Below are 144,179 nucleotides of genomic sequence, written 5' to 3'. Positions count from 1 at the left end.
AACTTGGATGCCTTTTATTTCGTTCTCTTGTCTGATTCCTGTGGCTACAACTTACAGTACAACATTGACTAAAAGGCAACAGTGGACATTCCTTGTCTTGTTCCTGATCTTAGAGGAGATTTCAGCCGTTCACAGTCAGTGTGATGTTAGCTGTGGGCTTGTTATAAACGGCCCTCACTACGCGGAGATACGGTCCCTCGGAAACCAGCTGGTTGAGAGTTCTTATCATAGATGGGCGCCAAATTTGGTCAGCTTGTTTTCTGCACCTATTGAGATGATCGCAGCATTTTTATCTTTTATTTTGTTAATGTGGCGTCTCACATTGATTGATCTGCAGGTGTTGAAACATCCTTGCATCCCAGAAATAAATCCCACTTGATCATGGTGTGTGATCCTCTTAATGTATTGTTGAATTTGATTTGTTAATATTTTGTTGAGAATTTCTGCATCTATGTCCAGCAGAGATATTGGCCTGTATCTTCTTTCCTCGTGGCATGCTTGTCTGGTTTTGGTATCAGGGTAATGTTGGTCTCATAAAAATCAGTGTGGAAGTGTTTCTACCTCTTCTATTTTTTTTGTAAGGATTTGAGAAGGATCAGGATTAATTTTTGGACACGAGCAGAATTCTCAATCAGTATTAAACAGATGGACGGAAGAAGCAACCTTGCCATGCACGTCCCTGCCCCTTCCTGAGGTGCAGCTGCGTTTTGGGGGTGCAAATGCAGCAACAGCACCCCAGACCAAGAAATACCTTTCTTGACTCATTTAACAAATGACATCCATCGTTCACTAAGCCCTCAGGAAACAGCAGCGGAAAACCAGATGTGTGTCTTTTGTGATGGAGCTTACATTCCAGCAGGAAGTAAATAAATACTTAACACGCCAGGTGGTGTCAGAGCCAGTCAGGAAATCAGCATGGTAGAGGAGACACAGGGGGGGCGGGGGTGGGGGGGATTGGGCAGGATTATCAAGGAAGGTGGCGTTCCAGCCGGGACTTGCAGGAGGTGAGAGAGCAACCTGGGTTGTTTACGGAAAATCAGCCAAGCTGACGTCCCCAGAGTGGGGTGCGTAAGGAGCCGGCGGGAGACGGGGCAGCACGGTGCTGGGCCCTGCTGGCCAAGGCAAGAACTCACCTTTAACCTGGAGTGAGACAGGGGGTCCCCAGGAGCCACATCTTGAGCAGAGAAGTGACAGGGTTGGGTCTAAGTTTTAAAAGAATCTTTCCGGCTGTCATGAGAAGGGTAGTTGCCGGGGTCCAGGGCAGAAGCAAAGACGCCTGGGTCGTTACGTCAACGCCCCACGGCCCCCGACGTCAGGGGTCTGCAGACACGCCGGTCTCCTTCCATGTACCTCTTCACCGCACTGAGTGCTCGTGTGCCAGGCGTCCTGCCTCACACTGGGGCCGAACGGTGGCTCGGCACAGGTCCTGCCATCTGGGACCTACCATTTAATGGGCGATGCCACTGCAAAAACCCCAAAATACACAGAACACAGGTGCTAAGACAGAGACTTGTGCCGGGCACTCTCAGAGGAATAGTGACGGATTCTGTTATTACTTGATTCCAATAACTTCTATCACTACTCCTTCGAGGTCAAGAAGAAGAAAACCAGGGCTGTGCGCCATGATCTGTCGACAAGGAACAGAAGGAAGAAAAGGTTCCAGCAAGTCCCCCCGTGCACGTGGCGCGCAGCCACGCAGACTCGGCCTGAATACATCTGTCCACGTCTGAAAGTGGATAGCTAGGAAAACAACGTGGAAACTATGGAAAAACACAGAGAACTGAGGGAAGAAGACACAACTCCACAGCCTCGCGCTGCAGCAGAGCGACGGCCCTGCTCTCCTCCAGGAGCCAGGGGAGGCTCTTAGAAAATGGCTGATGTTTTAAAAGACCTTGGAAGACCTCGGAAATAAGAGCAAGTCCCACAGAAGGTACAGGCTGGCATGAACAGACGACAGACAGGTTTTCCTAAATTATAACCCACCATCTTAAAGGGGGAGATACATCTTTGCAAGATGTCACTGATCTCAGGTCACCGTTACCAGAGAGGGCAAGGCCCAGGTGGGGTGGCGTGCTCAGCAGGGCTAACACGGATGTGCCCTCGGCACGGGGATTTTTACATAAAGAGTTGGACAGGGACGTGCCACGTTAACTACTGTGAAATGCAAAACTGGCTTGGAGAAACGCCTGTTTGACAAAACTGAAGGCAGGGTCACAGTACTGAGTGTCATGAGGACCAGTGCTTTCCATCAGTCAAAGGCACCTTCGTCACGAAGTCGAAACACTTACGGACTGGAAAACATTGCACTGAAATCTATAAAGGAAATGTTTTCCAAAAATACAAAGAGAAACTGGCAAAACCAGAACTGAGGAGAAAGGGAAAAAAATCTGTCAGAAAATGGCAAGTCACGCTGAAAAATATAACAATATAAAGAATCTGAACGTCGCAAATACCCAGCTTGATACGAGAGATATAAATAGAACTGTGGACCAAACAGATTGAAAATACCCGTTCTTTTCAAACACCATGGAACATTTACAATAATTAGCCAGATGTTAGGTTACCAAAGAATTCTTTAGGATGTTAGTCCCAAAGCAGGAATTACACAGCCCAAGTTCTGATAACAATGTCACGAAACCAGAGAGTAAACAACCGAAGGCTAGCCCCGAAGACACTTTCCACTCAGAAGTGTTCAATCACTCTCTAAATAACTCAAGATAAAGAAAGACTCAAAATTAAAATTAGAGACCATTGAGAAATGGGTGAGAATAAAACACCATACATCAAAACACAAAATTTGGACAAAGCATTAATCAAAGAAAGTTTGACTGTGAAAGCATTTATTAGAAACAGAGAAAAACGAGAAGTCTATGAACAAAAGAGTCAATTCAATAGTGTGGGAAGAGCAGCCGTCCAAACGCACAGCAGGGCACCAGCCAGGGGAGGGGAGTGAGGCCGCAGCCAGACCCGGGACGGAGTCCTGCCTCCTCCGCTCTCCACGTGGTCCCCCCGGAGTTCTTTCAGCCCTCAGGGCCTCTGGCTTCTCAGCAGCAAACCAGGGCTCTCACAGGTTTGCTAAAGGATTAACTGCAGATGGCTCTTAGAAGAGCACCTGACACACGGGAAGCACCAAATGAGTATGAGCTGACTGTAACAGGAAGGCAACATGGAAGTTCATGAATCAGCCAAGGACTCATTGTCTAGAGGCAGCTGTGGAGACGAGAACAGGTTGTCTTTTTGTAGTAAGTGCACTTTGCTGCCATCTTGGATCCTCCCCGGATGCTGGGGTAGGGCGCACGCCGACGCGGGAGCGGTCCACGCGGACCAGCCATGAGATTCCCCAAACACCTAGGGAGACGTTGGTGCTCGCTCTGCACAAGCTCCTCCAAGAACAGGCGATGAACACACAGCTTCCAGCTCATTTCATGAGAGCTGCATAGCCTTGATTACAATACTTGAATAGGACATCCTGAGAAAAAATTTAGACTCTCTCTTATATGAACATACATGCAAAATTCTTAAATGAAATATTTGCAAACCAAATCCATTATAAAGGAATAATAGGAGTGACCTAGTTGAAATTATTCTCAAAACACAAAGTTGGCTTGCCATTAGAAAAAAATCAACCAATGGAACTCATAAAGGAGAAAATTAAATAGAATGGAATAAAATAAAGGACAAAATTCATAGGATTATCTCAACCTATGCAGAAAAATATTTGAAAAAAGTTCAACTTGATCATTTAAAAACTTGGCAACTAGAAATAGAAGGAAGTTTCTTTACTCTAAAAGACATAACTATAAAAACATTGTGCTCAACGGAGAACTGCTGAGCACTTTGCTCTGAGGCTGGGGAGGAGCCCAGGACACTCCTGCCTTCCCTCGCGTTCACCGTAACACGAGAGATCCTGGGGCAGTAAAATAAGGAGGAGAAATCGGGAGCCCCGGCTGGAAATGCAGGAACGTGACCGTCGGCTTGTGCAGGTAATACGACTATGTACACAAACATTATTTTAATCTACAAATAAATATTAAAATTAATATTTGAGTTTAGTAACATTATTTTACACAAGGCTAACAAATAAAACTAAATTTCTTTCTATATACCCCAAACAGGGAATTTTTTTTGTTAAAAAATAATAATTTTAAATAAACCTAATGAAGCGTGCAAAATTTCTACACAGAAGATTATAAAGCACTGAAAGAAATTAAAAATGATGCAGAAGAACAGAAGACACACCTCGTTCACAGACTGGGAGAAACAACGTGGTAGAGACGTCCCTTCTCCCCAAGTTGACTTATAGATTCAGTGAACTATCAGTCAAAATCCAGTAGATTCCTTTGGGAAGGTTCTAAAATTTCCACGAGAATGTGAAGAGCCACCTTGCCCCCGGATTACGAGTTACTCCAGCCGATCTCACCACCCTCTGTAAATCCATCCCACACTAAAGACAGGCTGATTCTAAACGGAGCGATTTTAAAAACCCAATTGTGTCCTTCTCTGCTTAAAATCCTTCCATTTCTTCTCATCGGAGCTACTCTTCAGTGAAAACTCACGTGCAAGGCACTGTGATGAAACCTTCACGTGCGGTATTCTAGCTCACCCTGACCATTCCAGGCCATGGGTACCATTATCACCTTAACTGTTTAAAGGAAGGATCCGACACTTACAGAAACTGAGTGGCTTGACCCACGGTTACACAGCTATCGAGGGTAACCAGCCCTGACATCTTTCAGCTTCTTGAACATACACATCTTCTCGAACCAGCCAGAATGTTTGCTTTGCCCTCAGTCGTCTGTTCCCAGTCCCCCCTCCTTTTTTGTCCTATAGAACTCAGATTAAAGCTTCTTTCTTCAAAACGTCCCCCCAACCTCCTGGGACGCACTACGTCCCCCTGCTGTGCACTAGTCATTTCCTTTCTAAATTATCTCCATGTTGTCTTGTGATCAAGTGATCTCGACGTCCCCGCGAGCTCTACAAACGACCATGATTTCACCACGTTGACAGCGGTTTCTCATTATAAGAAGCTGGAAATAGATTGCTCTGTATTTTTAAAAATTTCCATTAACTTTCTGGTAACTCAGTGAAGCTTCTAATTTGATTTCTTCTTGAGGTCGCTGCCCACGTAACTGTGTTCTAAAGAAGTTACCATTACGCTGATGTGATTAAACCTCAGGAAATACAAGTAAAAGCATCTTCCGGGAATTCTGCCCGGAAGAGAACAACAAACGGCCTGGCTCACAGCAGCACGTCCCTTCCTTAAGCCGAAACCCGGAGCCTCCTTTTCCTGACCCGAGCAGACCCGACTCACGCTCCTGGGAGAGCGCTGCACGGCCAGGGCCCTCGCCTCGGTACCAGGGGCAGCGGCATCCTAACAGCGTCCGACGTGAGAAGCGAACTCAGTGGAGCCGCAGAATTCAAAACCAGCACGCGGATACCAGCTGTGCCCCCAGGCACTGACAACAAGCAATCTGACAAGAAAACTTAAAAATCAATCCCCTTTACAACAACACGAAAAAGAATAAAATACTTGGGAATAAACTTAACCAGGGAGGTAAATGGCTTATACACTAAAAACTGTAAAACATCACTGAAGGAAATTAAAGATACAAACAGATGAGAGACATCCTGTGATCGCGGGTTGGAGCATTTCATTCGGTTAGCACGTCCACGCCACCTCAGGAGATCCTGCAGATCAAGCGCAACCCCTGTCACAATCACAACAGAATTCTTCACAGAAATAGAAAAAAAATCTGTAATTTGCATAGAACCACATAAGCAGACATAACGTTTAGAAGGAAGAACACACCTGGAGGCCTCACACTTTCTGTTTTCAAAATACATTGCAAAGCTACAGTATTCCAAACAGCACAGCTCCGGCTTAAAAGCAGACGCATGGAGCAACGGAACAGAGCGGGGGGCACGGAAGGGACTCAGGAGCGCGGCGAGGTGATCTCTGGCAAGGATGTCAAGACCACACAGTGGGGAGGGGACGGCTTCTTCAACAAACGGCGCTGGGAAAACGGGACAGCCATGTGCAAAGAACAAAGTAAAATCGGACCCTCCTCTTACATCACACACAAAAATGAACTCGAAATGGGTTAACGACTGGGAAGCCTAAACCTCGCAGAAGACGACACGGGTGCGAGCTTCGCAGCATCGCTCTGGCAGTGGCTTCCTGGCTGTGACACCGAAAGCACAGGCAGCAAAAGCAAACCCAGAGGAGAGGGACACGTCAAACTGAAAAGCTTCCGCAGCAAAAGTAAATCAGTAAAGAAATAAACAAAACTGAAAAATTCACAGTCAAATCAACAGAGTGAAAAGGCAGCCAATGAAACGGGGGAACATATTTGCAAACCATATATCTGATTAAGGGATTAATCTCCAAAATACATTTTTAAACTCCGACAATTTAATCCCAAAACAAAACCAAAAAAAACCCCTAATTTTAAAATAGTCCAAAGAAGACAAAACAAATGACCAAAAAGTATGTAAAAAGATGCAAATCAAAGCAACAAGACAGCACCTCACACCTTTCAGACGGTTATTATCAAACAGACGAGAGTGAAGCGCTGGCGAGGACGTGAGAGACGGGAGCCCTCCCCACTGCGCTGGGTTAACAAGCCCACTGCACACCTAAAAGTCTGTGAAGAGGGTCGATCTCATGCTATGTGTTTCTTTAACACAATTTTTAAAAACTTTAAAATATTTGCTAAACTGTACTACTAAAAACTAAAATAATTGAACTATGTATATCAAAGTGCCCTGTGTGCGCTGGGAAAGGTAGCAATAGTTACTGCAATGCCTGCATTTTTATATATTAGTCTTTTATCTTTTATGGAAGAATTTTTCATCTTGATAAATACAACAGAGTTTATTAAAAATCTGGAAAATGTTTAACTACGTTATATTTTATAGGTAAGGGAACTGAGGCTCAGACGAGGGACATAAATTTCCCAAGAACATGCAGCCCGTGACAGGCTCGAAACACAAGTCTTCTGGGTCCAAAATTCTGAAAATTGATAAAGTAAGAGTCCAGATCTTTAGAGAAACAGCCTTCTGACAGAAGTTTTGTTTTCTGACCTCTGCACATGACTGATTCTTTACTACCACGAGAGCTGGGACCAACCCTCCCTTCATCACTAGCAAGAGGGTACCTCCCCTGTTGGTCTGACTGACAGTTTCTCAGCACAGATCCCTCCTCTTCCTCCCCCTCTCCATCGCGTGGTGGATGCACCCCCCACCCCCACCCCAACAAGCCATCTTGCATAAACGCAACCAGGGCCAGTCTGGCCGGGGCGGGAAGTTGTTGGCTGATCAGAGCAGGAGCACCTGCTGCCGTCCTGGCTCATGGGCCCTAAATTAGGGCGGTCGGAACCTCGTTCAGGGGACGTCAGGAGGATGTTCCAACTGGATGCACCCGGGAAAAGCATCCGCTGGTAACAGGTGAGCATCGCACCTCCCAACTGGAGGTGACATCTCACTGAGAGACCACGGCTCTCTCACAACGGGCTGTGACGGCATCGCTAACAACACGGCTGAGATCCTGCTGCTTCACGGACCTCTGCAGCTAGTGAGCAACATACACATTTCCGTCTAGAAAGAATTCAGTTTTATTCCAGATTTGGAGCATTCAAAAATCTCCAGCAGAAAAAAAAAAAAAAAACAATCAGTACTCCACATAAGCACATTTAGTCTATTCTCATGATTTTTAAAAGAATATCAAAATTGCCAATTTGGTACAGGGGACAACCAGATAGATGGCAATTTTATTTCAAGAATTTTACTTCAAGAGGGTCAACACGTCCATGTGACTCTTCAGTTTGTTCTATCGATCTGAATCCAGGAAACACTGAAAAATATTTTTAAATGTATCATCTAAATAACTGCCCAGTGATTTGATATTCAAGTGATTTGACTCTAAGAATGCACAGGAGTGTCTCGGGGCAAGAACTGCCAATGCCAGGGCATCAGAGGGGCTTCCCCTCCTTCCTCTTTAAGGACTGATGTCAGGGAACTAATGCTCAAGAAATACGACTCTACAGTTGCTTACGGGGCACAATCCTAGAGCTTCCATGAAAAGGCACCTCGTACCTCGGCACTGCGACGGGCCAGGTCTCACGGGGCTCAGGTCACGTCGAGAGGGGCAAGCATGTTATGAGAAATCCAAACACAGAACGTGAAGCCGAAATATAAATTCAGGCAATGTCTTCTTGCCTTGGCACAGTGACCCTGCATGGTGATTTCACTCTTGTTTCCAGTGCACACCGCCGAATCCACGCACGATGCCTGATGTTTCTAAAAATGCAATGAAATCAAATTATTGCTAAGTATTAGAGACCGTGAACCGAAACCCATCATTCTCTGCTGGAAAGGAAAACGTTCACCTTCGGCGGAGTCACACGGGCAAACGGGAAACAGGATTCATGTGTCTCACTCTCCTTCGTGAACAAACCCCCAGCTGCACAAAGAGGTGTCGGAAATCTTAACAAAAACATTATCCACAGCGAAATGAGGGTGTGGTCGTACTCCACAGCACAAGTCAGGAGAGCACTGGCCGGCTTCGCACTCTTCAGATGAGACAGACAGACAAAAGTCCTATGGTCAACGTCCAAGGCCTCTCCTGTGAGCTGCTTCTGCAGAACCAGGCAGAAGGGAAGGCCTAGGGCTCTCTGGGCAGAACTAATTGCAGAGAGAAAAGAAAGACAGGGACTTTTTTTTGGGGGGGGAGGTCTTGTCACATTTCCTTTGTTTTGTTTCATAAACCTTCCGAGCTAGGACTTCCATACTGCAGACTGGCCCAGTCTAAGTAAGAGTTACAAGAACGCCACGATCACAGCATCGCGAGGCTGCCGGCTCACAGCAGACCCAAGGGAGGCGAGGACGGCACAGAGCAGCTAGGAAGGGGCTTTAGTAATCCCAGCGAGGCCAACAGGAACTCTGCGGTAGCAGGAGAGACGGAGAGGGGGCTGGCGGTGGAACCAGTTAGATCTGCTGACAGATGGGATGTGGGAGAGAGAAACAGTGAGGTTCAAGGACGACGCCAGGGTTTTGCTGATGGCATGGTCCTGGTTTCTGTGTGTGTGTCTGCTTGTTTGTTTGTCTGAGTGGCTACAATGATGGAGTTACCACCAACTGAAAGGAGGAAGGATTCAGAGGGAACAACAGACGGCCCAATGCGTGGGTGCCATCTCACTCCATCTCACCAATTCAATCAACACAATGTATCGAGTGTCAGTTTCAAATGTGTGGCGTGTCAGTTTCATGGGACGCTCAGTGCGAGATGTCAGAGGTGGGGAAAGAAACACATGCTGCCCTTACACTCGAGGAGCTCACAGTCTAGGGGAGACAGACGTGTAAAACCATGTTTCAAGAAATGAGAGGTGAATCTGCCACCCCACAGAACATGACCGAACAGAACCACTCCCCGGCCCTGTTCTATAACGTTAAGGGAAAAGTTAAAGTGCCCTCCTCCTGAGCAAGGTCCAGACAGCTGAGCCCTGAGGAGGGGCAGCGTTAACATCACTCCCCACCCCAAGCAGGGGCACGACTGACTTTATATGAAGAGGGCTGAGTTGACAGAGTAGCTCTACTTTTCTATTTTCAAATTTTTCCTTTATCTTGAGGCACCAACTGTGAGAACCCAGGAGGAAAGAAAAAGATCTAGGGGGAAACCAATTTAGAATAAATTGGAGTCCTTCTGAACACATCAATTTGACCAATTGGAGGAAAAGGGTAGAGCATAAAACTCAAACAGCGTGTTATCACTCTGAATGCCTTGTCGGTTCCGGAATCCTTTCTTGAGGTGCTAAGAATTTAGACTCCAGGAGCGCATGAGAAACAGGATCACATGTCTTGTTCTGAATCACCTAATTACAGTATAAACACGTGGGGCAACGGCTGAGGGATGATTAGGAGGACGGGTGACCTCAAGCCGGGAAGGGTCCTGTGGTTTAGTGTGTTCTTCCCGGCAGTGCAGAGCCACCAGCATTTTGAACAGCCCATAGCCTCAAATCCAAGCTATTTTAAAACAGCATTTTCTCAAATACTGTAGAAACCTTTAGAGAGCTGAGCCATTGGAAAAACTACAGAACAACGCAGTTCTGAAACATCTCGGAGGACAGACTCTAGCCCCGGGAGGCGCTTGGAGAAGCCGCACTGTTACCAGCTGCAGCCCCACGAATCCAAGGAGAACTGAATCCAGTACCAGGCGTTAATGAAGGCACGGGAAGGAGCCTGGCTCGCTGTCCCTGACCATTCCTGTACAAAGAGTGTTCTATTTTCCTTTGTTTTAGCGAATTTGATTTTTGCTTTGTCTCCGACCAGATGAAAGCTTTCAGGGAGCGGGGGCTCTGGACTGCTTAACACATAACGTGTAAGCATTCACAACTCACAAGACCTCTCCGGGATGGGCCTGCTGCTGCAGGAACGGGAAGTGAACACAGGAGAGCGGGCAGAGCTCTCCCTGCACTTCCAGCCTCGCTCAGTCACGTGAGGAGCCCTCGGCCCCCAGGACGGCCTTTGCGGGCGGCGGTGGCGCGGGCGGAACATCCGGTGAGGCCGTGAGTTTCACGCTGAGTTTCACCGGAACCGCAAAGTGGACGCCCAAGGTCCAAGCACGCTGCCTTACCTCCCAGCCTTCTGCAAGCAGGCTGCTTACAAAAACGGGAGAAAATGAAAGTAAAGAAAAGCAGGTTTCCAAACAAATTCCACGGCTCTATTAGATTTCGGAGCACATAAAAGTCATTTTTAAAGGGAGAAAATCTAATTGTGATATCTGGGCTTATTTTATTTACTCTAAAAATCTCATTTCAGAAAAGCTTGTAAAGAGCAAAGAATAAAAGGCTTAATAAAATACCACAAAATGACATGAGCTAAAGAAAAATAAGAGTGGGCTGTGAAATGACACAGAGAAGGAGGCCGAAGGCGAGGTCTGCCCTGCGTCTCTGCTAGCGCACAAGCAGCTCTTAGCAGAAAACGGACCGATTCACGTCCAGCGTGTAGGACGGCCTAGGTCACTCTGCAACCAAGGTTTGATGGCTGTCAGAGACAGAGACAGAGCTAGACCCCGAAGAACGTGGCACCTGCCCTTGAGAGCCACACGTTTCACTCCCCAAAGCTAACATCATCCCACACCAGCCAAGGAGGCAGCGGACGCGGCCTCTCCCACGGCAGGGTAGTCTGAGCCCACAGTCTGGGTGGGGCTCCCTCCGAGTTTGTTGTTGTCACGAGGCTCGTTGTGTCACCAGCCTCTCAGCCTCACTCACCACGAGCCACACCCCCTCACCCGCGAGAAGCCACGTCGCGTGGCTCTCAATGCCCGTCGCCCTGGGGCTCTCCTCAACTTCCTCCCACGCCCTGGTTACTCACGGCACGTGTCCTCTTCCTTCTCATCTCCCCAAACCCCAAATGTCGCAGGGACCGAGGCCCACCTCTCTGCAACCACACCCCATCATTTATGCACCTCATCCAGCGTCACAGCTTCAATCCGAGCTTCTGTTTCTGTCTCCAGCCTGGAGCCTCTCTCCTCCGCTCCTGGTGTATCTATCTGCTCATGAGACACCAGCTTTGATGTCTTAAAGGGACTCAAATTTAGCAAGTCCACAGCCAGACTCCTCATCTTCCCCCTTAAACCTGCTTTTCCAGCCATCTCCTCCACATCAGTCCACACGAACATCACTTACCCTTTGTCTGGGGCAAAAGGTGAAGTTCTCTCAAACGTGGCGCGTTTTCTCTCACTTCACATCCAACCCATCACCAGGCACGTGGCCTCTGGCCCTGTGTCCTCCCACCTGCACTATCGCTGTCCGCCTCCTCCCTGCCACTGCGATCCACCCAGGGAGGGGCATGCCCGCAGACGTCTGTGTCTCAGGGCTCGGAGGCCGGACGTCCGAGGTCCAGGTGCCCGCAGGTCTGGTTCATCCTGCCGCCTCGCTCCTGCCTTGCAGATGGACTGCCTCCTCTCGGTGCCCTCCCATGGCCCTTCCCCCTTTCCTCGCACCCCTACTATCCGGTCTCTTCTTCTGACAGGGACACCAGCGAGATGGATGAGGGCTCCACCCTCGTGATCTCACAGAACTCTGATGACCTTCTTAATGGCCAGGTCCTTCAGAACAGTCCCACTGAGCGTGAGAGCTTCAATACACGAATGTGGGGAGGTCCTGAGCCAGGCTGTAAGGGCATCAGGGCCATGGTTTTCCCCCTCACTCAGCAGACAAGCCAGCATCTTTCCAGCAGCAGGTGCAACCGGACCTGGTGTGACCACCCCGTGCCCACGTCAAGCACACTGACCTCTGTGCCCCTCCGGGAACTAACAGGCCCTCTCCTGTACCTGCTGCTCTCCCTGCCTGTCATACGGGTCCCAGGTCTCCGCTGAAACGCCAGCTCTCCATCAGACCTGCCTGATGCACAGCCCCCACCGCTGGTGCCCCCTGCACAGAACCACCCTCTGCCGCTTCACTTTCCATCAAGCACCTGTCACCATCTCCCCCAATGCTGACATGACACATGCCTGACATATTTACGGGGATCTGTCTGGCACTGAGCTTCATGGCAGCCGAAGTCTTTGTTTTATTCATCGCTGTTCTCCCTCGCCTTGAACAGGGGCACACACTGTCCTGTCAAGGTGGCAGGAATTCAAGACTGTTTCCAAGGGCGTGCTGCGGGCAGCAATTACGAACTATTTCTAGAACTTACTTGGTCTTGGCCAGTAAGTGACTTCCACCTTCCCCTACTCAGCAATGAACTTGTGCTGGTCTGGGGGTCTCACTCCGCACGGCCGGTCTGGGGGTCTCACACCGCACGGCCGGTCTGGGGGGTCTCACTCCAGATCACTAGCACGTCTTGTGTCCGTGCTTGGATACTGAGAGCATGCTGAAATCAGCACGTGCAGAGCCATAAACTCAGCCTTCAGGGCTCCTCTAGGAAAGCCCTCGGTTTATTGAGGTGTTAACATAAACAACAATACGGCAAAGACTCAGAGGTTTAGATTAAAGAAGAGAACATTTACTGAGCACCAGGCACTTCACAAGCAATGTCGTCGTGGGCTCCTTACAACAACCTGTGTCACCACTGTCGTCAGTGTCAAGTCCATCAATCTGTCTCCTCCCCCACGAGAGCCTCTACTTTTCGTTTAATACAACAAAATCTGTGGGGGTTTTTCCCTCCGGAGTGTCCAGAGTTAATTTAGAGCTCTTAAAATTTTTATATGTTGTATTTTTTATTTACTAACCAAAAATAGACTCACGGACATAGAAAATAAACTATGGTTACGAAAGGGGAAGGAGCATGGGATAAATTAGGGGCGTAGAATAAATTAGGAGCTTGAGATTAAAGGAGACATATTATTATATACAAAATGGATAAACAACAGGACCTACCATGGAGCACAGGGAACTATACTCAATTTCCTGTAATACCAGACGATGGAAAAGAATCTGAATAAATATATGTGTGTATATATGTGTACCAGAATCACTTTGCTGTACACCTGAAACTAACATTATAAGTCAACTACACTTAAATATAAAAAAATGTTTAAAGAATTTTATTTAACAAGAAGCTTATCTGGTCCAGTGAGCTAGCAGGGCTGTCTGCTGCCTGGACACCTGTGTCTGTTCCCACGTGTGTACCTTGGACACAGCCGATCTCAGAAGCTCGGTACCAACAGGATCCTGGAGGGAAGGGCAGGCACGTCCTCAACAATCCTCCAAACACAGCAGGACGCGGTCAGTAAGAGGGCGGCCCCTGGGTGATCGCGGCAGGACGCGGTCAGTAAGAGGGCGGCCCCGAGTGCAAAGCCCAGCCTCCTGCTCACTAGCTGTACGTCTCGGGAAAGGCGCTTCGTCTCTCTGTAAAATGGGAAGGATGCTGGTGCTGACAATGCCCGCACTCACAGGTGTCACGAGGATTAAGATGAAACAACGGAGCTGACTTAGAACTGCGCCCACAGCCCATCAGAGCGTCCGTAGATGGACCTGACTGATCTGCAACTTGCTTTTCTCACTTGTACACACACATCACAGATTTTTTTCTCCTGACGATGAACATTTCGTTGATTTCCAATCTTTTACTTTGATAAACAATGCCAAGCCAAACATCCACGGACATGTTTGCCCAGGCTGAGGTGAAAATTAGCCTGGACTGCACACGCAGGCCAGGACTTGGGAAGTGCTCAGCTGCCGCCTGTCCGGACGCTGCAGAACTGCCGTCTAGCGTGCCTGCCAGCTCCTGTCGGGCCCGCAGCGGGGACACTCTCCCCAGCGTCTGCAGCGCCAGGCTTGGCTGGTGTGACCGCCTGACGTGGGCGACACCCCACCAGCAGATACTCCAGTCTCACCTCCCTGACTGCGAGGGTGGAATCTCCTCATTTTGCTGGCCTTTCGGATTTCTCTTCCTGCCAGTTGCTTATTCTCCATCGTTTCTGCTGCATTTTATTGCTCAAGGAACTCACAAAGCCAACTTTGATTTGAGGGGAGGAAAAACAGCCCAGCTCTAAGCAGACAGAACATCCCAACCACGGAGAGAGGAGGGCGGGCCCGACGCAGGCGTCTCCCGCCCTCCACCACCTGCCGGGCCCGTCCACGGCTGAGCTGTGCCTCTTTGCAAGGGCTTCAGTTAATTTTACAGGAGTTATCTATGGCTCCCACATAATAATTTTGGGAGATTTCTGCACCACAAACGTCACGTCCCAGTGTGCGGCTGGTCCCTTCGCACTTAGTGTCTTCCCCTCGCAGATTTCCGTGTTAACGTAGTCAAGTGTATCGCCGCGGCCTCATGAGCTGTGATTTTCGTGTCTCTTTTAAGAAAATCTGCACACTCCAAACGCCATTCCTTCAAACGCTTTCAATTTTAGTATCTGCATCTGGGTCACAAACCATTTGGTACTTATTTTAGTACATAGTTTGAGGTGAGAATAGAATCTATTTTAACCAGTTTTCATGTAACAAGCCAATTGCTCCAGCTCTGCTGAAGAGTCTAAATTTCTTTCTCTATTTGTGATGTCCTCCTGCCATACAGTAAGTTTCCTTGTATTTCTGGGCCTATGTATGGCCTTTCCAACTATAACACAACACTATTTTAACAACTGTGGCTTTTGAATAAGCCGAAATACTTGGTTTGATCCACCTTCATTTTTTTCCTCTTCAACTTTTCTTGACTATTAATGGATCTTTGTTTTATCATTCAAATTATTATGTTTGTCATGTTCCTCCGTTTAGTATCTTGATCATTATTGCATCAAATTTTAAAACTCAATTACATTGTATGCAACACCAACAAAAATCTCAGCAGGTATTTTTCATTTTTTTCTTAGAAATTGACAAGCTGGTTCTAAAATTAATATGAAACCGTCGAGTGTGTAGAAATCTGGTGTATCCGAAGCAGTCTTTGAAAAGAATTTAGTTGAAGGATTTACACTGTTTGATTTCAAGACTTACTATAAAGCTGCAGGAATCAGATTCTGTGATATGGGCGTAAAGACTGAACAACTGACCACTGGAACAGGAAGGAGCCAGAAGTAAGCCCACACCTGCACTGACGTCTGATCACCACAGTCAGAAAGCGACGCGACAGCGGGGAGAGCCTTCCCCATGGGAACCGCCGGGACCACTGGACACGCACGTGGGGCACGGGCCACGGCCCCCACCTCGGGCCTGACACAAGCATGGCTCGGCGTGGACTGTACGCCTGCATCCAAATGCTAAAACCACGAGGCTTCCAGAAGAAAACGTAACAGAGGATCTTCATGACTTACAGGCAAGGAGAGGGCTATTTAACAGGACACAGAAGTTTACAGCTGTAAAAGAAAAACATTAATAACACTATCAAAATGAAAACGCTACTCACAAACTCATAAAGAGATACCATTAAAAACAAGTAAGCAAACTGCCTGCTGAAAGGGACTAGCTGTTCACCTGACGAAGACTGGGCACAGGGGACTCCTCCGCCTCGATGACAGAGGCGGTCTAACAAAATACGTGCATAAGATCTGAAGAGACATTTCACAAAGCACCATATGTGAGTGGCAAATAAGCACATTAAAAATTGCCAAGTATGATTAGTCATCAGAGAAATGCACATTAGACTATAACAAAATACAGCTACACACGCATTAGGATTAGAAAGACTGGCACCGCTAAGCGCTGGTGAGGGTCGGGGGCTCAGAGCCCTGGGCGTCACGGGCAGGAGGGTAAAACGGTGAGCCTCTCTGCAGAAGTGAAAGGGGGTGTCTTACAAAACGAAGCACACACCCACCCTCTGACTATCAAGTCTACTTCCAGGTATGCGCCCAAGAGAAAGGAGAGTATGTGTCCCCAGAGGGAAACATTCATAACTGCTTTATGCATAAGAGCCAAAAACTGGGAACAGGCCAGTGTCCCTCAACAGAATGGAAAACCAAGCTGTGTCGCAGTGAAAAATGCCATTCAGTGATAAAAAAAGAACAAACTGCTGAGACACGTCACGCCACGAAGGAATCGCGAGCACCCTGTGCTGAGTGAAAGGAGCCTTCTGCAGGCAGCGGACGCTGGGCGAGTCCATTTCCGTGAAGCTCCAAACAGGCAAATCTAATCTGCAACAGAGAAACTCTGAGCTGCGGCTGCCCGTGAGGGGTAAGGCCAGAGGGCACTTCCTGAGGTGGGGGTCGTGGTCCCCGTCTGAGCAGAGCTCTGAGTTCCCCAGGTGTGCGCGCTGCCAAAGCTCACAGAATGACAGTCCGCGGAAGGCCCGACCCGGAGGCCTCCCGCGACCCAAAGCAGCCGACGTGCATGGTGAGTACCAGCCTCTGCCTTCCCGGGAAAAGTCATCCTCCTGAGACAGGAGTTTCACTTGTTGGGGAAACTTCCCCTAAAGGTAACAGGGGGCCCGGGGATCTACGTAACACTACCAGGGGTCAACACAGGGCAGGTGGGACGCAGCTCTGAAATGGAACAAATCTGGACCCGGCCATGCCCCAGGTGGGTGATGTGAACAGAAGTCACTCATCTTGCTGAAACTTCCTCGTTCACAGCTTGGGATAATAATGCCCAGTCTGAGCACTTCCTGTGAGAATCAGAACAAACCGATGCTGTGTGTTTCAGTCCTGTGTTCGTAACTGGAGTCTGGTTTTATGCAGGGGCTCAAGTCCAGCTCAAACTTCAGTGTAGGACCAACACAACAACTTAATTTTATGTAGGAAGTGAAACCCCCGCCCCAGCCCCAGGGTCCAGTCTCACAGCGATAACCCAGGGACCACCCAACACCAAGCTTTGGGTCCCTCTCTCTGTCTGGCAGTTGAAGATTTCCTATTTTTTCATTCAGAACTTTTTGGGCTCTTTTTTTCCCTCTTGGCTGTGTGTTTTGAAAATGTTTATACCTCCTGCAGCATCTCTGTGTATTGGCAGGGGGACAACACTAGGGAAGGCCATTCCTCATTACGGTTGCACTTGAACGTTCCTAAGTCTGGTTTCCTCTCCACAGACGGTCCTGGTGACGCTAATAATACTTAGCATCTCCCACGAAGGTTGATGAGAAGATTAAGTGAACCAAGCATGCGAAGCACGGGTGTGTACAGCCTCCATTCTGGCGCCCAGCCTAGTGCCCAGTCAGCCTCCAAGGAAAAGAACATAGTCAGAGGACTTACGTGGGTCCCCACCAAGGCAACGGGCAAGAAAAAGAAACAAGAGCTCATAAACTCTGGAAAGAAAGAAGTACAGCCATCCTTATCTTCAGACCGTAAGATTGTACATAGAGATAATCCAGGAACTGAAGACAACGTATTAGACGCAACAAGCGAGGTGAGCGAGGTGGCTGGATGTAAGATTAGTGTGAGAACAGCTGCACACCCACACGCCAGCAACAACTAGGTAAGCGTCTGGTTTTCTAAAACACTGTAATTTATAACAAATACCTAGGAATAAATCTAACAAGAATCAAGCAAGACCTACACAGAGAAGCATATGAAACACCTTGGGAGAAAGAAAAGACTTAAGTAACAGACAGAGCCCGTGTTCCTGAGTTGGAGAACCTCGTACTTATGAAGTCAGCTTTTCCCAAAATGAACTATAAATGTAATTCAATCCCAACCAAAATCTCATCAGGTGGGTGTGTGCAGGTGCCTGTGTAGAAACAGAAATGTAGAAGTCAATTCTGAAAATGAGCGAAGTTGGAGGACTTAAAGTTCCAGCCTTAAAGACCTATGGGCAAGCGATGGTCATTGAGACAGACCAGCGCGATCAAACAGGAAGCCGGGAACAGACGCGACCTTCGCAGCCTCCTGGTCACCACAGCGGTGCCGGGCGCCCTGCAGGGGGAAAGGCTGCTCTTGGCAACGGCGCGATGGGTTAACTAGGTATCTATACAGAAAAAAGTGCCCCGTATGTACTTCACACCATACGTAAAAATCGCAGATGGAACGCAGATTTAAAGACGTTAAAAAAATACAGCTCTGGGAGATGTTGCAGGGGAGCGCTGCCTGGTGCTGGCCAGGCAAAGATTGCTTCAACAGGACACAAATGCGTAACTGTAAAGAAAAGTTAGTTCCCCAAAATTAAGAACTTTTATTCACCAAAATTCACCACCAAGAGAGTAAAAAGACAAAAAAAAAAAAAAAAAAAAAAAAACCCAGAGACTATTTGCAAAACATATATCCGTTCAAGGGGATCTTACTCAGAGTAGGGTGTAGATGTAATTCCTAAAATTCAAAGGCAAAAAGATGTAATCTAATTTACCAACAGGGGAAAGCCTCCAACAATCACTCCACAAGGAATAGTTCACAAAACCTTTAGTGATTAAGCAAAAACAAATTAAAACCAAAATGAGATTCTATTATATGCCCACCAGAGTGGCTAAATAAATACAATATAACCAAAACTAAGTGCTGGTAAGGATGTGGACTAATTCAGACCTCTCATATGCTCCTGGTGAGGCTGTAAGTTGGCAAAACTGTTTTGGAAAACACGCAATGCCCCCGTGACCCAGCAAAGCCACCTGCCTAACTGAGGCGCAGGTGCACGTGCGCCCAGAGACACGGCGGAGCGTTCACGGCACCAGTGACAAAGGCAAATGAACCGACGGGACCGCTGCAACTCTGCGCAGCAAAGGAAACAACAAAACACAGTGAAAAGCTGCCCGTGGAAAGGGAGAAAGCACTGGCAGCTTATTTACCTGATAAAGGGCCAATGTCTAGAAAATACAAGGAACTCAACCAAAGACACACGCAACCTGACGTAAACATGGGCTGAGGGCTTTAGGAGACATTTCCCCACAGACGGTACGTAAATGGAGGGAGGGCAGAGCTCAGGGGTGGAGCGCATGCCTGGCCTGCACAGGGTCCTGGGTTCAACCCCCAGCCCTCCATTAAAATAAATAAACAAGTCTAATTACCATTCCTCTCAAAAAATCAAACAAAAAAAGTAATCAAGTGAACAAAGAACACCCCCCAAAAAAATATATAAATGGCCAACAAGCATATGAAAAGATAGTTAGCATCACTCATCCCTGGAGAAACGCAAGTCAAAATCACAGTGAGCCATCGACTCTTACCCATTAAAACAGCCACTGTCAAAAACAAAACAAAACAAAACAGCAACCGTGTTGGCGAGGATGTGGAGGAACTGGAACAGTTATGCACTGTTGGCAGGAATGTAAAATGGAGCAACCACTAGGGAGGTTCCTCAAAAAATGAAACTAGACTTACCATACGACCCAACATTTGGGAATGTACGCAAAAGAACTGACAGCAGGATGTCCAAGGGATATTTGCACTCCTCTGTCTGTGGCAGCATCATTTACAGCAGGCAAGAGGTGGGAGCCACCCAAATGTCCATCAGTCGATGAGTGGATAAAGAAAATGTGGTCTATGCACACAATGGGATATTACCCAGCCTTAAAAGCAGAAGGAAATTTGGACACGATACGACGTGCGTGAACCTGGAGGACATTGTGCTAAATGAAATAGACCAGTCTCAAAAAAAAAAGACAAATAATATGTGATTCCACTTATACAAGGGACCTCAAGCAGTCAACTCACAGAAACAGGAAACACAGCTGCGGTCCCCAGGCGCCGGGGGAGGAGCACTGTTGCTCGATCATGTTCCGTCTTGGAAGGTGAAACATTCTGCAGCTCCTTTGCACAATATTCACGTGAGGGTAGTTAACACGCCTGAACTGGACGCTTAAAAATGGTGAGGATGGCAAATTCTATCATGTGCTTTCTGTCATAAGTTTTAAAAAATAACAAATTTTAAAAAGGAATAAGAGAAAACACAGGCTACGTATAAAGAAATTACAGTCTGAAGTCACATTCATCATCAGCAGTACAGGGCGGCAGAAAAGAGAACAGATTCATAATTCCCAGGGGAGACGGCACCTAACTTAGCGTCGTCAGCCTCAGGTAAGTTATTCTTCGAGAGTGAAGGCCACGAAGAGACATTTTCAGACACATCACATACAGAGAGAATTTACCATTCACAGAGCTTTCTGCCAAGAACAGAAGAAGGAGGTTCTGCAGCAAGAAGTGAATGGAACCAAAACTTACCAGTATAGGTAAGGGGGAAAAAGAGAAGCAATGCAATTGCATACAGCTTTCTTTGAAATGGATTTAACAAACAGAAAAGGCTACTGGCAAGGATACAGGATGGAATAACAGAACTGTAACTTTATACAACAGCCACTGCATTAACCACGTCTTTTGTGTTCTGCTTTGACACCCTGACACCCGGGGCCTTGCTGGCCCTGCGGGGACTGCACCGTCCAGGGTCACCAATTTCTAGAGAGAGTAAATGACTCCCCGGGAACCCGGCTTCCAAGCGCAAGCCAACCAAGCAGAGCCACGTCCGCGCTGGACGTCAGTGGGGACTGGACAGCTAACAGCAGCACTCAATGAAGAGCATCAGAACCACAGTGAGGCGTCATCTCACGTCCACGAGGACGGCCACCATCCAAACAGAAATAGAAAACGACGGGTGTTGGCGAGGACGTGGAGAAACTGGAGCCCATGTGCGCCCACCCCAACCTCGTGATCCCACTAAACTGAAGTTCCCACACTAGACTCTCTGAAATGTAAAGCAGACCCAGTGGGGAAAGTGTGAGGGTGAAACTGGAAAAGAAGGGCCTGGACCCCTTAAGCCCCCTAAGTAGGCTGGTCGGAGCAGGGTGACCTGCATCAGGACGGGATGCCAGCACCGAATGTGACACTGACCGCTCCCCCTAAGATGCTGTGTTTGTCGCTGTTGGCGCCCCGTCCTTCATCACTCTGACTAAGGAGAAAGTTATAGGGTCCAAGTTAGGTGTCGGAACATCCGTACTGTTCCTTCAGCTTAGCTAACAAGACCAAGCTGAGTGACAGCAGCCTGCTTCACAGCCGAGTTCCCATGAACAGCACAAAATTATCTCTGCAACACCCAGCACTTCAAATCTAGCAGACTCAGCCGGAAAATCCGAGTCTACTCAATATGCTTCTCACTTTACTTTTTCTCAGTGCATGAAATCCTAACAATATTCTTCTAAAAACTCCTCATGGGAAATCTGACACCTCAAGTCCTTAAGCTCCAAAGTGACCATTTAACTCCGTGTTAAGAACTTTCCTGGGTCTTTCTCTTTGTTTTTCCCCTCCAGGCTGGCACAATTTTTGATATGTAGTAAGTGCTACTTAACCATGTGTTTCACTGTATTTAATTGAAGATATAACAGTCAAGACTTAAAAGTTGATAAAAGTTGATGAAGGAATTTTTGTGAACCACTCAAGCTGAAGCCAATGGAGTCACAGGAACACTATAAAGCACCGGCTTTCTTCCGTCTAAAAACGCCTTATGATTCTGTCACTGATTATTCCAAAGCACTTGAAATGATTTTTTTTCCCCAAACCAACAAACAAAACAAGGGTAAAATTTTAAAAGACAAATCAGGAATTTGAGGAAATTCAGAATTTTCTCATCATTAAAGTTAATGAACCCGTGTGACCGCCATTTTAATATGAAATTATGATGTTATTCTTGAGATCTGCTCATGACTATTCATATGCAGGCAGTTTCAGGCTCACTGGATTTGCACGGCGCATACTGCACAAAGTGACAGTTTGAAACCCCAGAGCCAAGAAACCTTGTGACTTGTAACTGAAGTTAATTTACATCAGAAATTCACAGATACATAAACCTGTAATAGACGTTTTTATCTACAAAGGCTGCAGTTGCAATAAGGAGGGCAGCTACCTCTTTGCTACCATGTCGAGTTCTAGTTTCTGAGAGAGCTCACTCCCTAATGCTTTTACACATCCCTGCAGGGTCTGGGGCCTCACGTCCATCCCAGTGCCATAAGCTATTTGACTTCCTAAATTTCTTGCACAGTCCAGGTGCTGCAAGGCCTTTAATACATTTTTTAAAACATTACTAGGACACAAGGTGTCTGAAAGAGAGCCTGACACAGTGACTGTGCGGTTATTTTATTCCTGGAAGCTTCTGAGAATCTTACAACGGTTACAGGCACTGCCAAGACAAGTGCACGCTGACACAAAATCCCGCTTACAGTTTCAGGGCCTTCAAAGAATATGGAAGCCCAATTCTCAGACCCCAGATTAAGAATCCCCAGGGAGTCAGTCCCCTTACTGGGAACCGAAGCCCTTTGCTGTCTGAGCTGAATGCTTCTTTCCTACGCTCCACTCCAACTCAAAAGAGGTGGAAACGAAACCCAGGATTACAATTCAGTTACAGTTCCTATTAGATACGGAATAAAGCCTAAACAAGACAGGAATTAGAAGCGTAACAACTCTAGCAGGACATATTCAGTGATAGGAAATAACCAAAACAAATGATCAAAAGTCCCACCCTAAGCATGAGCGGCCAAAGTAAGGCCTACAAAGTGGGCACAGATCAGCAGTATAAGGTGATGGGAGACGGAGGGGAAGAAGGCAGATGAAGGGTTAACACTGCTTAATCTATTCAATTAAGTGAAAATGTGAAGATGACGTAAGAGTCCGTCCTGAAGTAATTATCAGCCTACAATGAAAAAGAACATGAAAAGGAATATATGTACGTGTATGACTGAGTTACCGTGCTGTCCACCAGAAATCAACACAACATTGTAAACCAACTATTCTGCAAAAAAATTAATATAAAAATAAAGTAATTATAAAAGGAACACATTTAGCTCAACATTTTTTTAAAAAACCTGTAGGAGATGGATCATGCCAGGACAGACGCCTCTGTTCAGAGAAGGAGGGGTACGTGCTGGGTGGACGCTGTGTGCCCTCCGCTCTCCCAGCCTGGGATCTGGCTGGAAGCAAGATGTCTGGAGACAGAAGCCATTCTGCACAAGAAAGGGAAGTATTTGGAATCCTGAACAGAGGGAAATCCGGGCGAGGGAAGGACAGAGGTGGGAAAAGAGGCGGTGTGCGGGGTGCCAGGAAGTGGCAGGACTGAGCTCTGGAGGGTTTCTCTCCTCCAGAGCCCCCCAGTGCTGAGACTGTCCTAAAACTCAGAACGTTTAGTGTGAGTGAACACTGAATGAACGCGACACTTCCTCCAGGGTGATGGAGGGGCCAAATCAAAGCTTTAATTCTAAGAAAACTCTTTCTGACAATAGAATATATTTCCAAAGAAGATTATAGAATCTTCTCTGGAAATGTTAAGGCTAAATTAGTTATCTAAAAGATTGGAATAATGTGGTGTATAAAACCAACTGAAGTTGTCAAAATCTGCTAAATACCTCCTTTAGTATCTTTGAAACTGTTTCTTAAGATTCTATGATTTGCGTTCTTCAATAGCCTTCATGTTTTAAAATATCAGACGCCATTAGAAAACAAGGATTTTAGGTACTGAATGTAAATGTATCTGTAAAATTCACTCATGCACATGGATTTCATCAAGTTCAGTGAAGCAAATAAAATCTGTTGTTATGAAAAGGACCTTTGACAGCTCATAATTATACAAAAATAAATGCATCAGTTGAAGAGAGGAACAAAATTAAGATGTCAGCCACTGATGGATCTCGTAACTAAAATTTTTAAGCCCTTTAGGACTCAGTAACTTTGCCCCATTTTGTGTGGTTATATGAAAATGGTAACAATTAATTTTGCAGCAACTTGACAGTAATTATTTAAGTCTTAATACATCATGAAAGTTAATTTTTAGAAATGATAGACTAAAATATATTATATTAAGAGCTACTTAATTAAACCATGAAAGACTAAGACGGCCACTGCTGCGAGAATTCAATTTAATTCAAGACCCGGACTGAATTTATGGACTAGAAGTAAGCGGCTGGCTCTGACACTTATTGGTAAGGATGACAATACGAAAACCAGAACCAGCTCCCAGTGAAGGAGCTGGTCAAGGGCATCCCTGCGGCGGCTCAGCCAGGTTCTTTTTGGTAAATGCTGGTAGCTGACAGGAGCCAGGGTACGAGCGCTGCAGGCGTCACTCAAAAGCTAGTCTCAGATCAAAATCCGTCACATGAAGACATTCACCACAAAACAGGCAAAAAATAGTTCTTTAGCCAGTTCCGTAAGTTACGTGACATCCACAGCATCCTTCACAAACGGTTCACTCAAGGGAACAATGTTCTCCTGACAAACATACCTCAATGACCAAATTCTCGCTTCAGAACTACGTTAACCGTGCTTTCACCGACAGGCACCAAATCCCTTCCAAATCGGTGTCTGAACATGGGACCACTCAGAAATCCAATTCAAAGCTCCACTCCGAGGCTACGTGGCTCCCCCACGCTTAGGTGCATTCATACAGTGACATATTTATCTTGAAAATTTTTATAGCCAGTCCGTATATCTTAGACACAAAAAATTTCACCAGTAAACACCAGCTCTAAAACCCATTTTGCTTATTAATAAGCCACAATTTTCCCCAATAGAAACCCATTTCTAACAACCATTCTGCTAATGTACGGACTGAATATAGACATAGTTGAAACACCCCGTTGTAGCTGCTTCCTGAAGGAAGGCAGACAGTGAACGGGACAGGCGAGACCTCTCTAAACAAACGTCGTTTTACATGTGACGTTGGAATCGTGAAACTGATTGATCTGTTTAGTTAAATTAGAAAGAAAAACAGAATAACCTGCCAAGCCGGCCACACCTGGGGTAGAGCTTCCACCTTCTAGTGGTAGCTGGGTGTATGCAGAGTTCCAGATCTATTGGCCACACTTATCTGGAATAAAGCTTGTGTGTGCAGCTCGGGGGGGTCGGGTTGAGAATGCTGGGGGCCAGCCTCTCCCAGGGAGAAATGGATGCCGTGGCCTGGGAACTGGAGGAGAGGCAGGCCGTCTTCCTGGCCATGCCCACACTGAGCTGGGACGGCAGAGAATTTATGTCGTGGCCCAAATATCCAGATTGTCGCTTACCAAGATTCTTACTAAGATTTGGTAGATTTTCATGAATTAATGTTTCTCCATTTGCTGTATGTCCTTAGGACAATTTCCAGAGACTTTAAATGGCAGTTTTTAAAATAATTTTCACCACTTTTGATTGTTTCATTGGGGAGAGGGCCTGCAAAGGTCCTCACATCACCATGCCAACACTTTTCCTCCTTATATGTACTTTTATCTTTCATTTTAAGATTTCTATTTGTGTTTTACAATGTAAGTAATACATTAAATTTCTGCATATAAGATACTCATAAATACATATAAGGTGCAGATAAAAATACATGTACTGTGTTGCTCAAAATATTCCTTGCTGATAAGGCGCTCAACCAAAACCATTTGCAGAGTTCAGAACTTCACACAGCCCTGGTTTTTGCCATATTTCACTTTGGATACATTTAGCTTTTCTATCAAGGAAATCATGGCAAGTGCTCTGGGTCCTTGACGCTTCCACCATCCCTGCAGGAAACTACCGTCAGTTCTTTCCTTCTAAGCCAGCGAAAGAGGAGTGCTGGCTCTGGGATCATGTTAGTTTTGGCAAATAGAATACATTAATGACGTTAAAATTAGTAGACACAAACATAAAAACAGCCACCTTTACTGGCTAGCACGGACATTTTTAGAGCAACAATTCACAATTCTTTTCACTATGCTGCCTATGAAATATGTAAAAAATGAATACATCCTTAATATGTCCCAACCTACATCTTATTTATCCTTGTGAGACTAAATTTTTTTTAAATAGTAGTCACAATCACCTATGAGGCAGAGAACAATTAATGAACATTTTCATCGGACTTTTCTGGGAAATTGGCTTTTGATTTCCACCTTTGAAAAATTCTGCTTTCAAAAAATGTAATCTAAGAGTTGGAAACATACCTGCTTGGCAACTACCCACTTTGTTACCTGAAAAAACATTTTTAAATACCCCAGCATCCTTGTTTCCATTTAGTTCCAAATATTTAGCATCTCTTCATTTAAAAATGCGCACAACACACCAGAATCAGCCTTTCAGGAACGTGGCACTTTACCTCCTCAGGGCGTTCATCCGACATCCCTGGAGACACACGGCTCCCCGGACCCAGAATTGCGGAAACCGGCGCGGCTGACGGGGCGCGAGCGCGGGTGGCGAGCAGACCCAGCGCTGACACACGGAAGCGCCGACGGGAAGGCTGGACGCTCTGCGGCCGAGATGAGCGAGCCTCCCAGGCTGCGAAAGAGCAACGAAGTCAGAGCGCAGCGGCCTCCTGAAAGCCGCGGACGGCGCTGCCGGGGGCCCCGCCGCGCGGCGTCCGAGCGCAGCCGCAGAGGCTGGGGGCCCGGCCAGGGGACAGCGCGGGGCCCGCGGAGGGCCGGGTCCCCAGCGGGGACGGCCGGCGGCGCGCGGAGGGGCGGGCAGGCGCTCCTACCTTGCCGGACGGGTGCCGCGGCGGGAACTCCGGGAACGCCCCACCGGAGCGCCGGGCAGACGCGCGGGACCGGGGCCGGATGGAAGGCACCCCCGCGGGCGGCAGGGGAGCCGGGCGGGAGCCGGGGCCCGCCCGACGTGCCCGGCACGGCGACGCGCAGGGGCGCCGGGGTCTGCAGGGCGCGCGGGCGGGGCGGGCGCGCGGACGCGCGCGTCGGGCGGTGGGGGCGGGACCCGGCGGCGGCCCTGGGCGCTCGGCCGAGGTCAGCGACCCCCGTCTGCGCCGGCGCCGCGTCCCGGGCGCCCCGAGCCCGCGCGAGGATGTGGGTGCCCGCGGCCGGGGGTGCCGTGCCCCCGCCCGGGAGCAGAGGAGCCGCCGCGGTCGCCGAGAAGGGAGGGCGGAGCCGCACCCCGCGCGGTCCGGGGAGAAGCCGGAGGTCGCCTTCCGCCCGGGATGGAGGGAGACGCGGGGCCTGGCGGCGCCCCCTGACCCCAGCAGGCCGGGCAGGTAAGGTGGCTGCGCCCTCGGCTTCGCAGACAGCCGGGCCCTCCTGCTCTCCCCGCCCCTGCACCGGGCCCCCGGCCCCTCGACCCCGCCAGGGCCCCCGGCCCCGCGCGCCCCGCTCCCGCTCCTCCCGCGTGTGCGTCCAAGGCGCTCAGGGAAGCCGCGGAGGGCGGTGTAGACGGTCTGCCTGTCTGTGCCCGGACTTAACTTTAGGGGAGTGAGTTGTGTCCTTGAATTGGTGTTGCGGTCCTGGTCCGTCCTCTGTGGTTGGGCGAGAGCGCCGTCGCGGGCTAACCTGGGCCTCCTCGAGGGGAGCAGAGCCCCGAGGTCACAGGGTCTCACACCCTCTTCACCCGGGCCGCGACCCCTTCCTCGCCGGTCACACCCACACTCCCCGAAGCACCCATGGTTGGTGTGTACAGATCTGCAAGTTGTCGCTTGGTTAAATCGGGATTAATTAGGAAGTTGATAATAGCCATTCCTGGAAGGTTGATGTTCATGAGTGTGGGGACAGCCACTCACAGTTTTCCTGTGAAACAGCTGCTCCGCAGGTGAGACCTGCTGTGTCCGAGTAGACGGTCCAGCGATCGCACTCTGTGCACACCCGGTCCTTTGTGTTCATGATGTGGGGTGTCCCTTAAAGCAGGTAAATGTGTACAAAACAATGGAATCGTAGTTTTTTTTAAAAGCAAGCTTTAATAATTTTAATATAACATGTTAATCTATAAATAATATATATTAAAATAACAATATAATAAACTTTTCTTGTACTTTTCCTTTTTTAATAAGCAGACTATTTTAAAACTATGAAAAATAAATTTTACAATAGTATTCAAAAATATGCTTATGTTGATCTCTTAGTTTTTGGTGATGGAATATTTTAATGGAAGGTTCAGTGTGTCTGGTACTAAAACTTCGTGGTGAAAATGTGTTTCCAGATCAAGGGATTGTGAAGTGGCATCCCCTCCACGTGTATAAAACGTCCTGCAGGGAACTTTGAAGGCTGTGGAATAGTCGTGTTTTCAAGTATGTTACTTTCTCTGAATCCTGTGTTTTCATTTTCAATGTTTGCTATGTTTGCTAGTGCTGAATCAGACATTAAACACAAGATGCAGAAGGTACTACACATAGATCGTTAACACAGGTAATACACTTACACTCGCAGGATTACAAGTGTGAGAAGGTGTTCGTACGACACTTGCAATCGAGGAGGTGGTGTTTCTTTAATCTCAGGAAAAACGTAGTGTTGAACATATATATATACATATGTATGTATCACTGAATGACCATGCTGTACATCAGAAATTAACACAACATTGTAAACCGATTATACTACAATTTAAAAAAATGAAAAAAATCCATTCAATGAATTAAATTCATTAGAACTACATAGCAGGCTATAAAAGAAATAAGCGAACTTTCACATTTAGCCAATAATTTGTTTGCTTTTTCTAAACTATGAAGACGCCTCTCCCAGAGAGAATGGGGATAATAAAACTCATTTCATTTTTAAAGAGGCATTTCTTTTCCGTGGCTAGATCATATTTAAAATATAACTATATATATATATATGTACTATTAGGTTTTAGTCAGCATCATTTCATTATCTTGGTTATGACTGTTTTACTGTGTCAGCCCCTTGTGTAGTGGTTAGTTGCTAAGACTGCGCCCTGGAAGAGCTCTCGTACTGTGGGTGACACACGCAGCTATCCACGGATATAGTTATAGTTAAGCAAAAAAAGGTATTTTTCTTTCTTTCTCTAGAATTGTATTCTTAGAAAGGGACTTATGTGGAAATGCTCATTGTAGCATAACAACCCAGACATTTACCTTCCTAGGCTTACGAGATGGTGCTCTGTGATTTTTAAATCAACGCCAATTTCACCGTCTTCTTAGTTAAGTCCGTGTGAAGCAAACTCAGCTGGTTGTGTGCCATCGGTGGTACTAGCACACTGTCACCTGTATAGACAGCCGTCGGGTGAAGTATATTTGCATATAAATTTCTGAACAAGACATCTCCTAAACCAGGAAACTAACTGCATGTAACAGCTTGTGTTTTTAGCATGTCATCCTGTTGCACGTGAGGGAGGGATCTGTACTGGAATTAGGAGGCAGCCAGCGGGAGAAGGAGGGATTTTGTAAATAGATGCTTCCTAACTATGTTAAGCTCATGGACCCTCTGAAAGTCCGAGGATGTTACAGGTGTGCCGTCCAGAGAAACGGCCTGTACCTGCTTTGGACTCAATTTCAAGAGATGAGGGCCCTCTCAGCCCAGTCTTGGACCCCGACCAAGACCACCGGTGTTAGACCCTCAGCATGTCCGTGGGCTTGGGTGCTTCATATACAAAACCTTGGCTCATTCCATTATAGCAAAATTTAATGAGATTAATAATGACATTAGGAATAAAACAATGAAGACTTAATAGGAAAAGTAACACGAGCCAGGTACTAATTTATAAAAATGTGCTTATTATTTTTGTCTGGTAGACGTTAATATTTGTTGCTAAACTCTGTTTTCAGAAAAAGATACCTGAATGAGAAAAGGAAGAATTTTTAAAGCTGAAAAAGTTCATTAAGATCCTATTGCATTGAGACAAAGGCTGAGGGAACAAACAGACGTGAGAGAGCAGGGCTGTGTGCAAGTCAGGTTCTCAGGAGGAGCGTCGATCTGAACGCTTTCTGTGGGTTGTGCCATGACTGAGGTGATCTTCGCTCCGAAGGCGAGCGAGGCGCAGACAGATGTTTGAGTTGCAGGCGCCCCTGCGGGTGAAGGACTGGCTGCGTTTCTGTCCCACCCTCTCCTGCCAGGCCAGGCTCTCCTGACCAGTGGCCCCTCTTGGTGGCCGCGGTTTCCTCCTCTGCATCCTTCTCCTGCAAGATTCTTGACCCAGTCTGTGTGTTTATAATCCCCCTTAATCCACACCGACTTTGGGTAAATATCCAGTCAGTTATTCTCCTTCTCGGACGTGCACCTAAACCCTCCCTCTGTCTTCCAGCACTTGCCCTGAACAGCGCTGTGCTCATCGCATTGACTGAGCATCCCTCTGTAAGCCGGGCCCTGCAGGGACTCCATCCCACCCCACTTCACAGGCGCCCTGTGACTGGGGCCCCGCTTTACACAGGAGGAGCCTGGCCCAGAGAGGCTGTCGTTGGCCAGGGTGGCTGCCGGGCAGAGCTGAGTGGTAACCCTGGCCTGACGCCAAGCCACGCCTCCCGCCACAGCCCAGAGCCCGGAAGCTTCCCCAGTGAGCCCGCATCTCACGCTGCTTGTGGACCCCAAACAGCTCAAAGGACCAGTCTGTAGACTAGGGCCAGCAGGTCCTTGAATCGAGGGAAAGGAGGCCAGCACTGAAGGTTGAAGTTAAGTCAGTATGAAAAATAAGCACCGCTAACCTTTCTGCCCTGAAAACCGCAGTGAATCTATCTTTGGAAACCCGTAGACTCCTCCTTCTGTGTCTTCCTCCTCGAATTAGATATTTTTCTTTGACCTTTTAGTAAATCAGGTAAATACAGGAGACTGCTGAAATCATACCTCATTAACACTGTGTTCTGTTAGCAAGTCTCGAGACGGGTTAAGCATAGAGGTGATTTAGCCCACGGTGCTGCCTTTCATGAAAGATTTCAGTTGGATTAACTCGTGTCCTAACCAAAGGACAAATCTCTCACCTCCCACAGCATCATGTTTTACTCCCCATTTTTGCCTTTCTTCCTTTTTTCCTTTCCCGTCCTTTCTGAATGGGTCTGAGACCAGTTTTTCTGTGAATTTCGTAGGGGTGAGGGGTGTGGTTACAGAGCACATGTTTGTTGTAAATTTGGGCAAACTCACATCCACCCTGGTGCAGGCTCGCAGTGGGCGCAGGCTCTGACCTGGCTGTCCTTCCGTCCACAGCCTGGGGAGGCGGGGGCCTCCGTATTTCCTTCCACGGTGGACGCTTTGGCTGTGCTCTGGCCAGAGGCCAGCTGTCCTGGTTGGGCCCCGAGATTCAGGCTGGGCCTCTGGGCCCGTGAGTGGGTCCCTGTGAAACTTCTCTGGCTCTGACTTCCATCCTTGTTTCTCGCCCTTGAGAGTTTTCCACTCTTCCCTACAAGTTTGACTACATATTTGTAGAGTATTCCGTCTTATGCAGCATTTCAGTGCTTTTGCGGTGGAAATGGTGCTCTCATGTCTTCTCAGCCCGTTACACTGGAAGTCCTCTCTCCGTGTGATGTAGTTCATTGTTTGTGGAGAACAGTTTCCATGTAACTATTCTAAAGACAATAGACAATTTTCTTTATTGTGAAATAAAGAAAAAAATTAAGTCACACTTTATATTCTGGCAAGATTTACAAAGGAATTTCATGACATTCATTATCTAAATTTAAATAAACTAAATTTTAACCATACTTCTGGAATTTTACAACGAGCAATACTGTTAAGTAATGTGTTAAGTAGCATTAAACAGCTGTATAATAAAGATCATTCCTGTCTGTTTATGCTGACTGTGTAATCTGTGGATCGTTTAGGCTTCATTTGCCCTGAGAGCCGGCCTCTCACTGCTGTGACACTGACCTCTTCTGGGTGATTCTCGCAATGCCATCCTGCTTGTGTGTATGAGCTCTGGTTTTTTTTAATGTCACTGTACACTGTGGAATTGTGTCACATAAAGCAGAGTGCGGCATCACTGTTCAGAGTCTAATTAGCTGAGGGCTCGCTGTTCGCAGGTGCTGAGCAGGAAAGTCGTGGTCCAGTAGAGAGAAGAGGTGCATAAACCGATGGAGGCGACGTAAACACAAGTCACTAGAATAAGCTTAAAAATGCACATAGAGTCGGAAAATACATGTGTACATGGCTGTGTATTTATAACTGAGCCACTTCGCTATACACCTGACTAACGTTGTAAATCAACCACACTTCAATAAAAAATAAAATTGCAAAAAAATTCATATGGAAAGCGGATGGGGACATGTGCACAGGCTTTTAGAAGTTAAGTGGTAGTTCTCCAGCAGAAGATGGGAAGGGGCTCTAGTCAGAGGTGCAGCCGGGCACCCAGCAGCGCTGTGACCCCTGCGGCTTTTCATGGAACCCACAGGAAAGGGACAGGCGGGACGGGCAGGGCCAGGCCGTACAGCTGTGCGCGTGTCCAGACCCGGGGACCGCGTCCTGACGGCCCGCCGAAGGGCTTGAGGCAGGGCACTGGGAGGGACAGAAGCCCCTGTTCTGGGCATTTCTCTGGCCCTCTGGGAGTGGAAGGTAGGGCACAGCTGGACCTGGAAGCTGGGAGTGGGGGTGGTACCACTGGCTGCAGCGACAAGCCAGGCCCGATGGAGGGGAGGGAGAGGGAGACAGTGCCGGGGGCACTGGGGGCTGAGGGACCGGCGGGCAGGGGTCTGTTCCCACATCTGTCTTCCCTGACTTTGTGGAGGATGGAGTCACATTCCAAGGAAGGAAGGCCGGACGAAAGAGCAGGTCCGGGGAGGCGGGGGAGTGCCCGCTGGTTTGGGCAGATGCTGTCCCGGGCGCTCACGGCTGCAGGTGGCGTGTGGAGCCCCAGGAGCTGCTGAAAGCGGGACTGCAGTTTATCCACCAACTCCAGCTGGGCCCTGGGTGCGGCCTTATTCATTTCACTGGGACATTTACCCCCTCGCTCTTCAAGGCAGCTCCTTCAGACTTCCCTGTTCTTTCCAAACCTTGAATGATCCCGTCTCAGAGTCTCTTCCGTCCTTGCCCTCAGCAGCTCCAGCCTTGAGCGGACTGCTTTACATCTCATGGAGGGTTACACTAGCTTTTCCTAAGGCTCCTACAGCTTTAAAATGTTATGATTCTGCTGAAAACAGATGAGATGTGTGCATGAGTTACTGAATTAGAGCCACATTGGGAACTTTGAGGATCTTGTTCCGATAATCTCAACCATCCTATAAAATCGGAAGACTTTTTTTCTCGAAGTCATCCTCCAGCAGGACTAAAAGCAGAGGTTAAATCATCGGTGAATGTGGCTGGAACTCAACAGCCCCCAACACTGGAAAGTTCATCGCTATAAAGCCAGTTTACGGGTTGATGAAAGGTCCCTCAGTAAGTGACCTTTAAGTGTGACAGTTCAAAGACTATTGAGTTAGAAGTTCCAAATTTTGACTTTCCAGACACACAACGATACAAAAATACATCTCATATCATCACTGTTAAACATAGTAGATACTTTTGTTGAGAACTGGAATTTTACGTGTAACTGAATTGCCAAGAGAGGAACGATAGTAACGTGTGGAGAATTCGTGAAAGATTTTTAAATGTCTTATAAATAAAATGTACGAGCAGTTGAAGCCGTGTCAGCTTTTCCTTTAAGGCCTGCAGCTGTTGGTGTAAGAAGCATCAAATTTCAAAAGAAGTTAGAGCATGAATAAATAGAATAAGAGAGAAAGTCTCTCAAGAAGAAAATAAAGTCAAAATTAAGCGTATGGATGAGTATTACACTGCTTCCGGCCATCAAGGCTTAGGGCCAAAATATGAATTTCAAGTATATAATTTAGTCGGTTTTAATTCATGCTGCAAACCAGGTTCTGTAAAAATTATGCAAAATAAAAATTTAAGATTGTTCAAAAGTTTAACATGTATTCTGTTTCCTTCACACCTTATAAAAACTGAATGATCTAATGGCTCTTCTTCAGGAGAGATGAGACAACATAAGATCACCTTGTTACATTCACACAGTTTGTTAAACAAAATAAAAATTTAGTTCACTTGGAAAATAACTCAGCAATTTTAACGTGGAGAGCTTACGTTCTTTTTATGATGGTTGTTATTTAAGATTTTCTCAAATGTTAAAGTTTTTTTTACTTAAAAAGAGACCTAAGGAAAGTGATTTTTTTAATTTGATTTTTTATTGAAGTGTCGCTGATTAGGAAAATGCTTTTTGAAGAGTGACTTACATGAGAATTTGCAGCTTACTTGGATGAGATCAGCATACATTTAATGCTAGTAAAGACGCAAGTTCTGGATGTGGTGTGTTAATCTGCGGTGGATTTTTTTTTGAGATCTTGTCAACATTGGGTTCTGCTGGGAACTCATCTTAGAAGTTTCTGCTGTTCATATAAGGCAAAGTTCACGATAGAAAGTTGCAATTACATAAGATTATCATGAGTCAGGGTTTAACTGCTGGTTTTATAAGAATTTTTTCTTCTTGGCACACTTGAGCTTCGTCCTGGAATTGGTGCCCAAACAATTTTAAGTGTGGTATGAGCTGTTTGTGTCACCGAGTAAAATTAGCCGCGCCTGTTGCTAATAGGAGGGGGTGAAATTGGAGCCCAGGCCCGACCAGGGCTCCTTCCTCCCAGGCCGGCTGGGGATCTGAGCCCAGACCCTCCGCTCTCCCCCTCGGCAAGTCATGGGACAGCTTGAAACACTGTCCCCGGAGCCCGAGCGGGGGTAGCTGATTCACGGCACACTTTTTCCAACATCCAAGGTGAGTAATTGGTTTTCACTTGGATTTTACATGATTACAATGTTCAATTTAAAAACCAAAGAGGTATAAAGCTTCTTGTCTTTTTTTCCCTTCATAGGTGACATAATAGAAAATAAATTATGTTTAAAATGTTGAATAAATTGACCTCAGAATGATTATAACTGTCTCAGCGAAATTGAGTTAGATTCTCATTTCAGCCGTCTTTCAAGTTACTCCGACCTGCTAACATGCTACATAGTTTTAGCATAATCACATCCTTCTGGTGGTTTTAGTTTGTAGACTACTGTGAGAGCATTTCTGGATTATCAGGCATTCATTTGTTACTCTGTAGTTAATCTAGACAAAATGTAATCTTTATAATCATCTACTTCTAATTCTACTCTGAAGCTTTTGTGGTAGAATTACATTTGCTTTAGTTTGTCCAAAGCTTTGTTACAGTTTAAAACCACAGTAAAATTCATGAGAACGGAATTCCAGGTAATCTGAGAAATCGAGAGTGAGCAAAATAAGAGGGAAGTGCCAGCTTCAGCTCCCCACTCTCCTTGGATAAGGAAGGGAAGGATGTTTCTCCTCCAAAGTCTGGGGAAAGTAAGGTGTTGTTCAAAATATGTATCAAAAAGTGAAGGGAATGGGGTACAAGGTAAACATGCTGTGCTCCGTCCTGTTACAATGTCTGTTCCCTCTGGTGGATCTCAAGTCAACGCCGGGCATTTGGAAGACAAGTTCACGAGCAAAGGCGTCAAGGCAGATAATGGGGAAAATATAGCTCAGCTGGCAGAAGACTGGCCAGCAGGATGGAATAACTCACCAGTACGATGTTTATTTTTGCTTATTTTCTTGGAAACATTTTGTAGAGGCGGATACAAAAAGACACACAAGTTTCAAAACCGGTGGTTCAAGTTGGTGTTAGTCTTAGAGGTTCGGAATCTATCTCAGGTTTCTTCCAAAGCCAAATGAAAAGCAGTATTTCAAGATATTTAAATATCAAATTCCAAAGACTAACAAATCTGTTTCCCCAAAATGCTGGCTAAGCTTGCAGTTAAAATGCTGAAAATAAAATTGTTCCACATTGTCCTTTAAAAATATATACTCTCTAGTCATTAAACTAGATTGCTGTTATATTGAATATGAAAATCAAATGTCAGTGGTAAATTTGGAATGGGTGCCCATTTTGTTTAATTTTGCACATTTTGCAGGACCTCAGGTCCCCCCAGCTCCCTGTTCTACTTGATTCATCACAGCCTCCGGCTGCTTCTCAGCCACGCCCAGCCCTGGGCTGTGGTTTCCTGCGAGGGGTGTGGGGACCTGCAGGACTTGCCTTCTGCTTCTTTCCCTCCCACCTCCGTTTCCTCTCAGCCTCAGCAGCGTCCAGCTTTGTTCTTCTCAGGCCCTACCTCAGGGCCAGATCTCTCTCTGGTGTTCTCATGAGCTTTGCAGAATTCCTCCCCGACTCTACTCACCATTGCAGACTCCAGCCTCATTTTTTATCTTATGTTATTATGTCTTAGGAAATTTTATGGGACAGTAGATGCAGGAGAGAACAGTGATCCGTGGGTTTTTGCCCGAGTCTCAGGACTTCTCTCAGAGTCCCCGGCAGCATCCCAGTCCCTTGACTTGGGTTCTGCTGGTGTGCCCTGCTGTGCACGCTGGTGAAGCAGGAGGTGGGGTTCCCAAGGGTCGCGTGTGCCCAGGGACCTGTGTTTCCTCCTAAGGCCGTAGGACAGATTTCGTCTTCGGGAAGGTCACTGGTTGCCATGGAGACAGGATAAGGGGGCGTGGTGGGAGTGGGTAGAGAAGCTGTGAAAAGTTGAAAGATGTGCTCAGCTGAGGTCTGGAAATCGGACCTCAAGGGAGAACCAGCAGGAAGAAGCTGTTGCCGTGGAGACAGCACCTAAAACCTCTGTGACTGTGTTAAGCCTGTTCTAAGCATTCTTGGTGGGTTTTACACGTGAAACTTCTCTGAGGAAGCGCACTGTCTGGGACCCATGCTCGTCAGGAGGTCCCTTTGCTTTTGGTGTTCTCCCGACTCAGTGTGATTTCATTTAATACCTTGAATTAATCTGTCCTGCTCAGGAGTCGTTATCTGTTTCCAATCCAGCACATCTTCAGTGATAGAAAACTCTTGCCATTCACCTCCTGGATCGTTGTCTTCCCTGTGTCTTCTCCAGTCAGTCCCACTGGTGCCTCAGTGAGCTGTACCCAGACGGCGCCCTCCCCAGCCACGGCCTTTCGCCCACCCCTCCTCCCCGTGGCTTCTCAGTCCATGTGGCTTCTAAGATCTGTCCTCCTGTTCACGTCGATCCTCTTTTCAGCTCTAATGGCCTGTTAAATACAGGGAAACTGTCTTTATATGTCATAACTTTAAGCTATACAACTCCTGCTCTGGAATTTAAAATATCACTGAACTTCTCATTTCTAAGGGCTCTGTTCAGTTCTTTGTCAAACTCGCCCTTTCAAAATCATTTTATGTTTGTTCCTTTTGAACATCATCCATGTATTTATCATCTCTGTGTCTCAAACTCCTGGCAACAGCCTCTCCAGACGAGGCATGTCGGGAAATGGTAGTTGAAATTAACAGTGTCACCTCACAACATATCTTTAGTAGACTGAACTGTGTTCAGATGCTGTATTATGTACTAGGACAAGAACTGAAGAATCTAGAAGGCAGAATTTCTATCCTTGAGATGGTTTCATTTTAAATAATAAATAGAGAACCGTGAATTCAAAAGCATATAAAAACTGATATTTTTGCAAGACAAAATTTTATGCCTGGAGCCTTATCCATGAAAATGTTAATAACTATATTTGAGAGAAGCATTTAAAGCCGACCAAAATTAAGTATACCGTCAGCATCCTTTAAAGATGGTAACAGGGAAAGGGCTGTGATTTTTTTGTTATGATAACAAACTGTTTTCTAAAGGAAAAAGAGGAGCCTATGAAAATAATTTTTGCTCAAGATGAAGTTAAACTCATGATTATTCATCTTGGAATATATTTTTAAGTTTTAATATAAAGTATTTTTTGTAAAGCTTTTAGTAAGTAGATTGCAAGGTGCTGTGCATCGTTTCAGTTCAGTTTCTCACCAGCATGAACACTGCTTTACAGCTGTCTGACCTCAAAGTGACAAAGAACTGGCATCCTTCCCAGAGCTGATTACAGCAAATACCTGAAAGGAGCCAGCTGAACCAGAGAGCCTCTGAAAGTCTCTTCTGGCGAAAATTGAAGACATAGTGTCAGATAAAAATGAAAGCCACCATGAGCTGTGAACAACATAAGCTCATAATTTATTAAATAAGTTGAGTGTTTGGCCTCATCATTTTCTTTTTCTTTTTAAAATGTTTTTAATTGAGGTATAGTTACATTACAATGCTGTGTTAATTTCGGGTGTACAGCATAGTGTTTCAGTTATACATATATGTGTGTGTATATATATATATATTCCTTTTTCATGTTCTTTTTCATTATAGGTTTTTACAAGCTATTGGATGTAATTCCCTGTGCTAGCTGCCTAGCCATTTTAAACCATGCCTATCTACAACTATATTCCAAATCTTGTAGTAGCCTGTAATGAAAAAGAATTTAAAAATTAATATGTATAAGATTGAAGCATTATTGCTGTACACCAGAAATGGACACAGCATTGTAAACTGGGTCGATGTCAATTTAATAAATAAATAAAAAATTAAAAAACAAACCATGCATATCTGGAGTAAAATCCTTGTTTAATGCAACACATTTAACACTGAAAACAATGAGTGAAACCAGGAGAGTTGAAGTGGGTCATCATAGAATGTGACATAATAAGAAATACAACTGGAAAAAAAAAACCAGATTTGGGAACAGATAGAAATGGTTTGGGTAAATACAGCTCAGCCATGGAAGGGCCAGAAAGCAGGTCCCAGGCTCCAGGAGCCAGCCTGCGGCCAGTGTTCCGCTCAGGAGGCGGGTCCCACTCTTACTCAGGCTGGACGGGTTGGGGGTGACTCAGAGCAAACCGTGCTTGCCCCTGGCTCGCTTCCCGGGCCCTCAGAGGGCTGTGGTGGCGCCTGCCTGCCGCCGCCTGCTCAGAAGCCGCTCCTGGTCCCCGAGCCGAGCCCCCCTGTGCACGGGTCTCCACGTCCTGCTTAGACTGTTGGGGAAACTGAAGTAACTCTCAGCTCGTTTTAGTGCCTGTTGTACGTTTAAATGTAAATAAAAGCACCCCGGTATTTGCCCTCTCAGCGTTCGCATTTCATTTATTCAGCAAGGTTTTAAACAATTAATACCTAAAGAACGCACTGAAATGTACAGGCTCGCCACCGAGGCAAACGAGGGCGGGGGAAATGAAGGCAGAGCTCACGCTCAGGTCCCCACGGGCGTCCGCTCAGCGGGAGTCTCCTGAGCACATGTCACGTGCCAGGCGGGTAGTCTGCTGGGTGCCGGGGGTGCAGCAAAGTAACGGAACTGTTGCAAATTCTGCCCTCTTGGGACTTGTATGTGGAAGCGGTAAAATGCATCATACGTCACGTAGTGTTAAGCACTGTTTTGAAAGGTGAAGCGGAGACGGTGCAGAGAGACACACAGCTAGGCGGGGTCACGGCTGCAGGGCCCTGGGGTGGGACGGGGCTTGGCGTGGACGTGGATGAGCAGGGCCAGTGAGGCCAGAGCTGCAGTGAGGGGCAGGGTGACGGGATGGAGACAGGGTGGGCGGCACCTGTCAGGGTAAGGAGTTTGGTTTTCACTCTGGAGGAAATAGTCATCAGAGGATTTTATGGAGGGGGGACACGATCCGATTGGTGTTTTAAAAGGAGGCCTCCCCCCACCCCCGTGTTGGAAACTGGCCCTGGGAGATCGCGGGCTGTGGGAGGGAACAGTGGGTGGCTGTGCAGTCACCCTGGTGCAGGACGGTGGAGAGGAACACGGTCCTGGACTAAAGGTGGCGTTCTGATTTGCTGACTTGGCGTCAGATCAGATCAGGTGTGGCGGAGGAAAGGGATCAAGAAAGACTCCAGGTTTTGGACTTGAGCACCTTGAAGGATAAAAGTTGCCTTTTATTGAGGTGGGGAGAGTTTTTTGAGGAGCAGGCTGGGGAGATGAGGTTTTGAGTTTTGTTTGGACCATGAGTGAAGTTTGAGATTCCCATTTGGGTGAAGGAGTCTTGGGTGAACAGACACTGGGGAGGCCTCTGCTTAAAGATAATGCATATGAAGAAGAGAAGTGAGGGGAGGGCGGAGGGCAGAGGAGGCCAAGCAAAGGAGAACGAGGAGTCGCAGCCCTGGCAGTGAGAAGAGGCTGGGGGGAGTTCTGGAAACCAAATGGGCAGAGGTTTCAGGGAGGAGGCAGCAACTGGCTCTTGGGCACGTGCCGACTCGAGGTCGGTCGTGTGCGCGCACGGCTGTGTAGCAGCGAGGTGACCGGTGAGTGGGCACGGGCGGGTTCAGCAGGGTGCTGGCTGTGAAGCCTGTTTGGGATTGAGTTCGGAAGAGAATGGAAGACCTGAAATTATGGCCCGTAGGTGTCAACTCCCTCAGGAGTTTTGCTCCAGAGAGGATGGAGAGCTGACGCCAGGCTACAGGTGTCCAGGCCTGTTGTTCACCAGGGCAGACGGTGACAGAAGCCCTGCCACTGTCCTCTGGGGCCTCAGGCTGTGGTTCGCCCCCTTTTAAAAAAGGCTGTTTTTTTGTCTTCTGCTTTATCCTCATTAGTTTTCTTTCAGAACTTAAAATCCTGAAGACTTCATATTTATATATGACAACCCTCTTCCCAACGTGCTGTTTGTGAAAATGCTTTAGCATAGAAAGCATGTTCTGTTTTTCTCCTCTTGGCCGTTTGGGATGAGCTCATGGTCTACAGTCGTTTAAGAGTGTTGGACCTGCACCAGGAGTACTGAATCTTCTCTTAGTGGATTGAGTGTGTTCGTAAACCACAGAACATTTCATGTGCTGTGTCCCCAGGGACCTGCCCCATTCACCCAGCCCCATTCTCTGGTGTCATTCCCAGCAGGCAGCTCAGGTCAGCCCTGTCGGGTCCACCAGGGCTTCCGTCTGTTGGTTCCTTCCCTCCTCCGTGCACCCCCTGCAGGCTTGTCTCCTGTACCTGCTATCTGCCGGTGGCACTATTTTGGGGACACAGCAATGAACAAGAGTCCTGTGGGGTTTACGTGCTAAAGAGAGGCCGCCAGCAGGCAGGGGATCGCTCAGACACACAGAACGGGGGCCAGGGCTGCACGGGGGTTTGAGGGCCACGCTCGTAACGGAACGGCCACCAGCCCTCCTGGAAACCACGGCAAACCTGGCATCAGTGGTGCTGAAGCTTTCTCGATTTTACGTGGGAACAAGAGCTCCCCATGGTGGGGAGATGCCCCTGGAGACGTCCACGCCCTGCGCCCCGGAGCCTCTCGGGGCGAGTGGGGCTGCGACTGCGAGGGCACGACTGTCAGGCCCTGAGGTGCGGAGAGGGTCCCGGGTTACCCAGGTGGGCCCCACGCCATCACGGGCGTCCTCATGTGTCACAGTCCGAGCGGAGACTGAGAGCAGGAGGAGGGGCTGGAGCCAGGGAGGGCGGGCGGCCTCGAGAAGCTGGAAAGCGGAAGGAGCGGAGCCCCCGGGGCCCCGGGAGGAGCGCAGCCCTGCCCACACGCTCGTCTGCCGCTGCAGAAGACTCATAATCGACTGGTGACCCCACACCTGGACGTGAACAAGACTGTGTTGGGTCGAGCCACTGAGGGTGTGGACACTCGTTCCACCAGCAGCAGGAAACTGGTAAATGCAGGGAGAGAACTACGCAGCAGCTGGAAACCGTGGGGAGGGGGGGAACCAGACGTTCTGGGAAAACTGCTCTTTTTATTGATCTGCAGAAATACGGTAAAATGAAGTGCTTGCTCTCAGTGCAGTTTTCTGGCCACCCTTCCCAATCCAGTTGCGGACTCTTAGCCCATCTTTCACAGAAAGTCTGGATTTGCCACCGTTGTTTAGATGCCAGGTGCTTGGAAATAGACACAAGAGAGTGAAGCGATGGGACCGGTGTGTGTCCAGGGAAGGCCTCTCTGAGGAGGGGACAGGTGGGCGGGTACTGACAGAGAGGTAGGAGCCCGCAGAGGGTGGCAGGTGGGGGGGGGGGGGGAGTACCGGAGTGGTCCTGACCTGAGGGCGAGCCTGGCTGTTCAGCAGGCGATGGGGCGCTGTGAGCCCAAGCCCAGCGGCAGCAGGCGAAGTCAGAGGTGAGCAGAGTCCTTCCCGCAGGGTCCAGGAGCCTGGGTGTTCTCACCGGGGAGAAGCCATGGGGGGGGGGGGGGGGTTGAAACAGCAGAGGGACAGGAGCTGACTTACATCTTCTACGTTTGCTGCTGGGTAGAGAGGGGTTTCCGAGGGGGAAACGGGGGAACGCAGGCTTTGCAGGGCTGCAGACGAGAGTTGGTGGCGACTGGTGCTAGAGCGGTAGCAGTGGAAATGGAGACAGATTTGGGACGTAGGATGAAGACAGAGGAGGTCAGACCTGCTGGTGGGGGGCTTGAAGGGAAGCAGGAGAAGCAAGAGTGACTTCTGAGACTTGGGAGCGTCTGCGTGAGTGGCAGTGGACTTTCTAACATAAAAGACTGGAGGTCCTCAAAGCCGCATAAATAAAGGGTGCCCCTCTGAAATCCTTAACCACCGAGGTTTTGAATAATGCGGATCAGTGCTGAGCATTTGAAAAACACTGAGTGATGAACAGCACAATTGGAGACAGTCAGTCAGAACACGGGAGAATGCCTACTGGTAAGTTGGAAAGAAACTTAAAGAACTCTTTCAGACCATGAGCTTTTAAATAAGGACACCTCCAGACCATTCCTAAAAATAAACGCATTAAAAAATCTCAGGGGAGAAGATTTTCTGTTCTGAGTCATCATTGTGCAACATTTACAAACAGAAAAGTCATCATAATTTCTAATCTTAATTTAAAAAATTAAAACCATGTCCTTTTTTCTCTTGTGTAAAGGGGAAAATCAACAATTTTTAAAAATCTCTTCATGGAGTTGAAACTGTTCTTAAAGATCTTACTCTAATTCACATAAAACAGTGAGTGTTTGTAGACATCTGTACGCGCACACACTTTGGTCTTGAAGCAGGTCAAGACGCAGGCCTTCATTACAGGCGAGAGCTGATGTGGGAGGCGTCTTGTCAAGAGCCTTTTTAATTCTGAGTAATTTAGTAGCTGAAGGAAGATGGAATTTAATCAACGGCAGAAAATTGAGTGATCGGGCCTTTTTAAGAGGACTTACAGGTACCAGCTTAATTACTCCTCCCACTGGATCTTTTAAGGACTTAACGGCTTGACTGTTGTTAGTTGATGCTTCAATTCCAAGTTAAACCCTGCAGAATTGTGACAGCTGTATGTATGTTGAATTGATTGATTAAAATCTGAAGATACGGTTACTGGGTTTCACATGGATTTGGCACATCTAAGTACTTCCCACGACAGGTTGTCACTGTGGCTGAAATACAGTGACATGTTTCAAAGTAATCGTTACTGCTCTTTTGAAAAATCACTAATTTTGGAGATTCATTATTGGGGTAAAAATATTTTGTTGGACTAATGGCCAATCAATACTGACAAACAGATGCTCTCTCTTTCTGCCCGCGTCCCCGCCCTCCCTCCCCGCTCCCGGGGCAGATGGTGCGGGAACAGTACACCACCGCCACCGGCGGCGCCCCCGTGGAGAGGCCAGAGAACCAGAGTGTCTACAAGATCGGCATTTACGGCTGGAGGAAGCGCTGCCTCTACTTGCTCGTCCTCCTCTTGCTCGTCCTCCTCCTCGTGAACTTGGCTCTGGCGGTGTGGATTCTCCGAGTGATGTGGTTCTCCCCCGTAAGCATTTCTTCCCCCTGCCCAGCCTGCCCTCGTCTTGACTGTGCTGTCACTCCGTCCACCTGATGTCGTGGAAGCTTCCTTTCACGTAGTTAACATCTGTTTCCTGTCTGGGTCAGAGTTTTCAGTGGCAAAAAAAAATACGTGTAACATTTAATTTCCTTTTTAACCTTTTTTTATAATTTCACTGTGAACTAGAGCGCGTTGCTTTTTTGGCTTGTTTTCCTTGCAGTTTTCCATTAGTCATCATCTTTACACGAGGCAAAAATGTCATGATCTTGAGTTTGGGTTGATTGCATCATGATTGCTTAAGATTATTTAACTCATTAATTGGTAACATTTTATGAATCATATTTTCCTAATCTCATTAATTATAAATATTTAACATTCAGACAGTTTTCTCATTTTTTAAAAAGCTCCATCCTGATATCCAATCGATTCACGTCCACACTTCAACGGTTGACAACAAACTTAGTGAATAAAAGATCCACAGTCCTAAGGAATTCAGATTCTTTTCTCAAGACAGCTGAGTGATTGTAGATGCTCTTGTAATACTTAGTGTACTTCCTGAACAACCTTTACTTAACGTAGAACGTCTTAGTCTTGGAAGATAGTCACAGAGAGAAAAGATGCTGCAGTGGACATTTTTTGGAGATTGAATCAAGGTTGAACTCCTCAGATTCTAAACTGTGGGGTCTGTCAGGGGGCGTCCTGAAGGAAGCCCCTCGGCCGTGCAGATGGCCGGGAGACCGCCCCTCGCCAGGGGGAAGACCCTGAGAGGCCTGGGGGGCGGGAGGGGGGGCCAGGGAGGAGAGACCGCCCGTCCCCTGAAGCAGGAGGCAGGCCTGGAGAGCACAGTGTCAGAGAAGACAGAGAACGATGGTGTTTCCAGGAGAAAGAGGTCCGGTGTTGAACTCTGCTGAGAACGCAGAGGGAAGGACATTTTAAAGGGTCCCAAGGTTTAATAGCGTGCCGGTCACTGGCGATCTCCAGAGTGAAGTCTGTCCCTTCTGGAAACTTCATGAGGAAACGCCCTGCGAGCAGGCACCTGGGACACAGCTCCACATCCTCCGTGGTGCTTGTCACCTAGGACGGGCCCTACAAATAGTGTTACGCTGTGAACTCACGTTAACCACTTGAAGCCTGACTTAAAAAGCTATTTCAGGTGTTTGGGGGCCTGGTGATAGGACTGTTTTGTATCCAGATTGTGCAGGTGGCTACCAGGACCTACGCATGAGTTAAAACTCGTAGCACTGTGAGCCTCTGGAGTCCACGTCATTGCCTCTTAATTTAAAAAAATTAGATAGAAACTGTAAGATTCTTTTCCCTACGTGCTGGTGGGGCTCTTGGGGTTTATTATAAAGTGATTGTTCCGCTCTTACATGCATTTCCTAAACAGTCCTTTGCAGTCATGCAAGATGACAAAACACTGAATCCTGAATAACAACAACTACAGTTTTAATGGAGAGAAATAGAGGAAGACGCGATAGGAGAGCCATGAAAAAGCACACGTAATGTAAGTTGATACTGAAAACAATGAAGGAGAGAGCAGTGACTGTTGTCCCGTCCCTTTTGCAGGCAGGGATGGGGCACCTGCACGTCACAAGCGATGGACTTCGCCTGGAAGGGGAGTCGGAGTTTTTATTCCCACTGTACGCCAAAGAGATCCGCTCCAGAGTGGTAAGAAAATGATGGCTCATTTACATAATTTGTGTTTTATGAAAAAGAAATCGTGGTTAAGCACAGAAATTGAATGTATTTCAGAGGAGAGTCCTTAGACTGTACGCAAGGACGCACATTCCTGGCGCAGCCCTTACAACGAGCCTGTCTGCGAGGCTGTGCGGCTTGCTTCTGGCGTCACGTTCTGAAAAGACTCCACTTCCGCATGCGTCGGATCCGAATTTGGCAGCCTGAGTAATTTAGACCATAATAAAGTAAAGATTTAGTTATTAAAACCTGTATCAAAAGCAATCTACACTTCTTTCCAAGTAATTTAAATACACTTATTTCAAGAAATTTTAAATGAGAAGCTGAGAAAGAAATTGGTCTCCTAGTGGAATGTCCTGTACTAATTATACAAATTAGAGATGAGAGTCCTGTAGGATTCTCCATAAACAGGTTAAACATCACCATTCAATAATCATGTGACTTTAATAGTAAATCTGCCTTAAATATTATCTTCATTTACCTCCATGAAATTTTTAACAAGGAGAAACAAGCATAAAATAAGAGTCAAACGATTTTTGTTACATGTTCTATTTTTCCTTATGTGATGCTGTAGGCTTTGTTGTAGAAATAAACACTTTGCTAGGTTATTGATAAGGTGCTTTTATCTCAAAAAAAGATTAAAACTCCATCCAGCTGTAACTCTCCGGTTGGTGAAGAGCATGGCCTGTTCTCCCCCCACTTTCCTGGGCAACGTCTCCTACATCAGAGGCTGCATCAGCTATTCCAGGGCAGTTAGACAGCAACCAAAAGCCAAGGACTGAGACGCTCGGTCTCGTGGGAGAGAGAGCTCGCCCGCAGCCAGACCGGGACAGCCCCAGGCTCTACCTCCGACTGCGGTGTCGGGCCTGAAACATCACATCCACACCGGCTGCAACACAGAGGTCCCGGAGCGCAGAGCACTCCGTGGTCAGCACCCCCGGTTTGTTCCCTCTGGTGGCGCCTGCGAGGCAGCCGGGACAGGCAGATGGCCTGGGGTGTCACTGCGGACACACGGTGAGGCTGATGCCGCGACCCTGCTCGGACAGCACACCCAGCGCGGCGCCGTCTCAGCGCACTGAGTAGCCCGGCGTGCGGAACTTGGGGAATTCACACAGGCTTTTGCAAAAAGGGAAGGCAGATGGGGACAAAGACTTCAAATACTAGAACTCAGCCTTTTTCCCCAGAGTTACGTTGGCCGAGCTCCTGTCACGTTTTGGAGGGTAAGCGTGGGAGAGCAGCCCGCGACCGGGTGGTCAGAGCACAGCAAATGAAATGTTCTAGAACTGGTGACCCTTCTGCTATGTCTTAGCGGGCTTTTCCATCTCCAGTAGACTTTAAAAAAGAGGAGCAAAGTTATGTACATTATTTTAGATAATCACATATTAAGGTCTCAGTGTGATCAGTGCATGAAATTACAGAAACGTTTGGAATAACATTGTGTGATAACAGCTGTATTTTGTAACTAACATGGCATTCTAATGATAGGATTAACTGAGCAAAATTATGCCCTACAATTTCTGTACACACTGACGTATTGGTTACATCGCCTTTTCAAAGATGAGGCTGGGAAGTAATTTCCCATAAAGTTATAGAAATTACCTTGTGAATTTACAAAATTTGCCACGTAATTCATCTATCAATATTGCTAGGCTGAGAGAAGTTCTTCATTATGAATATAATTCAACACGGTACTCCGGCCTCTAACGTGCGATTACGCGGTAACCCTTCAGCACTAGTCCGTGAGGTCCTGTCAAGATTGTGCTTCATGATGTAAACCCACCCACCCTGCCCGTTATCCAAAACACATAGAAATTATATCTGGTGAGACAAAAAGATTGTATTTAAAAAGCATACAGATGTGGTCAAAAATGAGACGAAGCAGAAACACACCGAGCGGTGAAGGCGCTCTTGACGGGAAGCCGCTCGGACACTCACAGCCCTGAGAAGAAGGAGCAGCTCAGAGTCCAAGCCCACGGACGCCGGAGGCCACAGGGCGTCTGCGCGGCCAGAGCCCCGCCAGGCCCCCGAGGCAGCAAGGACGGGCGGGGAGCCCGGCCGCGTGCCCGGGGGAGGGGACCCAGGTACCCCTGAGGACAGAAGCCTGAGCCACTGTCACAAGACGAGAGACCCTGCGGCCTGAAGGGAACGGCAGTAAAGCCTTGCGACGGCTGGGCAAGCACGGAAATGCAGTCACATCCACCTGGGGAGCTTGGCACCGAAACGTCAAACCACGTACAGAAAACTTCACCTCAGAAAAGGTCCCAAGTCAGCTCTAAACAAAAGAGAATTAACCTCCCACCAAGTGAAGACAGTCAGCCTGGAAATGAATGGAAAGATCACCGTTCTTGAGACATCAGAACAAATTAAACCAGAGGGAAGAGAAGCAATGAAAGACTGAAAAGCAGAAATCAACAAAACAGAAAACAAAAACAAGAGAGAAAATCAGTGAAACCAAAAGCCGATTCTTGTGGAAGATCAGTAAAAAGTGATCAATCTCTAATCAGCCTAATTACTAAAAAGAGAGGCCGGTGTCTGCCATCCGCCCACCCACCCACCCCGCCATGCTCACCAGACGTCTGCCAGGGCAGCGCCGATGGGCGCATCCCCTTCACCAGGAAGGCACAACCTTGCCTAGAAACCCCAGCCCCACCCCAGCAGCGATGACCAGAACTGTGTCACTTGGGTCCCCCTCCCCGCACGACAGGCTGAGAACGCCATCGCCCTTTCGCCCCCCGGGGAAGGCAGAACGAGGAAGGGCTTGAGGGAGCCCGACGGCCAGAGTGGCCCCCGGACAGCGTGCTCCGTCCAGACGCGGGAGCGGGCCTCACAGCTCCGGCCTGGGCGCTGCCCTCCCTGCAGGGAGAATGGTGGCACAGAGCCTGGGGGTGGGCACCTGAAGACCGGGTTCCGTCCTGGAGTGCCACCTGCCAACTGCGGCTTTGCGTGAGCTGTGATTTACCCCCTGGGAACCCCGTTTCCTCGTCCGTGTGCGAGGAGTAACACTGCCTCCCTCGGAACGCGGAGGGCGGAACGAGAGGCTGACGCCCAAGCCGCTGGTGACGCGCTAGCTCCCATCACACCAGGTGTTTTATAGCGGCGCCAGCACGAGGAGCAGGGTCACACCGCCGGGTGAAAGGTCAGAGGCTGATAAATCCACCCGCTTCCGCGGAGCAGGCTGGAGGATTTCGGACCCGCTGAGTTCCAGAGCGCCCCCAGACGCCTTGCCTTCTGAAAATCACGTCGTTCCCCCGCAGCTCTGCAAGGCGTTTGGTTCCCTCTGAGGGACACAGCCCACCTGAATCCAACAGCCGAGTCACTGCGTTCCTTTTGAAGACGACTGTTTATGTAAGAGCCAGCCGTCTTCTGTAAAACGAAGCCCCATTCAGACTGCGGCCCCTCAGAAAACATCACCTGCTCCTAACGTCACTTTACCTTCTGACGAAAAGCTCTAAAAACAGAGGCACCTAAGAAATGTTAAAAGCTCTTTTGAAATGGTGAGAAGCCTTTGCGCTTTGAACATAAGTAACAAGGTATTTATTATAGAAGAGCTAACCATTCTCTGATTTATCTTTTAAAATTAGATCGTGTCCTGGACGTAAAATGATAAGAAATGAAATTTTACTTCCTTGGAAAAGAAAAAAACACTGATTAAAACTTGATTGTTTTCGACCTGAGAGCAGACCTGGCCCATTGTGGCCAGTGCACACAGCACTATAAACCTATGAGATTATTATATTTTGTGAAAAAAAGTTAATGCATTGACCCCCTTAACATAATATAATTCAAGTGTTAAAAATAATCTTAGCCAAAAATGTATAGGATCACAGTATCCGTGACAATGGAGAGGTAGTTTTGTACAAATCCTAAATTTATATACAAATACAAAGATAAGGTCATTTTAAAAGTACATACTTGGGTAACGTTGTGAACCAACCCCTGTTTAGGACTCATCTCTGCTCCTGCAGTCCACCCAGAACGTGACCGTGAGCGCGCGTGATGCGGACGGAGAGGTCACCGGCAGGTTGAAAGTGGGTGAGTCCAGCTTCGTCACAGAGCTCTGCACGTGTGCGGTCCGTGAACAGTTGTGCCGAATGGATAAATTTATTTTTTTCTCCTGGAGAATTCAAAGTTACTTATGAGCAATCAATGAATCTTCTAAATACCACGCTGTGCAGACCACAGAGAGTAGTGTGGCAGGCGGGCGGGGAGGGGGGCAGTCTGAATTATTTTAACTGAAGCAGAGGACCCTTAAGGTCGCACAAGGAACACAGTGGTTATTGCAGGACACAGAGCACCTCACAGAGACCAGGAAAGGAGCTGCCCTCAAGAAGACAGAGCCAGGGGCTGAGAGCCAAAGCTTTCATCCTTTCTCTCTCTCTCTCTCCCCCCACCGTGTTCGCCTCCTTCCCAGTGTATCTGTGCCCAGATTTCCACGTATCATGGTTACGTCAGTTCTAATTCTATAGGACTCCCTGGTTCCTTAAGAGAAAGAAGATAAAACGTAGAGGAAAAAACAAGTTTTACTTTGTAGCAGACATGCACACATTTAAATGAAGAGTCATTGGAGGGTTTTGAGGTACAAATTAGTGAAATAACATAAGAATATGTTGGTGACCATATCCAAAACTGGCCAGTGTACTCATTGAAAAGCTTCTGTTTAATTTCTAGCAAGGACCAGCACCTTGAATGAGTCTTGTGAGGGTCTCAGGGACTCAGACACAAAATCTATAAGTATCCATTTACTCTGAACTTATTTTTCTAGAAAAGAATATGTGCTAACCAGAGAATTGAGAAACACATGCAGCTCCTTAAGCGCGTGCTGAGAGCTGTGTTCTAGAGAGACTAAGCCGTTATGCTGCCAGGATTGAAAGCCTGGAGGCATGAGGAGAAATTAGGAAACACAAGTTGATGGATACGCAGATGTGCCCATGAGAAACTGAACGAGATCTCACACGCTGGAGGAACAGTGTCCCCAGCCCCGGCCCAGAGTGGCACCCATTAAACACCTGCTGGATACAGCCAGGGTTTGGAAGGCAGTGGGTCTAAAGCTTGGAGAAGGAGATGCCCCTTCACTGAAATAGAAAGTCGGGGTGGCGTCGACAGATGCGCATCCCTCAGATGGAGGGAAGGGCAGAGAGCTGCGATGCCTGCTTTCTCCTGGTTAGGAGGTGAGGTGCAGGGCAGAGGCGAGAACTGGAGTCATCCACGAGACAGTCTTTCTCAAGGCTCACGTTTCACAATACAGAATCCTTAGCTGGTTAATGTCAAAAGAATACCAGTTTAATTCATCTGAGTGGAAGAATTGTATTATTTTTGGCAAGGTTTTAAAACCTGAAAAAAATAACTTTTAAGTAATTTATTCGTACAAATATTTGATATAGATTAACACCCGTGAGACTTAAATTAATTTTTAAAATGTAATAGATTTAGGCTTAGGACTTAAGATTTAATCATAGAATCAAAAAAACAGTAACAAATCCTAAATGTTTAGTGATTTAGTTCTGCTGGGCAAGATGGTGTGTGTGAAAACAGAGCCTTCAACAGTGCTGAGAGTAAGCACTTGATAACAAACTGTCTTATTTAATTGTTCAGGTCCCAGAATGGTGGAGGTCCAGAGTCCACAGTTTCAGATCAACTCCAAGGACGGCAGGCCACTGTTTACTGTTGACGAAAAGGACGTTGTGGTCGGTACAGATAAGCTTCGAGTAACTGGTAAGTCGTAGCTCTTTCTTTTTCATGGAGGAATAACTGACATACAGCGTTCGTTCCAGGTGTACAGCTTAATGACTCGGTATTTGTATATACTTTGAAATAATCCCCGCAGGAAGTCTAGCTAACGTCCATCACCACACATACTTACCATTCTTTTCTTGCAGTGAGAACTTTCAAGACTTCTGTCTTAGCAGCTCTCAAATACACAACACAGTATTGCTGACTACAGTCACCACGCTGTACGTGACGTCCCCGGGGCTGCTTTATTTTGTAACTGGAAGTCTGTACCTTTTGCCCACCTTCACCCATTTGCCCACCTCCCAACACCCATCTCTTGCAACCACCAGTCTGCTCTCTGAGTCTGAGTTCGGGTTTTGTTTTGCTTTATTTCTGAGCTTCCACATGTAAGTGGCATCGTACAGAATTTGTCTTTCCCCGTCTGACATTTCACTGAGCACAGTTCCTTCACGGTCCATGCACGTTGTTGCAAATGGCAAGATTTCCTTCTCTTTATGGCTGAGTCGTATTCCATTGTGTGCATACCACAGCTTCTTTATCCAGTTGTCTGCAGCAACTCTAAAGGAAAACAGTAACCCACGGAGGGGCCCGTGGAAGGCCCTTCTGCAGAGCAAGCCGCACTTCCGGCAAGTTTGCTCTGGGTCCGTCAGGCAGATAGGGAAAAGCAGTTGGGATGTGTGGACTTTTTCTTCGTGGCATTTCTTTTGAAATTCTTTGATACTCTCTTAGAAGAATGAACACCTCCTCAAAAATTTTACCCACTTTTTTCTTCCACAACATTGTTTCCTTTTATCTCTTTCCAAGTGGCATAACCCAAAGGCTTGTCATAAATCCCCCCGTCATCTGTAAGGTATTCACGTGTCTGTTTTCCACGTGGCTTTTGCAGAAAAGCCTTCTTCCAAGTATTTTTTAACTCCCATTGTGGTAGGTACTTGGATTCCCTATATTTTTACCAAAAAAAAAAAAAATTCCCTTTTTGTAATAAAGGTTGGATGAGGTTCTGATAGAATTCATGTTTAGGGCTGGAAAGAAATTTTATTTTTAAATATATTCAGAACTTGTTCTAAATTTATTTGCCGACCTCCTGTAAAGACTAGAAGATGTAAAAAGGCAGACGCTAGTTAAATGGATTCCAGGACTTTTGGGTGCTGTGGGAAAACCAGAAGAAACTTTATTCTCTCATGTTACTGCCAATACTCATAAGTGAAAACGAAATAATGTTCCTGACCTAACAAGTGGACGCAACCCCAATACAGAGTTTTGTGTAATACGTAATTGCTAACAAAACAAGCTGTGGAAATCATCTATGTGGCAGCACACTCTCAGACAACAGGTGCCCAGGTTTTCTTACTAAAATAAAGGGCACTACGAAATCTAATTAAAGGAAACTGATCATTGCCTAATAAAGAAATGGCCGAGTTACCCAAGGGCCTTGGGCATAAGACATCCACTGTTACGTTGTACAGAAAAGGTGAGCTTTGTAGATTGAGGTTTTATTCCAACCTCAACAATGACTAGCTGCATGACCTTAGGCAAATTATTCAACCTCTGTTGGCTGTTCCCTCACCTTTAAAAGTGAATTGATGATGGCAGCTGTGTTAGTGTTGCTGGAGGAAGTGGACTGACGCGGGCCGAGGACAGCAGGGGTCTCGGGAGAGCACTGTTGCACTGCGGGCAATCAGGTCTGCAGGGAAAACACCAAGAAACAGGATTTGCTGCTCCATTACCATTTGAGGCATTTACACCTGGACTTTGGCCTGGTCAGACCCCCAGGCGTGAAACCCAGCCAAGCCCACCAGGTAGGACTTCTGACCAGCAGAGCTGTGAGCTAACCAGTGGGTATTGTTTTAAGCAGCTGCATTTGTCATAATTTGTAACAGACGTAGAAAACTCCGGCAGCCGTCACACAGGTTCAGCTGTTTAGGGAAAACTGCACCAGAAACCAAAACTTGATTTCTCCTTTGTTTCATGTGATTCCAGAGTTGTTGCAGCGATGGTTAAGTTTTGTTAAACATGAGACACAGTAAGAATATCTCTATAAACATTAATTTTTTCAAATAAATTCCCACTAAAGCTTTCCTCCGCCACTTACTGTAAAAAGTTGGCCTGTTTTAAATGGATTGGCTCCAGGTGGCCGTTGGAGTTTCTCGGATCAGCAAAAGCAGCAGCAGGTGGCAGCCGAGGAGGGCGCAGGGAGACCCGCCAGCCCCTCTGGGGCCCTCTGGGCGGCGGGGACAGAAAGCCGGGCTCAGCTTCGCCTCCCGCGCTGGTGGGTCACGTGCGCCGGGCTTGGGGCGTGCGGGGAGCGGCGGAGGGGCCCTGCCTTCAGGGAGCTGCCCCCCCCCATCCTGACTTGCACCGACTGCTCCGCTTGACTCTGATCAAGTCGTGTTTTCTTGCCGCTGCCTTTGTCTTCAGTTCCCAAAAAGTAAGATGAAACCTCTCGTCATTCTTAAGCCGCTTCCATGCACCCTTCGGTCAGCTAGGAAACTGAAGAACCATTTTTAAATCAGATTGAAGGAGATGAAAAATTCCACCAGTTTGAAAGTGACCTCGGCCTTTAAGTAGTCTCATTATTTCCCCCTAATAATAGAATTGTTACCAAGTGACCAGAGTCAGCATGTCTCTCTCACTAACCCCTGTTTTGGAACGTCTTGAAATAGCATCAAAACGCCCTCTTCGCGACAAGGCACGGCATGCCGTTGGCCGGCTGCCCCACGTGTTCCCCGGCGATGAGCTGCCGGGCGGGCCGCTCGCCCGTGTCTGGGAGGGAAGCCCGGCCCCGGCCCTCGGGAGGCGGGCAGCGCCGTCCCCAGCGCCCCCCAGCGGCCGCGGGCAGCACGGCGTCACGAGCGACGGCGTGGGGCTGCTGAGTCACCCGCGAAGCCGCCGGCAGCGGAGGGCCCGGAGGGCGGCTCCCAGCCACTGCGGAAGTGAAGGCGGACGTGGGGGGCGGTCCAGGCCCCTTAAAGACGCGAAGACAGGTCTCCGAAGGCGCTGGGGGTCTCCACGCCCCCAGAGCTCGAAGCCAGCGCGTCCACCGCCGCTCCGCGCGGGAGTGACCTGCCCCGGCGTTAAGCGCCCTTCGGCTGGAGGGAGTGGAAGACCCCAGCTTGGACGGCAAGGGCGCGAAGGGGCTCACCGCGGGAGTCTGCAGGTGGGGCTCCGACCTCGAATCACAGCCCTGCCACTCAGTTAATTCGCCTCTCTGTTCCTCGGTCTCCTCCTCCCCAAAACAGGAAACCAGTCGCACCTGCCTCGCGGGGCCCTGGGCGCTGCACCACCGGGAGGGCGCGCACCGTCTCCTCGGCGCCCGTGCACCCCCGCGGCGCCCGTCCCGCGTGAGACCAGGTTCTCAGACTGATGAGACAGCTGGAACACACTGATGCCCAGTAACCAGAAAGCCAGTTTTAAATATTTAAAGTTTTGATTTTTATATAAATTTCCTGATGTGCCTTAAGAAAACAAAGGACACAAGGTACAGTTTTTACACATGAAATCGAGAGAATGAACCAAATTACTATCACCTAAAATGTATGGACTTACGCAGTTTTCAGCAGAAATTCCTCTTCCCACCTGAGGGCTACACTGCTGTACAGTTTTGAAGTGAGCTGGGCATTTGTAATTGCTTTAGAAAGCCGATTCTGCGTCTAGGAGCCGAGAGAAGTCGCGGCGTCCTTGGAAAGTCGAGTCGGCAAGCGGTTGTGGCTGTTTTTGCCGGAACTCAGACGCCCGTAGCAGGCAGCGCGGACGCTCCGCTGTGGGCTGTCGTTCACTTCCCTCGTGTAAACCGCTGCGTCTTTGGTTTGCGTTTAGGGCCTGAAGGGGCTCTTTTTGAACATTCGGTGGAGACGCCCCTCGTAAGACCTGACCCACTGCAGGACCTCAGGTAAGGATTTTGTTGAACTGTAAACAGGCTGTTACAGAAGATGCTCGCCCACACTTCCCAGAGTGTTTCCCCAATAAATTCCATACACTTCTCTAAGCGTTTCCTCAAAACACTCCAAGATTTCAAGGTGTGTAACAGATCCAATTCTACGTAGAGATGTACGTAAGAAAATGAAGCTTTGTTTTACGTGCAAATACTGGTAGACAAGAAATTAGCAACTGCTCTGATTTAGTCTATCAAACGGTCAGTTCAGACGCAGATGCATTATCAGGCACTTCTCTCCTCTTAAACCAGCCTTTCAGCTTTCCCCCTCCTTCCCACCTCCACTCTGCTCTCACCCTGCGCCCTGGAGGGATTCTGTCCTGTCCTCCTCATTGGTCTGTAAACAATTCAATGAAATCAGCCTTGCAGCTTTTGGGTGGGGAGGGGTGGGGGAGGGGTGGGGTGGGAGCAGCTGAAAACCTTCCAAGCGGTCTCTGTGCCATCTGGTGGAAGTTCAGGCTTTCCCAGGCGGAGGCAAATAGGAGTTTTTCTGGTCCATATATTCATGGTTCTGTTTCTACATTTGACTAAATCACAAGGAGATTCTGATAAATTTTACAAACACAAAGCCAGCTGAGGCCAATTCCACTCTATCAACTCCATCCATCCTGTATTTTTCCAAAAGAAGCCTTTGCATCTGCCCTGTAATCTTCCTATATTTAAAAATAAAATGCAAACCACCCCCAAAGGCCAGGCTTACATCCTGTTTTATGAACATGTAACAAATGAACGTGTTGCCCTTAAATTTGCCTTTTTCTTAAACACTTTTGTGTTTTGGCTAAAGAATAGTGTCACAAAGGGGTTGACAAATAGCGTCTTCTCCTGGTGGGTATGCCGGTGGAGGCTTAACCCACTGCCTGAAGCTACTGCATAGGGTTGGGACTGTCGAGTGTCTTCATCTGGGATGCGAATCCCATAGACTCTCACTGATGGGAAGTTCACTTCTTTACGGCACAGTATTTCTGGATTCATCAACGAGCAACATACCAGATACCGGTGCTCGAGAATGAGTGAAGACACTAGATCCCCTACTGGTTCTGTTTTCTGTGCTAGGCCATGGGCTGGGGGATTCCTGGGGGGGGGGGCTGTTTTTTATGCTGTTTTTTCTCAGTTTCTTTCCCTCATTTCAGACTAGAATCCCCAACACGGAGTCTAAGCATGGACGCCCCGAAGGGCATTCACATTAAAGCTCAAGCAGGAGAAATGGAGGCCGTTTCCCAGATGGACATCGTCCTGTGCAGCAGTGACGGAGCGGTGAGTTCAGTCGAGGGCGCCCTGTCGTATGGTCCTCGCGTCCAGTAAGTCACAGTGACACATCCATGAAGGCATCAGTGCATTAAATTTATGGTAGTTTGTAAAGAAACATCGTGAGAGGCATAGAGCAGAAAATGTAGGAAGGAAAAGACAGTTTACTTGAAAGAAAGGCCGAGAAATGTTAAAATAATTCTGTGTTGGGTCCAGACAGCTCTCTTTGACTGGTATTTGTGCCATCACGCTTTGAAAAAACACTCGAGCTTCAGGGCTCACAGAGAATGTCAGTTCTGCCATTTCCTGGTGACCTGGGCTCCCCCTAGGGTGGCCATCACTGGGCATTACCTGTAAATGACAGCCACCACCTGTCACTGCCCAGAGCGCTGATTGCTAACACCAGTGCTGCCTACGTGAAAATTAAGTATGAAAAATAAGAGCTACCGTAAGGAAAGGTCTGGAACTTCAGGTCCAGAAATAAAGCATCACTGCTCCGAGCTGCAGTCCTGAGGGGGCCGTGGAGCACAGACTGGTTCTAGTGTGAGGTCAGCTCGCTGATCTCCTGTTTGAATTCAGGGCCGTTAACAGGCCTCTCTGGTCTGTCTTCTCACTCGTCAAATGGGGGAAATGACACCTCACTGCACGGCAGGCTGAGACCCCCGCGCAGTAAAATGACTTTGCAGTTATACTGATTTAATACTAAGAGGAAGGCATGTGGTCGGGGCAGCCCCTGCGTGTGCACCAGCCCCGTCCTGCTGGCGGGACGCGTAAGTCATCGCTGAAGCCCCTGCAGGTTGTAACTGAGAAAGTTGGGACACCAGGAGCAGATAAAGGCAAAAGCGGGAATCAAGAATTTGGGAATCTTCCTACTAAATCATAATGTCACTGCTTACTGAAAATGTATTACCTTGGGAAAATCTACACTGGTTTTAATTTTGAAATAATATTACTTATTTTCATGAATTAGGTGTCATTTTTATGAGTAGCATTCCAGCCTGATCTGTAAGTAAAGCTGATATTCCTGGGAGCTAGTTCAAAGTGAAGGGGTGTCTGGCCTCCCACAAAATATTTCTCCCGAAAAGGCAAAGAAAGATGAACGAGGAAGCAGTCTGTGGATTGCCAGGGACTGGGGTTTCCTGGAAGAAAAGGAGAAAAATAACTAGAAAAAAATGAACCAGTTAACCGGAGAGAGGGAAGCCAACAGGTCAGGGGAAAGCAAAGAACTGGGCAGAACCCAAAGCACTGGACAAAAACCTAACTAGGTTCTGCTTTTAAAAAACACCCCACCCCTCGGTCTCCGGCCGTGACAGTGCCCCGGGCCACAGAGCCGCCTGGCAGTGAGGGAGGAGCCCAGGCCCGTGGGCAGGGCAGCCCTCCGGGCCTCCCCGCAAGCGCCCTGCGAGGGGTCAGGCTTGGCTACGCACTGCAACGATACTCATTTCAGTTGTCAGGAAGATTTCCAAATCTCAACCAGTGGCCGTTTGTTTGCATTTCAGTTCAACTGAACCTTTATAGGAACAAAAAAATCTGGTGGCTCTCACCTTATCTCAGTGGGCTTTACCTGCATGTCTGCTGCCTTCCCACAGCTAACACAAGGCCGCAGAGTTTCAAATAATATTTTTAAAAGTTGGAGGAAATGGTTGCCAGCTCTACAGGAATTTAGTTGCCTCTCACAGGAGAATAAAATCAGAAGTGCCAACATTCACAGGTTAAAATGATTAAGATGAATCTAGTTCTGTGGCTTGAACTACATCCTAACAGGGAGGAGGCGCTTGGTATCAGAGAGGATCACAGGGTAAATGGGACTCAGCAAAAGGGTCATTATTTCTTGTCAAATAATTCCAAAGGGTCTTTGTAGGAGTGCCACATCATAACCTCTCTTAGCTCAACCAGCACAATGAGTAAAAGGAAAGCATGACTTCCCTCAAACTTGGAGAAGGAATTTATTAAGTCCCTGCCTGAATGTGAACTAGAGATAAGCTTTTAGAGAATCAGATCATCGTAATGACTCTAGTGAAGCCAGGTGCCTGTCATGTTCTGTGCAGAGAGGAAGCGAGTTTGTCCAGAGCATTCTGAGATGAGTGGGGCTCACCTCCTTCCTCCCCCTCCCCGCTTCATCCCTCCTTCCTCCCCCTCCCCACTTCATCCCTCCTCCACCCCCTCCCCCGCTTCATCCCTCCTCCACCCCCTCCCCCGCTTCATCCCTCCTTCTCTCACAAGCAGCTCGTGCTTGATGCGGAAACCGTGCGTCTGCCCACGCTGGCTCAGGGCACCCCGGGCCCCGCTGGCAGCTCACAGGGACTCTATGAAATCTGCGTGTGTCCAGATGGGAAACTCTACCTGTCTGTGGCTGGCGTGGGTACCACGTGCCACGAGAGCAGCCACGTCTGTCTCTGAACCACCTGCACCCGCCACAGAGCACCTGCCTCGTTTCCAGGAGCTTTAGAGGGCCGACCTCCAGCCACCACGCTTGGAGCAGCTGGACATTCTGTAAAGCTGAGACGGCATGCAAGGTGTAGCACCCGCTCTCCAAAGGTGCTCAGAAAGAAAACTGTACCAGGGAGCGTGTTCCTGGGAACCCCACGATCTCAGAGTGGCAGGTGGACGTGAGACACAACAAGGAAATAACAAAGCAGTGTTTATTCCACTAGACTAACTTCCGTCAGAATCACTGTGGCTTTCCCTTTTGCATACGTGGGACCTGCAGTGAAACACTGAACTGCTGTGTGGCGTCAGCTGTGGTGTCCAGCTGTGGTGTCCAGCTGTGGCCCCCCCCGGAGGCAGTGTGGGTCCCTACCACAGCGCCCCAGGGCTGTGAGTGCCCCCTCCACTTCCATGCAGTGTTGGGTTTCACAAGAAAATCTTCCCGTGTTAAAGGGACCTGGAGGTTGATCTGATTTTTAATACATAATCAGAGGAATAAATGATACAAAACTGATCGCACTTTCTTTATACTCAGTCAGTGAGCAGTAAAAGTCAGCCGCCATTTCTCACAGGCCCCACAGCTTGTCTTCCTTCCCTGACTCCCCACAGCTCTTTGAGGTGGGCGTTACTGTTCCCCCAGGTACTCATGGTAAAACAGGTTCAGAAGGGACAACTCCCCGGGTCACACAGTGTCTATTAAAGCTAAACTGCGACCCTACTTTGCAACATCAGTTTTCACTCCAGAAGACTCTGATGTGTCTCGTTCGGTCCCCGTCACCAGTCCACGGGGCACCTGTGTAGACGGGCTTGTTTGGCGAGTGAAGAAACAAAGCTGAGAGGAGTTTGTCACCCACCACAATCACACCACCCGTAGGCGGGGGCTGGCAGCTGTCCAGCCCGCGTGGACGGGGAGGGCCCCAGTGAAGCCTCTCGGGGTCAGCCTCTCAGTCCCCATCACTGGTTGGGTCATTTGTATGTAAGTCCAGTGGGCACCCTGAACCCATGCACAGGTTGGTTTTGTGCAGGCCACTCGCTCACCTGTGAAATGCCTTCCTCGTAAAGAGTGGTGGGTGTTGGTTTGGGTGTGTGTTTTACCCATTGCTCTAATTAGGATCCCCAAACAGCACAAGACGTGGTGGGGCCAGCAGCACCTCGACTTTCTAACTGAAGGAACGCTGTTTTAACAAGGTGTTAACAGTGCAGCACACTTACACCGACTCCTCAGTCTCTGACTTACCAGAGTCATAAACACTTGAAATTACAAAGCAAAAACGCGGCGTTCCCTCCGTTAAGCGTGAACCCAGCTCTGAGTGCAGCGCTCCTAGTAGGGGCGTGCTGGGGGCGGGGGATTTAGACTGTAGGCCGGTAGTTGGTATTTGCCCTTTCCGTTCAGTTAGGTCCTGATCTTTAAACTTCATGCTGCTTTCTTGCTGTGACATCCCTGGTGTGAGGGTGAACAGTGTTGCCTTTCTCTTCTGTCACATCTACTCCTCGTACCGTGTTTCACGCCCACTTGATGCAGATGCAATGCGGGACCACCACGGACCTTTCTAAGTTAGTCTGGTCCTCCTAGTCTGTGGCCCAAAAGAACGCTGTAGATGATAAACTGAGGTCGAGAAAAAGAATCAAGGAGAAACTATGGGGAATAGAACCTTTTAAACAAAAGATATATATCAGATTTTTTTGCTTCTTTGCTGGATGGAATCATCATGAAAGACGTTTTATAGCTGTGTTCTCCAGAGTGGTAAGGAATTTATCCTTGGTTCGAATAAAACTTTTAGATAGGCTGTATTCTAAAATGTATTACACAGACCTGTCTTCTTAAATACATTACACAGAGTAGCCTGAATTTTCACTGATGGTGCAGGGTCATGACTGTGGACACGGCTAAGGAGGCACACACACTGACAGCGCCACACAGCAGGTGGTTATTAACTGCTGGGTGACGATATTTGTGACCAAAAAATCGTCCATATTTCTTTTCCAATTTCCTAGCCAACTGAGAAGCAGACACAAGTCAGAAAGATGAAAATCAAAATACCAGTGTTAATAGTAAAGTTTAATTCGCAGCAAAATGGACTAGAATCTAAGGCCTTTCAGCGGAACAACGTGACCCTCCCCGTCCCTGCAGACCTTAAGCTCCAACTCTGCAGCTCCTGCCTGTGTTCAGGTCCCCCTACCAGGCTCCCCCAGGTCAGTCTCCAGCCCTCTGGGGATGCAGATCAGGGTGGGAGCTACTCTTCTGAAAGGTCAGAGCATCCTCGCCCCGACAAAGTCGGCTGGGCTGGGTCGGCTGCAGGTAGCGTTCTGTCCCCCTTCGCTGATTCAAAACATCACTTCTCACCTGGCTTTAGCAGTTTTCTCCATATTCTTAAATTCCACTTCAAATTTGCTGTGGTTTAAAAACCAAATAAACTTTGTATCAAGTGTAAACAAGCAGGTGCCAGAGGAGGACCTAAGGGCACCGAGTAAAAGGTGGTTTTCAGCCAGACGGACAGTGCGCCATCAGCGTCTTCCTCTCAGAGACCCGGGCTTCGTGTCCAGAGCAAACGAGGGCGCCTGCCGGGCCGCTTACCAGCTGTAAGAGAAAGACGCACAAATTGTAAACACGTAACTCTTATCTTTAAGTAAAGCCACAACTCCCGCCAGCATTCCTGTCGCAGTCTCCCCGGTCTGCAGCAGCTGCAGGGTGCGCCCCCGCCTCTCCCACACCTGACGTGACAACCCCGGAACACTCAGGGGGGCTTCCAGACCAGCTAGTGAGTGAATGATGCCACTTTAAGCCAAATTTGTCAAAACAAGGTACGTGGAAATGCAGCTTCAGAAGCCAGCTCTAGGAAATGCCACCTGCAGGCTTCAGCTCGTGCCTGTGGTGTAGGCGGGCCCCGTGGGCCGCGGACTCGCCAGCCCCCACGCTCCGCCCCGAGTCAGCTCCTGGAAGATCTCTTCACTCCCCTGCATCTGTGTGTCTCCTGCTGGTTCTGCTTCTCTGGTCGAAGCCTGAGTAGTAAAGACGTGACTAATTAAAATCTCAGACAACCGCACTGTGTGGAACAGCACAAAACATCAGCTGGCAGCGATGCAAGAAGAGCCCACCCGTCCTCAGGTCAGACCAGTCAACAACTTCCGTCCATTAAACACTAGTTACCATTTTACCAGTGGCACCCCAGGGTTCTCGTCGTGTCGGAGGCTGCGGGCCCAGCGGCCCAGAACCCGGCCCAAGTGCAGGAGGCCGCCCGAACCCCTCCCTCAGGGGCAGCCACTCCCACACCAGCTGACACTTTCCACTTTCCTTTTCATAAGGAAAGCAAAATAGGGAAAATGGGGAAAAGCATAAAATAATAAAACTTTTTAAATTAGCTCAGGTCCAAAGTTCCTTACCCTGAATTGCAAAGTCTAAAAAGCTTCAAAAAATGAATACTTTCCAAACACATCTGCCAAACTATTGGTGGCAAAACGTGACCTAAACTTCGGTGAGGCTGTTCCGCGGTCCGTGCAGCACGGGGGGCGTCCGTGGGTTTCACTGCAGAGGGACTGGCGCGTCTGATTAAAGGGGGCTGCCCAGCGCTGACGGACGTGCTTCATGAAACACAGCTTACGTGCACTTGCATTAACTTCCTAAAATCCAATTCCGAAATACATCTGGATGCAAGGGCTTCATATAAGGGACCATGAACCTGTATTTTTTTTTAAAAAAAACAGAAAGTCTAGGAAAAAACACAAAACTCCAACTAGACCAGCTACCATAACGGCCAGACAAGGTTCTCTGTGTACATTTTAATACCCAAAAGCAATAAAATATATTCCAAGTGCTGAATGTGAGCTTTCAAGTAGCAAGAACTTCAAGTCCCAGACAACCGGAGACCCAGAGGCTGGGCAGCCCAGAGCGGAGAGCTCTCAGCCCAGTCTGCCTGATTTTGAAGACCTGTGCCTCCAGGATAAAGATGGACACCCCTGCTGCCAGGGCTCCAGGGGGAACTAGCCCCAGGCACGCAGCCCTCTCCTGAGCAAGGGAAGCACCCATCCAGCCTTTACCTACAGAAGGACCGTATTTAGTGAATCTGTTTCCAAATACCTTTGTATACCCTCTATGTCCGCTAATCTTACTCCCTAAAAAGGTGAATCAACTCTTAACAAAATTAGTGAGCACCTAACCTACTAAACCTAGTGTATATCAAGCATTTATTATTCTATCACAAAAAAGAAACCATTAAAATTCCAGTATAATACGTGGGAAAATTCTATCCTAATATTTCCAATAAACACATACACACACACGAGGAAATTTAATATAGTAAGATACTAAGTCTGATTTTCAAGGAACTACTCAGGAAATACCAGTTGCAATGATTTCATATGTACATTTGCTTTATTAAAATTGTGGCACTTAATAGCAGAAATAATCACATGGCTTCACATCCAGAAGCAATACAATAGTGGAGGCGCAAACATTCCTTATGACCAAGGAAAGTAAAAAAGTTTCAGTATGTTCCATAAGCCCTTCATTGCATAAAATATTACGTTTAGCATCATTTACAGCCAGCACACTTACATGAACTAATTATCATCGCCTTTCTCTTACACTCTGCAGAAGAAATATGTCCGCAGGACACTCACACATGACAAAAACTGAATGCCAGTTCTGAGTCACTCTTTATAGCCTGCTAGGTACCGTCACGGCGATTTTACAGTTGCTCCACGTCTTCAAAGTAAAATCCAAAACCTGCACTAAGCGCCACGTTGAGGGGCAACGGGTTCACTGCAGCCCCTGTAGACGACAGAAGATTGCGTCGTGTTCAACCACACCACCTAAATGCTGACGTTTGTGGGGAATATGTACAAACAAAGCAGATGTCCTAGCAGGTGACAAACGCTGCTCTGGCAAGCAGCTCCTGGGAGCGGCGTTAACATCTCCGGACTAGAACTGCCAGCAAGGGGTTCCCCCCGTGTGATCTCCATGAACTCGGAGGCCTGTAAACATAGGGTGGAAACACATGGAAGGTAAGGACGTAAAGTGCATCCAGCAAGTACGATCTGCAGATTCGCAATCAAGTAATATTCAGGATTAAAATACTGTACCGTTTGTTACACATACTGAGGGCTTAATATGTAAAATTGCAACAAATTCATAATCAGATCCAGCTGATAAGAAAATAATACATCCAAGAGGGTCCACTTAAAGAAGTGATAAACTCCAAAGACTTAATTCCCCTTCTTCATTTAAGCCAATGATATGTCCAGTGTTTCATGAGCGCCTTCAAAAATATCATGTTAAAAACATAAAATTAACTTCCTCCTAACCAGAGACACACACTCTTCTCTAACAAACGGCTAAGCTTTGGTTATATAAAGTGCTGTTCAAAACGTGCCATCCCAGCCAGCCCAGCACAGCCAGAGATTCTGCAGTCACCACCGTCGTCAAAACAACTCTGACTCAGCCTTCCGTCGACAGTCACGTTCAGACAACTGCACAGCGCCCCCACGCCGTCCACAGCGCGCTTCGCCACCCCTGCAGAGCTGGCGGCGGGGCCCGAGGAAGGACGCTGTCCGTGTTTGTGCTACAACCCACTCAACAGCCAGCCCTGCTGTTTCTTCTCTAAGCACCTTCATGCCTTCTGTTGTATAAAATTCTCCAGTTTGATGATGATGCAGGCGGTGCACTCCATCACCCGCATGGCGACCTCAGAAGTGAACCTGTCATTTGGGATCTGTGGGAAGGGAAGCAGGTCGGGGTACCTTGTTTTCAAGCTGTCTACCCCATAAGCCTCCAAGGTGTGGACATCATTCGTCAGCCCCTCCAGCTGCTGACTGTACTCCTCAATTTTCTGGGCAAGTGCCGTTGGCTTCACGTCCTTGTCAGACTTGCCCCTCACAGCGTAGTCGGCAGCGATCAGGGCCAGCTTGGTGGAAAGGTAGCATTTAAAGCACACCCATTCGTTGGCATTTTTGTGAAGGTCGTTCCTGGCGGCTGAGAAATTTGCCCTGGCTTGGCGTAACCACCTCCGCGCTTCCACGGGATTCCCAACGGACTTGAAGGTGGGAGGGACAAAGAACCTCTGGGAGTAGGTCTGCCCGGCGGGAGGGGGGCCCTGCTCCTTGTTCTGCTGTTGCCTCTCAGATTTATGGCTTGTTGCTTCTTGATTCCACGAGGTATAAAATCTCTGGAACGAGCACTTTTCTGACTGAAAGCGGGATGCTGGGGTTGAAAATGTTCGCCTCGAGGCTCTGTCAGCATTTTGGTCGAGAAAAGCCTGTTTCTCTAATCTGTTGATTTCATTCTGTAAGTGTTTGAACACTTCGTTAGCAATGTCGTGATTCTCCGGGTTTTTGTCAGGGTGCCACTTCAAATACAACCGCCTAATAATCTTCTTCCTTTCAGACTCCGGGAGCTTCCACGCTTGCTCCACCACTGAAGTCACTTCTTTCAAAACTTCTGGTAAAGAATTCACCTTGAGCTTTCTGGGGGAGTGCTGCTTGGAAGAGGAGGTCTTGTGGCCCTCCTTCCCAGAGAAGAGGGGGGGGATGCTTCGCAGACCAGGGGCCGGGAACTCCGGGGGGCTGGTCGGCGTAGAAGGGGCGCTGTCCCTGCTCTGAGAGCTTTCCTCGGGCCTCGAGAACTTGTACAGATCGAGAGAGCTGACTATTTTATACTCGCTATAACCGATGTCAATCTGATATATCTTTCCCAGAAAACTAGAGTTGTCAGCATCTTCTCTTTCAACTTCCTGCACAATAATGGCGTACGTGTACGTTGGCTGGTACGACCCATAGATGTCGCCACCTTCAGCATCCACGAGGTACCCGACGTACTCTCCCGGGTAGAAGACATTCATCGGATCCATCAGCAGAGTGTAATGAATCTCAGCAGGTATTGGGGTGCCGGGCATTGGAAGTTCAAGTTTTGAGGGTTCTGAAGAATCATATTTCACTCCTAAACTGTCAAGCTTCTCACTGATCCTGTAAATATCGTTGCACCCTAGCATAGCAATTAAATATGAAGTGTCAGAAATCAAGTTGTCAGTGGCCGACTTAAGCGTCATGGCCAAGGCCAAGAGGAAGTTAATGTCTTTGCTGTCTGAGTGCTGTATGTAGAGCAGGATGACTGCGTTCCCAAACCTCTTCAGAAAAGCAAACGTTTCACTCCTGCTGTGGGGAATAGGATTAAAACCCTTAACTCTTAACGTTGTTTGAAGCTTCTCGAAACAGGACACTTTCAGTCCTTCCCTTAGGGCTTTGCAAAGTCGTATGGCTTTTTCCTCATTGGCCAGGAAAGCATTATCGTTCTCGTGCTTCATGATTCTGATCAGGCCGGTGATGAACTGTTCAGAGGACAAGAGCAACTGCAGCCTTCCCTGCAGAGAGCACAGGGCTCCAAACTGGCAGACTTTGGGGGTCTCCTCATCCAGCTGCTCTTCAAGGATGCTGCTCAGCAGACGCGGCCTGAGCTTCTGGGGGAAGAGCATGATGAGCTTGGTGTGGAAGCCGTGGTCCTTCCCCAGGTAGCACTGGCTGAGATCCACCAGCATCTGCACGCCAATGTTCCCCTGGACCCTGCTCTTGTAGTGCGGCGCGTCATCAAACACCAGGATGCTGGACTTCACCAGCCTGCCGTCCTGGCTCGGCAGGTAGAGAGCCAGGTCCCGGACGCCCTCCAGATCACCCCGCACCTTGACGGAGTCATTCTGCAGACTCCTGAACAAGCCAGAGACTACTCTCTTCACAGTACGCATCTCGTTAGGATCTAACTGTTTTCCTTCGGAGTTTTTGAATATGCGGCTCAGCACTTCAACGTACTGCTTAGTTGAAATGATGTCTTCAGTGCCCAGGAGCTTGAACAACTGGTGGAAGGTGCCGAGTTCCAGAGGTAGCTTGTACAGGTAAGGTTTAAAATCGGACTCGTACTCCAGATTTATCACCACCTCCTCCGGCTTCAGAAGTTTCCAGCCATCTTCCACCATCACGAAAGCAACCCCCCGCAGCTGAAAACGGAACTCCCTTTTGTCTGCACTGAGAAATTCGTAAATGCTCCTTAAGACCTTTGCTCTAGTTTTTACCATTTCTTCATCCAAAGTTGTGATGTTGCATATGTTTCTGCAGTTATTAATGACCTTATCAAGGGGTGGGTCCAGGTTGACGTTAAGCAGACTTAGAACCTGTTCCAGTTGTTCTTGTGGGCCAAGCTCACTCCCCTCCTGTTCTCTGATACTCAAGGGTGTGGCTTTCTCTGGAAGAATAGGGCAGGATGTCCATAACAGCTGTAGCACATCACACTGCTTGAATTTGGGATTTACCTGTGCTCCATTGAACTTTATAAGAGGAAGTGTTCCATTTACCTCTTGATACTGAGGATGAAATCGAATGAATTCAGCAGGGGCCCGCTCAGGACATAAGAATGGTATTAAAGACAGTTCTTTCAGAAAATTTCCAGATAACAAGTCCATCCGTTCTTGGAATATATGATGCAGGAGGATATCGACTGTATTTTGCAATGTTTCTTTGGACCAGTTTTCAGTATTAGCTCTCACACTGACTTCCTTAGCAAACTGTAACAACTGCTGCTGAGAAAGTACATGTTTGAGTCCAATATTTCTTAAGAATTCTACCCAGGATGTCATGAATGCAACTTGATTTTTGGGTTTTATAAGTTGTTCCAATTTTTTAAAGAAGTCCTTAGGAATAAACAATTTTTCAGGAAGCATAACTTCAAAAACTCTCACAGTTCTATCATAGAAATGTTTGGCTTGCTTTAGTCGACTGTTAGCATCATAGATTATCAATAAACTTTCCAGTTTTTCAAAAAGTTGTTCCTTGATCTCTGACAATTCCTCAGCACTTGATAATCTATTCTTAAGATAGATCAAATGCTCTAATTTTGCATCATAAGAGAGATTTTCAATTTTTGGTAAGAGGTGTTTCAGATACACCTCCAGATCGTCTACAGGTACACAACCAAGCACTTCATACAGTTCTTTTAAGTGCATTTTTTCTTCTAGAAATGCAGAAGAGGATGACTGTGTCCACTTTTCCACTTCAGTTGACGGAATACTTTTTGTAAGCACATAGCATGTTCCAAATTTTGCAATGCTCATATAGCGACCACTAATGGATTTGTAACATGGAAGGGACTTTAAAATTTTTATGTCATCTTGGGACATCAAGTGATTCAAATTGCAGTTGAAATACATCAGAAGTGCTTCAAAGTCATTTTCTACTAATTTTTCTGTTCTAAATGTTGAAGTTTGGACCATATAATGCAGAGCCTTCAAAATGCTTGTGGGGCTCTCTATGTTTGCCGTGTGACATGACAACAGAGGAGCAAAGGCACTGTCTTTGGAGCAGATTTTGTTCAAAGCAAGCTGAATACAGCCAGCCTTCATGAGAGCATGAAAAACCTTGTCACTCTGGGCATTTGGGAAAACCGCAATGTGCATGAGGCTCAGAGGAAGCAGAACATCACCTTCAGGAACTACGAGCTGATTGGCTGAAACAGTAAACTTTGTCCCAGGGAGCAAGGCCCAGTCTTTTAGGGTGTCAACCACAAGGTCAAAGGTTGGCTGTGTCTCTTCTTGGTCTTCTTTCACATTTACAGATTCACTGATAAAATGCCATGCATTCTTAAGCCAAGACTCACTTGCAAAATTGTCTTTCCACTTTGTACAATTTTTGGTCTTATATTCACGAGGCAATACAGAGGATAACAGGTCCGCAAAGCTGGAAATGTCAAACACTTTTGCAACTTTACAGTTTAATAAAATATTACTGTATTTCAGATACAATGTATTCATGAACAAGTCTTTGCGGGATGGAATCAATTCATGGTATGTTGTTAGAAACTTGGGTCGTTTTGCATCAAACGTTTGCAAAACGCTGTCCAGTGTAATGAGAAGGGGCAGCCCCTCCACTTCAATCGCATTTTCTTCTGCATCCTTAAAACAATAATCCACTAGAAGTTTCAGACTGTGAAAAAGTTTCAGGTTAGTCTGCTGGAGGCGACAAGGCAGCTTGCCAATATGGCAGTTGGTATCAGGAGAGGAAAACGTCATTAAAAAAGATCTAACATCAGCAGGAGTGACATAACTAACAGGAATGTCAGCGTCTATAAGACAGTGATACAGATTAGCAGTTTCATCACAGTTATAAACCAGGTTGAAGCCAATTTCTAAAAGCAGGTGTTTCAGTCTGTAGACATTCTCTGCCACTGTTTTGCGCGTTGTGATATTATAATCTGCATTCTTAAGGTGCTGTAATTCATCCTGCAGTAAATTGTCAAAAAAGGGTCTCATTTTATTGGAAGTAGACATATTAATCCAAGTGATTATAACTGCAGAGTGCAAATCAGAGCCATCAATATTTGGAGCCCGAACGACAGGCAGGAGACGTTTCATGTCCTCGTGAATGCAACTGTAAAGCGCTTTCACTAGACAATACAGATCTGGCTGCAGATCAAGCCTGTTCACTGGGAAAAATGATAAAAACTTTTTTAAAGTGTCCTTTACAACATGAATAGGTGTGTTCTGTAAAACTGATAAGGTTGGGTCGGAACCAGGGAAATACCGTTTCTTCAGCTGGATTAGTAATTCTACATAGGCGGGAGCGATCAGGGCCGTCATCAAGCTGCTGTTCCAGTCGCTCCGAACACCGACCCCATTATCATCCCGCCACAGATTCCTCCGAGCCGAATCGAGAGCAAAGTGGCCGTTCACGTGAAAGGGCAACCCCGTCTCTAAAGAGAGGGGCAGAAAACAGAAGGCCCTGTGGGGTTTCTTGTAGTTGTGAGTAATGCAGGCAGCCACCCCACCCCGTGGGAAGAGAGTAATGTCTTGGTTCTTGTGAGCTGACACAACGCTCTTGGATACTTTTTCCATGGCTGAAAAACCTGACCTGTTACAAATGAGCCAAGTAGTAAGGTTTCCTTCCGAGTCTTCAGTATCCATAGTGTAGGTTATCTGTTGAACTGGTATGTCTTTGAGCTGCCTCTTTTTAGTAACACTGTCAATTACAGATGCATGAAACTGTTTCCTTTTCAGTCTGTCTCCATCAGTGATTTTACCCTTTACAGAATACAACACGTTTAGAGCTCCAGTAGCTTTATCTATTTCACAAATAGAAATTTTTTCCATGTGATTAAGAAACATTAAAAGCTCTGCCCCATCAGACCGCAATTTGTCCAAAAGATTCTGGACCATTCTGTCTGATGATGGGACTGAAGAAATTTCTGAAACTTTTGCCATTTCTGCATTACGAAGAGGAAATCTAAACATTGTGCAATTATCCAGTTTAAAGTGGGTTCCCAAATAAAGATCCAGAACATCTGAGAACTGTGTCCGAAAATCTGCATCCAAATCTCTGAACATGCGTCCAGGACTAACGGATGTGGCTCCTGGTGCGTATCTGGCATGAGGATCAAAAATACACAGGATGTCGTTGCCAGAGATAAAAGATGGGCAGTCTGTAATATGATAGACAGAATTGAAGCCTATCCCATACTGTCCAGTTTTACAAGGGTTTCCTTCTTTGGTGCCTTTTCCGAGATTCTGGATTCCTCTGACATCATCTTCTGTAAAAGGTTGGTTGTTATACACACACAGCGCTGGCCCCTGCAAAGGGGCCCACTTATCATCAAATATTCTATCAACTGGATGCTGCCTAGGGTCAAACACAAAACAGATTTCTGTGGCCTTTGCATCATCAGCATTTTGAAGAAGTTCTTTCAACATTTCCTTTTCTGAAGGATAGGCATTAAGGATACTCTTAATTCTGCTGGTCAGTTTTTCTTTCTGTCCAAATTCAGTGCCAAGGGTTGTGAAACAGATGTTGGACGCATACCTCTCCAAGGCTTTGTGTCGCTTTGGAACTGCTCCTAGTTTTACAGCTACTTCCCTAGGTATATCGGCGTGACAGTATTTCACAGTGGTATCCTTTACTTTTATCCAAGGACAATCATTGTAGCATAAAGATTTTGCAGGGAGAAGCTTAAGATTAGTATCTGGCAATAATATTTTGCCATAATTTTTCTCACAAAATTCTTGTTTCTTTTCTCTAATGAGACTCCATATTCCTTCACTAATTATTCGCCGGCAAAGCTGAAAATTCTCTTCTGTTATTTGCTTTGTTTCTCTTTCTTGGTCAATAGATTCCAAAACAAGGGCAAAATCTTCAACAGTAAAAGACTGCCTCACACCCACACTTTCAAAAAGTTCACGGAAATTATTTTTATATTTATTAGGCAACTGGTAAAGGTATGGGGCTGCTTCAAAATTTAAATGAAAAGAAACTTTTTCTGAGTCAACATACGCATTCTCAACTAGAATGAAGCTAAAGGTTTTTAGCTTTTCAATAATTGATGCCTTAGCAATGTCACTTTGCATCATTGCTTCATGAAGGTATTTGTAGCAAGCGTTGGTGATGGTCTCCTGGTACAATGTAATTCCATCATCAACTGATTTTGCAACTTTTTTCAACTGGTTTACAACCAGGTCCACTGTTGGCTTCCTTAGTAATCCCAAAAACTCTTTCACAGCCAAAGGCACTGAACCACAACCTCTGAAGGAATGTGAATTTTCATTTAGAATTGGTTGCAGAAGACAAATTATATCTTGATGCTCAGCTGTATAAAGGTCCGTTGCTGCAAACATGGTTTCAGGCTTAAAACTGTTACCTCTCCAGTCCAAAGAAAAACCTGCTGGTTTTGTCAGAAATGGAAGAAAGGGGATTGTTTGATATTTTGGAGCAAAGTCCTTTGCTCTGGGGTCCCTTATTTTTAGTTTTTCATCAATAAGACTTAGAAGGATGCTACTTCTTAGACAAGCAGCGCCATGATCACTTTTATTAATTTCGGCTACTGACTCTGCCCGTTCTAGCATGTCATCCCATAAAATGTCATCTTTCGCCATACCTAACTGAACTAATTTAATCAAAATAATAGGATTTAGATAATCCTGAGTAGAGCCATAAGGAAATCGTCCATCTTTAATATCAAATAACTTAGCAACTCGTCCTTCAGGGTGGATTAATCTTGATGGTAAAACCAAAGGATGCCCCTCCAAAGAGCAAGGAATACATGGCGTGACACGAAGAATTCCCGAGAACTCATCGATTTTTTCATTTAGAACAAAATTCATTAAAGGATCTCTGAGTTCTGCTTCAATTTCTTGAATATTTGGAAAAAACACTTCTGAAAAAAACTGTTTCTCTGAAAACGTATTTTCAAGCAGTATCTGTTTGCAGCCAGCTTCTTCAAATCCTAATTTTACTGAAGAAGGAAGTTCAACAGCACAAAGGTTTTTTGACCCAGTCTTCTTGAGGTATTTCAGAAATATTTTGAAGGCTGCTGGACCCACATCTCTCCTGTTAAGTATAGAATCATCTAGAAATCTCACATTCTTCATGGAAACCCATGTGGATCCGTCAGAGAAGACTCTTGTCAATTCCTTCCCTTTTCCGTGAGCTATATCTTCATAAAACCCTTGACAAATGACAGAAAAATCGTCGTGAACTGAGTCAGGATCAGGCCACACTGCATAGTAAGTATAACCCACTAGCTCCCCGCTGGCGGCCAGGTCCCGGAGGACGCCGAGTGCCTCCAAGTAAGCCTTCACGACGACATGTCTCATGAAGGTGGCATTCCAGCGGCCTTTTGTGTCTGTCTTCCAGACCTCTTTTCTATTTGAAGTAACAGCAAAGCACCCGTTGATGTGAACTGGCAATCCTGTTTTTATTCGTAGGGGTAAATAGCAAAACACCTCTCCAGCCTGTGGTCTCACAGCCCACTTCTGGTCCTGGATCTCAGCCAGAAAAACTGCTACGGCCCCACAAGGAACCAGCCCCAGCCGCCTCCCACTCTCACTCAGGGAGAACCTGAGAGCCTCTCCTGTATCCATACAGGTACATATAAGCCACGTGGTACATTCCACTGTTTTTTGTGGCAACTCATCCGATGGCTTTTTGGATTGGCCAGACTTAGCCATTTCGAAGAGAGTCACTGGGTCGTCATCCGGACCCCTAAAAAGCGGGGACTGTAAGTCAGCAATCCTTCTGAACACATGGTGAAATTCTTCCACTGTGATCTGAAGGATGCAAGACGACTTGGGTGCATCAGTGGGAAGCTTTTTGTTACTGCTGCCGCAAGTCTTCATGAGCTTAGCAGCTTCTTTTAAAACACTTAAGACCGGTGCAGTCAGTGCTTTAGAAGAGCACGACTTCTTTTTAATTATTATTGTATCTTGTGCTAAGCTGGGATTGGTTTCCTCAATTTTCAAGTACTTTAAATACATTGAGTTTACACTCTGAGTGAAAATGATAAGCCTGTGTCCGCAGAGACTGAATTCATCCACAAGAGAGTAGATATCTGCTGTGTTGTAGCAGGTACTGCTGACTTCGCTCACTTTTGCCTCCTGTTGAGTTCTAAAGGACAGTCGGAAAAGAGTCCCACTGTAGCTGTAAGGTGCTTCTACAGTCAACGGTAACTGACAGCCAAACACGTCTATAAATGGTTTGAACTGATTAGGAAATTTCCTAAGTCTTTTCTGTTGCTTACTCCAATTAATTTTGATCCCAGGATTAGACTTGTCTTTAATGTGCTTACTGATATGGTTTATGTTTGGATCAAACATTATCATGAATTCTCGACTCATGATGATGGGGATGTCAGTGATGTGGTACACGGAATTAAATCCCAGACCAAATTTTCCAACTTTGTCAACTTCTGCCCTTTTTAAGGATTCTCCTAACCTAGTTATGTTCACAAAGTCTGAGTCGGAGAACTCAGAATTATTGAATGACCAGAGCGCCGGCCCGTGACAAGCTGCCATTCCCGGGTCTAGGAGGTTCTCTCTAATGTCCATGTTTCTTCGCATGTCAATCATGAAGCTGCACTCCGTTGCGTTGGCATCATCTGCATTTTGAAGTAGCTCTTTAAAAATATCTGACACTGATGGGTATTCTTCCAGAATATTTTTAATTCTTACAGTAAGTGGTTCTCTTTGTCCTGACTGCTCGAATCCCATGTTCTCGGGATTGATCAGTCTCGTGCTGAGGCATGGGACTTTCAGCCACTCTGCAGTTTTCATGGGGATGTCCTCATGCACCAGAATGATTGGTTCCACTGAATCTTCCAGTAGGTCATTAAGGTCGTCAACTTTGATGTCACAGTAGCAGCACTCGTGAATTGGCTTCATGATAAGTTTAGAAGGGTCCTTGCTGTGATGTACAGGAACTGGTGTGTTGGGGCTTGCTGGGATCTGATTGCTGTACAGCCATCTGATGATGCTCAGCATAAGATGAAGATGCTGCTTGCTTTCTTGATCACTGAGATCTTGGCCACTTTTGAGATATATCTTCTGAATGACCATGGAAATATGATCTGATGTCAACTCTTCTATTGAACCACAGACCTTAAACAGCTGGTGGAATTTTGCCATGGTTTTAGGCACACTATGCAAATAAGGCTGAAGGTCAAGATCATGGAACGGTTTTATCACAGCTTGGGCAAGGGGACAAAACTTTTTGCCAGTCCAAACCCATGGAAATTTTAAGGCTCTGAAAGCATCTTTCCCTTCATTTAAATGATCATGCATGAATCCATAAATTTCAAGCAAAATATGCTGGAACTGGTAGTAGTCTTCATCACTAAAGGTTTTCGAGGTGTACCAGTCAACAACCATTTTAAAGTGCTTTAAGACAGCACTGATGCTAGGTTCTGTGAAGATCCCTAACGATTTTTCCAAGTTTACGTGGACGCTCTCGACAAGAGGAAGTGACGAGCCCACCAGAATCGCGTGGGCCGCGTCACACATATCCGGTGGTGCACAAAGGTCACAGAGATCTCCTCTCCAGACTAGAGAGCCTGGGTAATTTGGAGGCCTTTCCTTGCAAGCTGGAACCCACTTTATTTTCTTCAGTGTCATCTTTCCTTCAGTCGACTGCAACAAGGCGTGGTTCTTATTTAAAACCTGTAAGAGGGTTTTGGCTTTCTTCAGAAGAATGTCCTGATTTGGACAAGAACTGACCTGTAAGGCTTCAATTTTTTTGGCCACTTGCACAACATCTTTCTCTTTGAGACTGGCTTCATTTTTTAAACCAATCTGTCTTAAAGAGTGGAGAACATCTGGTGAGGTAAAAGCCGGTGGTGGAAAACATGTTTCCTCTTCGTTGTAAAAGAGATCCTTTAATACTTGTATATCCGGATCAAAGAGCTCACCAGCTGAGACCATCCGTTCCTGTGAGACCTGAATGAATTTTAATGGTATCAACCAATCAAGCACATTTGGATTCTCATTTTTCAAGGAGGACAGATTCTCAAGGACCCATAACATGAGATGTGCCATCTCTTCATGTGAATAAAATGCATTTTCAAGGTCTTTTAAAATAAGCTTTAAGCAACTGGTAGTCTTTAACTTCTCTACTTTCAACAGGTTTGCCAAGCGGATGGTCGCCTCGTCGCTGCTGTCGATGACAGAGACCGAGAGCCGCAGGTCCGCCGGCAGCTTTGCCATGTGGTGCAAGACCCTGCAGCCTTTCAGTTTTGTGTAAGAGGAAACTCCCTGACTGGATGAGTGATTAATTCGCTTGAATATTGTCAGTTCCTGAATGATTCTTTTCTCCTTTTCACTGCTGTCAGTTAAGCTGGCCAAGAACTCCCTCAGGGCGTCCTTGTGCGTTGGAAGGAGCGAAGCTATCTGGTTACACAGTTTTTGCAAAGGCATCTTCTCCATTATCTGCAGAACAGCACTCGGTGATGGCGAATGAATGTATTTTTTAATAAGTGGATGTTGTATGGAGGCATCTAATTTTTTGAGAACAATCCCTCCAAGTTTCTGTACAATGTCTGCTAGGAATTCGGGAAGCTGTGCTTCAGATTCATCCTCTAAGATGACTAGGGGTGGAATCCTGAGTCTAACGAGGTCCACGCACGTCTGACCTTCTTCTAGTGCAGTTCTAGGGATAAGTGGCATCTCATCAAATAAAGTCAGATCCTCTGAAAAATGTATATAGAGATTCTTCCAAACCATTTTAAGCCATGAAACAGGCGGGTGATTTTTGTCTTCATCAAATGGATACCACTGGACGATCAACTCTCTGCCAGGCCAGAACGTATTCACTACTTCTTTGATAAGACGTGCAAAACGATCTGGATTTAGAAGCTGCAGCTGAGTACATGGTCTTCCTGTAAATTACATAAAGAAATATTATGAATACATAAAATTCTGTTGTAACTTATTTAACTTTCTGTTCTTACAGATTAGATAGCACTAGAAAGTCTTTTGAAGAGTTTTAAGTATACTGTAAAAATGCAAAAATTCAGTGTAACGGAGTTGATAGAGAATCACACATTAATCCATATTTATAATTGCCTATGGGAGCAATAATTCTCTCTGGAAATTGCTTATTTTAAATATATGTAAAATGCATTTACATGTGTTTTTTAAATTATCCTATAATGTCCTACAAATAGAATCAACATGGAAAACAATTTTTAGTGGTTATTTGTCCACAAATAAAAGCATCAAAGAAAATGGGATAATTTTTTTTAAAGAACCATTTTATTTAAGGGTAATTTATAAGTAAACCCAATAAGAATTTCTGTTTTTCATGTTTCCAGGAGCCACATGGCTGCACAGAATAAAGAGTGGGCCCAAGGTGAGGGCACAGGGGCTGGCTGGCATCTCTGTCCCAGCTGATCAACGCCTTCAGAAGCTGAGGCCACAAGGAGACGTGGAGTTTCCTCTGCACCACTAGTTGGATGGGTGAACTAGGTGTCATGTAAGCTTTCTGGGACTCGATTTATCATCTGGAGAAAGGATGGGGATGAGGTCCTAGTGCTAAGACTGCTCTGTGCACGTGTCCAGGGTGGGAGCACATTCACAACCCTCCTTGGGACCGATCACTGACTAAAGTGCGCTCCTCTGGGCTCTGGGCCTCTGCAGAAATGCTTCAGGGACAAGCAACGGGAGCAAGTAGGGCACGACTGTGAAGGCAGGGGTTCCCCCCACCAAGCAGCTCCACTTCTGGGTGTTTTGTAAACTAGGAGACTAGTAAGATTCTGTCTGGAGGAAAAAGATTTTTGCCCAGTAGTCTAGAAAATAACTTTTTATTTCTAAGTGCATTTTGTGTTTCAGAGTATTTATAATACCAGTAGTAACAAAATTTTAAAATAACACTCTATACCTATAGGTATATATTTACCCATATAGTGGAATAAAAAGCATCTCAAATTCAATCTTATGGAAAACTAATACTCCATTTTCCCCCTATGTACATACAGTTTCTTAAAAGACTAATTTTGGGAAAAGCTATAAAAGAGGGCACACCTCAAGCCCCTTGGAATGTCTGTGTATCATTATTTGTTAACCCAGGAAGGACACCCGTGTTTCACAGACTCACACATCAGGAAGATGACCTTACCTTCTACCAAGAAAGTTATCTTTCATGTTACAATATGACACTTAAAATTACTGCCACAAAAGTTTAAGCAAGGGCACATTCTTACCTACATTCTGATTATTTACAGTTTCTACATTGTATGTAGACTTAGACTAAATCAAGTAGTAGTATTTAAGAAGTCAAAATCTTGCAGCAGTCTGACTAGTATAACCTCCTTGGTCTATGAATCCCATTAAAATATAATTGTTAAATTAATTTTTGAATGTTTTTAAAATGCTTACTGAATTGAATTAACTATAATAGAATATCTAAGTCATAAGGCAAGGATATAATGCCAAAGATAAGAAAAAAGAGTTAGAAATTAAAATTCAGAACACTCAAAAAACAAAAAAAAAAAAGTCAAATATGCACCACACTGTGTTCTATATTAATAATCACCACATGACATGCATTTTGTACAAAATCCTATGCAATATCCTTGCATGAAATTTGGCAATTTATAAAACACATACCTACCTTCAGGAAAATTACCTAATATCAATGTATAAATAAATGCCAATAAAGCACACATACCACATGTAACATGCGATTAACACCAGTCATGCTCAAATGAAAAAGCATCTTAGAAAATAAAGGAGAGAGAAAATGGAGTAAGAGCCAATTCTAAATACGTAAGTCGATTCAGTCTGAAGTCCTGACTTCTATTTATTTTGTATTTATGCCTTTAGCTTTTAACCCTAAAGTATAAACGAAAAAGTCTACATGCCCTGGGTTAGAAAGGCACTGAAATTGTGAAACACCTCTAAAGGTATCAGCAAAGTAATTTCACAGCATTTTAATAAATGGCTTGTGTTTCGTGGCCTGGCCTTTACAATTATCAGCACTGCCAAACGAGGTTAACTGTCTAGCACTGCAGGTGCTCCCGGAGATAGAAAGTTTTTATCTGAACTCTTACCAAATATGATGATTTAGCAATGACTCTTCAAAGAGTAATCTGTGCTTTACTGTAGATCAGTGCAAAGCAGTAACACCAACGTGAATCACTGTTCAAAGACTGCGCTCCGTTTTTTGTTTATTTCTGCGTTTATGTTCAGTACTAACTTCGAGAAAGATTTTCAACATGGTTGGAAATAGGATATTAGTCTACTTCAGAATAAGGTGAGGGTCCCCTTAAATGGTATGCTGTATATCAGTCAAATCCCCAGAGAATCAAAAATTAAAAAAGGGAAAGAAATGGAGCGCACAGAGGAAGGGGAGGGCAGCCTGCCCGCTGCTCAACCCTCCGCCCTCCGCCGGGCGCCCTGCAAGCCCGGCACCAGCACAGGGCGCACCAAGCGGCCAGTGGAAACCTACCGGCTAAGGGGGAAGGCACCGAGGTGGTTCACAAGAGCCCTTGTGACCACACTTCTCCAGAAGTCAGCACGATGCTGCTGCCGCCACCTCCGTGAGCCGGGGCGGGGCCCGCGGCGGGGAGATGCCGGCGTGCCCGGGCAGGAGGCGGCGGGCGGCAGCGCACACCCAGCCTGCCTTCCCTTGGGTCACACCAGGAGACGTGAGAGCGCGGAGTCACGGCAGCTGTGACTGAGAAGCCACTTTTAGCACAAGCTAGAAACCAAAGTTAATATTTATATGAATTCTCAGTGACTTGGTTTCTAAATTAATTGTAATATAGGTATTGCCTGCTTCAGGGAATAGACTGACTCCAAATATAATGTCTACTATAAAAACAATTTCTTATAAAGCAAATCCTACATCCTCTAATTTTCCAAGTGAAACATGAACTGGGGGGAAATAATACAAATTGAGTCAAAACTTGTTTTAAAAAAAAGACAGTAAATGCCACTCGGCCTTGCAAGAACTACCGGCCGACTGTTCTGACTGCAAGCCGTCGGCCGCCCGCGCTCCTGGCGGCCCGTCTGCATGAGGGCTTCTCGCCTCATCGTCACAGGTCCCAGGGTGGATTCGCCTTCATCCTGTTAGTCTCAGTATTTATGTGCACCATTTCACAGGTGTGTGTGCTCTCACACTTTCCCATAAAATACCACAGCTTAAAATACAAATTTCAGCATCGTTCTCTCATTTGAGACTAAATGGTCTATGAAATCATGTTTCCAAGTCATTGAAATACGATTTTCTTGTGGTGTGTGTAACAGTCATCTAAATTCCTCTGTTAGTATAGTTTCCTCTCTCCTTTAGTAGTTATTACCATCAGAAAAAAAAAAAGGTTGACGTAATTTCTAGCTACTTAGGTAAATGAAAAAACAGGATTCAAAGAATCAAATGAACAAAAACATCAGGCTATAAATGAACACAACGTTTAGTCAGTCACCATACCTGAATATCCCCAGAGAAGCTGTTGTGCTAGAACATAATTAAATCTGTTCTTAGAAAAAGCCAGCATTGTCACAATTTTCACATGACAGCTATAGAAATTATTCTGTCTTAAGATAACACTATTTGCAGAATCTTTACACATCATTATGTAAAAGAAAAGCCATAAATAGACCTCCAAACATAGGAGAATGTACATTTAAGATTTAAAGATGTATTTCACTGCAAACTAAATCCACACTACGTTAAGGGTGGAGAATCTCGGTACAGAAAGAAATTAAAGAAGAAAGATTATGTACTTTCTATGCATAAATTACTTCTCAGCAACATAAAGACAGTCAGGTGATAAGCTCTGGGTGGCCTTTCTGTACAGGTGATCACCACGTGATATTCAGGTAGCCTAGATAATTAAAGTAAGACATCAGATTTTTGAAAATTTCTGGAATATCTCTGTACAATCTCAGTACAGCACAATTAATTCTGCCCTTATGACAAAGAAAGGGAGCTTTATCACATATTCCACTGCTTGCCTGCGGTGACCACCAACAGTTACAGACTTCAGGGAACTGCTCCACGGACATCTGAACCTCCTCTGCCTACAGCAGGCACATCTCTCCCACTCGGTGAGAGGTCTAGGCATGTGCTCCACTGGGCAGCTGACACAGAGACCACTGGTCTAAGCAAAGGGATTTAAGCCCTGCTGGTCATAGCATCCTTCCAGTTACTTTAGAGCATTTTTTCAGTCAGTATTGACTGAGCACTAGGGATACAGAAATAAACAGAACAGACATGGTTCTAGGCCTTGCCTTGCAGTCTCCTGGGGGAGGCAGTGGGTAGACACACGATTTAATGATCCAGCAGGGACAAGTGTACAAGTGCTCCTAGGGGCTTAGAGCTGTGTCAGTACACATGGGCCGTGTAAAAGCGGAGCACGAGGGAGCCAGACGGCGAGGAGGGCAAAGGAAGCCCTGTGCACCGCACCCCGGAGGGGAAAGAACATGCTGCCTTCCGGACACGAGCGATCAGGGGAGGTAAGTGGGGACTGTCAACAATCACAGTAGCAGCAGGTGCCGGCAGACCCTTTCCAGGTACTGGCATCATGCAACACAGAAAATGGAGCCAGATCACAGAGAGCCTCATGTGGTGAGGATTTTGGCCTTTGTTCCAGAGACAAAGGGGATGAAGCCACTGAAAGATTTTCAGATAAGAAGGGGGGAATTTTTATTTCAAAAAGATAATCCTAGCAGTACTGTGTGGAATTAACTAGAGAGGCAAGAATCAACGTGGGGAGATTTCCGAGGTTATTTCCACATTTGAGGTGAGAAACAACACCTCAAAAAGCGTGAGGGTGGGCTTCCTAAAACACAGTCCTTTTGTCCGAAGTCGCTGCGGAAGGAGGAGCCCACAACACCCCCATGGCACAAATCTTGCACTAGAATCTTTAGGAAACTTCTGATTCACACACCGGGGGCTGACACCCAAAACTGACACTTTTTTTCTGCAGCTCTCTGCCCGCATACGTGTGCGGTCGGTCTCTCTGTGATGAACACTTCAGTGATCGCACAGTCGTGCGGGGGCGGACAGTGTGAACACACCACCCCTCCAGACGTGCAGTCTGCAGGCTTTGCCCTGAACGCCCAGCTCCTCTGAGGTCCCCTGACCTGCCAGCCCTCCGAGCGCCGACTCTGTTCTCAGTATCTGACCAAGGCCCCACCGCTAGCCACCAGCACTGGTTACCCTGTGCATCCCTTCAGTCCCGTTCACCTGTACATCCTCTCCACCTGGCACCATGCCTGGCACGCAGAGGAAACGCCAGCAAGTGTTCACTGCAGAGACTTCGGTTGTGACATGGAACAAGGCCTGAGGCCATATGTAATCAATTGATGTACAAAATTTAAATATAAATAGGATTCTGGTGCCAACCTGTTAGGCATTCCTACCATTTGTCTGACTTTGCTTTTTTTCTGTTTTCCTCCAAAACCAATTTCCCTGCTCTTCTAACTTCTGATGGTCACCCATTCACCCATTTACTCAAGTAACTTAATACAGAAATGATCTAGACCTGTAAATAGAAAAAACAAAACAAAGCAGAATCGTCATTCCAACTCTGCAACTCAGGCGAGCCATTTAAATTCTTCACATTCTTTCAGCTTCAGTGTCTCCATCCCTCAGAGGAGGACAACGACGCAGGTTGTATCACCTCACGACCGTGGAGAACAAGTAAGATACTGAAGATACACATTTGAAAAAGAAACACTGACTCCAACATGGAGCCCTGCCTGCTCACCTCGCACCCTGCCCTCCCTGCCCCCAGTGCATCCCGCCCGGCCCAGGAATGGAGGCACGAGCATCAGCTCGCCCCCCAGGTGCTGGGAACACAAAAGAAAGTAAGAGGTCGCCCCTGCACTCGGGATTTCAAAGTCCAGCACAGGACAACCATGGCTGTCATCAGGCCAGGAGGACAGGCCATATGAGTGACACAGAGGCATCTCCTAGATCTGCACAGGAGGGCAGGGCGTGGGGAGAGGTGACAGAAAGCCTCTCGCAGGAGACGTGTGGGCTGAATGTCACAAGATGAGTAAAAGTTAGCAAGGCAGAGTGAAGGATGGGAAGAGTGCTCTAAGCAAATGGAACACAATGTCCATAAATGGGGAAACCATAATTTGAGTAAAAAAAAATTTACCAAGCAACCACCTTGTAGGCCCTGGGCTGCACGCTGGTACAGACCCCTTGGGCTCCGCTCCGAGTCTGTCAGTCCGCACATGCCAGGCAATGAGCACAGCGGAGAGACGCGAGGGAGCCCACTCTCCCAAGACGAGCCCCACCCGATCAGTGTCCACAGGCAGGGCTTCAGCAGGGCAGGGGTGGGTGGGCAGAAGGGTGAGCACTGGAGGCAGGAGTCCTGAGAAGTTGCAGTGATGCGTCAGGGATGGGGGGCCTGCACCCAGCAGTGGCAGCGCGGTAAGAGGGAGGGACAGACGCAGCAGGTTGAGTCACGGGACCCTGGAGAATGAGAGCACAGGGACGATGGGTGCCTGTCTCTCTGGGCACTTAGACAGAGGATGAAGACTCAAGTTGTGCAAATGGGGATTTGGAAATACTTAAGGAACTCCAAGGGCAAAATGACAACAGCTGCCCCTTCTCAGCATTTATTAAGCGTGGGTACTGTGTCACTGTACCTAGTATGTGCATGTCACCTGATCCTCAGAGAAGTGCCCACCAGGAGTAAGCCGCTTCCACAGAGGTTTTCAGTAACTAGTCCTCCTGCCATGATGCCAAACCAGGGAACACTGAGCGGTGAGCTGTGACTGTCCACCACCCTCCCCTCAGCCTTCTTCTCATTTCGTCTGGTAATAAGGCAATCTTGCATATTCGATGTCACTGAGTCTTGAGGGCCTCAGATGTGCTCTTATGGGAAAAAATTCCACTGGATTTCATAATAAAAAAAATCACTAACTGCTGACCTCAGTCTGACAAGGTTATTGGAATGAGAGTAGAAGCAAAAGCTCGTCTGCGGTGACAGCGGACAATGAGGAAGTGCAGACCGTAAGCACACACTGCTCCTTCTAGAAGCTGGACCGTGGAGAATGCAGACATCGAGTCAAAGGCAAGGCCTGTTTTGTCTCCCCCCACGGGAAAGACCGCAGCATGTAATCGCTAAGGGGAAGGGGCAACAGAGGTAAACAGCCAAGTACAAACAGCGGTTTAACAGTTAGCTCAGGATTTTAAACATGAGACAAGTAAAAGGTACAACTACCATGTAATTAGACAGATTCTGCCTGGGTTACAGAATTAGAGAAATACCCACTGCAGAGAAAACCTTCACATTTGAACTATACACAACAGTACGTTCAAAGCTGACCAATCAGTTTTTACTGAAAATTGGTAAACAGAAGTCTGCAGGGCTTTGAGTTAGCAAAACAACTGCATAATCATCATTTAGAGCAAAAAGATGAAATGTCATGTACTTGTGATGTTTCCTACCGCATGAAGGGCGCTCCAGAAACCAACACTCCTGGCCTCTCCCCTTACCAATCCCCCATCTCCCCATGCCACCAGAAAGTGGGATGACTTATCGACCGGTCAGTTTAGAGGGAGACTCTGCCCGTGCCCAAGAAGCCTCCCAGGATGGCTCCCCCCACCCCGCTGTGCAGGGCTGGCGAGCTACCCCTGTGACTCTGGAGTTCCACGGTCCACTGCGGGCCTCACGCCACAATCTCGATACCAGAGCTGTCAGTAACACATGGGTGATCTCGGACATCTACCTGCTGGGGTCCCCTCTGCACCTCTCTTCACTGACTCAGGTCTCAGGAAAGGAGAGCAAATGTGTCATTTATTGGGTCCCCATCAGCCCCTATATTATAATGTCCCCAAAACATCAGAACTGTTAATGGCAATAAACAAATATCAAATCTAATTTTTGTCTGGAATTAATGGTATAAAAATAATGGGGAGGATGCACAGGAGGCAGTCACCCGTCACCCATACAGCCAGTAAAGTGCTAGAAAGGCTGGGGGCAGGGTAATGAACAATCACAAGAATGGCAGGCTGTTCCTCAAAGCAGGACAAAGAAAAGTGACCATGAAGACAACCTGTGGGACAACTGAGCCACACGTGACGGGAGACAAACACACAGTGAAGACGGCCCATCTAGTGTAACAGTCCAAAAAGATTAACCAAGAACCAGAGATAAAACACAAGGTCTCACAAGCAAAGGAGCACAGTCCACAAGGCCCCTCTCCCCAGAAGTATGTATGTAACTCACTCAATCCATCCACACCATTAAGAGTCAGGGTCATGGTTGCCCTTGAGAGGATGTGCCCCTCATGGAAAAGCAGGTCCCTGGTGTTGGAGTCTTCTGGTTTTGATCTGGCATGTTCAGTCTGTAAAACTTCATTAGGCCTACATTTAAGATACTTACGCTTTCTTGCAGGTACATTATACTTCAGTGTGAAGTTTTCCTACAGGAATATAGTAAGAGAATTTGGAAGATAAGGATATCTAAAAGTTTGCAGCAAAGAATGTTAAGATTATAGGAATCCATAGTTAGGCTCCCAAAAAGGACACTTGGAAGATGACAATTCCTAATTAAGGGAGGGAACACCAGCGTCACAGTGATGCCTCCCGGTTAGAGTCCTCATGCAACAGTGTTCACACTCTCATTCCCTCGAGCCTCACTCTGGCTCATCCTGAACTTGCCTCTCCCATTCCAACTCCTTTGGTCCATATTTAAATGAATGAAGATGCACAATCATCAGCAACCATTCCTTTGGCCATTATCTTTGAAAACAGCACAGACTATAAAAGATGTATCATAAAGAATATGCTTCACAACTTTAACCAGTAGAACAATCCAGAATTTTTCAGCCCCATGTCTAACTTAAAAAAAGTTCAGGCAACAGTCTTAGAAGGGAAAGGATGCTCACAAAAGTTGAAAGATATTAAACTTAGAACCACAGTTATTTTTTTCCCCCAACTATTCTGTCTTTTCCTAAAAAGAATTCCCAGTGTAGGACACCCATCCTTTGCTATGACCCCAGAAGTCCCCTTTCCTGACCTTGCTGCAGAGGTCACTTCATCAGGCTAGACTTCCCTGAAGCTGCCCCAGCACAGAACGGTGGGGGCAGGTGATGTGGGCAGCAGAACAAGGCTGACAACCTTGTCTCCTCATCTGTGCAACCAAACTGACACCAGCTGTCCTCACTACTACACAGGCTACAAGGGATGAGGATGGGGGCTCAAACAAGAAAGAAATGGGAAAGCACTGAAAAACTGTAAAGCACTGTGCAGGTGTGATAAATTGTTCTGATAAATGCACACTACCATACCATGAGACAGGACAGATTTTTAATAATCACCTTTGGATTCTTTTAGGTCTCAGAATCCAGTACTGAGATACCTTAAAATACAACAATGATATGAGGCTGAACCATATGAAACTGCTGAGTTACAGGTCTAAAACGGATAATCATTGGCGATTTCATATTGGTTCAACTTAATAGGAAACTTACAGAAACTGTTTACATTTTTATAAACACATTTATTAAATAATAAAAAAAACTAAACAACTATAATACCTCGGGTTTGGGCAGCTTCCTTTAAAGCAGCTAAAAGGTGAGGCTTCAAGTTATCCAAAATAAATCTTCCTTCAAGACCTGGGAAAAGGGACCTAAAAAGTGAAAGAAACACAACAATTTTAATCTTCTAAGATAAAGAAATGCAATCATGTAATTTCAAGCCAGTTAAAGGTACTCACTATTTTACATAAATTATAATGTACCCGTCAAATCACACACTTCAAAAGTACTTTTTGAGCAAGTACTATCCAGGCTCTGCTTTAAAACACGAGGGGTCATGTGCCATATTCAAACACAGAAACAGCCTAAACATCTCAGCATGAAACTAATTTTACTTTCTGAAATGTCAACACACATCCTCAGTTATAAAGAATTATTTAATATAGTATTTTAGTTAATTTCCTCAAAATAATTCATTTTGACTAATTTTAGTTATTATCAGCTCTTTATAACCATTGTTTTCAGTGTTCTGTTACTGGAATTTCCAAGAAAAACAACTGCTTGGCTTTCAACTGATAAACATCTGAATGCTTTTTCACTTTGGAATGTAAGTGTGTATCCAACCACCTTTTATCAAAGCAGCCCTACAGAACCTCCCCGACTGTGAAGTCGGCTGGGACCTGCCACATCTCAGCAGGTGCCTGTGTGCGGGCGAGAGGGGCGTCCCTAAGGCTGAGCGCGCACTTGCGCTGGGCGCTCACCGTGGGTAGTCTTCTGAGGTAATGTAAACGATGTCTTGATCAGACACAGAGGAGGAGAAGGGAACAAAGCTGCCGTTCTGCAGAGGCAGCAGCTCCAGCCCGAGCAGCTCGCTGTAGACGCGGTCGGCAAGCACGAACTCCAGGAGGTGCAGCTTCTCCGCGGCGCCGCCCGCGTGCGCAGCCTTCCGCAGCACCTGCCGCGTCCAGGCGGGCGTCACCTTCTGCACCGGCCTGGTGCTGGGCGCTGCCAGCCCCACGGCCGCGGCCACGTGGGCCGGCACTTTGACCACCTGCTTCCCGGAGCTCTGGAGGTAGCTGAGCACGGACTGTGTGTACTCCAGGCTTTCGTCCAGCTCGGAGAAGCACGCCTGCTCCAGCCTGACCCAGTGGCCGCTGGCGGAGTGAAGGACCGCGTGCTGGAAGAGCTCGCTGAACAGGGGCCCCAGCACAGGCCGCCAGTGCGCCCTGACCTGGTCCGCGTCGGGCCAGAGCCCGTAGACACTGGCCACCGACAGCGGCAGGCCGGGGGGACTCGCCGCCTGCAGGCGTCTGATGGCATCCAGGACCAGGGCAGCATAGGCCCCCGGGACCACGCTCACGACAAGCAGCTCGTTCCACAGGGCGGCCGGGTCCCTCCACTGGTCCAGCTCCCTCCACTTGATGCTCCTGCGGTTGTCGGTCAGGCCGAAGAACCCACTGACGTGAACCGGGAGGCCCGTCTTACTCTCCTCCCCAGGCGGTAAAGGAAGGAAACAGAAGGCTTTCCCTGAGAACCCGGACACTGCTCCTTCCTCTCCATCCTCTCTGCTTGATAAAGGCATGGCGATGCCAATGACGGGGACGAATTTCAGCTCATCAGCTAGCAAATCGAGTTTACTGCTAATCCCTCGCCCGCCCACACTGTTGCACACCAGCCAAGACGCCTCCTGCACGCCCGTGGCACTCCCATCTTCTACAGCTATGTCTACAGGGTACGTCACAACAGTTACGCTGCCGCTGGGGATCTTCTCACAGTAGTCACTTATGGCGCCTCCCAGGATCTTCACAGAATCCGGCCGCTCACGTCCCAGGGCCCCGCCCTCACGAGCGCTCACTCTGAACACCAGCTTCTCTGTTCCACTCGCCTCGCGGACATATAAGGAGACATCCTGCACACTTTTCAGAAAGAGCAGCACCGTGTCTGCATCTGCCCTGAAAGACTCAAACAACTCAAGAACCTTCTGCTTATCGTAGAGGTTGCTACTAAGCTGGGAGGGTTGAAGGCGAAGAGGGAAACGGAAAAATGTTCCTGGAAAACTGCCATTTATAAATGTTTCCTTGGTGCTTCCAAAAATCCCAATAAATGGTGCAAACTGGTCTGAAAGCTTGCTAATTTCTTTGCTATCATCTTTGAGATTCCAACATTGGCCTGATTCATGTGGACCAAAAAGAGTTTGATGAGGATCTAACATCCCAATCTGGTCACCACTGAAGATACAAGGAACATCTGAAAAGGAAAATTCAACAGTCATCATCAACTCTGAAATCTAATGGACAATTATAATTCTAACCACCATGTATCGTTACTCGCAAAATGTTACACATGAAAAAGGATGGGCCACAAAATGATTCTAAACAGATTGATCTAAAAAGAAATTAAATTTAGCTTTGGGAATATAATTCTTTGAACACGAAAAATAATGATTTCTTTTTTGATTCAAAAAGTACCAGGCATTGAGAGACTTTACCTGGTTGTGAAAACCTAGGACATATCTTAAAATACGTATTAAACAACTAAAATATGTAAAGTATCCGGATAATTACACTGCTCCCCCAGCCATGTGAACCTAACTAAACAGAACAGAGTTGCATCCTATGCTCAAAATAAAAGCTTCAACCACAGATTCTCTGAAAAAGAGGGGAGGGAAAGAACAGCACAGGCGACTCCACCCACCGTGTGTGTCAGAGCGCGTGCACCCTGGACTGCGTCTGAAATGGGCACCTGACTTTCATGCGACATGCAGGTCCAGGGATGTACACCTGTAACATTTATGGTCATCAACTGCAGGCCCAGTTGTCACAACCAACTCCTAAGCTCTCAGGTGTTTTAAGTAGGAAATGTTACATCCACCAAGCCAGCCACCATGTCAGTCAACAATGTGGTCCTTTGTCCACACTCCCTTTTCCCCTCCCATGATTGAAGTTATGTCAGGGAGACTCTTGATGGCTGTAAAGCGTGACTCAGGACCTTCACAAATCCTCAGACTAGAAAACAGCACCCCGGTTAATACTGCCCCACATAAATGTGCTCATTCTCAAGTAGCGAACAAACCCACAGCGCGACACAGACGCTGGCAGTCGGCTGGACTGTCTAAACAGCTCGCTCTGGTACAGCGGCCCCAGCGTGACTGTGCCCCCACAGAATCTGAGAACTAGCACATGTCACGGACCTGAGGGGTGACTCACATATATGAATAGTCATGTGTAACAGTTATATAATACTGTGCTGATTTAACAAGTTTTATTATATAATATGTAATTAATATTACTTAATACATTAGTGTACATTATAATAATGTAAATGCAATTTTAAAAATAGGCTTACTAAAAGTGGGCCACAGTGAGGGTGACCCTACGTCCCACTTGCCCAGGGCAGTCCCAACTCAGGCCACTGTCTGAGAATAACAGCACCTCTTTCACTCTCAGGAGTGGCCAGTTTGGGTGATAAACTACGTGGTCACACTAGCTACAGCTATAGCTCTGCCAGCACAATCCCTCCCCCTCTCCTGCAAATTCAAAATGCAAAAATGGTTTGCAATTAAACCATATAACAAGTGTCAATTTCATAAAAAAAAATTTTACCACAAAACTATAGTAAATACTAAGAGCTTTGATTCTAGAAGAAAAGCCATATACTCAGAGATACGTGTCTACCTAAAGAGTCTCAAGTATTTTCTATTATAACAATGAATCAGAAACCTCATATTCTTTCTAGATTCCAAACATGATTTTAAAGTCACCGTTAAAATACTTGCAAGTTTAAAGACAGCAAGATTTTTATGAGGAAAACGAGAAACCAGAATCACTGTAAAGATTGCTGTCAGTCAATACCACTGGGCTATTATACTTCCCTCTTCCTGTTATGTAAACACGTGTGCAAGAAAATCTGTAAAAATCGGCTTGCCTGACTCAAAGATTTGCAGCGTAAACATTTTTTAGAGTAGTAATTTTGTGTGGCCTTTAACACCTACATTTCAAACCTTACATAAAACGACTTAATATATTACACTGATTCCACCAGAAATGATGACATTAACTTTTAGCATCACATGATAAAGATTCAGTATAGTTACCATTGTAATTTGAGAAAACTCAAGACACGCTGATATTTCATTGACATTTCTTGCCACTGACAGAGAACTTGGGAAAGATAGCTTTTAAAGCAGTATCACCTCTGATGTTAACCAAATAAACTACAAAATATAGGCTAAAATAACTTTCAGTATCAAAACTGAAAAGCCAAATACTATACCTGTTATATGATAGACAGAATTAAACCCAATTCCAAATCTTCCAACCTTCAAAGGGTCGTCCTTTTTCCTGCTCCTTGCTATTTCCTGAATGCCATGCCAGTCCTCCGGGGTGAAAACCGCATTGTTGTACACGTAGAGAGCTGGCCCTGGACGGTACGACGCACATGCAGGGGTGGACAAAGAAGTGAGCCACAGTGTTCAGCTCTCGGTCAAGAACTTTATCTGTATAACATTGCTTATTTGACGGGAAGACGGAAAAACTGAATGGAGTGACTGAATTCAGCATTACAGTTTGGTTGTTTTCAAAATAAAAACAGAAATACGAATTAATGGAAAAAACTTACAGGCAGAAGAAATATGATATTGTTGACCAAAAATCCGAAAAGGAAAAATTATGGTACTTAAGACACTCAGAACAGGGCAACCAAGAAAATCAATCACAGTATACTACTTTGTAAAATTTGTTCCTAAATAGCTTGCTTGCTTGCTTGCTTGCTTGCTTGCTTGCTTATGTAAATGGAGTTACTTGTAAATGTACTGAGAAGAGTTGCTATCCAAAGAAACCTTGTTAACATATTATTTCATGAGGAGAAAAATAATCCTTCTCACATGCCTCTGAATTCAAGCACAGATATGACAGCGTTGGCTACAGTCTGTTTTACAAAAATGGTGTGACTGCTATTTGCAAAGTAGTCAAAGCAGGGATACGAGAATAGCCAAGGCTTTTGTCGGCAGGACAAGCACTCAGAGGCCACTTCTGCCAACCCTCGGCCGAGATGTGTCCTCCCCGGGGGGGGAGCTCTGGGGGTCCCCGACTTCATGCCTCCTTCACTTGTGTCTCTTAATTAACTATACTCTTGACATCCTTAGTAAAGTGTGAAACTGGATAAGATCTCTCATTTTTCTTCATCAGATTAGACATTCTGAGCTTTCTGTCATCTCATCATATAAAAAGGAACTAAAGTAAGTTGAATTCAAGAGTTCTCATCTACAACACTGTCAGTAAAGGGAAAAGCTGCAACCCAAGAAGATGGTATCAGCCAAGACACTGCTCGCACCCGATCGCAAGAGAAAGATGCCCTCAAACACCAGCAGCGCAGAGGGCCCTCAAACGCCTGTCAATCAAAGAGCCCAAAGATCACGTCCACCTCCTTTTGTACGTCCACATTTTTTAAAAGCAGTTGATCTGACATCACTTTAAAAAGCCTCTCTCTAAGTATGCTTACATACAAACTCGGGTAAACAATCTTATTTCAAACTTTTTTTTAATGAGGGCTAGAAGCAAAACTTTCTACATATGAGATAGATTTTGGAAGTGAGATACGCCCAGGACCTCCTAACACTCTCACCTTTATGGTCTGATAGCACACTCACAATATCCGTATGACACCAGACATAAAACGTCGTTACGTACGTGACCTGACGCAATCCTCCGAGAACCTGGGAGGAAGACTGTGCTCTTGTTACCATTCAGTAGGTGCGCAGACTGCAGGTAAGCGAGGCCCAGCACTCTGCTTAGTCACAGTGAGTAAACATGAGGGTCAGAGCTGCCCCTCGACACACCAGTGCCCCGTGGAGATGTGTAACAGGGTAATGGAAGTCCCTTGTACCCACACTTGATATCTTTCACCAATGATTACATTAAGTCATAGCATCTTAGAGCCAGGAAACCTGACTGGTTTAATCCTCTCATTACAAAGATGAACCATGGAGGTGAGATGACCCGCCCAAGGCAGGAAGGTGGCAGGAGGCAGGACTAGAACGAAAACCTCCTGACGTATTACGTCTCATTGCATCTCTGCGTGAAACTTTAAAGTGCAACTTTCATATCACAAATGTGACCTAAGAATAAACATATTAGCTATAATAAATGGTAAATATTTAAATATTTAACAATAATGTTGTTATCCTCCTAAATCACAAAACCTCTTTTAAAAAATAAGTAACTCACATCTCTTTAAAAACATGTCCAGGCAAGTCTGAGCTGATCCTCCCTTTCCTCAATAACTTCTCCCACGTACAGTCATTCACAACCATCCTGCTGGCTTTATGCTGCACTGAAAGTTATGACTATTCTTTTCAACACAGCACTTCAGAGTGCAGGACTTCCGGAGCCCTTGCATTAGTTGTGGTTCTCTTACTGTCTTCTTTCATTTTCTTCATCCACTTCTCTCTTTCAATCTGTCTTTCCACCCCACTTCAGAATACTGCAAGGGTACTCTAAGAGCAGAAAGTAATGCACAAAACCACAGCCTCACTTCTCTCCAAATGCATAGAACTGTTCTATTTGGAAATGGTGTCCTTTTGTCTTGCTAACGATATAAAACACTTAAACAGAATAAGAGGCTTATGTATTTATATTGCTTGATACTTCGAGTTTCAAGATTTTCATTCTTTGGTCTGTAAAAATTCCAACTAGCAGAGATACCTGCCCACGAAAAGCAGAGAAAGCCTGAAGGAGTGGAGTTAAATATGCCAAGAAGTAAAGGACCAGCAGTAGCTAGACTGTTCATTAAGCACTGGACTGTAAGCTACTAGAAATCAGACTAGTCCCTGACTGATGATTGGTTCTTACCCTGATACTGAGCCATGTCTTCTGACCAAAGGGTCTCTGTTCCATACTGAGTTTCATCGTACAAAAATTTAACTTCTGTGGCCCCAGCATCTTCTGCATTCTGAATCAATTCCTAGTCAAGAAATACACCAAAAATAATAATATTTAATAATACAGTAATCCACTACCCATCTCTGTATATACCTATAATATTTAAAAAGTAATCACACGTAAGGAAAGGAAACCCGCTATCTGCATCATCATCAAGACGTAAGAGGAACTGCTACAGACACACGGCAGCATAGCTGAGAGGACCACGAATCTTCTCCAATTATACACACCAAAAATGTGGTTTTCTAACTTGCTATCTCTTAGCTTCTAAACACAAATCCTGAAACTATTTACAACTCTGTCTCTTATTTACAGTCAACAATTTACAAAGCCTCCTTTCAAAAGAAATCACCCTATCTCCAAAAGCTGCACAGGATGCTCTTCATTCTCCAGCAGTTTCCAAAACAGACCTTTATTTATTACTCGCTTCCCAGACTTCCCTTCCCTTAGAAAACAATGCGTCAGTCTGCATGTGCTTTAGGATGCTAACTAGTATGCTGCATCCTGAAAATCTGACAGAGGAGCATGTCTCTCTCCTGTACTAAGAGAAAAGTTCCTTCAGGGTCAGAAACTGACTCATCATTTTCATAAAGAACGCAGTAAATTCCCGCTTTGGTGGATGGGGGGTGAGTGGGTGGGTGGACGGGGAGTCAGGCTCTGTAACGTAGAAAGGAAAGGGCTGACTACAAGACTCATACCCCTCACTAGCCTTACAAAGTCCCCCTTTCAACACCACCAGTCACTTTGGTGCACCCACCAAAAGCATGCTGGGCTCTGGGCCATCAGGGGGGAGCTCCAGACTCTGAAATAAGAGTCCAACTCCTAGAGTCAAGACCATAATCATCAAACTCGAAATGAACTCCAGAGATACTATCCCTAGCTTAGTCTAAAGTAAGAAACAGGTGACAATTTCCTGGATGAGCTGTGACTTGGACCAAACCAAATCAAGTGGTTAAACGGATGGGTCTTTAGACATAATAATCCACCCTGTACTAGAACACGCATGGACCTCTAACTTTGAGGAGCACCATTTCTTCTTCCCAGCACTCTGGAGTCACTAAACACGGGGCAGGGATCGGCAAGAGCACAGAGGACGCATACTGATACCTCTCTACAGCAGCAGCAAAGCCCCTGCACTGGAAGGCGCAGCCTGAGTGAGGGAGCTGTGCAGAGCCGAGGAGCTGGTTTTGAGGTCAGGTCTGTGGTCAGCTCACCCAACACACCCAACAACAAAAGGCCAGGTAGGGGGTGCCCAATTCCACCTGCTGTTCAACCCCAACACAAACATGACCACACCTCTACCTACCTCCTCATCAGCTACCCAGTCTTCCTGTTTACACAACTGCCTACTTCTCACAGGATTTTAAGACCCATTCCCACTTCATTTAGTCTAACAGAATCCCTAAAATTTAGCCATCTTATTTACATTAGGATATAACATAAACTAATATTAAAGGTAGAAATAAAAGTTAAATAGGGAGCAAAATACCAGTTTAACTTACAAATGGCAGCACTTCAGAGGCTGATCTTGCTTGCATCTGGATAGCTATTTGTGACTTCTGTGCATTTTAGGGAGCAGAGGTGGAGAAAACTAGAGATAAAATCCCAAGTCCCAGGTTCCAATTATCAGTCTCAAATTGGACAAAAAATTGGATGGGGTGACTCTTCTCAGGGGATATCTTTCAAACTGATTCTGAGAAGAAGAGGCAATCAATGTGCCAATTTGCATAAGACCCTGGGCTAGTCGCTAAAATATCTCTGGACCTATTTCAGCAAACATCACAAAAGGTTGTGGTCTAAGGCTAGGTGATTCTAAGACTCCTATTAAATCTAAAACAGTCGAATTCACTAAAATATCCAAGGAACAAAACTTACACTGTGTTGGCTGGCACACAATGAGCAGAGTGGAAGGCCCACGCACCAGCTCTTGCCAACTCTGAAACGTTCTAAGCCCCTGCTCGTGACCACTGCCTCGTCCCCCAGTGGGGTCTCACTCACGCACTTCTGAACTGATGAGACCCCACTAAATCCTACTTTAAATTTATTCTGCTTGCCTCTCTCTACCCCCGTAACAACCCAGTAACAACACTCCTCCCATCTCCACTTTCCTGATATCTCAATATAAAAAGTTTTCAAATTAGCCCTCCATGAACCACTGATGCCTATTCTGAAAGATGGACTTAAACTGCTCCACTACGTTGTCATTATTAAAGTCCCTCAAGATGCAGCAGTCCTCAAGCAGCATCTGAGCATGGCCATTTCATACTGAAGGTAAGTTAAAGAGAATAAAGTGCTTATTCTCTAAAATTTTACCACCTAAACTCGAAAATATAATAAAGGCTAAGATATGGAAGATTTTAAACACAAAGTAATGAGAAAAAATGCTTAATAACTGATCTACTTTTACAATTAATTAAGGAGGTTTCTTATTAAGCTTAAAAACAAAATATAATTTTTGCAATATCTTCCATTATTACTTTCTTTTATGGCTGTTCAGTTTGTTTTTTTAATGAGTGTACTCAAACTGAAAGAATATATTGTAAATAGAAGTACTTAACCAAAATAATTATCCTTTTAAATAAACTCTGTCAAAAAGCAAACTTCTAAGTCCAGGGCATTCAAGCAGGCACGGGCTCACAGCCCCTGGGTGTGGGCTTTGTATTATTTTATTTGGTCAGCTGGTTGGTGGTACATGAAATTCATAAAATTACATTATGTAACTACAAAAAGTTACAAAAGTGTTCCTAGAGCAACACTGCTAGATTATAGCAGACAGTAGCCGGGGGCTCCTCCGCCCTGAACCCTCACGTGGTTGTATATACACTGACTGCATCTCAGCCCAGCCCATCCAGCATGCGCACCGCAGGCGCAGAAGGACACAGATACAGCCATTCAAATCCAGACAGAATCTTTGTCATGTAAACACAAATAGAACCTCCCAGTGATTTTACCCCATCTCGTTTTCACTAGTATGAATGCACACACGCATACAACTACCTACCTTAAGAATCTGTCCTCCTTCAGGATATCTTCTTAAAATATCCTTGAGAAAATCAACAAGTGGTGGAGTTGTTTGACCAAATCGACCTAAAATACAGAACACATTTAGAGTGATTTAGAAAAAAACTCCCCTGGCCTGCTACCAATGTGTTACCTGGTTCTAAGACAGGAAAATTACACAAGTTCTGACTTCACACGTCTCACTGCAGCACTCCAGCATGAAAACCCACCTGACTAAACAGGTCCAGCAGGACGTAAAGCAGATTCCACTTATCAAATCTCAAGATTTTTAACCAAACTACAAATTAGGTTTTATTAAAATGTTCAAAAAATACTATATGTCACGTAAGATTATTAATTCAAAAATAAAGAGCATGGTGGTATTCTATTTGCCAAAGCAAATGAAATAAATGGCACCGTCTTGTGGGTGCTTAGCCACTAAATAACATGCCACAGATGGTGGCACCTGTTAGGGCATTCTTAAAATTCTCAAACTCAACCAGTGTTCTGGTTGTTTTGAAATTCAGCACAGTCACTGTCTCAATGGCTATCCAGTTCAAATACCCTAAGTCTTCCCCAAACTGGAGATTCTCAGAACTAACCAACCAGGTCACCTTCAAACAGGTGACACGAAAGTGGAGGGAAAAGGAGGGAAGTAATTTCTCAGATGCACGGAATAAAAAAACATGTTCAAAAGTAAAAAAGAAATCTGTGCTTACAACAAAATCACCACTATACATTTATCTGCATCACTTTGGTACAACTAATCACCAAGACCAAGCATCCACAGGACCAAGGCCATGGGGCTCTGCCCACAGACTGCTCCACCCCAGCCACGCTTCCAATTCACAGGCTCCACTCCGCCCACCCTCCTCTTCCTCTGGCCCCGACATCCCCTCATCGCATCCCAATGGTATGTTCTTTCATTTCACTTTTAAATCATGATCTTTATGTAACTAAAAATGGCATTTATTCCTGGTAAAGTCAATATTATACCTCCTCCTTTTAAGCCTTTTGATTGGAGGTTTACAAAAAGATGACCATTTTTGGAAGTCAGATCTCCAATCTTGATCCAGTCGGATAACTGAAAAAAAGAAAAGAAAATGTATGAAAAGCAATATAGTTCCTAATTCTGGAAAGTCAAAAATTTACCTCATTTTTTTCACTTAAGAAATAATGTTTGTTAAGTATTCTTATCAGGAAATAAGCTGTTCTGAAGAAGCAAATATTCTAAAAAACAAAAATTTAGTCAAAAATTTTATTTAAAAATTAAAATGATTTTTCCTTAAATAATTACAAATAGGTAAAGATACACACATTTCTGCTTTAAAATACTTTAAATTTTTATAATGAATCAGGATTATCAACGTAAACAAAGTCACTCTTTTGATCAGCATTTCCAAAGTGTATTACTTACAACAGAGCACCATGGGATTCAACAGATCTTAGAGAACCAAAAAAAAAGTTTTAAATTAGTTGAAATAATTTCATTTTTAGGGCATTTAACATACCAGTATTGTGGTAACTTTCTTAGAAAGGATTAGACTACATGGTATTTCACAAATTTTAGCAGTAATTTTTTTTCATTTATTTTCAAAGAGCATCTTATAAGTTATTGTTCCTAGAAATACACTGGAAAACCGCTTATAGTTGTTGCAATAAAAGAGGTGTGATGTGAAAGGGAAAGACAAGTGAGGACCCCAACCTCTGAGGCTGCTCTGGGCTGTAATGTCCCCAGCTGGCTGTCCTGAAAGAGGCCTTGATACTCATTCTCTGGTGACTGTTCTGTCTCTCACGAAGGCAGGGTACAATGCGTGTGATCACGACCCACAGGAGCAAGGTAACAGAGAGCCTTTTTTGAAAAATGAGGTAAATAATCCAAAGCCAGACCCACTTCTCCCCCGCAGGCCACTCTTAACTGTTACTGTAGGGTGACTTACAGGTCAACAGTCTGCAAAACATTACTCAAATGCTCACCTCAAGAACCACCTCTGTAACTTACTCTTGACAGAGTTGAAAGGCCTCGCTCACCACACCAAAGCATCTCTATTTCTGACTGTCCGCCACACATCTCATACCAATACCCCCAGGGTTCCCAAAGCTCCCACTGCCAAAAGGCAGCTTCACTAGTTTTCCTCCAGCGTTCACCTCCCATCTTCTCTGCAAGTCAGTTAACAGTGGCACCTTCTACCTGGTGGCTTCAATGGGAAAGCGCAGGGAGAAGCTCTCTCCACCAAGTTCAGTTAATCCCCAGGTCCCAGCATGTCCATCCCCATTCCTGTCATACTTAATTTGCTCTTCCCATTTCCAATTGCTCAGGCTCTCAGCATCTCTTGGATGTTTATAACGCTCTCCCATCTGGTCTCCTTACTTTCTATACAACATCTTCATTCTAGTCCCCATTTCTAGAATACAAATCTGAATACAGTGCTAACAGCTGTTATAGTTCCCAGTTTATAAAGCACTTTCACATACATATTCTCACAGAATCTTAAAGCAAGCCTGTAAAAAATTCCATGCACAGGAAGTATGGATAAGAATAATCATAACACTAGTATTGTTAACAACAAAAATTTAGAAACAACCCAAATTCTATGACATATTCATACAGTGGAATATTACACAGCAATGAAAATGACTTAACTAAACTACATAATTTGGGTGAACTTTCATAACATAATAGTGAGTAAAAAAGCTAATTCCCAGTTGCTACATAGCATAAGCTTCTTACAAAGTTCATAAACAACTAACAGTAAACAGTGTATTACTTAGGTTATACACATACACATAGGATACAATTATCAAAACAACTACAAAAAAGGCAACAGGACAAAACACACAAAGGGGTCAGAGGAAAGAGACAGGCATACAGGCTGGGGAGCAGAAGCACCGAGGCAAAGAGAAGCCATTAGCAGCATTCTCGTTCTCCAGCTGGATGATGTCATCACAGTTGTTCCTTCTATTAATTAACTAATTAATTACTTAAAGAGAGCTATGTATAAGTCAAGGGTTAGTAGTCCAATTCTGTTAGCTAAGGAACATTCAAAGAAGAAAGGCAGGAAGGGAGGAAGGAAGGAAATCTACAATGCAGGGAGATGTTTCCAGGTCTTAAAGAAGACTTGAAAAGAAAGAATACACGGAGTGGAAACTTGTTAGTGAAAACAGATGGAACTGGCTAAGTGAGTCTGACGAAGAATGCTTTTGATAGATTGTAATCAGTGGCCTGTCTACAGGGAAGTGATTCTCGCAGAGAAATCAAGCAGCAGAGATAACCTTAGCTCAGCAGCGCTACCTGCTTTCTCCTCGTGAGCTTGCCAGGATTTGGGGATTCTGCTTGGGTCTCTCTCTCTGAACCGTAAATCACTCCACCAAGCAAAGTGACTTTGGTCATATTCATCTCCAGAGGCAATGAAATCTTTATATTTTGTTTTTAAAACAGAATGATTATAAAATAATTTGAACATCAGGATCTCTATCCAGGCCAGTCTCAATGTCTCTTAAAAACCTTAGAGATGTTCATTTTCATTTACTATGAAATAATAAACTCTCTCCATATTGTTAAGCAAATAGTACAATATTAATTGCAGACCTATAGCTGCCCGTTGACTACCATGCCCTACACTCTTACATAACAGAGACCTTAGAATTGGTTAGAATTCATTTTATCCCATTCCTACCAGAAACAGGAGAAAAGATTCTAACGTGTTACCTAATTTGGCCTGTTACACTGGTATGCCCTGCCACAGCTCAACCACGTGTAAAAGCAAACTGATTACCACTGTCCCCCAAACCTACACCCCTCTCTGAACCTGTTCATATCTGCTCACTGGACCATTATTTTTCTGGTCTGATTCAAGACTTGCAAACATCCTTGACAAGGTCTTCTCCCTTCTACAACCAATACCCACCACCCCACTACCCCTTCCTCTGATCACACAAATACATACATCCACTTGGTACCAAACTACCATAGTTCTGTCCTTTCCAAAGTCCCCTGCATATCCTTTCCTTTCAGTTTCAGCTCTATTGTCAAAGTCTGGAACCTCACTACCTCATACTAGCACAAGCTTCCTAACCAGACTCCCACTGCCCGCCCGCTCGATCTGAAACACTTCACATCCGCCATCACGCCGGCCCACGCTGATGCTCTGCAGAGACACCTCCAAAAAACACTGCTAACGGCAAGACTGAGGCACAGCTGAGTCTTTGGGTATGACCATGTCTAAGGGATAAGATGACAAAGCAGAACCAGAGGAGTAACCAAATAAGTAGGAGAGGACACACAGTAAGGTCAAGACATGTGGCAGGGGCAGAAAAACAGGCAAGAATGACAAGCTTCCTTCCTCAATTCTGCCCAAAATCCTCAATCAAGACTGTCTCCCACTGAACACCCTGGGGAACCAACCAGTAAGGAGGACTGATCCCTGGAGGAACTCAAGAACAGGTTAACCTAAAACCTGTGTCTTAAGAGGGCAAGCGACCAGAGGGTGCAACCAGGCACGCACAAGGCCAAGATTACACCGAGGGACTGAAAGTCACCGGCACCAAGCATTTCACCAGAATCTGTACTGGGTAGTAAGGAAATCCAATACTTGAAATGCCACCTCGTGTGGCTCAAGCATCCTTGTACATCTGGTTCAACTCTTTTTTGCCTCTTGTACTATATAAAAAGTGAAGATATTTACTTTTAGGTTAAAAGATTAAGTTGATTTTCATTAAAATGCTTCCATTTAACTCCTCCTTTAAGAAAACCAGTATTTCCACCAATCTTAAAGGATATATATAATATGAAATACTCCTATTTTCCAAAGTTCTTATCTGCTAAGTCATTCACTTGCACCTCAGGAGATTTAATATAAATTTACTCCTCAAAATAACGGGTTCCATGAAGATCCTTTCAGTCCTAAATTTTCGAGATCCAGAGATGGGGGGAACGGAAGACATAAGAGGTCAAAGTACTGAGCTGCATTCCAGTTAAACGCATAACACAATCAGAAAAATATGAGTAATGATTAAGTCACTTCAATGATGATGGCTCCTAAGAAGTGAACCAAAAAACAAAAAAACACCTCCGGCCATAAAGCCCATCAAGAGTACCGTAGTTTCAGGAAGTGAAGCTTCAGACAAAACGGGGGTGGGGGCGGGGGGTACACTGCTGAAGCGGCACATCCACAGAAATCACAGCAGTGACAGGCACGCAGCCGCGTCACCCGATCGGCATTCGCAAGGCATCATTCCCAGGGGGCAGGAGCTCGGCAGGCAGCCCCGGGCCCAGACCTCCTCCTCGCGCCCAGACCCCGTCCCCACCCCCGCCCGCGTCCCCAGACCCCGTCCCCACCCCCGCCCGCGTCCCCAGACCCCGTCCCCGTCCCCAGACCCCGTCCCCATCCCCCGCCCGCGTCCCCGTCCCCCGCCCGCGTCCCCAGACCTCCTCCTCGTCCCCGGCCTCCCGCCGCGGGCCCGGGCCGCCCTACCTGCCGGCCGCCCAGCCACAGCCGCTGCTCCGCCGCGGGGAAGCCTGTCTCGGCCGCGAGGCGCCGCTTCACGTCGCGCACCGTCCAGGACGCGGGGACCGCCACCGTCCTGCAGCCCACGCAGCCGGGCAGCACGGTCACCCGGAGCCACCTGTGCGAAGGCAAAGGCCTCAGTGGGCGCCCCGCGGGCGGGCCTGCGGCCCCCCGCCGCGCCGGCGCTCACCTGTCGCCCATGGCGCGTCCTCACCGCCCGCGCCGCCGCGCCCGCGCCATGCTCCCGCCTCAGGCCGGCGCCGCCCCGCCCGGCCCCGCCGCCGCCCCGGGAGCCGCCTCGCCGACCAGGAGCGCCGGAGGAAGCGAGGCCGGGGAGGGGCCGGCGGAGGCGGCGGCGCGCGCTCCCGGCCGCCAGGGCCCCGGAGGCGCCGCCCGCGGACACGCGCCCGCCCGGACCGTTAGCTGAGGGGACGCCCCGCCCGCCCGTCAGGACCCGCCTGCCGGGCTGTTAGCTGAGGAGACTCTCCCCGCGTCAGGACTAGCCCGCCTTCGGGCCGGCAGCTCCTCGGGCCCCGCCCCTGCCGCCGGGCCCCGCCCTCCCTCAGGCCCCGCCCCGCCCCTCCCTCTCCGCTTCTGCGGCCGCGCGGGGCACAGGCTCAAACACTTAATGCCGCTGACCGCACGTTTCGAGCACGTTTGCAGAGCACCGTATTTCCCCGGCGGCGTTCAGAAGTGCCCTGAAAGGCAGAACTGGACGACTGTAGGGCCTACCACTCCTTCAGCCCTAGTGGCTGAGTCTCTGGAAGCATCTCCAAAGATTTCCGGGGACCTCTTAGTCACCAGAGGAGAACGTGGCAGCTGCAGAACGCAGGTGTTTTCCTTTCCTGCTTGTTTTTAAGGCACAAAAGTAGGATCCGTGATTCAGTTTTCTGGAGTAAGGAGTGCCAGCAGGAAAGTGGTGGGTGAGAACGCACACGAACATATCCTGTGATACTTCAAAACGTATGTAACATACTTGGGCAATGTTATCTTGTATTGCTGGTAGCCTGGGTGAACACTAGCATCCCTGGACCCTCAACTCCTTATATAAAGGGGCAGAGTATTTGCCATAACCTTCACGCACCTTCCCTGTACTTTAAGTCATCTCTAGATCACTTATAATACCTACTGCAGTGTAAATGCTGTGAATAGTTGCCAGCCCTGGCAAACTCAAGTATTGCTTTTGGGAACTTTCTGTAATTTTTTTCCCTAATATTTTTGCTACTGACCACAGTCACTGAAACAGGCAAACACTCTGAGAGTCACCCTTCTGTCTACACTTTTCTGATCCCGAGTCACCACCCAGCCCCTTGATGCATAGGCACCTCCCTTCAGGCAGACCCTACTGAAGAGACCCCCCTCAGCCCCAGCCTCTCCGGCTTAGGGCAGGCGTGTGAGGAGGCGAACCCTCCCACCCTTGGCAGCATCCCTCTCCAAAGAATCTCTACCAAGCCACCCTTCCCACCTTCCCCGGCTAAAGGGGCCTCGGCCCCGGGCCTGCTCTGAGGCCCTTTGTAACTGCGCCAGAGGGAGGGTCTGTCCCCCGAACACTTTGCAATGTGATGCCTCCGTCCAAACTGAGGTAGGAGGCACTTTACATTAGCATTTTTCACCTTAGGTATGCATTAGCCAGCAGAACAAGTGTCATAGGGCCCAAGAGGAGAGAATATAAACAGCATGTAAATCAAAAATGTGTGAGACAGGTGTATAATACACTCGCTCACTCCTTCCATCCCAGCACTACGGTTCGCCAGGGTTGCAGCAGTGAAAGCGACACCCAGCTCCTAAGAGGCGAAACCCACCCCTTACCCACATGATTTCTTCTCCATCAAAAAGAAAATAGCCATTCTAATTGATTCTCCTTAACTCACTTCACCTTTTCACCAGAATTCTACTTAAAGTATTTAAAAGGAAGATGGTGGTACTCACAGCAGAATCCTGCCTTTTCTGCCCACAACAAATCTCTGAAAGGAGTGTCTCTCCTAAAGTCAGCCTTTCTTCACGCTGATGAACCTTTGTGTTTCACTTTGGTTTGGGCTTTTAATTCCCTCTGCGAGGACCATTGCTTTAAGGTACTTTAAGGGGGAGCACTTCATTCTGGTGGAGGTTCCCAGAGGACGGCGGGTGTGTGCGGAGGTGTGAGCCCAGCTGTGAAGGTGTCTGCCTGGGCGCATGGAAGGCAGGATTTCGGCTGTCTGTGCCCCCAAGAGATTCTGCACAAGTTGAATGAGGAAACCTTCATCCTACAGCACAACCTCAGACCGTGTCACATGTGACCCTGCACCATCACTTGCCATCCCCCACCACCTCCCCACCAAACCCAGCCTAGAGTTTCATGGGGCATTGATTCCTGCTACAACATGGATGAATCCTGAAGCTACGCCAAATAAGCCGGGCACTAAAGAGCACACAAACGTGCTTCCGCTTTATGAAGCCTGCAGAGTGTGCACATTCAGGACAGAAAGGAGGTAAGTGGCTGCCCAGGTGCGTGGGGAGGGGGACCAGGAAGGGGAGTGACCGCTAATAGATTTCTTTTGGAGATGAAGAAAATGTTCCAGATTGTGATATCCTGGTGGAGATCCTAAAAATGCTGAATTGGACCCTTTAAAATGGTGAATTTTATGATATGTGAATTACATATAATAATAACAATAATAACAACAATAATAGTAATACTGTAGTAGACGTGAAGGCAAAGGATTCCCTGTAGCACCCTGTGTAGAATCCCTCTGCGCACAAACACATTTTAATGGGCTGCCTGGGTTTTTCCAGTGAGTCCAGTGGTTGGTCTAACTATCTTCTTAAGATGCTCTCGGTCTTTTTCCAGAATGGTGAGAACTGGCATCTTCGCTCTCAAATACACAAGGAAAAGATGAACTACACACTTCTTAGGAGAACGTTCCAGTTCGACTTTGCACCCTCATCCCTCACTGCCTCCCACCTACCCTCGTGGGCTCTGCTCTAACCTCATCAAAGTACCTCTCCAGCTCTCTCCCTCGGCCTTGGCCTGTGGTCTCCTTCCTCCCTTCTCCTTCCTGTCCGCTCCTCCTTCACAGTCACCCCAAGTGTCCTTCGCCGGGAGGCCTGATGCTTCACAGGGCACTGCGGCTGTGAGCCTGGTATCTGCCTCGTGGGTGGCTTTCCCCTCTCTGCCTCCTCCCTAAGCTCTGGATCCAAAGCTCCATCATCAAGGCCTAATGCAGAGTGGTCCTTGCAAGGGAGGATCTGATCTTTAACCAGAAATGCTGGGGGCCCAGGCAGAGGTTATCCAACAGGCCCTGTTCGATAACCAATAAGCCAGACAGGTGGCAAAACTTCTCTTTGTGCTCATGTAGACACAGTGGCCTTTTACTTTTAGTTACGTTGAACATGCTTTGGGAAATGATGTCATGTTTCTGAGTTAACATTCCTGCCTTTCCTCCTTCCAAAGAGGTCATATGAATTCCCTGAAGTGCTGTAACAGTCTTGAGAAAAGAGGGTTGGGCAGCCTTTACAGGATGCTTGTGAATTTATTGTTAATGTTCATGGGAGGCAGTGGTTTGGTTGCCAGACATCCTGGCTTATTCGAACACAGCTCTGCCAAAGCAAAACTCACCAGTAAGGGCCCAGATGTCATCATGCTTACATGCAGCGCCGTAGTGACCGAAGGCACTTTGCATTAGAAAGGAGAAAAGTGACCCAAGCCCTCGGATGTCCTACAAGTGACCTATCTTGAGCTGTATTAGCCATTTCAGGGAACAATAAAACCACAAGTGGTTTCTGAATTCCTCTAGCATTTATGATGCCCTTTGATTAAATATACTCTCTTGGAGCATTCTATACATAATACTGAGATAGGATGAGCTAACTATAATAGTATGTACGTTAAAATAAATGTACTGCATGCTAACAGTGCTTTAATGGAGTCTCAGCCCTGGACACAATAGTAGGAAACAGAAACCTATAAAACATTCTGTCATAGAACTGATTAAATTGAACCTAAGAAAGGAAACGGTATGAGCAACGAGTACCGTGATACACTATAATACACATCTTCCCTTTGTCTGTTTCTTTCAGCTATTGACATTTTTCTTTGCTTTTCTTTTGGGAAAATAATAATTTTCCTTCTGTTTTGTCCTATTTACACAAGTTGTTTTTCTCCACTTTCCACCTGTCTGCATTGTCCGCCCTTTATGGGGTGGTGAATTGATGGTAAGACCCTCCCCCCCACCACCAGCTCTCACCCCTTCCAGCTGGGAGGGCTGTCACCGCTCCGAGCTCACTTCCTCACCTGTACAATCCGTCCTCGGGGTTGTTGGGAGGTTGTTGGGAGGTGAAGCAGGGCTGTCTCAAACCTGGGAGAGCCACACTTATTCATATGTTAAAAATGGGCACCAACCATAATGCACTGGGCCCTGGGCACTGGCATCCTGATAAAGGAGCCCAGTTTCTGCCTCTGTCTTGGGGGCATCAGCTCATGGGAATGGCAACCAGGCAGCAATCACGAGAAAGTGATCTCTGCACTCTTTTTCTCACCCTAATCCCCCCCCCCACCTTGCTATGGCATCTGAACAGTCAAGGTCAATGCCAGAAAAAATGTGAAGCAAGCCAGTGGTGTTTTGGGCACCCTCTAACCTCTGGACCTCATCTTCAGCTCCTTCTTCTGCAGGGCTCTGCCCTTTTCTCACTGCATCCCCAGATCTGCTGAGTTCAGGACTTCCCTGTGCACATCCTAAATGCAGGCAGACTGCCACGTGCTCAGAAGTCAAAGATTGATAATGGTATTAGTAACAACCACTGCCTATCAGGCACTCAATGAATGGAATGATGCACACACAGAACTTCAATATGAAAAGGAAAGCACTGAAATGAAGGAAAGCTGCCTAAGATCTGAGTTGCTGCTGAATGTCACGAGATTGGCTTCCTCTAACAGGCTTTCCTGGATGCGCATCACAGCCTCGTGTCCCCGTCAGGAAAGAGACTGCCCTCCTGGTTGGTTTTATGTCTGGAATGAGATCTGGGTTTTTTAATTTTCCTCCCTCATGATCTTTATTTCCAAGCACACTGCAGGGTCAGCTCACATCAGCTCCATCCATCACATTTTGTGGGTCCACTTCCCCGCTGGCCACACCCCAGCCCCTCCACTCTCCCGCACATGGAGAGTCCTACTGCAAAGTGGCCCTGGGAGTCCCTTCTTGTGCATTTCCATGTGCCTGTGTGTGTTTAGAAATAGAATTTACTTTTCTTTCCAAGTCTTCAGGATTTGTTTGGAGAAGACCAGACACACTGGCACATGGGGTAACTGTTACCATCATATACCCCTCCATGCCGCGGCGCTGTCCTCTGGTCCCTGCCGGCTCCTCCCCACAGGGGGCAGTGAAGCCCTTCTCTCTGTCTTAAGGATATTTGTATTTGTATCGCCACTGCTGTGTGAGCACTGGGTTCATAGTCTGGGGAGGTTAGTCACCCAACTGCCTCTGAAATCATACCACAAAGACCAGTGTTCACTCTAAGCAGTAATTGGAATGGTGACAAGTTCAAAACCATACGCAATAATAATACCTGCCATTAATTAAACACTTACTGGGCACCGAACACTTCTAACTTAATCTTCACTAAACCCTACGAGGCATTTTTATTCCTATTTTACAGTTGAAAAAGAGACTCAGAAAGGTCACAACTTCCCAAGGCCACACATAGGACCAGGATCTAACCCCACTCCCTGCAAACCCCTAGCCTGCCAGCCCACATCCCTTTATGGGGTTGTTTTTGGTGCAAATAGAGATGTTTATCCTGGGGAAACACGACCGCAAGGTACACATAATACTATTCAAATAGGAGAATGGTTTTCATGTAAAAGAATTTTCTGGCTCCAAAGACAGACAGAGTTGGAGTTCACTGTAAGGAAAAATATTCCAACAATTAGAATACTTTTTTTTTTTTTTTTTGCATCTGTAATCATCAAAGATACTGGCCTGTAATTTCCCTTTTGGGTAGTGTCCTTTTCTGGTGTTGGTATCAGAGTGATGCTGGCTTCACAGAATAAGTTTGGGAGTGTTCCCTCCTCTTCACTCTTTTGGGAGAGTTTGAGAACTGAGATAAGCTCTTCTTCATATGTTTGGTAGAATTCCCCAGGGAAGCCATCCAGTCCTGGACTTTTGTTTGCAGGGAGGTTTTTTATTACCATTTCTATTTCACCTTTAATGATTGGTCTGTTCAAATTGTGTTTCTTCTTGATTCAGTTTTGGTGGAGTGTTAATACTCATTTTTATTCTTTTGTCACCAACTACATGCTGAATCTTTCACATCCACTAGCATATTTAATTCCCAGGTAAATCAACAAAGGAGACATTATCATCTGTAATTATAACCCAGGATTCAGGACCCAGAGAGGGTAAGGAATATGTCTAAGGTTTCCCTGCAAATGCCAAGAGTTAACATTGAAACCCAGGTTCCATACAATTTCCTTATTCGGTGCTGCTCCCCGGAATTGAAGTATAGGGGAAACACTTCGCTTGAGATTCTAAAAATCTCACACAGTCAGCATGCCTCAGGGCCAACTGTGCCCTAAATTCTCTCCTAAGAGCTAATCATGATCTTGTATTTTCAAGCACGTGGCAATTTTATGGTTTGGCTGGAAGCAGGCATCACATGCTGGAAAAAGCTTTTGAATGAATATGATAAATATATAAGCATGAATTACAGAATAGAGATGTAGACATTCAGCAAAGAGGGTGAGATTTTACAGTTTACTGCTTCTGCTGTAGCCAATTGTGTTACTTGCTTAAAAATTCACTCTCCTCTGTTTAGCTGTGGAGGGATGTCTCAGATGGAATCTTTAGACCCTAATTGGATTAAACTCCCATCCTCCGGTCAGAAGTATTTGAGAAATGATCCTATTTATAAAAAATAAAAGGAATCTTTCTTCTTTTGTCATATTTTATTTTTAATATTTCTTGTTTACAGTCATTAAAGATTTTTTTAAATTAAAAAAAAGTTCTTATTTATCCCATTTCTAAATATCTGGGCTTGGAGTGATATTGTCAGTGACCAGTTCACCAGATGATCACTGTTTTATTTTTGTGCAAAGCCAATGCCAAAATAACTTGAAAATAGGAATCATAGAAACCATGTCCACAAAATTACAGATCTGTGAGCTTGTGAAAAATAATGTTCGGTTTTTTTCTTTGCTTTATATGAAAAGGGGAGCATGCTACCGTCTTCCTCACACAGGAGGTTTATGGATGGCTTCACGCATGTGCCGTTTGGAGAACAATTTTAGCAGTTGGCAGGCAGCCACTGCTGGAGAGGACACAAAGGAAATGCTGGCTAGAAATAGGTCAAGAGAGCTTTATAAGGAAAATTGGGAATGAATCCATAAAAAAAAAAAAGACTGAATTTTACATGATTACTACAATTGAAGAGATGCTTCATCTGTTAAAATCCAACATTTTGCTTATTTCCCAAACCATTTCAAATTTTTTCTTGATAGGATTTGATAGGACAAATCAGGTAGTTATAAAATGGAAAAATAAGATGTCTGTTTACTGACTGCTGATAAAAAGAAATATTTCTGAAGCACCAGGGACAGAATTTTTAAATAGAGAAAGCATATAATAATATTCAAAAACACAAGCATTTTTTTTCAGAATTCACCCAAATCTAAATCTAAACAAACCATATGATTGTCAATTATTTCTATAATCTTTATAAATATAATGACTAAGTAATTTATATTAAAAGTTCATCAATTTGAAAAACTACTTAGGGCAGTTGAATGTAGTTCAGAAAACATATATTTAATGTCATTAGCAATTAAAGTCATACATGCATCTGTCTTTTAAGCCTATAGTCGCTCTCCTGTTTTCTAAATATTTTCCATTTTTGGTTAAAAAAACTAAAGATATTATTGCTACAAAACAAATACTCCAGGATAGGAATGCTGGGCACTCTCAGCAAACCCTCTCCGTGCACATCCAGTCAGTGGAAGTGCTCAGCCCTGCTAAACACTTTTTGAATCCATTCCGTCCGCCTGTTCCTGCTGGTTCAGGTCCTTGCCCTCTCTTTCTCAGATCACGAGGTCAGGGTCTCTGCCATTCTTGTGGCCCCAGATTCTTTCCCCTCCAATTAATCCTTCCTACAGTCACGAAGTTAATTTATAATGGCGTGTGACTAAGCCTCTCTCCAGCATAACAACACTCTGTACTCAAGTTCAAGTCCAAAGGCTTCAAAGGCAGGCTCACCTCTCCCACCCTGTCCCCGACCCTCCCTCCTTGGTGTCCTCCCAGGGGCCTGAAGCCAGGTTCGTGTCTTTGTACTTTTTTGTGCACATTTCTCTTGATACTCTTTTTTTTTGGGGGGGGGGGTTATTTATTTATTTTTTAATTGAAGCATAGTGGATTTACAATGTTGTGTTAGGCTCTAGTAAGAGAGAGAGTGTGTGTGTGTGTGTGCGTGCATGTGTGTGTAACTGGACATTCTGTTTTAAAGATGTTTAAGTGAAAATAAAGCCCTAATAACTGAGCATGGCTTAACCAGTCAACTGACTGGGCGCAGAGGTTAAGACAACTTAATCCATGGAGCATCTACACTATGAACTGAAGGAATGCGCTAAACCTAACCTCACCCTTTGAGCAGCCTTCATTAAATAATTGTAAGTTAACTGGGTAACATTCATGGTATTTACTTTAAAAATGCAGAGTGACAGCTCCCTGCTCCAGTGCAGGAAGCAGCAGTTTTTAATAAGCTCTGATTATAGCACGACCTGCGGACCCACGGACGGTGATACTGAGGTCCTAGGAACCCGTGAAGTGCAAACAGAAGGATGACTCTGCGAGTGTCTGCCTGTGTCAGTGGCTGTGGTCAGCGGGCAGAGAAGCCGCCAGGTGCCTCTGCACTTCATACAACACCTACAAGGCACCTGTTCTCCTTGCAGCCCTCTGTCCTCTCCTTCCGGGACTCAGCCAAAGCTTGAAGCTGAACCTTCCTGTGTCAGAAAACAAAAAGGCCAGTAAACATGTTCGCCGGGTCTCTGGTACATCAGCCTCTTGGAAGGGCACGTTTTGGCTCCACTCTTCTGCACGCAGGTTAAAGGAACAAATTAAACAGTGTCTGAAATCTGTTCTTCTGGGACTCGGGATTCAGCCACCACTTTCTGGCAACATGAGAAAGGCCAGTTCCTGTCTTCTGGTTTTTTTCCTTTTTTGAGGGCAGTGGGGAGGAGGTAGCAACGGAATTCTAGGTCCAAATGTCAAGTCGCGAGGCTGCGCCCACTGGTGCCAGGCGTCACCATAATATGCTGTCACTTTTACACGACTTCTGCTTTTTATATTTTCTATGATTGTTCAAGGGACTTTTTTCCTATTCACTCTCCAAAGGCTTTTTCTGCAGAACCTATTCATTCACTCGGCCTAGGAGGAGCTGTAGGTTTCAGATAGCATTTGGCTCTGAAAAGAATCGGTGTTTTGTTTCTATGCAGTTTTTCTATGCTACTGCTTTCAATCATAACAGAAATGAGGGCAATTAATATTAAAGTTTCACATATAAATTATTATTCCTACTGCGTAATTTTAAAAAATCTTGAGTCAATTATCGTTTCTGTGTGATACTCCCTCCCCCATCCCACGGCTCCCCATGGAGAGTCCGTAAATGAAATCATTTAAAATCCTATTTCATGCTGGCTGATTTGACATTAATTTGATATTATTCTCAAGGAAAAGCTTCCTGTTGATTTTTTCAGTGAAGGAGACCCTCCTAAGCAGACTCTGAAGGGCAACGACTCTGATGCGCGCGACTGTTATATGCCAGGTGTGTCTCCACTGCTGGCGCCGGCGCTCTCCGCGCTCCGGTGCTTCCGGTGCCTGCGCCGGACTCCCCCTGGCTGCGGCCCCGAGCCCTCCTTCTCCCACCCTCGTTCTCTCTGCGTCAGTGTGTTATGTGAGCCCTAGACGTCCTGTCTTTCCCCGGCCCTCGTGGCAGGGCCCTGGGCTCGCATCTGTGTGGGGCACTTCTTAAACGGCAGGGCGGTCCCCCAGGGAGCCCTGAGGTCTGCTGCGCCCCAGGCAGGCTCGTGTGGACTGCATCAGTGGGGCCCGAGCAGTGTTCTCCAGGTTTCTCCCCAGTTCCTCTCCTTGTATCTCGTATTTCCTGCACCTGATGGCCCATGGCACTCAACAAACCCCTCCCCAAAACAGATCACGGCACATGTGGACCCAGTGAGGGGATGACAGTGGCTGGAGGGGAAGTCCCTGCTACCAACCAAGAGGGACAAGACAGACCACTTTGCAACTGCTCATTAGGCTGGGATGGTGGTGGCAGCACTGTTCCTGGAACACTTGCACGATGAGCAGTGCTTTGGGCTGTGGGAGAGCCGTCAGAGGAGGCTGGGCTCTGCGCTCGTTTCTGGAGAACAGAGTGGGGAGAACAGTGGTTACCTTTCCCTGAGCACTCGTGTCAGGTGCTGTGCCAAGTGTCTTACGCTCACAGTCTCTGACCCCAACATGATTGTAGGCACTGTTTCCCCCATAATATGAAAAAAAGTAACTTATTCAAGGCTGCATGACTAGTAAATGGGATTCAAACCAAGTATGTCTGGCTCAAAAGTTGCTACTCTTTCCATTACACAATTTGTTTTCTCTTACAAGAGCCGAGAGGGTGTGTGCTGAGTTTGTTATGTTTTGTTTGGATGCAGAGGTATCCAAGGAAGAGAGGTGCGGAAGACACGGAGGGGACAGGATGGGACGCATCCTCCCCCCTCTGGCCGTACAGGAGGGACCAGTTTGGAGCCCATGAGGACAGAAGGTGAAGGACCAGTGTTCACGAAATACTGGATGGGAGTATGTGCACGCAGCCCTGCCTCACTCCTAGGAAACAAAATCAGCACGGGCTTGAGAAGAGGCCGTTCCTCTCCCCTGACGGCCCCTTCCACAGGTGGTCCCACGGGGTCCACTGGGCGCAGGGGATGAATTCTTACAGAGGCATTGGCCGCAGAGGTCTGGACAAGTCCCCTTGACCGAGAGACTCAAGCAGGAAGAATCTGAGCAAACTCGTTCCTGAGCCCCTAGGAGAGGTCACTACCCCGAGGACGCCCAGAAGTAGCCCCTAGGAGATGTCACCACCCTGAGGATGCCCAGAAGTAGCCGGGGAAGAATTTAAGCAGACTGGAAGCGAAATGGGGTCAAGGTCTCACCGGGTCACGGAGACACGGGTGTAAATGTTACTTGGCCTTGCTTACACTCACGAACCGCTGAAGCCCAGAAGGTGTGGGATAACTGCTAGTCCACTTGTTCCTTCTCTCGGCCCCCGCCCCCTGGCTCTGTCCCTGGGTTGTTGCCACTAGATCCGTGGCTCCAAGCCTGAGTCCACTTGTATCCCTCATCAGAAGGCAGGCTGGCTGGCTTCCTTGGCTGCCTGCTGCCCACCTGCTCCTCTGTGTCCAGGCTTAGTTTTCATACGCTTGGACTCAGCTTATCTGCCTGCTCTCCTGAAGCCTGGACTCTGCTCTCTCACTTGAATCTCTGTTACTCCTATTATGGTACAACAAAACAGATAAATAAATAAACAAACATTTAGTCTTTGCCTCTAGGGCCTGGCACAAAGCTCCCCAAACTCCCGAAATCTCCTGAGTGTTAAGACTGTCTTTTGTACACCAATGAGGTAACCCGTGGCGGGGCCCCCAGACAGCCTCAGGATGGAGGGGAGTTGGTCCCTAGAGGGTTGGAACTTTCAGCCCCTTCAGCCACCAGTGGCCAATGATTTAATGAATCGCACCTGCCCAGTGAAACCTGGATGAGAACTCTGAAACAACGGCCAGGCTAAGGGATCCTCCAGGTTGGTGGACCCACGGCGGTGCTGGGAGTGGGGTGCACTGGGGAGGGAGTGGAAGCTCCGCCCCTAAGTTGAGTCCTCCTTCCCATGTCACCAAGCATCAGGATAACGCTTCCTTTAACCAGCCCTGTGAGTCTGAGCAAGTCACGTGACTTTGGTTTTCTCATCTATCAGCTCAGACACGAAGAGAGGTCGTCTTACACATCGCCGCCAGCCTGCATCAGTCCCACATACGCCAAGCCCCTCTACCTAGAGCTGATTCCTTGGTGTCCTAGGGGGCAGTTTCCCCAAATCTGGTCCAGCCCTCAGTATCCTGGAACTTGCTCTTTGCACATCACGTACTGACATTCCAGAGTCTTCCTGAAGGCAATGGAAGGGAACCAGCCCCAAAGAAGCCTGCAATAAGTGAGACTGTCTGAACTTTTAGCTTAAATATTCAGATAGTAAATTCAATACTACACCTGCTTTCATTTTAGCACAACACTTTATATGGCTGATCACACAGGTAATCTAACTTCTTTTCCCTGGATACTTCCATAAAGCCAGTGCCCTGGGAATGCAGTGGCTCTGTGCAAGCCCCATGGCTCAAAAGCGCCCCGAGAACTCAGAATACAGCACCCCAGAGATCAAGAAACCCCCCTAAGTCTTTTTTAGTTTTAAAAATTATCACCTTGCCCCAGGGACAAAAAGACCAAGCAATCAAGTTTTATGTAGTTACAGTCTTAATAACACAGGTCTTAAATGTCTTAATAAAAGCATGTTTATAAAATAATCTTAAATCAAAGCTTTGATTCTCAACCCACATACTCTGCTCTCTGTAATCATAAACACTGCTGTATCGAGTCACTGGCATTTTAGCTTTAAGTAAATTGTAAGTTCTGAGGAAATTCTAAAGCACCCAAAGCCCCTAAGATGGAAATCTCTGCAAAGATCTTCTCAAAGTTAAGTCATACTTTGCTCTAGCTATAAATAGACTTTATTACCAGAGACCACAAAGACGACCTAATCTGGTTTTTCAACATCAGTTGGATGCTTCCAATCAATCCTGATGGTCGAAAATGTACACTTAGTGTCAGCAGCAGGGGTTCTGTGTTATCACTGCTCTTTAAAATAAGTTCATAAATGAAATTACTTCCAACAAGGCAGCCAATCTGTAAGTTGAACGGAAATGAGTTCCCTTTTAATTTTGAAAAACATCTACTTTCAAAACAAGGGGAAAGCACTATGTGGAAACAGTTTAGAAGGTGAAAAAGAAAAAAGCCACAGAAATACTGTGACGCCAACAGTATGACGTTCCATGAGCATCCTTCTCTCCCTAGCTTTGGTGATAGTGAAAAAAGTCATCTCAGATGACTTCCTATACCACTGGAAATACAAAAAAAAAAAAAAAAAAAAATCAAATATTCCAATTCGTCAACAAAAATCAGACCCATTAAGTCATCTCAATACCTGTGTGACTCACATATTTGAATAACAATCAGTCTCAGAATTAATCCTGATTTGTTAAGGAGCAAGTTCTATTGAAACAGTTACACTTACTTCCTAATGAATAAAAAATTTCAAAAGGTAAAGAGAAAAACAAACATTGGGTTTTTTCAACGTTTCAAATTTGGAAAGCTGGATTTAGAAAGTCTTCCTGTCTGCTGCTGTCACTGGGTTACAAGACGTGACGCCTTACCTGGTCTCTGCGGCCCTAAATTTTCAATTCTTGATGCACTACTGGAACACAGCAGTCAGATTCAGTGAAAGAGTATTTTGTTATATGCTTAAGAAAAAAAGAGCACAGAGAAACTGAAGGTGCAGTTGTACATACACCTTAATATTATATTTTCACAAAAATCCTCAAGCTGATAAAACATGTCCTTGTAAACTAGCAGCTAAATTGAGGAAAGGAGCAAATGTCATCTTTTATCATCATTGTTTAAAGGAAAAGTAGAGCTCTCTCCTCCCAGCTTATTTGATGTAATGCCAAGTACTTCACAGTTATTTAATATTTTCCTAGTGACCCTATGGCCGGTGAGAGGCACCAATCTACACGTTACGAAGGAGAAAACAGGACACATCTAGCCAAGTGTCCTTCACAAGAGCCACACCAGGAAGCAAAACCCAAAAGCATCTGGACAAATACTAGGGGTGGCTGTCAGCCCATGGCGTGAAGTGTTACCTGCACGATCCCCGTTAGACCCAGGGATCCAGGGTCGGCTCACCTCACCTCTAGAGAGCTTTCGTTTGTTTTTGCCTGCATCTGTTTCATTTGGGAAAACCCAATAAGCCTTAAAACCTCCATGCAACTTGTCGTCATCGAAAACATTAACATATTTACCTATTATCCTTGGTCTCCGTCATCACTTGTCCTGGAACATCTGTCTGTGAAAACCATGAAAATGTGTTTTCTTTCTTCTGAGTCTTTCCTCTGTGTTTGCCTTAAACGTGTGCTCCAGGCTCAGCTCCGCCAGGCCAGTGAAAAGGCTGTTTTCCCCTCAGTGTCCTTTCATCACCTGATGTCCAAGAGCATTGCTGTGCTCTGTGTTTCGGGTCCTTACAGTATGATCCTCCAGTCTGAAAGAGTTGCCTCCTTGGGCTCTGATCCTTCTGCTCCAACAACCCACAGACGTTCTTAAGGTAAAATGGTTTTGATTAACTAGTGGTTTTTGGCTTTTCCCCGAAGCAAAGGTGAGCTCTTTTCATCTGAAGAGCTTTGGTGTTTCTTCTTGAGCATGGCGGGGAGATGCTGTAGAAGTTCTCGGGCTCCGTGTGGTCCCCCCCTCATCTCAGCAGATGTGAAATACTCCTCGGCCAGGGTCTTTCTTCTTGCTCTGGGAACACCTATATCTTGGCATCACTTCTGGGATCCTGAAAGAAAAATCACGGAAGGGTAAGGAAGGAGTAGGGGAGAGTACTCAAAGCAAGATACACTGAAAGTGCACTTCCTGGGGGGAGACAGCGTGGTTCTGAGCTCTAGGGACTTTCTAATTATAAACTGATGGCTGCACCACAGCCTGGCACCAGCCCTCCCCACACCGCCAGCAGACACGCATGGCAACGCGACATGGCACTCTCTGTAAATAAAAACACGTCTACTTAATTTGGTTTCATGTTCTCACTCCCCACACATTTCTTCTCATTCCTCTATTTCCCTGGCTTCTTCCCAGTGGAATATGTGCTTCACACAATGTGTTCTTTTTTCAGGAACAATATCCCCAGATCCTAGGACTTTACACATTATAACTGGCATTTGAAAATGAAACATCAATGTTAAACAAAAAAGAAGAAGAGAAAATGTATCCATCAGGAACTTTTTATTTAACTAGTAATACTCTTAATAACCACCAGTGCCTGCAACAGTCCGACGCTTTAAGAAACAAACTAGAAGAAAAAGATGACAAAGGTTCACAATGATTATCCAGAGAGATGCATGAGACTGAATTTTCTACCCATGCCTACAAATACCACGGTTATAAGTACTTTATAACTTCCAAGTTGCTGTCTTAGACATCATGGCATTTAAGAGTTCTTTGGAGCAGACAGAACGAGAGAGGCTGAACTGCCGGGTATGAGAGCAGGAAGGTGAGAAGTCACGCTTCAGCTCATTGGGCTAGATGCGAGGGACTGGACACGGGAAAATCAGCTCCTGGCTTCTTATTCTGTCTTTGTTCCCCAACAGTGTGTCCTTGTGGACAAAAGTAACACAGAGATACCAGTCTAAGCTACACTTAAGACACTATAGATGCTTGGATTCTTTGAGACCCAGGGAAGAAACTCAAAACTCACTGTAAATTCATCCCCCTAGGCACTTCCTTAGTGACTTGCTGTAATAAAATTATTCCTAGGCACCATGAGTGAGATGAATGGACCCGAACCAATTTAAATTCTTATTATTCTTTTATATGAAATCATAGATCAAAAACTTTGATTGCCACGTGTCCAGGATTAGAAGAATTCTAGATTTAAAATTAAAATTTAAGAAGTCAAATTCAATTAAGGAATTATAATAGCAAGAGAATAGAAGCCTTTCGTATGATAATGAATTTTAAAAACTGGATTCTTTGATTTGAAATGTTTAGATTAAGAGAGGTTATATATAACAAAGTGGAGGATTAGGGCTGATTTCATTATCTGTAAAACAGGAGAATTGGAATAAGTGTTCTAAGCTATCAGCACCCTGAAAATTCTATGATTCTAGACAAGTATGTATGTTTTTAACTCATCATCAATTCTGAGCATTGGAATTAATCTAAATATGTGTTTTAAATGAAAAAAAACTTGATAATGAAAATGTCATTTTTAAAGATAGCCATAAAACATGAATGTATTGTTGAACAGATGCAGGCTCTATATGAATGTTTACGGTAAAACCTGAGCCTTCAAGGGAAATCTGGAAGGGGTTGTACTTGAAGCAAGATCTTGAAGGCTTTGCCAGCAGACTACAGATTATCTGCTCAGGATGCTCGGCCTCTGTGGGAACCTTAAAGGTAAACAGGAGTATTGATCTAAGAACACTGCGCGTTCATGCTTACCGACCTCACTGAATGAGTTTCCATCTCAAATTCCAGTTTGCTGACATCTTTCAAAATGTGTATTCTGTCATCTGGGATATTAATTAATTTAATATTACCTGGTATGTTCGACAAACTGCTAAACAGCAGCGCGCCCTGTGGCTAATTTTTGTAAGTTTCCTCCAGATGGACAAGAAGACATTGGTTACAAAGAACAGTCTTTGAGTAGTTCTTCCTCAATCACTCCAAGCTCTCATGATTGCACATCAAACGCATGCATTTCCATCGTTTCTAGCCGGATGCGATGACTTCACCCAGCGTATTGTTAAAGCCAAGATACGGTCTTTCTCCTGACCTCCGCTGAGCTGCCAGCCTATCAACCTTTCAAAGGGGGAAAGGCATCGAGGCTGTGCTCTTGAAGGACCCACTCTAGGTCCCCGTGTCCTAACAGCTCACCAACTCTCACTAGTAATCCGATCTTTAATTTTAATATCACTTCTACTACGAACATTTAACCCACAATCTAGAATTCCATAAACTATTGTACTTTTCTGGACACTGGATTCTTTGTACGTATGCATGTCCCCAGGACCTGTCTTATCCTCTGATTGCTCAGAAACCACTCCCTGTGGTTGAACAACCATATATGCCAATGACCACACACATGGATGAAAGAAGGCAGCGTGTTACCTGGAAGAGCAGTTTCCCAAGTTAAAGTTCCAAACAGTGGTCATCTAACCTGCCTCATGTCTGAGATGCAACATATCACTTCGGGGATCTTTGGCCTATTTGTGTGCCACCTGCTTGATTATTTACCTAATGTTTTTTCTTAAAATGATTCTCTACTTAAATAAATGTATTATAAAAGGAAACTTTCCATCCACAGTATAAATGGAAACCCAGTACCATGCTCCACAAATAGAAGGTAACTCTAAAAATACATAAAAGGAATACAAAAGGAATCTTATAAAATTCTGGTTGAAAACAAGTGTCCATGAAAAACACTAAGTCTTTGACTTGCTCTTTCTTCATTATAAATGGGGATTAGTAAATTCATGGGGCATTTATTGCCTTCAATAATTCCATTCAGAAAGAAGAAAGGCTGAAAATTAAGTAACCATTTCAAGAACTCAGGAAAAAGATAATGGGGATAAACCCAAAGAAAATAAGGTTGAGAGTAGATATTAGTGGAATTAATGAAATGGGGAAACAAAGATACAATGGAAAATATCAACAAAAACAAAAGTAGTTCTCTAAAAAGACTAATAAAATTGGCCAAGTTGTCGCAAGACTGATCAAGATAAAAACAAGTTCAAAAAAATATTGGGATGAAAAATGGGATGCATTAGACATTAAAAAGAGCAGAGAATATTATTTTAAAATTTCAAGGTAATGAATTTTCAAATTTTGAAAATGGATAAATTCTTGGAAAAAATGTAAAGTACCAAGCCAATTCAAGAAATAAGTCAATTCTATTAAGTAGATTCAATCACTGATATTTTTAAATCTCCCCACTGGGAAAACATTAGGCTAGACAATTTTGCTGTTGAATTGTTCCAAATGCTCAATAAACAGGTAAATCTAAAACCTACAGATTCTACCAGAGAATAGAAACAGACAATATGCCCAAATAATTTCATCAGTCTGATAATATTCCCAAATCTAATGATCTCAACCAGCTTGGGACCATATGAGAAAGAAAACCACTGGCCAATCTCACTCATGAACAAATAAAGATGCGAAAATTCAAAGGTCATATTAGCAAGTTGAATGTAGCATCTACAGTATAATAAAGATACTACTTTATGGCCAAATTGATTGGATTTATCAAAGGATAAAATTAAATATCTGTTAAGGACCCACCACCTAAAAAAAATGGAAAAAAAAAACGAAAACTATTAGTAAATAGGAAGTGAGTGGGAATGTCTGTAATGGGCAAACTTCATACTGGACTGTGTCCGTTTCTAGTAAACATCTCCCTGGAGGTGCTACCAGGACAAGACAAAAAAGGAGGAAAGGCAGGAGGGGCGGGGGGAGAGAGGACAAAGCTGTCCCCATTCACAGATGGAACATTCGAAAAGTGTTTCAGACAAATGAGCAGAATTAATGATAGGGTTTACCAAAGTTGCTGACAGAAGTTCAACTGCACTTCTACATACCAGCGTGGGTTTTCTGTTCTGTTGTTTATGCTGAAGTACAGTCAGTTATGACATGTCAATTTCTGGTGTCCAGCAAGATGTCTCAGTCATGCATATACACACATACATTCGTTTTCATATTCTTTTTCACTAAAGGGTGTTACAAGATATTGAACATGGTTCCCTGTGCTATACGGAAGAAATCTGGTTTTTTAATCTATTTTCATATATAGTGGCTAGCATTTGCAAAGCTCAAACTCCCAAATTTATCCCTTCCCACCCCCTTTCCCCAGTAACCATAGATTGTTTACTATGTCTGCGAGTCTGCTTCTGTGCAAACTTTTTTCTTAAAAAGGTATTTTTAAAGAAAATCATTGATAATAGTTGGAATAATTATAACAAAAGAAGGTGTATAAAAATTTTAGATAGAAAATCTATACACTTGAACAAAAGATGCCCTTCTAAAAATATGTTCATAGCAGGCAGGGAGGCTCGGCACCACCGAGACGTCAGCTTTCCTCAAACTGGTCTGTAATTCAAAGGCATTCCCTTTCAAAACAAAACCTGAGATTCTAAAAGTTTTATGGAAGAACAAAGGGACAGGAATAAAGAAAGATACTCCTTCAGAAGAATGAGGGGAAGACTTGTTTACTAAACCGCAAACTGTAACATAAAACTGTCATAACTTAGTCAGCATGGAATCCCCACAGGAACACCCAAACAGCAAAAAGCTCAGGGACGGATCCACGCGTGAACGCAGACGTGACACGTGACAGAGGTGTCTGCAGCGCTCATTGGGGAAAGCTGGGCCATTCAAAACCTTACTGGGACGAGTGCTTAACCACCTAGAAACATAAATGTTTCTACACCTCACGCCACACACAAGTGTCAATTCCAGATGATTAAGGGCATAAGTAAGAAAATCAAACTTTAAAGTTTTTAGAAAGAAATATAACCCAATATCTTTACAACCTCAGGGTAGAGAGAACTCCTTAAACAACAAAGAGAAAGTACTAACCATAGAAGAAAAGATGGTTACATTCAAATCACATTAAAATAAAGAACTTCCATTCACCTAAAGCAAGCTACGTAAATCAGGAGAATACATTTGTCACAAATATAATCACTGACGTGCTTTTGAAGATAAAAAAGGAAATAGCCTCAAAGAAAAGTGGGCAAAAGACTAACTTGCAGATATGCTTTTGTACGCATAATGTACTTCCATTTGAAATGCTAAACATTAAATGTGTGTTATAAATCACGTCCCCTACATGGGATAATGTTGCAAATATGTCTGCAACATGCTGAAGAGTCTATGATGCCATCTGCTTGAAGTGGTATGTTTAACATCTTTCATCTGTGATCATACTGGCTGTCAATTAAGAGTGAGGTACAGATGGAATAATAGAGTCTATGTAATAAGGTTTTTAAAAGGAGGAAAGAAGGAAGAGAAATGGAGAGGGAGGCAGGAGAGAAGGGATTTGCAAAAAAGGCCACCCCCTCACGGCACGGCCTCACCTTTTTGGTGCCTCCTTGAATAGCACCCACTCCTTCCTTAAACACCAATCGTGCCCTCTCTGCCCCCAGGGCAAGTGTCCAGCTCCCTACAAAACACCCCCTGAGAGCTTACTCTCCAAGCTTTCCAAAGTATTCGCCAGGGCTCCAAAGATCCGTAAATCCCTCCCCACAAGCATAAAGTTCTGTGTGTGGTACTTAAATAATAGTGCTACAGGGGAGCAAAATCTGCCATCCCAAACGGTGTCTCTTTGACATGAGAATTAAGTTAGGCTGATTATTTTTAAGGCCCCAAAGACTCAGGACGAACCTTTGACCTTCCTGCTAGCTGCCTAAAAGTATGCAGAAGCCCTGTTCAGGGAGGATGCCATCAGCTTAGATCACTGTAGCGTGAACTGGTCGTGTGGATGGGGGGCCTACAAAGTCTGCTACAATTCCTTTCCGTGTCCCATTGTCCCTGCCTGGTCCAGCCAACAGTTGTTCACCAAACCTTCACTTTTCCAGCCTCTTGTAAATTGCCTTCCTCCCCTTTGAAGTCCCAAACCATTACTCTCAATATCCCCTCTTGCCTTTAGCCAAAGATGATATTTAAGGGGATGGCTTTGGCCATTTCAGTGAGTTACTCAGTTCCTGACTCTCCATATACACATGTTGGTAACATTTTGTTTGATTTTTCTCTTCTTTTTCTTTTTCTTACTATTGTTTTATTTTGAAATAATTATAGCTTCACAGTAAGTTGAAGTACAAAGAGATTCCATGTACTGTTCACCCAGTTTCCCCCAATGAAAACCTAATAACTATCACAAAACCAAGAAATTGACATCGGTACAATCCACAAATCGTACTCAGATCTTGCCAGTTTTATATGCACTTGTATGCGTCTAAAGTTCTATGCAATTTTATCACGTGCAGATTTGTATTTCTCATCTTATTCTGTCTCATGTCCATTTAATCCTCAGACCAGCCAGCAGAACTTCAGAGGGTTGAGGAAAATTTCTTCCTCCTCGACAGTACCATACACGTGTGCAATCCTTTACAATCACATACTGTTTCATGTGATCCTCAAGATGACTTTTTGAAGGAGGTAGACCAGATGGCTTCCTCATTTTGCAGGTAAGAGTCTAAAGCCTAAAGAGGTTGGAGGATGTGCCCCCACCGTAAGGGCACAGAGAAAGGGGCAGGAGGACAGAAGTCCTCGGGACCTGTCCATGTCAGTTTACAGGCGTGAGCTCTGCAGTCCAAGTGTGAGGGTGTGCACACCGTCACAGAGCCACCACAGGGCCACAATGAGGACATGACACAGCCCCAGCAGACCTCTAGCACCCGGGTCAGGGACCTCAACAATAAACCAGGCTGCTTTCATGTAATGATGCTGAAGTGTGTAGACTACGTCAACATTTACGCAGCCTCCATTACGTATGTTCTACTTACTCTCATGATTGCTTTGTACTGATTCAAGGTCAAAATACACAGACAAAAGAAATATTATGTCTTTTTTTTAATCCCCAGTACATGATTTCTCTCTTGCACGCGCACACACACATGCACACACACACCCACAAACCTTTTTTTTTAATTGCTTGGTGTTACATGAGGGGTCATGCCTTTTATTTTAATTGAAGTATAGTTAATTTACAATGTTGTGTTAGTTTCAGGAGTTCAGCATAGTGATTCAGTTATACATATACGTGTGTGTGTGTGTATATATATGTATGTTCTTTTTCAGATTTTTTTCCATTATAGGTTATTATAAGATATTGAATATAGTTTCCTGTGGTCTACAGTAGGACTTTGTTGTTTATCTATTTTATATATAGTATCACACACCTTTATTCAGTTCAGCAAATACCTATTTCTTGGTGTGCTATGGGTAAACATTCTAAATATGTAGCTATATGAGCACATCTCTGCTTAAAATTAAGTATATGTTTAATTCTATTTCATTTTTATAGTTTTAAACTTCTTTTTTGTTTTTGTTCCTTACTGATTATATGATTAACACCATACAGGATTTTTATTCTTATATGGTTTATGCATCTCATGTATAAATCTTTGCCTGATAATGCACCCATTTTTGAGAGCTTCAATACATCACACACTTACTTTTATAAATCCTTAACACTGACATTGCCTGGAAGATAAAAGCTAGTAACCTTTTTATGGCATCTAATATGATTGAACAGCAGTCTGATGCAATTTTAAAAATAAGAAATGTGAACTTTCAAACTATCCATGCTAATAAATTTGACAACTCCTCAACAAGACAATCCAATCAATCATTATATGATAAATCTGTTCTTATTGCATTCATGATAATTTTATGTTTACAGAGTTCATTAACATGCCCAAGAAAATCAGCACATTCTAAATTTTGTGTATCGTTGAAATGCTATTGATTGTAAAGTTGTAACTCAGTTCAGCAAGACTGTGGACGTGCGGTATTTTTAACCTGTTGAAGTGATTTCATAGATATTATCTTATTTCAGTCTCATAACAGCTTAGTGATTTGGTAGGAAACTGCTCATTCCGTTGCACAGATAAGGAAATTGGTGTCCTGCAAAGTTAAGCACCATCTCACGCTGGGACTTAAAGTGAGGTCCTTCACCCCCATCTCTTACCTTAGTGTTACTAGTGAGTGCCAGACACAATGCAGGCACTCAAACATTATTTCCTTCTATGCCCATACTCTCCCCCATCGGGAAGGAAGCTGCTCCCACTGCATCACTTTGGGGGAGAGGGCCACATCCCCTCTCTGTGCCCAGCCCTCCCCATCTGCAACCCGGGGCTGACTTGTCCCATCCGCTGACCACTTCATCCAGAGTGGACCAGCCTCCACTCTGTCTAAAAGCTCTATTAAGCACCTGCAGGCAAGTGTTGCCATAAGAGCAGCCATTCTTTGCTCGTGGAATATTCTCCTGCACATCATAAAGGGACATGGGATGTTCACAGCATTCTCTGCCCACTGATTCTCGACTTTCTCTCACACTTCAGGAGCCAAACCATCATCGCTATTGGGGAACGGGATTGGCTGTCCAGCTGCGGAGTCCACGCATTTGGCTTTGACGCCTGAAGCCACTGCCCGCGGCTCATACGAGCACAGTGTGTCCATCCATCCAAGACTTCTTGACCTTCCCAGCAGAGACGCCCTATCTTGGCAACCTGGGCTTCCCCCGGAGCAGGCAGACTTGGCACATACATGACGTCATTTACAGAGCAGGAGAGAAACACGCCAGCTCCATCCACTCACCAAGGTGAACGTTAAGCCTGGACACCCCAGGCTTAAACCATGACCACTGTGTGACCAGGGCCGTGTCCGGACGAAACAGGGACGCCTCGGGTGCCCCCTCCTCCTTCGCTGTTCTCTGTGCCCCTGGTTCACAGGGCCACCCTCTGCAGCAGATGCAGTTTCCCTAGAAACAGTCTTTTCATGCATTTTATAGCAAACAATAGAGCCAGAATCGGCTTTAGTGATCTCCTGCAAATGGGGTACATGTTCCCCTAAAGATGGGAATTAAAACTCAACATTACCTTTCATCACGTTTGATCAAACAAATTTAGAGGCAGCTAAATCCTCCGTGATGTGCTGAAAATGTACCCATGAAAGTCCCTCACACTACAGGAACAAGGAGCCAAAACAGACAGACCTCGGGCCCCAGAAAACCTCCTCTGGCATTACCCTCAGAAAAACGGTCTTGCTCTCCTTAATGTCAGAACAAAGCATGAGTCAGCAAAGACTTTAAGATGGCATCTTTGCAAAATGGAGAAGTCAGATTAATTCACCCTGTAAATCAATAGACCAAGCTGAAGATTTACATAAATGCACTTTACAGAGCCCCAAAATGAAGGTGAGTGATGCGTGTGTGTGTGTAAAGTAAAACGTACAGCAGAAAAGATATTGTATCCGAGATTTAATAAGTGTGAATTATTCCCTCCGCGCTCCAAATCCCTTCTGCGTTGTATAACTCTTCCGTGTCTGTGTTGCTGAAAGTTCCTCAGGAATGTGTTATTTCTCCTTGCTGCCCCTTCTTGGTCAGAGGCAGGACCATGGATACAGAAGGTACTCAATAAAGAATGAATAATTTACTCACTATGGCCAATTTCCAAGTAATAAAAGACACGTATGCTTTTACAGAGCATCTTGAACAAAGCTGATCTAAACCTCAGCGTTTGGTCGGTCAACGAGGACTGTTAACTGCTGGAGGCAGGGGTCTGGAGGGACTGGCACCGGAACAAACTCCTCAGACTTTTAGGTTTACCTTTGAAAGCTCACTTATCTTCAAAAATGAAATTTTACATAAAAGTAATATACTATATGGGTGAATCGTATAGTATGTGAATTATATCTCAATAAAGCTTTTAAAAATAATATATTAAAAACAGGAGGCTATCATCAATATCTTGTAATAACCCAGAATGAAAAAGAATGTGAAAAATAATAAGAATATATATATGACTGAATCACTGTGCTGTACCCCATAAACCAACACATTATAAATCAACTGTCCTTCAATTAAAAAATAATGATACTATATTAAAAACAGATTCTATGATTGAAATTCATCTCTTTTGATATTATCTAGTATTATTATTATCTGGCTTTTTGATAGACACTCATTCGCTTGAAAATCACAGTTTCTTCGGGAGCCTGGTGGGGGCTTTGCACACCTGCCATTTGACCCCAGCGGTGGGAACCGCTGAGCTATTCCCGGTCCTGCTTAAGGAGGAGGAAACCGAGCTTCCAAGAGACGAAGTAACAGAGCTCCATGATACAGAGCCAGTTTTCAAAACCACGTCTACCTAACTCCAAGGAAATAAATTTAAAATCCTAGGTAATTTTTTTCATGCATTAGCAGGGCCCCAGGGGAGTATGAAGGTGAGTGGGACAGCAGCCTTTCCTCAGGATCAGCACTTTCTTAGGACAGTCACTGCGCGTCAGCGTGTAATAGACCAAAGCATCGGTACATAAAGCCCGTGAGATGTTTCACGTATTATCGGACACTGATAAGGATTAGGTGTAATTTATGTTTTAGGGGGAGGGTGTAGCTCAGGGGCAGAGAGTGTGCTTAGCGTTCACAAGGTCCCGGGTTCCATCCTCAGTCCCTCCATTAAATAAATAAACTCTAGATGTAATTTATGTTTTACATTTAAAAACCTAACAAGTTAAGATCTTTACACTCAAAGTAACTATTATTTAAGGTTCTGTTTATGTAAGGTTGCCAGATTTCACAAAATTATGCCTAGTTAACTTTGAATTTCAAGTAAATAACAAATAATTTCTTAGCATTTGTTTATCTTCTGCAGTAGTTTCTGTAATTTATCTGGTAACCCTGTTAGAACTTTTTTTTAATGGTTAAATTCATCACTGCATTGAAAACAAAGAGAAGGACTAAACCTCTAATACTACGTTAAAATAGCGCACAAAGTCCAGATACGCCCAAATTCAAACTCTTCTCCGGCACGGAATACTTTAATGAAGTAAGATCTGTGAAGTTCAAATGATCACCCATAAAAATATTCAGGTGGCTTTGAATCATTTTTAAATGTTGTCATCTCAGAACACATGAACAGGACCTGTGAACTGCAGAGGCCACAATTTCTTTACTGGGTGATAGACTCTTGGCTGAATCCAGAGCAGATACTGAAAAGGAACGCTCGTCTGGATGGAATGATGCTGCGAGTGGACCACTGATCCCCCTTACAAACTGAGAAGCTGTCCTGGGCTTCACGTCACCATGGACTGTGCCCTGAGACCCCCGAGAGGGACACTGGTGCAGGGACCACCGCTCAGGGTCGGCAGCTGGAGCGCTCACTGATGTGCAGTAAGAAAGGCAAACTTAGGCGCCATCCAGTAGACCCCTCCTTCCACAAATAAGAAACGGTTGGGGCTCTGCTCTCTCTTAATGTGACATTTTATAATCTGCAAAACAGGGCTGCCTGTTTCATCAGGCTGTTGTGAGAATGGAGAGACAACATACGTGAAATGCGGTATTTGATCGAATAACTGCCATAAACTGAGTGCACCAGGCCTTGCAGGAAATTTAAAGATGCCCTGCGCTGTAGCCCCTCTCTTAAAGATGAAGTTACATGACTTTCCAATCAGCACGAAGAGGAGCCGAGGCCCAGGTGGAGCCACGCCCCTGGTCCCCGTCCAGGGGTCCCCTGTTTCTCCCACTTCCTCGGGCTCCCTTAGGCACTGGCATGGCGGCTCCATCCTCAACCTAAATCTGACACCATGTGCTACGCGCAGCACTTAAGGGACGCAAAGTCAACAAGGAGAAAGGGACATATAACACAAACTAAAATAGTAACAGGACTGGCAATACAGAAAGCAAATTACCACCCAGGTCGTCCAAGATCAGAACGGCCACGGGAACCGTTCCCATTTCCAGCTTGGCACTCTCTGCACGGGGCCCATTAGTGGTCCTCACTCCCTTGGACTCAGGGCAGGACAGTCAATATCGTCCTCCAGTCTGCCGTCACGCAGGGTTTAATAGGAGGCAGACGGAGAGGGGTGGCCTTCCCCTCCAGCAGCGCACTCCTGCGGCCACGTGGAAATCAGCAGTCCTACTTTAAGAGAGGAGTCCCTAGCAAGTATTGAACACATTTTTTGTACTCGGTGCTGCTTAAGAAGCACTCGGTCAAAAGACCATTTCAACATTCATTCCTTTAGGGAAAAGGCACGAGAAACCACTCAAGCCTGCAGCCCGGGGATGGGTGGACAGAACACCCGCTAAACAGCCACATGGTGCCAGGGACTGCGCTAGGTGCCTTCAGGTGCACTGGCTCATTTTGACCCTGCAAAACTATGTGAACAACATCTCTGACATGGGAAGGAACGGGGAAGCCTGCGGGAGCTGACTGAATTTTCAGGGGCTGCAGAGCTGAGATCTGAACCCACAGCTGCTTAGAGCAAATCCAGTATACAGCAGCAATACACGAGATGCTGCCAACCTTGGTCTTAAAACAAGGCTGTAACTAGACTTCTTTTCCTAATTATGTGAAGAATAGAAAACACCATGTTAGTCATGGAAAAGATCTTACAGACCAAGCAAGGAACAAGGAAAATATGGGAAGACAGACGATCTGGCTTGATTCGTTTGATAGGGAGACTGAAGGAGCTTTGACCTCGACAGTAAAGAAGGGAAAATGGGCCAAAAAGCCGGGGGAGGTATAGAAAGGATGAAGGGACGGCCACGGAAGGAGGACACTGGGTGTCATTTGTCCCCGACATGAAGTAAGACTTTGCGGCAAGATTAGGGAAGGAAAACTGGTTAGTCACAAATAAAACCACTGGGACGTGATAACCATGCATCCACCTAGTACATGCTTGGCTATCAGTGAACAGCTTAAGAAAACGATGTGGGAGATTTGCTTTTTAAGTAACAAATAAAATAGGAGTTTGCCCGTTGCTTTCATCCGCATTGGAGGAGCAATGAGAGGTCCCCTCCATGTAACTTCAGGGCAGCATATGAGCTGACCCGCATTCCGCCTTCTACTAAACAAACAGGCTTTCCTTGCATAGGGAGGGAAAATATTAAAGCCCCCAGAGGAACACGTGAGGAACAAGCCCAGCACTCTCCACTGCGGTATCAACCTTGTTTTAAGCAAAAGATAAAGAGCAAGAGATTTTTGTCATGGTGGTGCTTAAAACCGGGATGCTCTTTCTAAGAATTCAACAATCGCTTATTAAAATAAAACATAATAACTAAGTAAAATGTTTTTAACTAAAAGCAGGATTTTCAGATATTTCTACGTAAGATAACGGTCACATATGGAATGATTTAAGGGCATGTTATTTAAATGAGGACAATTACTGTAAACTAAACTGGAAGCCATTCTGGGAGTCTTGGCCCCACGATCCATATTAGAGCAATAGACCCTTTGTGAGCAAACCTTCCACCCTCAATGGAAATTATAATGACAAAGCCAGAGGTCTGAGCACCTCTCCAGAAACGCTGCAGCTGGCGGCTCACCCACAAGCCAGCCGGTTGAAGCCGAACTGGGAATTTTTAAAGGAACCCCTTACTTACAGGGCACAAGGCGGTAAAGAAGCATCTCTGTCCTCTCAGAAGGCAGTATCCCTGGGCAACGACCAGCAGTCCTGGAAAACGACCTCAGAGCCTGGGCGCCCGGGTCCTAGCCTGGCTCTCAGCAGATGGACGGGGCCCCATCAGCCGCGCCCGCCTCCTGTGGGCTCCCGGCCTCTCCTGTGACATCTAGCCGGGTCCTCGCGCAGTCCCTGATCCCGGCCAGTGTCGCGTCCCAGGCCTTTGTTGTCCTTCTGTCACATCAGCAGTTTCCAGCGTGACTGCCGCCGCAGCCACTGGTCCAGGCCACTGGGTGCCCTGCCGCAGTCAGCAGCACCCCCCTCCCCGCCCAGACGCCTTTTTTTTTTCTTTTTAAAGAGATAGGACCATTGTCAACCTTAGGTTTCAATCATGCTGCAAAATGCGCATGGTCGCTCAAGCTGGGGATGCTGCTGGCAGTAAGCACGTTGCCTGTTCTCTTCAAGTTGCAAAGACTCATTCGGGAGGAGGGTACGACCAGCCCTGGGCTCTACTGGACACACGCAGCCCCAAGGCCCTGTGACACAGACAAGGCGCCTCTGGTAGCATTCCCCCCTCGTGGAAAATGAAGAGTGTGACCCAGCAACGTCCAGTCTGCAAATCCTGTAATTTACTAGAATTAACTAGAAAAACAGCTACAGGCTGGCTTGCTGATGAAACAGTACCACACCCTGCGTTTGCCCTGCAGGTTATGGCTCACAAGGTGCTTTCTGCATTTTATTTGGATTGGGGTGTGCGGTTCCAAAGGGTGAAAAAAAAAGCAGTTGCTCAAAATGTTTTGGAAACCTTGGGAAATACCAAGAAAGGCAGATTTTTATGGACAGCCCCCCACCCCCTCACCTCCCCACCCCATCCCCACCCACCACCCCCATCCTTACCCTCACCCCTACCCCATCCCCACCTCCCACACCCACCCCCTTCCCTATCCCTACCCTTATTCCCTCCCCACCCCCATTCCTACCCTCACCCCCCACCTGCATCCTCACCCCCCAACCCCTATCCTCACCCCCTCCCCATCCTCACCCCCTCCCCATCCTCACCCCCGCCTCCCACCTCCACCCACCTTGGGCGAACCATCCTCCTCAATACAGCTTCCTAGCAGACAAGACTGCTCCATCAGTAGGGCTTATCCAGAACTGCTGGAACCTTGAAGCTCTGGGTTGCTTTACCTCGGAGGAAAATACCTAACTTAGCTCAGCAAAATCTGGAGCGCTTCCCTGGGGAGATCAAAGCAGACCCCCAACTGTCAGGTTCACTCCAGACCAGAGCCGCCTGCCTCTCTGCAGACCGACCCTGCACAGGGCTGCCACTTAAGACACCAAATTTGCTGGCATTTCCTTGGCATCTTAGACTCAAAGAGTCACACGTATATAATGTCCTAGGAGACAGCAGAGAAGTGTCTCATGCTAACAGAATCACTAGGTGACAGCCCGTTTCTGCTGGGGAGAAAGGGTGCCTGGAGGTGTCCCTGTTTCTCACCATAGAACTGCATGGGCCACCAGCACTCCGGCCCTCGGTGGCAGGCACCTGTGGAGGTGAGCCTGCCCCTCCAGAAGCTACCTCAGTTCTAACAGCGCCGTCTGGGTGGTCACCAGACGAATGAAGCTCACATCACCTGTGCCAGGCACTCCGTAGGGGACGACTTTGCCGCTTGTCCAGGACTTTTAAAGAACTGGCACCAGCAGTCCTCTGGCTTATCCTCCTGGAAGACTCCCAGCTGTGGCTCTCGCCACGGCCCACACTTCCTCCCCAGCCACATCATGGGGCTACCCTCTCTGCCCGCATGGCCCGCGCGGGCCTCCTGCACAGAGTGGTCTGAGTGTCAGATCCCTATCAACTCAGACGCGGTCGCCGTTCACCCTGAGAGACATCAGCGCATCTCAGCACCTCCTCGTAAGCCTGGAGTCTCAGCTTCTGGACCCCCGCCCCAGACCCTGTCAGCTGGCCGGTGCTCAGAGCCAGCCCTCTCCCAGTCCCAGCAGCTGCTGTGGACAGTTCCACAGGCAGACGTGGGTTTGCGCCCTGTGAGCCAGTCGGCGTCTGGCCAAGTCCCCTGTGCTCCTGACCCTCAGTCTCTTCATTTGTGAAATGGGAACACTACCTTCCACTGGGGGAGTGCACAGTGCTCGGCATGTGATCAATAATTTCTAGGTGTTCAAACCAAAGAGGTTATTCGTTAGTGCGTTACAGTTCCTGCTTCAAGATGCTTCCCGCATTCGAGAATAACTGTAGAGGTGGGGGCGAGACACTTGCCCTAAACACTACCTGTGTAGGCTTAGCTCAGTGTTCAGAAAATCCCGTTATATTTGCCACACCCACAGGAAAATGATCCCATGGCATTTCCTAGGAAGGACGTGTGGCCCCTGAACCGTGGGAACGTGAGGGGCATCGGAAACCACAACCACAGCCAGGACCCCGTGAGCACACGGCCCCTCGTGCAACGGGGCCAGCAGAGGCCAGGCACCGGCCACGCCGTCCCCACGGCTCTGGCCCTGGCGGATGACATGGCATAAGGTCAGTCTTAGCTGCACAGAGGAGCTCAGGGCAGAGCGCCCTTCCTCCCCAGGCCGAGTCTGTTCCCGTGCCTCTCTGTGGGGCACCAGAATAGGCCACTTTTGCCTAAAGATTGTTTTGACCTGAAGACAACGGAGAAACAGCAGACCCAGAAAAGTGCGACATCCTCCTCTTAGTCACCAGAGAGGACTCCGGGCGCCCACCGCCCGGGGGATCAGCAGGACCGCCCTCGCCAAAGCCCCGCCTCCTGCTGGCTGCCCCCTGCACTCTCCGCCCCACAGGCTGCCAGGCCCCGACACCAAACCCCTCCTCCTCTGTGGTGCACACCTCTGCACGTCCATGTCCTTGGCTAAGGTCCCGCGAGGGCTGCACGTTCTCACCACCCCTTTCTGGCTCATCAGTGAGTCTCCGGGGTGTGCGCGCGGCGCTGGCATTACGAAAAGGCCCACGTGCTTTACTCCTGTGACTTTGTCCTTGGTCAGTGTCATTCCAGAGTCCGGGCAGGCCCAAGGAGGGTAGGGGACGGCTTTCTGCTCCCCTCCAGCCACAGTCACTTGTCAGCTGTTCTCTGGGCCGTCAGTCCCTGGAGCTCAGCTCTGATCTCATGGTGCCCGCAGCCGTCTCGTCCTGCGATGTTCCAGAAGGACCAGGCCTCCCGGGGCCCTTCACCCCGTCAGAAGCAGGGCCATCGCCCCCCTTCCTGGTGCATAGCTCTCTGTATGGGGCCAAAGGCGTGCTCTGCTTTCCCGGGCTTCAAGACAGAGCGGAATCACAGAGAAGAAATGCAAACTTCGTGCATCTTAATCGCGGCGTCCCCGAGTCTGCCACACGATGCTGTGGAGGCAAAACTATCATCGACTTTTCGAGTGATGCTTGAAGCCATCCTAGTCACCTAAAAAAAAAATACACAATGTACAGGATCATTGACTCACTAGGAAAGGAACACTGTTGTCAACAACCCAAACCTCCTCCGTGAGGCTGCAAAGCAGAGTCTGTTCAACTGGAGGGTCTCTCAGATCAGCCTCCCATCAACTGTGGGTTTTTTTTTTCTTTTTAACTTGAAAATAGCTCATTTTAAATATACAAAGATCAGCCACAATCCCACCACTCAGAAAACACTGCTGGCCTTTGAGTAGGTATAAATCCTCCCAGGAACTTCCTGGGCATCTGTGTGTCATCAGCGACTGTTGATTTCTGCGCTAAGCTTCCCCCACCCTGCCCCCACCGCATGAGGCCCCGCTCCACGTGCCGCAAACAGCAGAAAACACGCGGAGCTTGCGTTCCAGTGGGAGAGACCGAATGTATTTCGATAAACACATGTGCCAAGTGGTAAATAAACGTTAAGAAGAAAATTAGGCCGTGAGGGAAGATAGTGAAGAGCTTGGGGAGAGAAGGGGTTTAACGAAAAATTATTTACTGGACACTTACCATATACCAGCCTTAAGAGATACAGGAGTTTCGTGTTTAGAATCAGAGTTACAATTCTTAATTTGACAAGATTAAAGCCAACAATAATCAAAGAAAATACCAAATACAGTCACTCAATGCTTTCGTGTATTTGTTTCATTATGTTTTTCTTTAACACTCAAAATGTTACGTTTATTTTTAACTCCACAAGCCACATACAATTGCATTCTCCTTGTAAATGATTCAAACACTCCAGCTAAAATAAACCTTCCTTTATAACCAGCACAACGCCCATTTCTCATCTCAGAGTAAGTAACCCTAACCATACAGCGCGTCTCCTTCTGGAGGGAACCTAGACCCTCTCGACCCTCTGATACGTGTGTGACCACAAACATAGTAACAGGTTGTACTGAGTCTTCAAAGAATATAAATTAGATTTTCCTTTCTGCAACTTGTATTTTTCACCCAACAATCTGTCAGAAACTATTCTTAAATTTCATGCCAGTACCCCAATCTTTCTAAGTCTTGCCTGCTACTCTGCAGTTACAACCCATCAATGCATTTAACTCTTCCCTTCTTGACAGGTATTAAGATGATGTCCAATTGCAACATTAAAAACCGAGACAGTACCTGCCTCTTTATGTTCATGTGACTGTTTTCCTAAGGCAGGTAACTATGGTGTGGAATTGGTGTAGGATTTAAGTTTTGATACAGACTGTCCAATGACTCTATCCATTTAAAGTTCTTGTATTGGTTTAAAATTCCACCAGAAGTACATCCTTTGCAAAATTAGAGCTACAATGTATTTATTGTTTAAGACTGCATTTCCTCCCATATAACTAAATTCTGTGAACATTTTCCTATGTATTCAAGTGTCCTTTTAAGAGACAGTTTGGGGGGGGGGGGGCAGGGTATAGCTCAGCGGTAGATTACATGCCCCGTATGCATGAGATCCTAGGCTCAATCCCCAGCACCTCCATCAAAATAACTAACTAAATAAAGCTAATTACTTCCACCCAAAGGGGAAAACAAAAACAAAAACCAAAAGAAGATCCACATGCACAAAAAAATATATAAAATGTTTTTTTTAAAAAGACAGTTTTTAACAGAGGCTCATTACATCGCATTAGGTGTATTATAACGGCTTTTATCAATTTCTCTACTGCTGAATATTTCAGATACATCCAATTGCAGCTGTGAGTCTTTGTGTGCATTTAGAATGGTTTCCTTATGCTATATTCTTTGAAGTTAACAGTGGACCGAAGAGGATGGACACATTTAAAGCATCTTATACCAGCTGCAAAATTGCCTTCCTGAAAGACGTCCCCAGTTGACATTCCCACCAGCAGGGGTGAGAATGACCATGTCTGGTTTCAGATGAGCACTGCAGGTGCTGCCCAGGATTTCCAAGGTATGAGGAAGTCATGAAGGACTTTGTGAAGTCGCCGACCCCACCCCGCCATGGAAGGGCCCCACAGAGATGTGGGGCAATGTGGCAGGCCAGGTGAGGACATGCCAGCTATGTCCAACACCTGGCTTCACACCTGCCTTGGGGGACCTGGAAACACGACTTGTCCTTACAGATCAGCGTCCTCGAATGTAAAACGGGGTGCTAATACCCCACTGGGTGTGTGTGTGGAATAAACAAGCCTGCACACGTGCAGCTGTGTGCACGACACCTGGTCCTGCTCTCCCACAGATATTCGCAAGCCTTTATTACATCCTCTCTGTTGTCTATGGAATGAGCAGCGTTAAGCGCCAACATTCATTTATTCAGCATCTTACAGAGGACTGTTTATGAACCGGACACAGAGACAGGGAGGGTGGACAGAATCTGTCAACCCAACACACCTCTTTGGCATATTGATTATTTTGAATTAAAGTTGCTTGAGATGGGGAGGCTATAGCTCAGTGGTAGGCTGTGTGCTTAGCACGCACAAGGTCCTGGGTTCAATCCCCAGCACCTCTGCCAAAAAAAAAATGTTAATTAAAAAAATACATTAAAAAACTTAATTACCTCCCCCCCTAAAAAAATTAAATAGAAAAAAAAGTTACTTGAGAAGCAGCCGGTGTAAGAAGGACACTCTGACCTTCCTTTGTCCCCCTGAAATCAAGAAATAAATCTCTCATGTGATGTGTGCCCTCCCTGTACCAGGAAAGCAGGATTCCTGATCACCAGAGACAGGGGGCTCAGGGCTGGAAAGCCTGGATAACCAAGCCTAGTTCGTTCTTCACCTGTTTGCTACTGCAAGACCAAACTCCTCTGTCTTGTCAGTTCTTCACAAATGTACTGTTTCTTTGTCTAGCAGGTATAAGAAGTTGCCTGCTTCGGTCATTTCTTTGAATTTCGTATTTTCATGGGGAGCATGTACATACAGAACTAAATTTGTTTTTCTCTCTTAATCTGTCTTGTGTCAGTTCAATTATTAGAGCAGCCAAAGAACCCAGCGGGAAGAGGGAAGATCGTTCTGCGCCCATGGACGCACCCTCACCCGCGTGACGGGTTTATCCGAGGGTTTATTAGGAAGCCCGTCTGCCTATTTATTTACGAGGAAGCCCTTCCTCTGGTGGGCACGGCAGTTACCCCTGCACGTGTGTTTGCCCTTTTGCCTTGTTCTTGGGAAGTTCAGAGTGAAATGTAATGTTCGATTATAATGGTACTGATACCATTGGCCTGTGGATTCAGTAACTTGGTTTCTTTCTCATTCTAATACATTTTCCATTTCACTGTCAGTGGAGAAAGGCAGATATCACGTCACAATACAGTAACATGGGACATAAAAACATACGCACATAGAACCCGTGTCCAGAATTTATCCTGAATAATTTAACATTACAAAACTCCACAGACATAAAGTTATTTTCCCAGCATTATCTGTATTAAATCCAGCTTAAGTGAGCATAGAGTAAATTATAAAAAAAAAAGTATCATCACCAAAACAAAATAAGAAGAGAAACCAAGACCAGCTACATAATTGGCAGGTCCCAGTGCCAAATGGAAAAGCTGGGCAACTTGTTCAAAATTGTTAAGAACTTCAAGGTGGTGACAACACTGGGCCCTTCTGAAGAGGGGATCGGTGGGACTTCCTGAAACTGGCCCTGTTGGAAACACAGAAAATGTTTACAATATGTTCATTGGCAAATGGAACACAGGAAGTGATAGATGTGATTATAATTACATAGAATGTGTATGCACATGCAAAAGTCTGGGAATTAACTTCAAAAAGTCGAAGTAGCTGTTCAGGTGATAATATGACGGAGTTTTAGCAAAACCTCCCATAAAACTTTCATGATATAATTTGGAGGGTAAAGTGTTAAAATAAAGCAGATAGGATAGGAATCCATGTCTGTAGAAAGACCAGAGATGAGGCGCACAGTCTTTGTAGACCTGAGTGTCTCTTCTGACAGGTCCCCTCCACCCTTACTCGTGGTATGTCAGCGTGGCTGCTGGTCCCGGGAAGGGGCCTCCTCATCGGGTTGGTGGGCATGGCTGTCCCGGGCTGTCTTGGTCATTGGGAACCCCCCTGGTCCAGGTAACTCTCTGAAATGCCACCTGAAGGGCTCTCTTCACTCAGCTCCAATAAGACACCATTATTGGCTGAGAACGGTGAGACACAAACTATGAAATCAACAGAGTGGTTAGTGTAAGATACAAACTCAGTACGTTAAGACTCTGTCTCGGTCCTGGAGCTGACCCTCCTGGCCTGTGCTGTCCGGTGATGCTCTCAGTATCCCGGGCAGTCCTGTGCCCGGGCCACCTGTGTCCCGCCTTCCCTAGATGCACCGTGGGGCACTCGCCCTTTCAGTGTCTGCAGCTGCACAAAGCCAACAATTAGAGCATCGCACAGGATATGAACAGGCCTGGAGCCGGCCCCTGGGAGCCTCTTACCTAGAACATTCTCCGAGAAGGAGAAGGGCCATGAGGAAAACAAACAGATGTCTCTCAAGAGGGCTGTGGAACCGGATGGAACAGGGCAGGAAGCTGTGGGCCATGTGCTCTCCCGGGTGGGTGTGTCAGGGCCGGCAGCCAGGGGCTCCCCGTCAAGCCACGCATCAGGGTGAAGGGCTGGGGTCCTGGACCAGCCCAGCACCCCCTGCGGCATCCACAGATGCCTGCTCCTCCCTGCTGCCTCTCGTGCAACCAGAAGAGGCTGTGAACACAGCGACTGCCCCAGCCGCACAGCCGGGCCTCATTTGGACTTTGCAGGCGATTTCATTTTTAACCACGGGACATGGCACAAGGTGACCCGGCACCACCAGCTGCGGGGCCCCAGCGCAGGGCTTCCCAACAGCTGGCCGTGCACTCAGTGCCCAGTTCAGCAGAGGATTAGCGAGCTTGCCAAGGTCGCTGGAGGACTTGCAGGGCTAGGGCTCTGATCTGTTTGTGCAGTCCCTCCCGTCAGAACCAGAACCTTCTCTGTCCGCTGGATTTTGGACGCTAGCTCATTCCTCAGAGCACGACCTCATGTTCTGCTCTGGGGACTGTCTGTGGAACATTCCAGGCTCTTTCCCTGTTGTGGGAAAAGTGAGACAGCAGAGTTCTCTTCAGCCTGTGCCCACCCCCCGCAGATGTGTGCCTAGCTGACCGAGCTGAGTCACTGCCCCCTGACCGGCGGGCTGGGCCACGGACCCCTCCAGGCCTCTCTCCACCATCCTCTCTGACCGCACTGGGGGTCCCTCCCGGTAAACTGGTTGGCCATTCATGGCAGGCAATTTCACATAATAAATCCTTTCCACTTGATCCTTAGGTCTAAAGTCATGTGACTCTGGTGCTCTACCTTTGGGTAAGAAACTACTAAAGCAGAAATAGCATGACTGTCTCTTACATATAAGAAAAGAAAAGCTTTGTGAATCTCACTGTAGGCTTCATCAGGCTCACGAATGTAGAATCATAGAATCACAGATCTCCTAGTTCTATGGGTGTAAAAATGAGGCCCAGAGAGGCCAAGTGACTTCCTATGGGTAATTCGGTCAACATGTCAAGTGACAAGTACCCACAGAGCTCTGATCAGAACCCAGACCTCGTGATTCCCAGTCCAGGACATGTTTCTTTGATTCCTCCAGGAAGCCCTCCATCATGTGGTAAAACAGACAATACTCTGTACTCATCCTGACCCCTGTTTTGCACAGTGACCTGAAATGTACAGATGTTTCTGTTGTTGTTTAAGCTGAGCCATAGTTTCTAGCCATAAAAGTTTTCAAATGTAATTGTGCAGAGTTTTGCAAAATAGTTTCATAACTTAAAAAAATTTTTTCTGTATCATTGTCTATTTCCTTGCCTTATTTCTAATTATGTTAAACACTCTCCCTGTCAACCATGTCCTTAAATACTAACTAGCAATTTATCTATATTAATTGTTTTTCAAAAAACTAGTTATTAGATATGTCCATTCTTTTTTGTGCTCTAATTTATTTCTGCAATCGTATTTTTTTCCTTCTATTTTAGTTTGACTTATTTTGGTTTTCCTAACTTTTTAAGTTGAATCCTTTAGTTTATCTTTATTTATTTTTAAATAAATATCTGTGTTAGAGGGTATATGTGTTCCTCTGGACGCAGTTTAACCAGTTCTCCTCTGATGCATCATGGTCCTATCCTCACTATTACGTAGGTATTCAACAATTTTGGTTTAATTTTTTCGTTTGAACCACATGTTGTGATTTAAGAAAGAATTTTGTCATTTCCAAGTAGTTAACCTTCATTTTCATTCTATTTATATTAAAAATGTGTAGTCAGACATTATGCATTATGTTATTTAAATTCTGTTAATTTATTGTGAATGTCTTTGTAAACTTAATAATATTCCGTGTGTCTTGGGTCCAAGTAAAAGACTGAATTCTCTATTATAACAGTGTGAAGGTCAGTTTATAACTATCACATCAACCTCACCCATGATGTCCTTCAGCTCCTCCGTGACTAAGTGTCTCTTGATGTACCAGCGCTAAGAGAGGAGCTGAAGCTGCAGGCTGCCTGCTGTCAGACATGGCTAAGTGGGATCTCTTTTCCTCCATTTTTGCAGGAAAATCGTGTCCCCGCCATGCAGGGACAAGGGCAGGCAGGGAGCTTGGTGGAGGGACGTAATGATATCTGAGGGCACCTCCCCCCATCTTATTGCAAAACCATAAGGTTAATGCAAGACTCACATCCTATACACGCAGGCTCAGGTCCCTAGAAACTGAGGGCTTCAGTAACTCATGAGAGTACAGAACCCCAACTGCTGAGGCGCTGGCCACACACAAGGGGAATCCGGAATGAGCCGTGAAGAAGAAAACTCTTTAGTGCAAGGCAGAGCCTCGGGACCAGCTGCAGAAACAGGGACTGTAACCCATACCTGTTTTAGCAGCAACACATGAGATGTTGGTAGCAGCGAACCTCACAGTTCAATCCACAAACTGCAGATCATAAAACGAGTTTCAGGAAACTGAAGGAAGACAGTACGCCAGCCAGGCAAAGAGGCACTGGGTCTGGGTAAATGCATGGGCCAACGACACTCTTCCGGGTTAGAAAACAGCCGGCACGCCACTGCTTGACAGTGAGGAGGCTTGGTTCGGAGGAAATTAATTAAACTAGTTGAAGCTAAAAGGGGGGAATTTGGCCTTGGAAAGTCCTAAAACCAGGGTTTGAAATGGCACAGGGACTCCCTTTGTTTTCTGTTTCTCTCTGGCCGGTTTCGCTCTCCTCACTGGCGGTGTCAAACACCAGACCACACACCCGGCTCTTGGATGAGCCCGGGTGGCCCTGTGCACACCGCAGCCGGGGCACAGGCTTTGGGGAAGGTGCTCGCCCTTACTCGAACCTGAAATGAAGGGCTGCCCCAAGGAAGAGGGGCACTTGGACGCAGACAAAACCACTGTCTGTCCCCACTGTCTCCACCACTTCCCACAAAAGCGTTCTTACAGAATTCAACCCCTTCCCTAAGGAACCCCCACCACCATCATCCTCGCTTGTCTCTGACGCAAATTTTTAACCACACGTGTTTCAGGGCCAGGCACGGTGCCTTGAGTCGGGATCACAGGGAGACAAAAGCACAGCCACTCAGGCTGCTGGGTTTTCTTTTATCCTGAGAGCCAACTGCTCAGCCAGAACAAATCGTTGGTTCATAAAAGGAAATAGCTCAGGCCCGAGGGTGCTGGAGACAGGACAGGGGATGTCACCCGAGAGCAGCTGTTGCTCCACAGAGGGGGAATGGGGTCATGTGTCTGCCCAGAGCAGCTGCCTCAGGTCGTAGGTGACATGGCTCAGTGAGTCCCCCGCTACGACGCCGGGCAGGTGTCAGAACAGCCTTACCGGAACGAGTGTGTGGAACATGGGAGGGGTGCCCTGTGGACACGCGGCCCTCCGGGTGACATACGAACACAGCTACAGCATCCAGGGAGCCCAGGAGAAGCCACATGCGGGACCGGCCCGGTCCCCCGCCATGCCCAGGGCATCCTTCCAGCTCAGCCTCCTCCGCACACCTCACTCCATTAGCCAGCTTTGTTTTGGTCCCCACTGTGGACCATGTCCCCCCAAAGTTCTTGTGCTGGATCCTTCTGAGACTGACTCACAACCTAAGAGCTGTGGTCCGACTCAAAAAGACGTGCTGAGCCCATCAGCTTGGGGATTTTGAACTTGGAGGTGGAGAGATGAAGGTGGGGAGTGATGAAGCCAAGATGAATAGATGTGAGATGTAAAGGAAGTTGAGCCCGGCAGGGTGGCCACACAGGCTGTGCCTCAGGGGAGGAGGTGTGGGGTGGGGAGAGAGAACAGGGAGCAGATTCGGGGAAACCCAGGAGCCCAAGGGGGGAGCCCAACCTCAGTGATGTTCCAGACCCAACTTTCAGGAGACCTCTCTGTCTTGGATTCCTCTGCTTTGATTCTCATGAGACTTCTGGAACTTCCTTAAAGCCCCACTTATCTGAGCTAGTTCGACATGACTGGTGGCCAAAGGAGACATCACTCAAACAAAGGAAATTTGAATTGACATTTTTTCTTGACCATTATAAAATATTTCCCCAAGTTACCATCTGTGCTTTAAATACACAGTTTTTAATGGCTAAATAATATTTCGTAGTATAGACACATTGTATAGGAAATCTAAATACGACAAAGTTGATTACTGTTACCACTATTAAAATGGATCCCTGAGTACTGAGAAATCTAAGACCTGTGTGTGGTTGCCCCAATGATGCAGGAAGAGCTACATTCAAGACTCCTTCTGCCCACCAGAGTGGTCACACACACACACCGGAATTGACTGTGGAGAAATCCAGCATGCCTTCAAAAACTGGCTTGAGCACCATCTTACATCTTAAATCTCTAGCATCCTTCAGAGCCGAAGGCCAGGACGCCGAATCTGAGCAGGGCTGGTGGGCTTACGGGCACCCTATGTGTGAGCGTTGAACTTGCAGCTGCCGGGAAAACCAGGACCAGGGTTTTCCCTACTTCCTCTTCTTATTCATCTACCTCAGTGCTCTACCGCTGGAAAGTGCTCAGCAAATGCTCATTTATGATGACGATAAGGAACAAAGGGTCCTTGACCCAGGCTGTCACTGTGCAGTCCCGGGGCACCGTGGGCTCCCGCAGAGGGGCCACTCGTCCCACCACCCAGCACCGCGGCTGCAGCATCACATCCTGCAGAGGCGGTCTGGACTCTGACTAGACACCTTAAACCCCTCAGTTTGTGTTACTAACCGGAGAGTCTACGTTCCTAGAGAGGAACCCAGAAGTGTGTCTGCACACCTCAGCTGGGGACGTTTCCGGGACTCTGCACCTGTCACTTTCTTCCATCCTCACAGCAAACCTCACGATCAAACCAGGCTCACAGCCGGGCAAGCAGGAGCTCGCGCAGACCAGGTAAGGCTCCCGCCGCCGCCGAGCCGGGGTACACGCCTTCCCCACCTGCCACAGGTCCGGGGCGCGGTGGCGCAGCTCCTGCTCGGTCCAGTCGGGCTCCAACGAGGGTCCTGGGGCCACTCATGCCAAGAGGGGACCAAGTTCAGTTTGGAAGCAAAGGACAGCTTGATTCTTGGACCAGAGAATGGGGAGGAGCCAGCTCTCAGTAGACAGGCGGGGGCAGGGCTGCCCTTAGGGCTGGAGTGGGGCGGGGTCCTCGCGGGCGGGCGCAGGCGCAGTGGTGCTGCGCACGCTGGGTCCAGGGCCCGGCGGGCGGCTCTGCACACGGCCCGCCGCCATCTTGGGGCGCGTGGTCGCAGCGCACTGAGCTGGGGGGCGGACGCAGCCGTTTGGCTCCAGGAAAATGGTCTGAGGTACCAGGTGCGAGGCTTCCGCACGCGGCCCCCTGCGAGCCAGGGAAACTAGACTCAGCACGAGGAAAAGGACGGAAAAGGTTAGACTTCACCTTACCGCCTATATTCGATCCTTGTTTCCCGGGAACGGGGGCGGGCTCTGCCGGTGACAGACCGGCCTCTGCCGCCTGCCCCTCTGCCGGCTGTGGAGGCGCCGAGGGGGGCGGCCCGGCCCGGGACTGCGCCCTGCCGCGTGGGCGGCGGTGCAGCGACCCGGTGGAGGGGCCGCCTCCTCCCGCCGCCTCTGGGTCGGTCTGGTTGCGCCCGGACCTCGGCCCTGACGGTCCGTCTCCCTGAGTGGCGCCCACGTGCCTGAGTTCTTGGGGACCAAGGACCCCAGTCGGCCGAGGACACGGGGCCGAGACGTCAGGGAGTCGTGGTCACGGGTCGCGGTTCCTGGAGGCGCGGGTCTGGGGTGCAGGCTCGGCGCCGAGCCGGGTCTCCCCGCGCTCGCTTTGGGTGCTTTCCGGACGAGAAGCTCGGGTCAGAGCGAGGTTCCCAGCAGGACTCGAGGGGTCCACTGCCCCTGGTCGTCTCCGCGGTTGGGGCTCAGGGCCTCTTCCCTTGACTGTGATGACCCCATGGAGTGATCCCTGCGGCTTGGGGACAGAGCGGATGATGAGGGGCTCCGAGTGGGGTCTGCCCCACTTTGGGGAAAGAAGTTTTGCCGTGTTCGTTGCCTGCCCCCAAGGCCTCCTCGATCTTGGCTGAAGCCCCACTTCGGGCTTTGTCCAGTTCCCCCTTGGTGTGGACTAGGAGTCGCTGGACAGGTCTGGCCTGAGTTTTGGGTCCCAGGGCCGCCCTGCAGGCGGTTGTCCGCCTCACTGTTTCCCTTTACGACCCCTCTGCCCCCTTTTGGTGGCCCCTGCGATGAATCACTCCCACCTTCCTGGGAAGCTGTACTGCACCTAAGAGCCCCAGGGCCCGAGCCACAGTCTCCCGTCTGTTCTCCGCGGTAAGTGTACCTCTTTCCTTCCGAACGGCCCCCGCCTGCCCGCGTGGGATGGCACGTGCGTGCCAGGAGCCTGTGAAACGTCCCAGGTCTTCCCCGTCCTGCGCGCTAAGGCTCCTGTGAGGGCTCTTGGCTTCGCCCTTTGGGCTGAAGTCCCTGGAGGCTGGCTTCTTGCTTCTGTGACTCGAGTCTGGGAGGTCAGTGCATGTCCCGCCAGCCTTTGTCCCCGTCTCGTAGAACGTCTCCTGTCTGAGCCGTTGCTCTTTGGGGTGTGGGAGAGGCTCACAACCTGGGTCAGGGCGACTGGACTGGACTGTGCCTGTGTTTTCCGTTCAGCCATGTTCCGGGGGCCCCATTTCTGTGGTTGGCAGGGTGGCAGGAGTTACTCAGCATGTGGCAGATTTTTACGGTGGCCCCTGGGTTGTCTAAGAGCATAACCTGAACTTGAACCAACATTTCGGGATAACCATTCTGTTCCTTTAGGACTTACTAAAGCCTGACCCCTGTATGGAGTCCACATAGTGACAGACTGACCAGATGTCAGCTTTTCAGCTGCCTTTCGCAGCCTCCATAGACAAGAAGGCCATCCCTTAGCAGTTTGATCTACTTGTTTAGAGAAAGAAGCAACCACTCGAGTAAGGGGTCCCAGTTTTTGAGCTAATACTCCGAGGGTGATTCCCCTTCTCTCGTGAATGTAAAGGTCAAAGAGTTTAGCCAAACTCTGGGGAGGGGAGCCCTAGGCTGGGGCCTGAAGTAACTGCTTTTTTAGCTCTTGAAAGGCCCCTTTGCATTCTGAATTCCATTCAAAAGGATCATCACCCTTCCCTTCTAACGTTTCATATAGAGACCGAGCCATTAGACCACAGTTAGGGATTCAGATGTGCAAAACCCCACCACCCCCAGGAACCCCTAAGCTGTCTTCCAGTTCTAGGAGGGGCGGGGCTGCAAATGGCTTCTTCCCTTTCCTGGGGTGGGCTTCTCTGATCTTCTGTGAGAACGAAGCCCAGTTTGTGATGTTTGAGCTTTTTTCTTGGACACCTTATACCATTTATCGGCAGGGTGGTTCAGAGGCGGCCTTTCTGGGGCTTGCGGTCAGAATGCCATCTACACGCTGAGGGAGGGTCCCCTCCTCCAGATGCAGGTCTCTTAGGTCTTTAGCTAAAGTTTCCCCAGAGATGGGGATTTTTGAACCCTTGGGGCCGGACTGTCCAGCAGTGTTGCTGTTTTTGTTGCGTGTTTAGGTCCTGCCACTCAAAAGGAAAAATTTC

The 144,179-nt window shown here is 46.5% G+C and overlaps 2 protein-coding genes across 6 annotated transcripts; one reads left to right on the top strand and one right to left on the bottom strand.

Annotated features, from left to right (window-relative positions):
* The first annotated feature begins 27,117 nt into the window (after positions 1 to 27,117).
* Positions 27,118 to 59,381, top strand: SGCG (sarcoglycan gamma). 2 transcript variants are annotated; one of them, XM_064493270.1, is made up of 8 exons: positions 27,118 to 27,266; positions 43,325 to 43,519; positions 45,098 to 45,199; positions 49,171 to 49,258; positions 50,819 to 50,938; positions 54,773 to 54,845; positions 56,018 to 56,141; positions 58,359 to 59,381. In XM_064493270.1, the coding sequence occupies exons 2-8, from the start codon at positions 43,325 to 43,327 to the stop codon at positions 58,530 to 58,532; spliced, it is 876 nt and encodes a 291-aa protein (XP_064349340.1). In that variant the 5' UTR covers positions 27,118 to 27,266; the 3' UTR covers positions 58,533 to 59,381. The 2 variants fall into 2 exon arrangements, with proteins under 2 accessions (XP_064349340.1, XP_010987047.3); XM_010988745.3 differs by lacking the exon at positions 27,118 to 27,266 and adding an exon at positions 34,486 to 34,696.
* A 3,528-nt stretch (positions 59,382 to 62,909) lies between these two features.
* On the bottom strand, positions 62,910 to 129,070 carry SACS (sacsin molecular chaperone). Of its 4 annotated transcripts, XR_004141051.2 has the most exons (12): positions 128,718 to 129,070; positions 114,862 to 115,391; positions 100,701 to 100,851; positions 96,223 to 96,310; positions 95,228 to 95,313; positions 92,137 to 92,248; positions 89,561 to 89,707; positions 86,050 to 87,535; positions 85,349 to 85,440; positions 79,275 to 79,301; positions 63,639 to 75,723; positions 62,910 to 63,530 (listed from the first exon to the last, which is right to left on the bottom strand). XR_004141051.2 is itself a non-coding variant. In XM_031465732.2 (11 exons), the coding sequence occupies exons 2-11, from the start codon at positions 114,882 to 114,884 to the stop codon at positions 64,166 to 64,168; spliced, it is 13,770 nt and encodes a 4,589-aa protein (XP_031321592.2). In that variant the 5' UTR covers positions 114,885 to 115,391; positions 128,718 to 129,070; the 3' UTR covers positions 62,910 to 64,165. The 4 variants fall into 4 exon arrangements, 3 of the variants coding, with proteins under 3 accessions (XP_031321592.2, XP_031321594.2, XP_031321593.2); XM_031465732.2 differs by having other exon boundaries at positions 62,910 to 75,723; XM_031465734.2 differs by lacking the exon at positions 79,275 to 79,301 and having other exon boundaries at positions 62,910 to 75,723.
* Positions 129,071 to 144,179: the final 15,109 nt, after the last annotated feature.

Source organism: Camelus dromedarius, chromosome 13, assembly GCF_036321535.1.
Source record: "Camelus dromedarius isolate mCamDro1 chromosome 13, mCamDro1.pat, whole genome shotgun sequence".
NCBI classification, from domain to species: Eukaryota; Metazoa; Chordata; class Mammalia; order Artiodactyla; family Camelidae; genus Camelus; species Camelus dromedarius.
This window is presented reverse-complemented; position numbering and strand designations above follow the sequence as displayed.

Excerpts from the sequence above, each read along its gene's own strand:
- SGCG (XM_064493270.1), top strand. The coding sequence starts at position 43,325 with ATGGTGCGGGAACAGTACACCACCGCCACCGGCGGCGCCCCCGTGGAG. Across the intron at positions 49,259-50,818 it reads CACCGGCAGGTTGAAAGTGG|GTCCCAGAATGGTGGAGGTC; the intron begins GTGAGTCCAGCT and ends TTAATTGTTCAG. Across the intron at positions 54,846-56,017 it reads GACCCACTGCAGGACCTCAG|ACTAGAATCCCCAACACGGA; the intron begins GTAAGGATTTTG and ends CCCTCATTTCAG.
- SACS (XM_031465732.2), bottom strand. The coding sequence starts at position 114,884 with ATGACGGAGACCAAGGATAATAG. Across the intron at positions 87,536-89,560 it reads TTCTGTCTATCATATAACAG|ATGTTCCTTGTATCTTCAGT; the intron begins GTATAGTATTTG and ends TTTCCTTTTCAG. Across the intron at positions 79,302-85,348 it reads GGAAGCTGCCCAAACCCGAG|CACAACAGCTTCTCTGGGGA; the intron begins GTATTATAGTTG and ends ATTATGTTCTAG.